Source organism: Ostrinia furnacalis, unplaced genomic scaffold (assembly GCF_004193835.3).
Source record: "Ostrinia furnacalis isolate ACB-3 unplaced genomic scaffold, ASM419383v2 OfSCF0767, whole genome shotgun sequence".
Lineage (NCBI taxonomy): Eukaryota > Metazoa > Arthropoda > Insecta > Lepidoptera > Crambidae > Ostrinia > Ostrinia furnacalis.
This window is the reverse complement of record NW_021131006.1, coordinates 602,443-715,523: the sequence shown is the minus strand read 5'-3', so window position 1 is coordinate 715,523 and position 113,081 is coordinate 602,443. Positions and strand designations below refer to the sequence as shown.

At 36.6% G+C, this 113,081-nt stretch overlaps 3 protein-coding genes across 6 annotated transcripts; 2 read left to right on the top strand and 1 right to left on the bottom strand.

Annotated features, from left to right (window-relative positions):
• Positions 1-19,264: 19,264 nt before the first annotated feature.
• Positions 19,265-20,561, top strand: LOC114349975 (uncharacterized). The gene has a single exon (XM_028300588.1). It carries the CDS (start codon positions 19,423-19,425, stop codon positions 20,353-20,355), a length of 933 nt encoding a protein of 310 aa, XP_028156389.1. The 5' UTR covers positions 19,265-19,422; the 3' UTR covers positions 20,356-20,561.
• Positions 20,562-21,822: 1,261 nt separating this feature from the next.
• Positions 21,823-60,669, bottom strand: LOC114349970 (leucine-rich repeat extensin-like protein 5). 4 transcript variants are annotated; one of them, XM_028300579.1, is made up of 9 exons: positions 60,493-60,669; positions 54,678-54,853; positions 52,276-52,419; positions 49,637-49,883; positions 30,343-30,510; positions 28,116-28,181; positions 27,064-27,213; positions 25,096-25,291; positions 21,823-22,464 (listed from the first exon to the last, which is right to left on the bottom strand). In XM_028300579.1, exons 3-9 carry the CDS (start codon positions 52,410-52,412, stop codon positions 22,373-22,375), a joined length of 1,056 nt encoding a protein of 351 aa, XP_028156380.1. In that variant the 5' UTR covers positions 52,413-52,419; positions 54,678-54,853; positions 60,493-60,669; the 3' UTR covers positions 21,823-22,372. The 4 variants fall into 4 exon arrangements, with proteins under 4 accessions (XP_028156380.1, XP_028156382.1, XP_028156379.1 ...); XM_028300581.1 differs by lacking the exon at positions 49,637-49,883 and adding an exon at positions 46,856-47,102; XM_028300578.1 differs by lacking the exon at positions 60,493-60,669 and adding an exon at positions 59,654-59,824.
• Positions 34,264-35,068, top strand: LOC114349981 (uncharacterized). The gene has a single exon (XM_028300597.1). It carries the CDS (start codon positions 34,392-34,394, stop codon positions 34,785-34,787), a length of 396 nt encoding a protein of 131 aa, XP_028156398.1. The 5' UTR covers positions 34,264-34,391; the 3' UTR covers positions 34,788-35,068.
• Positions 60,670-113,081: the final 52,412 nt, after the last annotated feature.

Here is a 113,081-nt window from a genome sequence, read left to right as displayed (position 1 = left end):
CGCTCTGACACTGTTGAATAATGTCAGTAAGTTAATCCCCACTATGCGAAGTCATTTCAAGTCATATTTCTTAGAGAAAGTGACATCTACACACATTTATGTTTTCACATTTTAGAGACATAGTAGTCTACGTATACGTACGTACTGGCGCTAAGTACAGTAGAGACTTAGGTACTTATGTACAGTCGCGGAATGAAAAGGTTCGTCACGTTAGTGTCGGTTTTCGCTTGCACTAGGTACTGTAAGAGTCAAACCTGCCAACATAACAGTGCAAGAAACAGTGCTGCTAACATTTAAATAAATATGACGTTTGCTAATGAATAAGGTTTTGATTGTTTATTTTTCTATCCCATTAGTGCAATGCAATGATGACATTGACCAATTGACAATAGTTTTTTTTATATAATAGAAATAATAATGGCAGGTTGAACCAACACGAAGGTTTTAGTTTATCAATCTAATCTTCTTGACAAGATAAATCGTCAAACAACTTTGATCTGAATAATTTTGAACTTTACTGACGAACAGTTAAAGATTATTTTCTCTAACTCGAGATTATTCTGTAACATAGTTTCAAAAGGTAATATGTACTCGCGATTCGTTGAAGGAATCAATTTGAAAACTGACGAACCTTTTCATTCCGTGACTGTACATAGTAGTCTACGTATATTTTATGTTATCTTGGACATAATTTTTAAATCAACCAATGCAGGGTCTGCAAATAAACGTGGTTATCAAATTTCAAGCTGAATCTGAGTATCTTAAACTCGATAAAAATCGTAAAACATGCCCAAAAAATCTCATCCTACGTTCAACGCGAAATTTGATATAAAGTCAAGAATGTGGCTATTAAAAAATTAAGGACCGGAGTCGGAATGGCCGCAATATTTCTTAAGAGTCCGAACAATAAACATTTTATGGTTGTGAAGCTTTTTTAAATCATTCTTTACCAGAAATATGTGGAGGGTAGAGACTCAGAAGTTTAAGTTTCAAAGGAATTTCTTTTATAAAAAAATAATTACTACGATATACCTACTACGTTTGAAAGTCAGAAAATAACTCTAATATCTAAAGCAATAAGTCCACGTACATTAGTAGGCTTAATAAGTATGTTTTTTAAACTAGCACATTACTTATTTACATATAAAAACAATACCTTTATTCGTTCCATTAGATCATCCATCAGCCCGCCTACACCAAATGTTAAACGGCCATTTAAACTAATACTTGTGTATTTAACTTGCGCTAAAGCAAAATAAGTACAAATTGATGTTCAACAGTTTTGTTATCCACCCACGTTACACCAAAACAATGTTAGCTACACTTTTCGACATGTTTCATGATGTGGGTTTCGTTAAACTGTAATAATGTATTTTAGATATAGGTAAATTTTCCATGTTTTGAAATCTCCGAGTAAGGTTAAAAGTCAAGAAGCTTTAAGTATGACCTACTACGTCGTTTTCCTAGGTAGGGATTTCAAGATAGGATTGTTTCGATTGCACTTATAGAAAAGAAATTGCTAACGACGATACATTATCGTATCAAGATCACGACCCCAAGATCTTGTTATCAAGTCATATAGCTATAACTGCTGTACAATACTAGATGTTCCCTATGTCCGAAATATCTTATTATAATCATAAACAACCAGAGGAGTTAATTAAAAGGCCGTTGTTGTAATTACCACGCTGCTGGGAAGGTAAACAAAGGGGCTATCTATTTGCGGACAACAACTAGCAGTAAATCCATTAAGCTGCGAGCCTGATGTTGCCGCGTAATCCCGGCTGCTCGTTACAATATTGGGAGTGACCCTCGCCGGCAACGCAACGGTTTTGATTGGCCCGCTTTGTGTTAGCGGCCCACGGCCCTATAGTTCAACCTAAAGACATATCAGTGCTACTAGATAGGCTGTATTGTTCACTAAGTTTGTAGCACTTACCTATCAACAACTCATATAGTTTCCAAGAACAGCAGATGTGCCTCGACGACCGAGAAACTTAAGATATTGTAGTCGACAATTTCAGACGTTCACATAATTTAACGAAACCGAAAAGTAAAATGTTGTCATACGTTCCATGCGCGTTTTGATTTCGTGATTAGAAATTATTTTAAGTAACCGCCCACGCTCGCCTTGGGACAAAAGTTTCTCAGAACCACTTATCTAGTAATACTAGAAGTCTTTGGTTCACCCACATAACTTACGGCACTATCTACTTCAGAGTTCAACTGCGGCATACATTATCCTCCCTAATTTATTGTGGTTATCTTATCCACCATCGGGACACGGATCCGGGGATTCTATTTTTATACCTATTTGAAAGCATATACCCTAATTAATCCGGATAAAACTTAATGAAATGGTAAAGTTTCAGAATTGACAGTCGTTAAATTAACGTGATTCACCTCGACTCTAGTTTTTCATTAAAAGTTAACAAGTCAGTGTTTGTATTTTGTGCGAACTCACCTTAGGAAAACTTTTAGTGTGTATTAGCAGCAATTTCATTAGGTACGTACACCTTCAAGGTGAATAAGTTGAAAGTCGTGGAAGCGATCGTATAAAAGGTTTTTGTAAAACAATCCCCTGAGAACGATAAATTGTATCCCGAGTTCAAAACAAATGGTGCTCACATTGTCTTCGTTGAAAAACTAGACTCTTTGAATAAGACACTTGTCTAGGCCAGCAATAAATCATAGTGTTTTTCGCTTTATATGTATGTCGTCGGGTAAATTCTAACACCACATAAATCTAAATTTGCAGGGAAACGAAATAACTTTAATAAATACATTACAGTACTCGTACATGTCTTTTGTCTTTTTTGTCTTTTTACAAGCTTTATTAATTCTTACAAGAGGAAACAGAAATCAGAATCGAACCCTTGGCCTTGGCTCATTCATTGGCTTGGCCGGGCTTGGGCCTTGGGCGCCTTGGCATAATCTGTCAAGTGTCAGTGTCAGTTGTTGTTGGTTTTTTTTTTTTAAATAAATAAATAATCTTTATTCACAAATATCATTTCCTGTGATGTAATAAACCACAGCTTCTGCACTAGGCTCGCAGGCCTGTGTCGCAGTAGTTGTGTTGAGTGAGCATTACAGATTACATTTTATGTACCTACTTGTATACAATATTACGTAAGTATAACTTATCATTCTGTTACTGATGGTCAATTTGTAAGTTTCAATTTGATGTTACCTACGGTACCTACCTATTCCTTATTGACCAAAGCCATATAGGTATGCGACTTTGGATTCGCCAACTAATAACTTCAACGTGTCATAAATGTTCACAAATTACTAACGTAGAGATAGAACTTAAGCGATGATAAATCGTTGACTGCAGAGAGAGTTAACGTATATTATAACGATTTCTAATAATTCTCTTTTTTCCACAACGTGTGAAAGTTTTCATCCACTTCGTATTTTCTACTCCTGAGTTCAACCTATTTGCTAGTGCCAGTAGGTATGATGACTGTTTTTTTTTGACATAGATAAAATATTGTAGTCTTAGATTTATTAACTATTTTAATTCTGATCGTATATAGTCTTTTCGTATTTCTAACCGTATTAATAAAGTTAGTAACACATGAAATAGCATCGTATAAACGTGAAAAATTACAATACTTTAAAGTTAGCCCCTAAGTTCACAACAAATGACTCTTGTTTGGTGAAGTTGCTTTTTCATTTTCAAATAACAAAAAGATAAGAATCTCTTTAATGGAGTCAACTTTTGTCAAAAGATACTAGAAGTTAAGGTCTGCCAATTCAAGTTTCTATCAAAGGCACCTAAGGTACCCTGTTACTCGTATATTTTTAAGAAGTTTATTTCTGTTAAACTGCCTAAGTTGACTTCAAAGATATCTTCATAATTAGTGAAGTGACATCGGTAGGTATGTATAAATACTATGTAATGAAAACACTGTGTTGTAAAAGTATATTTTGTTTTAGACTGCACAACATTCTCTTGTTTTCTATTAGTACATAGTGTTAGGAATATAGGCAAGGAGATATTGAGAGCATCATGATAACATTGATTAATTAAATTCATAGGTTTTAATTAGCATAACCAACCGATCAAACTTTACGGATGTTTAGTTCCAATGGCGGAAGTTATGCAAAACAAACATAGATACATTAACTTTTAGTAGAGTATGATCAAGAGTTTAGCCCAACAGCAGGCGAAGAGTTCCAATACAGAGATAGGTATGTTCTAGTTCTATTACTTCAATAATATTACCTAGATATTCATATTTCGTAGACCTTATTGCCTAACATCTTTTTTATTCAATTCTCGTAGCAGATAATGTAAACTAGTGAGTATTTCTAGGTATATCATAGAGAAACGGGTATCTCTAACAAGTTTGGACGTCCCTCTGTAGCTCAAATAAACAATACCAATCCCCTAGGCGATGTAGGCTTTCCTTGAATTCGTGAATTTCTATCGCAGACATAGATCCTTTGTAAGACTGTTCAACAGCCGAAAGCGAGGATCTTTTTGCCTGTGATATTTCAAACCTAACTGATATCAGATAAGTGCCGTCTTCTAACGTAATCACAGGTAGGCCCTTCACGTCGTAGGTGTCTAAGCTCTATCGCTCGGCAGATGAATCAAACTACGTTATAAAACGTGTTTTTATCTTTTTTCTGTGAGCTGTAACGTTGCCTGTTTCAGACTTTATGAAGCTAAGGCCGTCATGACTCGATCTTAATGGAAATTTCACGCAATCTATACTAATATTATAAAGTTTGTTTGATTTTTGTTCGGTTGAACGCGCTTAGTATCTCAGGAACTTAGGGACAAGAGTTATGTATAATAATAGAACTTAAGCGATGAACTCCGGTTTTAATTGTGTTGGATAGCTATAAGGATATGATGCGAAAACTGAAAAGAATATTCAAATTATTTTTAAGCGTACCAAGGTGCAGGCACTACTAGTAAATTATAAAGGTTAAGTGCCTAGTCATCTACTTGTAGGTACCTATATACGGTATGTATAAATTCATCAATCCATTGTGTCGTAAAATAATAAATACTTACTGGTACTTGTGTTACATAAATATTTCAGCATTAATTACTTTGGTCGGGAAACCCTTTGGCAGAGCTTCAACAAAAGCTCTCAGAGACACATGCGATCGCAATTTTACAATTTGCGGTTTCTTTGTAGCGCGATATGTAGATTTAAATGGTTTAGTTGCTCGTATTAATGCGATACGGGCTTACTCTCGTAATTGGGATTAAGCCAACTACGTTATCATTGTGCTTGCCTTTAATTGTAATTACATTAATGGGATTGAGATTTGAAGCGAGTGCGAGATGTGTACCAGATTCGATTTCGTTTATATGATTCACATACATTTAGGATAATTAACCTAATATAAATATTCCATAACTTCGCCAAATTGACCTAAGTATTTCAATTTGTTTGTGAGCCTATCACCCATATGCACAAACATTACTATGAGGTTCCACAGTGCGCGTGGACGCACGCGTGGACGCACAGGGTCCCAAAAACCTATTCTTAAACTATACTTGAGTTGGGGAGTGACACACATGAACCAATCACAGAGCTCTTCAATGCTGTGCGTTCGACTTCGCATCTTCGCATGTTAATCCTCCCAAGTTTATCTAAAATTCATCAAAATCATTAAGCAGATGAAATGTAACAAACATTGTTATTTTCACGTTTATAATAGGTACGCATAATACATATTTCGTACCTATGGATATTTCAATTTAAAACGGGTTAAAGGCTTCGTAGAACACAACTATGCCTACCCTAATACACAAACAAATCGCATTGTTACGGAAATTCGTGAAAGCGAGTTAGAAATGTAGAGTTGCGTGGTTTAAACTGGTTCGTAAGCAGATTAAAGTTCACCGGGTAACAGTGACAAATCAAGGCGGCCAGGGCGCAGTGATAACAACGCCGCGTGCTCGTTTTGTATTAGTGCAACCATTTATACACCACAAGAACCCTTGCCCTGTCTATAGAGCCGCAATTCTACTTCCACTTTTAAGCTGAAAGCATCGTTGGAACCAATATCTAGAGCGACTTTGAAGATTTTTTTTTGTAGATTTAAAACACGCTCTTTCCTTTAAAGTATTTTGATTAAGTACTTATTTACTTAATTCAGTTCCTACATGTCCTCAAATGTAGGCAGGTACTACTCATTGCTGTTTTCGGGCGCCGTTTAACCTTTAACCGTGCGTCTTTAAGTACCTAAAATAGGCATTAGTTAATAGTTATGTCAGAGTAACAATTTATATTTCGTTGTTTATAACTTTGTCCTGAAGGTAATTGAAGCTAATTAAGTACCACTTGTACGATCGATTATAACAACAAAGGGTGCTGGTTCTATTCTCTGCCGCGAAATGCAAACAACTGGTTTTGCTATTAATCTAAGTATTTGACTTAGAATTGAACTAATGTACTGCAACAGCGCAAGATTAATAATACAGCCGCTCGGTTGTAAGTTCAATGTTTCAGGGATACAAGTTACCTACATACTCGTATACTCAGTAATATAGTCGTAGTCTTACCTCCCTATAGTTAGTCATTAAAAATGAATTCATAAGCAAATGAATTACATTAAAAACTCTTTTATAACCAATCTATTTTAAACCCATTACGTAATTTTCAAGAAACTAACAGCAAGTAGGTAGACAGTCAATTCGTTAGAATTATTCAATTAGTGGAACATTTGGAAGCGATGTTGAAGACTAAACTGGCTTTTCTCTTTCAATTAATTTTTTGCGCCGCTACAATTTTCGCCGAGTTGGTAACACAATTTCGTTTTGATGCAAACAAGCGAGGAAACAATATTTGATTTCGTACAAAAATAAAAGCGTTTTAAATTAACATCGAGCTTCATATTAAATTATGGTGCCTAAATCATCAGTGCTCTTGTTTTGTTTAGCATAAATAAGCTTTTTTTGGGTTTAGGCACCATTCTAATATTATGGGTAAACAAGGCAGGTGCATTATTTTCTAAGACTCTATTTAGAACCTTAACCGTTTAATTGAAGAGCCCTCAAAAGTATTTAGTCTCCATGTTAATGTACTTTCGTTTAAATGTTGGTAACACTACTGAAATTTATGATTTAACATCAGTCCAAAGTTATAATTATAGGATTCTTGTTTCTATAACCGTTACACATAGGTACCCCATTAATCATTAAGAGTTAAAGTATATGTAGAGTTAAGGTTCACAGACACACCGCATGATCCAAAAAAATGTTTGTATTATTATTCAGTCAAAACGTATAAAAAATCAAAGACAATCAAGCTAGTATTTAAGACAATTAATAACAGTGAAAATTACTTCTAAACTTCTACTTTTCCACCAGGATTTTACTAATATAATTACACTCTTTTCTTATTTTGAAGTTAAGTCCAAATTGAATTGCTAACTCGCCTCTAAAATTACCAGCTAATCGCAGTATTCAAAATAAATAAAATGAACAAAACTAAGCTGTCATTACAGTCGCCGCAGCCACATTATAAAACGAATTACAAAACAATCTCTTAAGACAAGACGCGGCTTCCTGGGCCCATTTAATTAAGGCCGCCTGTGTCCTTCCCAGACTTTGTAAATAAAGTTTCATATAAATCGTTACGTCGCCGCCACCCGTTGCTCCTTATTACACTGCCTTTATTTCGCCCCGAAAATTCTATGGAGCTACGATTTTACTCCAATCAAAATCACTCTTCCTACAGGTATTTTACGTTGATGAAATACTCGTATTTTGCCATCTGCCCCCATTTTTATGTCAAGTAAATTGATCGAAAGATGGGAAATTGAAATGTTTTATTCGACAGGAACAAAACGTAAACGGTGGCCATGTTGTGATGCTTTGAGCACGAGATTCGCGGAAACATCACGACCTTACAATGCTAATATTTAGATTGATAATGGTCTGTGTACATTTTCTCAACACAATTAAATATCATTCTTGCTAATTGAAAAATATACAGAATAGCCAATTTTGTAATTTACTTAACTTACAGAAAAATTCAACTTTTAAAAACTATCTATAAAATATTTCAGCTATTACTACTATAAGTGGGTAAGTAACATACATAGTTTATAGAAAGTCCTATTTCAACCCTATTTTTGGACGATGAACATAGCTGTGTGATGATCACTGTTCACCTGCAATGTTTTCTCTGCCGTTTAATTTTAGACCTTATGTGAAGTATTTTTTACGATTTAAACTTCACAAATCTGAGTTTATTTTGAAGCGGGGTTGAAATTAGTGCCGTTTTTGGTCAGTGAATTTTAATCCGGAGCATAAGCGCAGCAGAATATTTGAAACAACCAACGTGCAGCGCATTGAAGCACGTAAACATGCACAAAGTTTATAATACGTCCTAATGATGCTTATTTAGAAGCAAACTCTTCACACGAATGCAAATGAAGTATGCACATGACATGTTTGTTTATGTTTCATAAATATTACTGAAAATCACATTCCAAATTAGTAAAATTAGTAAATTGTATCAACGAATACGTGTTACAACTTCACGGCTTCGCGGCATAGGGCCTAATAACATTTTTTTTATGCAAAATACACTAAGTACTGCACAACTAATGTAAGACGCGACAGTTTTTATCTTGATCTTATGTTGTCGACTTCACCTACAAATCTACATTCATTATTTCAAAAACAACATTTACATTCACGGCTGCCTTTCAGAACGTTGCGTAGATGTTACACCACGTTTGAGAATAGTCGAACAACTTAGCAAAAGCCTCAGACCCCTTTGGGGAATCCTTTCGGGTTAAAAACGGCCGTTACACTTTTCTTAACGGCCAAAGTTTATTCCCTGGCGTAAAAAGAGTTAAATATCGATATTTCATGATTTGACTGAGTAGATCGCCCGTTTAGTATTAGTGCCCTGTTTAAAAACTTGAAATACATAAACTATAGTGGCTGTATCATAAAATGTAACCATAATCTTTTAGGTCAAAAACTGAGGGAAACAAAATAACTCTACGGCCCGCGTCGTAACGCTACGAATTATTTAGTCGCATATCCTTCTCAATATTATACCTCTTAAAAACTGACATATAAGTTGTATCATACATAATTCATGAGCTACATCCGTTGATATCGTCCTAAGAAGGTTACTATTATTCTCAGGAGATTTGATAACCCTATTTTAATTGATCGATAAAATATCAAAATGAAAACGTTCCCAGTAGTGGCAGTGTATTAGCGCTTCTTTCAAGCCATGCATTATTTACTGACAAAATAGTGGATCCTTGCGGAGTAAATGTATGATATNATTGATACATTATAGTCTTGTGCTGAGCTGAGAACACTCTATTTTCTAACATGTGATTTTGTTATGAATAATATACTGTAACAAAAAGTGCGCTATGGTGTTATATCTCTATAATTAGTGTTGTAAGGTACATTTTATAATAGCTGACTGAATTTAGTTAGCGTTTTCGATACTAATTTGCAACAACACTTATATTACTTACCTACATTTCTGTTTTAATCCTAAGCTATGATTAAATAGTAAAAGTGAGATTTAAGGTTTACAAACATAAGGATGCATTAGATTTTGCATATCTTTTAATATTATAATTTTGAAAGGGAAGTTAACATCTATAAAGTTCTGGTGCGGACTGCGAACAAATTAAAGTGACCGCTGAGTATACCCGAGCGCGCGTCAAAGTTAAGCGGCTTACAAATTTTTTATATGAAAGTTTTAGTAACCTATGCATCCTCATTTCAAAACTGGAGATTCTGAAAAGATAAAATTCGTGCTTGTAAAAAGTAAGTCCGACATTTTATTAATTATGAAATGTGCCGCGTGACCGCAACTTTGAATCTGCGACTGACAGAATTAAACCCTTTTATAAAAGCAATTATAGCACCAATTGTTATGGGGTGGGTTACCCAGGGAATCCAGCATTACAATAACATTAGATGCTAACGTAATAAGACAAGACCATAATCTAAGATCTTTTTCGGTTTGTAGTTATACAGTCTGATAAACAACAACTTATAAATACTTAGGCTTATACCATAATCATATTTCAGAACTTCTATCAGATGCTCAAATAAACATCACTTTTTGTCAATTTAAAAAATATATGATGTTCGTAACAAATACTTACAGCCAGACGTTATTATGTTAGTAGCCAGTAAATACTTTCTTGGGAGCCGTTTTCTTTTAAGTATATTAAAGTTTGCCCTTCAGGAGTCGTCCGATCAACGCACGCATTATGAGCCGCCATAAACTTACGGTTGTCCTTAAGATTATAGGTTTCACAATCATAAATTAGAAGGTATGCGGTTTACCTACTTATTCTATTTCACCTAGAGACTTATTCAAGTCTATTAAACATATTTTCTCGGACCTACCTAAATAAAAAGAAAACGCATTTTAATAGGTTTCAAAACCTTGTAAAATGAAAAGAGCTAAAAATCTTCAAATTAATGAAAACTACCTAATTAAAAACGACTGGACTTAAATTATCTCTTCTTTCCTGTTCCTAGAAAAAAAGTGTGTTGCATTAATTATTATTTGGCTGTAAGAACTATAGAAATACCTGTTTGTACTAATATTATAAAGTGCTGTGGTTTTCTGAATAAAGAAAAATAAAATTCCTATTGATAAAGGAGTATAAATGAGTATAATGCAACATTGTGGCGGTATGCCCAGTGGGCGAGCGGTACCAAAGCTCCGTGGCCAAAACTTATAAAGATTATAGGTAGTCTACGAGATACCCATAACTTTCGAGGGTGACTCGTAAAGAGTGATACTAATCTTGTGTCGAGTACCTCATCAAACACAGGCAGGATAACCTAATAAAGAACATAAAACTACATACGAGTACATTCTTTCTCTCGCTGTAAACGCTTATGCTTAGTCAATGTCACACATGTCTTTGTTTGTTACTTTTATTTAATAATGTAAAAGCTTTTTCGCAACCTATTAACATATGTAGCTCTACAAAAACCCTAAATATGAAAACATTAACAACTCCAAAATTTTATTTTTAGAAGCTCTCGAAAAGCTTGATTTATGTACAAAGAACGTATAAGGTTACTCGAGTAAACAATACCTACGTCGGAATCCAAAGAAACGAGTTATTCATGTTCATTTTGGTTGAAGACATTATAACATCTGAAAACGCTTAGAAGATTACAAGAAACATTGATATTCTCGTTGTATATCAAATATTCCTGCCTATATTTGGAGAAAAACTAAAAGATGTGACCGAACGTGATATTAAAGATTATTACACGATAAGGCTTTCTGTATTTGCCGACTACCTACAAAAAGCTTTAGGAAACCCTTTTATTTTTAGGACTCTACCTATGTCATATTATTTTAATGTATGTACTTAGGGTTCGGCCAAACCAACGCGATCACACCGCGATCAGCCGGCGTGCAGCGATGGCGACCAGACATATTTGCATTGATCGCCATCGCTGCACGCCGGTTGATCGCGTTGGTTTGGCCGAACCTTTAGTTTCTGTGATCTGTGGTATGTACCTAAAACAGAAGGTAGACATAATACTCATATCAGGGATGTAAACACATTGAATTCATTGCTTTCATTTTCTATTATATTAATAGAAAAACATGAAACATTTTTTATTTGTTCTTAGAATTTATTAGTACGCAGGGCTTTTCATTATAAGAAACCAAAGTGAAATTAGAAAAAGTTTTTAAGACAAGCTTTTCCTAAGCTCGACACCTTCAGGCTACAACGGACACCATAATATTGCATTGTCCTCATTGACATAATTATAAAAGTTCAGCTCCATAGAACTTCGGAAAGTGGGTCAATACAATTTAAGCACAGTCCCAGAAACAGGTGAAAGTAAATAAAAGCTCTTAATAAAGCAATGTATCTTTTTCGTTCAGCCAAAAATATGTTCTCTCTTTAGCTCCGTTACAACAAGTTACAAACGATTTAATACTCGTATTTTAGGTTTTCATTTCCTATTACTGGAATATCAACTAAACACCACGGAGATCCAGTAAAAAACGTCTACATGCGGGTTTCGTACCTATGTACTCGTACGAGTATATAAGGAATATTTCAGTTTTACAATAGTTAATTCAATATAATTATAAACATTGAACCGATGAAAAATTATAGTGCGAATAAAATAATAGGATATGTTTAATATTGTGCATTTGAAAATAATTTAAAAAATCGTGATAATACATTTAAAGGATTGCATTGCACCATGCAATTTTAATTAAATAGCATTTAACCATTTCCAGGACACACAAATCATAATCATTTGTAAATCAACAAAAATAAATAACATAAAAACAATAAAACAACATGCTATTTTCTATAAATAAACATAAGTACATTATGTAAATGTTCGAAGACGACAACCTGATAATAGATTTTATATGCTTTGAATAAAATCCAATAGGTCGACCCGCGAACATACTAAATGGAATCTTATGAACTTACCTCGCCTCGAGCGATGTGCGCTGAAAGGGCACCGAGAATCCTCCGGTATCCGTTAGCACTTAGCAAACTTCAAAAGCTTTTTTTAGCGTGAGCGAGCTGCGTGACAACGCTACGAGAGCAGTGAAATTGCTAACTACTGGTCGGAGGGACCCGAATCGTCCGGAGATCGCAACGCGAGTACAGGCGAGATCGTCGAGTCGGCGGGGCCCAGGGCGGGCGGCGTTCGCGGCGCTCTCGAGGGCGGCTGGGCGGCGACTGGCGTCCTCGCAGCCTGCGTCCTCTGTGCTCCTCTGGCCTCGCCCGGATCCGTTTCCTGTTGATCGTGTACGCGACAGGTGCTTCAGAGACGTTTTTAATCAAAACTACTCAATATATTTAATTGAATCTCCATCGATTACATTACATAAATAAGATTGCTGATTACGTTTTGTTTTTTACGATTGTTTCGATGAATCGATCTGGTCTGAATTTGTTTTCAGTTAATTAATCATAGGTACCTCCTTCTCGATACGTTTTTAGATGCCCAATTATTTGCTTGGTGTTGCTGACTTTTTCTGTAAATGTGTAATGTGTTACCTCGTTTATCAGTTAGCTAGCCGAATTCCGGCACGTACGCCTTTTGTAAGTGGCAACTTGACTCCGATAACGTAATTACTTTCAGCAAAGTCCCTTCTGGTAGGTAATTTATTCGTAAGCGAGTGACCCTTCGAACAGTGATTAGTAAAGTTTGTCAGCCACTTCGCGGCGGCAATAAAACAAAGACCCCAGTTTTAATAAACAGCTCTTTTAGCGCTAGCAATATAATTTGCAATACAAAATAAAGGACTACGATTTGAAACATTCACACGCTTTTGTCTTAAGCTTGGCATGATTGTGTAGCATTCTTAATAATCTAGAACTTATTGATTTTGATAAGACTATGAATCATAGACAGTAATAATTTTATGGAAATACTTAGGTATCTTTATCGCTTTCAAACTTGTGCCATAAAATAAGTACCTAACTGATTTAATTGGAAGTGGCTCGTCAATTGTCTTTGTGGAATCAACCACACCTCAGCACCTTATCGAAATTTTGCAGTAGGGTATTTCTCATCGCCACGGTTCTCATCGTCACCTTCGTGGCGAATTTTATTTCTAACTTATTTCAACTTTTTGTAAACAAAAATTGTAGCGCTTGATGTGAAGAATGTATTCTCAGTAAATCAGTCAAATAGTGAGTCCAGTTTGGAAGCTTTAACGTTTTGAATTTTTTGATGCCACGAAAGTGATTCTGTACTTCACAGCAATATTTTTTTAAAACTTTATTACTGTAAATGACTCTTAAGTGTTTATAAAACATATATTTTGTCTTATTTTCATAGATAAATAGCAATAACATAATATAAATAGGTACCTACTTAAATACAAGATAAAATTTTACCGATGACGTCACCTACTAAGTTACAAGATTCTACGCAATTGGTTTTAAGGGTGACACTGGTGGCATTCTGAAATGCTAAAGAAGCAAAAAACGGATTATCAGTACCTCAATAAAAAGAACTCTAACTGATTATCAGTCCCTCAACAAAAACATTTTTTTTATTTAGGCCTCGTATTTTTGTTGTATAACTTTTAACTCAAACTTCAGATTAAATTTATCTTACAAACAGATACACAGTCACATATACAGACATATATACAGTCGTACAGACAGATAACAAAAATACGAGACCCTTATTTATTTATTGATGTACTGATCTCTACTTACCACGTATAATTTATTAGTTATTAAAATATTGTAAAAACATAAACACCAGTCACTATATTTTAAAATTAACCAAAGCAAGAAATCACTTTCGTGGCCTAAAATCACCTTCGTGTATAAAACACCACGAAGGTGATGCCACGAAGGTGACGAAAATTTTAGTTTTTTATGAATTATCCTTAAATTTGAATTCAACGGTTCAAGTCGAATACTACACAAATAAGTCTAACATGTTAAGTTTTCAATGGCAAAGTTTCAATTAAATTGTTTAAATTTTAGAGGTAGAAAATATTGTTCAAGCAAGCGACGGTATGTCTATGGATAATCACAAAAAGTTACGTATTTTTTTCGCGGAAGGACGATCGACCTATCTCACCTTCCCAATGGTCGAAGCGCGACTGACGTTAACCGAATAGAACGCTGTGATTGGTTGCTGGTGTTCGGTTTAGCGACAATATTGTATTATTACTCATAATTTTAGGTACCTAAAATCGTGTGACCAACGTATTTCGCTTTCTCAATTCAAAATAATTATAAGAAGATATTTTTATGACTATTGTGTGGAAAGTATATTTAATTACGATGATTTTAGTATATGCTACGCACAAATTTAATGAAAATTGTGAATGCAGTAACCAAATGTTTCATTGCAACCGAAGGTGTGACACGATGAGAACGCGAAAAATGACCCCGTTTTTTATTGTTTCATGTGATTTTTTCGTATTATTTTTACTTCTATTACGATAAAATTTATTTTGTATGTAGCTAAATAGATATTTTATCATCTGATTTCAAAGTTATTGTTCTAACTTATACCGTTTATGAACTATTATTGTGTGACCATCAAATTTGAGTGTAAATGAGAAGTACCCAGTAACTGAATCGAAGATCCAATTAGTCAACTAATCGCTCAAAGCTCTGAAACCTTACCCTTTCAGATCGATAAGAGCTTCCACCATTAGTATCCAACTTGGTTCTGATTGAGTTTCCAAAGTTTTAAACCAACATATCTTTTTCGTTCAACGGGTAATATTCCAAGGTGCCCGGGTCAAAATGGACAGGTTAAATAAGTGTAACTTTATCAAACGAGTTTCTTTTTAGCTAGGTCGGTAATTACCGTCGACAATTTATAACGTTTTTAAAATATTCCAAAAATAATAGCACGAAAACCAGCCCGGTCGATCCTAAAAAGGTCATACGTTGGGTGCCTACGAAAGATTTTGCTCGAAAAAAGGCTTTGAGAGCTTCATTTACTTCTCAGCAATTATCTACCCTGGGGATTTTGCAGATGGGTCATTTTTCATAGTATCAACAAAAAACCTAAATTACTTTTACTTTAAATAATAAGATAAAATAATAATACAAAATTATTTGACTTTAATTTATCGATAGAGCATAATGGTTGGTTACACCTTAAATTACGTAATTGGCAATAATGACACATAATTTACCTATAGTAACTTATATTTTGTCACATGAACTGTGTATAAAAATGAACATATTTTTATTTTCTAATCTCATTATTTGAATACCTACTTACATATCACTTAGCCCACCCACATCTTTCCAAACTCACCGCTTGGTGTAAAAATACAGCATTCATTTTCCACGGACACAGCCTTCGCTGCTTATATTATCATTAATTAAGGTTTCGTGATTTAAAAGGCGCAAAGGAGAAGGCTTACCAGTAAATCTTAATACTTTCTTATTACACATTTCAATTGTTTTTCGCAGCCATTAACCGGTAGACTGATGATGAGTTACGAGATCGTAAATTAACTAGGCCCATCAACGTCGTGCCTTAACATAAAACACTGACGTCAGACGTAAAGACAGTAACCATTACAGAGCACAATAAACATTAATAGAGGAAACACGTAAACAAGGCATATCGCGCGTTTACAACGTACGTAACTTGATAAAAGCACACAGTATTAGCGTTATCTTCGACCTGTCAAGCGATAGCGACAAAGTAGGCAAATTGATAACGGTCCGCATAAAAACAGGCGATGTGCAAAAAATGAATAAACTCCCCAAACCCCTTTACGCTCAACAAGGGATAAGCTTGAATAATTTATGAGCCAGAAAAACTCAAAAGTTCAAAACTTACAAAGAAGCAGATGAAGGTATATATTTTATAATGGAGCTGTGAAAGAAAGTAAAATGAAATAAAAAAGATGCAAAGTTTCACTAAAGCAATTCACTCGCGTCGATAGTGATGGAAAACTCGTACGTAATGGTTGCGAGTAACAAGAAGAACTGTAAAGTGCTGTGCGAGTAGAGACTTGTCCAGGTGACCTGCACTTTTTCATTTTCACATCATTGCGGCAGCCCGATTTATTCGCAGAAATATATATTTCATCTCGACAGGCAGGTCACAAAGCCTTACGTTGTTATACATTAGCAAGCGAGCTTGAAAGTCGACGCATTTTCACTCAAAATGCGTAATTTACTGTGACAGGAAAAAGGTTGCCCTTGCTCATACATTTCTAAAAGCTTGGCCGCCTTACTAAACATCAAGAGATAATACCTTCGAAGCTTTTTCTCATATCTTCACATCTTTCAATGTTCCGTATTAGACCCTCGGTTGCTAAGCAAACTGAGGGTAGTCGGCAGATAGATTTTATCTGTGGATGCACAAGGATAACTATGGCACAACTTTATGAACTCGACTGATTTTCTCATTTCAATAAATCTATCTAAGTAATTTTCTTTCTATCCAATAACTAGTCGATGAAGAAGTCATTGGAAATAAATTTTCATTGGGCCGATATTCGTTTGTTAGAAAGAAATTATTGATATTTAAAATCTCGGAGCGATAATTGAAAGGCCACAATAAAAAAAACTTAAAATTAAACTGTATAATATCAAAAAGATTGTTTAGGTTACAAGAAATACATTAGGTATCACTTAATTATTCACTCTGCGATTTTCTGAATCGTAATCGAAATACTAGGTGTCGGTACATTCCGCTACGTTCGTCATATTTGTGTGAGTAAGTAATGTTCTCGTAAATCCGTCGGTACTTACGACGAGTCAATTCAAAACAAACATGAAATATAGGTCATAGGTGCCTACAATAATTACTTAACGTTAGATAGAGGTAGTGTTGTGCTGATAACCTTTCTTCAACTTTCATGGGCATAATAACAAACCTTGTGTAAGTATGGCGTTGAGTACCTACAAAAGTTAGAGATACACCATGTTTTACTATCTGTCTATTTGCATTTTCCGTTAAAATAATACATATTTTAAGGACTTATTTAATGTCAAAGGGTTAAGAAAACAATAAATGAAAAACTCTGTCACGCGCAATGTCACACAGTCTCCTAGTAGGTAATTATTTCGGCCGGTTGGAGGCTCGTATCAGCTAGGTACTAAGTACATACAACTTCAGTTTCAGTTAACTAATGAAGACCAAGCTTAAACAAAAAATTATTATGTCAATTTATACACCTGGNAAAAACTAGTACCTTTTCCCTATCATAAATTAATAAAAGACCTTGATTGAGGAATGTTGTCTAACATTTCAGGACACTGTTTTTGTGACATTCTTTGAACGAGATGCCTACAAAAATATCAATGGAATTTATAATTTTGTTATCGAGCTAAAAAAATAAGTAGCCCGTTCAGATAAGCAGGCAGGTAAAGGTCAATTATTATAAAAAATACGATATGGAAGTTTCATAAGCCAAAGGGAAACAGTTATTCCCCTTCGATGCGTTCAGGTTGTGAATTGTAACAATTTTGCTACAACTTTACCTAAATAGGACACCTGAGAATTGAATCGTTCAGGTCAGATGAGACTTAGTTTTGCCGCAAATTACATCAAGAGCATCAATGTGTTGGTAGCAATTAGAAGTTATAATACCATCACTACCTAAATAAGTATAAACTTAAAAACCCGGCCAAGTTCGAATTGGACTTGTGCACCGAGGGTTCTGTACAAACTTGTACCTAGGTAATATGGTTCTTGAAATTAAAGTTTTCGAGCAAAAAATCACATTTAATTTTGTTGTATGGGAGCACCACTTTTATTCACGTTTAATTTATTCCGGTTTTAGCATTTGTTGTTTAACGGCAACAGAAAAAAATTCAACTGTCTAGCTTTCACGACTCTTGAGATACTACCTGGTGACAGACAGTGGAGGTGGAGTCTTAGTAATAGGGGGGTGTTTACAGTTACAGAAAGAGTAAAATCAATAAGTAGGTCTAAAATTGTTAAGATTGAATGCGTAATGAAAATCAACACGGCCGCATTAGGTATTTACGCAACTCTACGCGCGCACTGGATGATGTTTGTTTACCCGACAACCACTCATGTTCCCTAATCAAACGCGCTTTATCGCCTTTAATGGGTATTTAGTGTTTTTAAGTCATTAAACGCGACAGTAATTGGCAAAACCTTTTCCGCAAAACAATTTACGAACAGAAAATTAGTTAATTAATTCTGTAAATTAATCGTCGCGTCATATCACCTTTTATATTTTTAAAACAATAGGTAATATTTTTAAAACATACCATCACTCACTACACTCATCACCACTGGTTAAGTATACCTGTTGATGAAAGCCAATTTCTATTAGATATCAACCACCTTACTTAAAAAATTACCTGCCACTCGTAAAATTTTGAGAAGACAATGAGACTGTCAAGTAGCAGGTACTTTTAGCCGTCACCTTCCTTTTAAACGATAGACATCCTGCTAGACATAAGGTCTTTCCCAAGAATTTCCACAACAATTGATCCTGCACAGCCCCTATCTAAGCGCTTTCAGCAACCTTCACGAGAGCGCATCGGACTTACAGGGTGTTCATTGTGAGGCTGGGGTCAACCTAGTAAAGAAAAGATTATGTCACAGGACAAGAGGCTCTTCCTTTGCAAAAAAATATGACTTTGTCATCTACTAGTCTAGTAGATCGAATAGGCATGCATACCTACCTACGTCACAGACGTGAGCAATCCGTGGGTATTTTGTTACACACAGGTATGACGTCCGTCAACCACAAATTCCAATAAAACCGAACGATCGCTAATGAGCAATATTACAAGTTTCCTGTTTTGTTCGACACTTGCCTAAAGGCAGTCTGATTGGCACCTCTCTGCCAGTCGCGCGTTGTTTGTTGACATAGTACCACCTGCGATAGTAAAAGTGGACATCAATGTTATCACTAAGACGGAAATCTTGAAGACGGAGGTTAATAACCGATACGAGCTACAATGGCGGACACTACTACGAACCCATCAATACAGTTTAATGAAAGTGAAATCACTTCGACAGATACGGCCCCAGGGGAAGAGCTTTCGATTACAGAAAGTGTTCGTAACGTGATGGACGCTAAGCAGCCACTTCACAATGAATCTCAAGATACTCTACCAGTGTTTGAAGCTTTTATTATAATTGAAATAGTTATGACAGCTTTAGAGTTAATTATTTGGGGGGTAGCGGCTCTTAAAATGCAAAGATGGCGAAAAAACTACAGAAATCAGATGTTATTGCAGCTAAGTGTCGTGCGCTTCTTGAAGAGGTTGGTGTTCCTGATCGTGTTCATGAGGGAGAAGAACCTCGTCCCGGACACTGAGGGGTCGAAAGCGGTGATGTTCAGTTTTGGAATTTATGTTGACTTTGTGATAGTGATATTGGTGTTTTTCTTTATAAAGCACATGTATGACAGTTTGATAGTGGTGATGGTGAAGATCAGTGAGAACAGTTTGTGGAAGATGCTGACGTGCGCGTGGCTGGTGCCGGTGCCTATCAGCTGCGTGTGCTCGGGCGTGGTGGCGGCGGGCGTGGACCAGTGGCTCGTGCAGCTGCTCATCTGCTGCCTGGTGCAGTGGCCGCTCATGCTCCTCGGAACCATCCTCTACCTAACAATCTTATACCGAGTCCTAAAAGACAAGATAAGAAAATTCGCCAGAAGCTTAACTGTTATCACCTTCTTGCTGTGCTTAGTCATCAACTTTTATTTGTTCTCAAATGACATCATCAAACTATTTTGTCTACACTCATTCTTGACTCTACTAATTAGTTACGTATCAGGGTTTCTAATGAACTTCCTTATACTTTTATTGTATATTATCCTAATTATAATGAATTTCAGGTCTAAGTCCTCCGAATCTGTACGTAATCACAGTATTTCTATTGATAAATGACAAAGTGCAGCTAAAATTTAGAATAGGAAACTAACAGAACTGAATTGTATAAATTTAATTAAGTACATTATAATTATAACTTAAAGGTATTTGTACATAATCATATGTGTTTTAGCATATAAATTAAATGGTGTAGAACCCATGTTGAATGTTTATTATTGCGAAAACTTTTATACCTAAGAAAAATATTTCTTCATAGACTACGAGTACAATATCACCCGAACGGGCGAGGTGAGCGTTTAAACAACGTGGGTCGCCGAATAGGCACTCCAAAGAAAAAGGAGGCAATAATCTTCGCATCGGAATAGAAAATAGCCTCCTCAGTCAGCTTCGCGATATTACCCACCGCGCCCTCAGCCTACTGCGTCGTGGGCAGGGTTGCCAAAAGCCACAAGTCTTCATTTAGAATTTTAGATAAACAAATAAATACCTGAAGCCTAACCAAGAACTCGATGCTAGAGTTTTTTGGTGGGTAACTTAATTTTAATTTCACTAATAAAATATTACTTACTTCGGTAGCACGTTTTGGTAACGCCTTTATTATAAAGCCTCTTAGAAACGATACCATTTATTATAGTTTTAGGGAACGTACTTTCCGAAAGACCTCTATCAATTTATAGCTTACCAAATAGCGCTCAACTAGTCAAATAAGTCTCTACCAATTTATTTATTTATTTATTCATTTGCAATAACATATTCAGCACATACAGGTATACATGCATTCATACATTGACCCTGTAAGGGTGTAGAAAAATTTACTTCAGTACCCTGTTGTACCTTTGCCTGGCATCCATAGCGGCCCATCAATAACGTTTCAATGAAAATAAAAAAATATTTATATCTTTTATTGTTCAGATAGCCCTACAGGGTGTATAGGTACATTCCCACCTACATCTCGAGCCGTAACCAACTATAGGTATTTGTACACACCGCCCGCGGCTCCCAAACTTTGCGGGATGGTATTTGGACAGATGTACACAAACAGCGGTGGTTCATCAGAAAGTTTTAAGAGCAGTTAATTAATATATTATTCAGGAAAAATACTCAGAAAAGAGATGATTGAGTACGAAAACGTTGCAGACATTTAATTATTACACATGTATCTAAGTAGGTTTTTGCACATTTCATCTTTAGATAGGTATTTAATAAAATAATAGGTTTTAATGAAACTCACCCTTGACGATTGAAAAGTGAAATCAAGACAATAAGTATTTAGAAGTGACGCGTTACTTTGCACGAATAGGTAACTATGGTTTACCTTAACTTATATCATTGTAATGACGGCAGCAGTCTAGGAGGAAACAATCTTTACCTACGAGGACTCACCCACATAGACTGAGTGTAGTCACATTAAATTCATTTAAATAAAACCAACACAATTAAAACTAATAAATTTTTAATTTAGGATCACATTACAATAGAATGTAAGTCAATGTTACAATATTACCACGTACTTCATGATTTTACAGGCCCACTCGAAGACATTCTGTTTAGAAATAAATGCAGTTTCTTTCTACTAATACAGATGCCTACTTTGTTTACTTAAAAAGAAATGGTACTTACATTAGTTTTATCCCGTCAAAAGAGTTTGAATATTTCGATGTTGTGATAAATATTTAAAAGTTATTATTATCAGTGAAATACCCTAACATGCATATTACAACGCCCTCTACTTATTGGCCCGTTTCACTATTTCTATAATAATACTACACGTTGCATTTCAAAAGTAATCCGTTATTATTATAAATCTAGATGTACATTTTTAGAACCAAAACGAACGATAAATTATTTAATTAACAAACATAAAATTTCATAAATATAACGTTTTGGTGCTAACCAATAAGAACAAAAACGACATTTTGAAGCTGAAGAGTTAACAACTTTATTTACAGAACTGTTAGCGAAATGTCACAGTCAAAAGTGGGTAACAAACGATGTCATCCTATTTGTTACAAGGAAGTTTGAGAAGGTATGGACGGAGGAGGCGCGGGAGCGCAGCGGCTGCAGCGCAGAAAGCTTAGGCGCAGCTGCAAGCGCAGCGCTTGACGCGCTTCGCGTCAGGCTCACGCAACATGGCGTCCACACTGCGGACTGAACGGGGCTGCATATCTGCAAAAAAATTAATTATTTAAAAACTGATAGAAGTATAAGCAAGTATTAAACACCAAGTTCAAAATATATCAAGTCACCTACACCTACCACCCACTAAACAAAAAATGCATCAAAATCGGTTAATCCATTTAGGAGATAATGCCATAGAGTAGACGAATTCAAATGAATATTAGTCTTAAGAATTAGGAATCTATCTTAGTTACATCAACTAGTAACACAAAAATTATTCAACACAAATAATTAGGTTACCTAGCCTACATAAAATATGGCTCTTTCGAGACTTCAATACGTCTGGCTTTCATTGATTAGGTACTCAGACGTAGCTGCTTAAGTATTTTTCAATGAACAAAGCCTCATTTATCTGAAGGCTTAATTAATTCAACCTCTATTTCTAGAATAAATCAGTCTTTTGTTAGTGTTGGTAATATCCCCGGGCGATATTTCATAATAGGGTTGACAAGGGACCAAATTGATGCCATCGAGATATTTTAAGCATAGACGTCATTATGTAAAATAATTCAAATCTGAATAAACAATAATATACCTGCTTCATTATTATGTGTAGGTACCCTTCTTCATACATCTTGTTAACAAACATTTTAATTAAGTATTTTTTGCTAGAAGTTTGTTCCTAATGTTCAAGTTTTTGTAAACTTAAATACCCTAAGATCTTGTGAATTTTAATTAACTACTATATTTTAATACCAGTTTCACAAAGTAGGTAATTAAGTTCATCAAAACTATAGGTACGTGCGTTTACTCAAAATCTATATTAAGCTGTAAATACCTACCCATATTTTCCAAACAATTGCACCCAGATGTTGTTGAACATAATAGAAAAGACATTTATTTGGTAGCAAGTTGCACGCACGAGTGGCCAGGAGACAGCTGGCGGGTCATCATTCCTAATCATAGACTTCAACAAGCTTTTAACTTTAAAGCCGCGAGAACAAGAAATATCACGGAGGGAAAACTGAAAAGAATATAGTTACTTACTTTTTAACTATGATAAAGAAACACTAATGGTAATAATAAGCTTTGGTTTTTATACTGACTAAAGATTAGCACACTAGGTAATATATCAAGGCTTTAACGACCTTTTATCCATTAGGCAGACTTACAATGAAGCTTAGAAGCTTACCATCTAAAAATAGGCATTAGTAATATTTAAATGTAGATATAGTCGGCGTCAATAAACCATATCAATATTTCACACTTAGGCTGACTAAAATTACCATAAAATTGTTTTCATATCCCCAGTGATGTGCATAAACCTATAGTTGACTGCAAAGTGAAATAATCAGAGTCGGTTCGTTCGTTTCGTTTTAGTATCTTTGCAATTTTTTGCCAAAACTCATTTACAAAATTTCTTGGCGCGGACTATAGGCAGGAGGCTACATGACAACGTCGTCGCTTCGTTACGTTGAAACATCCATCGATTAGCTGTCAAAAATGTTACTCTTCCAATTAAAAGTGATTTTCAGGCTCGTAAAATATCATCTTGTCAATATAATTATCCTGGTAGGTATCTTTAGAAACGGCGGTTATTGTATGAAAATGTTAGGTAAGAAGGATTCATGTTTTATCTGTATTGGAAATGTTACTTAAAATATCTTTTATTGAAAATGCTTTTACAACTTTTTGACATTCAGTTACGTAATGTAATTTCGTTGAAGTTTTTTTAGCCTTCAAGGTAGGAAGGTATACCTACTCCTCCTCGTTTTGTCGTTAAAATACCCCGCCTCGCCATAGGTCTGAATCTTATTGCTTTATGCTTACAACTCTTATCCATGGCTAGGTCCTGCTCTTTACCATGCTTAGGCTGAGTTTCACCACCTAACTTTAACGGTAACTATAACGATAACCGGTGCTTTTTGTATGGAGTTTGACAGATTTTTGACGTTTATTAAAAAGGTAAAGAAAGATTGTGCAACCCAGCCTTACTGGTGTGCTCTTACACCAAGTAGGACGTTCCGCCCTACACATCAGGACCCATACAAGATTAGCCAAGACCAAGTGTAGATATCAGCTAGGTAGGTCCAATTTCGAGAAGGAGGTCAATCGTCGAATCCAACTCGGCTGGGCAGCGTTCGGGAAACTACGCAACATCTTTTCGTCCAAATTACCTCAATGCCTGAAGACTAGAGTGTATAACCAATGTGTGTTACCAGTGATAACTTATGGCTCGGAAACGTGGCTTCTCACTATAGGCCTTATACAGAAGCTCAAAGTTGCACAGCGTGCTATGGAGAGGGCTATGCTTGGTGTTTCTTTGCGAGATCGAATCAGAAATGAGGAGATCCGTAAACGAACCAAAGTCGCTGACATAGCCCGACGTATTAGCAAGCTGAAGTGGCAATGGGCAGGGCACATAGTACGCAGAACTGACGGCCGATGGGGCAGAAAGGTTCTGGAATGGAGGCCGCGTACCGGAAAACGCAGCGTGGGACGTCCACCTACAAGGTGGACCGACGACATCGTAAAGGTAGCAGGGAAGCGCTGGACGCAGGCCGCTACCAATCGATCAACATGGAAAGCATTGGGGGAGGCCTATGTTCAGCAGTGGACGTCCTGTGGCTGAAATGATGATGATGATGATGATGAAGTGTAGATATCAGGGTGACTTACAATGCGGCCTCTCGTCCATGGGCATGTCCTGCGGCAGCAGCAGCGTGCGGGGAGCGCGCGGCGCGTGCTCGGGCGCTTCGTGCGCGGGCTCAGGATGACCCTCGTCCTGGCGCTGCTGCTCTTCGGCCTGCGCGCGCGCCTCGGCCTCGGCCTCGGCCTCCGCGGCAGCCGCCAATGTGTTCACGATCGTTTTCACCTGCAATAGAGTTTAGTTTCCATTAAGTCATTGAACGCCACTAGACACAATAGACATTTTATGAGCTCACATGAGCCGCGTGGCGTATTACTTTTCCTACCACCAATATATGTACAAAACTTTTGCAAACTATCCTACTAATCCTACTAACATTATAACTGCGAAAGTTTGGATGTCGGGATGTATGGATGTTTGTTACTCTTTAACGCAAAACTACTGAACGGATTTTGATGAAACTTTACAGTATTATTGTTTATAACCCAGAATAACATATAGGCTATAATTTATGACGATCTGTGACAAACTAAATTTCACGCGGGTGAAACCGCGGGCATAGGCTATAAANTGGGCTCATATATTTGACGTAAAAATTTACTGCGGCTGGGCAAAAAACAAAAATCCTTCCTGTACACCTTCGTTTCTCAGCGCAAGCGCCGCCGACTGGTGAGCGGATGGAAACACAAAAAGCGCATATTCTGACGCTATGCACACTACCTAACGTCGCTTGTATGAAGAAATATCGCCGATGGTACTATTGACCCGTGGTACTATTGTACCCGGTCTACCCTAACGCAAATAGGTCATTGATTGATTTCGTATTATTATACTCGTATATGAGCGAGTGATCTTGTGACGTTATAACAACAGCCGCCTAGGTGTTCACGATCGTCACTCTACGAGAGGCACTGTGGACGTCTACGATAGGATTTTATGTAGCTGTAATAGACGCGATTTTCCACTGTTGGTAGCTGACGTGCTTTCGATTGAACAAATATACGAATCGAGTAATGTCTTGACTCTGTTTTTATTTAATGTGAAAATGTTTAACAACTTGACTTAATAAGAAATATAGGTTAATTAGAATAAGAGCTATTATACTAATGTGATGCTATTACGAGTATACCGGAAAACAGGTACCTAAGTACTTAGTTAACATAATAACGCAATAATAATATATTAATAGGTAAACAGAAAATAAATGCAATTTGTATCTTTGAAATTAATCGTTCAAGTAATCTTTGAAATAAGAATAATAATTAACAATTCATTACGATTAATGCAAATGTTCCAACAGGTGTTCAATTTATCTAAAGCTATATTTTTTACGCCATGCCTTTATTGTAGAAACGGCAATAAATTAGAATTTATGTTTACGATATCTTTAGATGTAGGTACGATAACACTAAACACCTGATACATGTCATTTTTATAATCTTATTTATGAGCTGTGAAAAATTTAATCAAGTATTAGATGGACAGGCTTAAATTGGGAATCACAAAAGTGCGAGAGTCCGCTCTAATCCAGGTGTAGTTAACCTGCGGCCTGCAAAGCTTTGAGTTAATGGAGCGGCTGGCACAGTTACAAAGTTGTTAACTACATTTTATGTTCCGAATTGAGGCACAATAACATGTTTGCGGTTCCTATAAAATGAGGTTGGGTATCACTACAGCAAGTAGCCTCACCTCTTACATATCGTTGTCAATCTGATCCATACATAAGCTTCGAGACGCAGTGAGTAAACTTGTTTGCGGTCCCTTTAATAAGGTGTACACCACAGTAAGAAATCTCACCTCCTGCATATCGTTGTCAATTTGCTGCGCATCGAGAAACAATACCTAAACGTGTTATGGCCCTTAGAACTCCCTACGCATCGAGATAATTATAAGCGTGTTTGTGGCCCCTACAATAAGGTGGAGTATTCTCTATCTATCGAGGTATACGCATGTGACCTTCAAAATAAGGTTGAGTATCCTTCAGCAAGAAATCTCACCTCCTGCATATCGTTGTCAATCTGCTGCTCCCTGCGCTGGCTGGCGGCGGCGTCCTGGGCGGTGCGGTGGATGGCGTGCAGGTCCTCAGGGGTCAGATCCCAAGGCAGGTTCATTTGCACGGGTGTACCGTCCATCTGCATCTTCTGGACCTGGTGAACAATAAACAAGGTTATGAATATGATAGAAAATGAATCGTCTCTCTCTCTATCAGTTCGGGGACTGTTGAGTTCACTAATAAATCTATAAGACACATGTCATTTGGTAGTAATACATAACATGCTATCTCTGATACTATCATTCATTCTTGAAGAGGCGTGCAAAACGCAAAAAAGTAAAGTCCAATGATGGATGCACCAATAAGTATAATACCTAGGCACTCAATTTCCTTGTCATCTATACTAATATTAAAATGAGGTAAAGTTTGTGTGTTTGTTAAATTGTTAGGGGTAATCTCGGGATGTACTGAACCGATTTTAAAAATTCTTTCACCAATAAAAAAGCCACATTATTGCTGAGTGTCATAAAAAACCGAAAAATTCCGAGTGGAAACCTAGTACTAAATTATATTGTGAAAAACAAGTGAATCCGAGAAAGTACCGCACTTGTCAAAAGCAAAATGTTCATTTGCAAAAACCACAACACTCCCGGGAATTCAAACACAAACTCAAACGATGGGTATACACCAACTTCAGTCAGCGCTCGCTTCAAACAGACTATTACGCTATTTAATCCTAGACTACATCAGTAGACTAGTGAAATGTAGAAATAAAGCAGTGTTAGAGATAAGTGTTAGACACCTAATTAACATTTANTATTTATATGAGTTTAATAATTCGAACGTTCCCGAAATCCTAGCTAAAGTACAAATCTCTCTCACCAATAAATCTCAGTAATAATAAAGAACTTAGGGTTATAACATCGTTTTAGTTGATGAATTCTTAGATAGATAGGCAGGTACCTACTTACTTTCTGCCAAATGTTGAAACGGTATGTTATAAAAAAATATTTTCGGTTTTTATGAATAAAAGGAAAAATATTTTTCCAAACTTACATCAGGTTGTTCCAGCTCCTGCGTAGGAGCCGTCTGGGGCACAAACTGGTGGATAACAGCTGGTTGCTAGAACAAAAACATACAATCTATTAACCTCATGCAAATTAAACCAAAATGCATCATTTGCAAGAGTGGTTGATGTAATTAATTCCATGCGGATATTTTTAAATAGCTTAATCCGGTTACAAACGCCTTCGGCAAACAGTAACAGAGGTTACTCGCATTTTAATTTTACATGTTACCTAGATATTTTGCATAATAAAAGTTATCGTTCAACATAAATATCAGACTGTACTCGTAAAATGGTAAACAACTTGGTAATTAAGCCTATTTTTAAAAAACGGGTTAAATATCTGCCTGCTTTACAAATGACTGAAGCATGTTACTAGATGACCAATAAATTAAATTGTCAGAGTACCTACAAATAAATGTATTAAAGATAAGATCCTATGATAATATCATAATTTTCGCCGCATGAAATGATTACCAGTGTCATTACCAGTTGCTTCCGTACACAGTCCATACAATTTGCGCTCATTACTGTTGCTGTAGTTGCCACATAACGGAATATTTTTTGTATCACTACAGTTTTTTGACTCCTGTGTGTACTCAGACTGTTGATTTAACACCTTATTTAACACCAAATAAGCAGGAAACAATTTGGTTCAAAGCAAACAATTTATTCAAGAACAATGATGATAGTTTTTGGGTAATATTTTATGACATACCAATTCTATTAATTTACAGTTTTTAAGGTTAGAAGGAAAGTATTATTTCTGGAAATATGAGAGTAACATGGAAGCATGTTCATAAGAATTCATGAACATTAGGGACGGCTGCCTATTCACACGATGTCGCCGGATTTTCTCGTTAGTTTATTAGGTTTGTACGTACTTCATTCCCTTGCCAAAATTCTGACCTAAATATTTTAACGAAATGCCATAGAAATTGTGGGAACATTGTTGTAGGTAATGTAGGAGAGGGATACTACGTTTTTGTTGAAAGTGTCGCGTGGCGAGGCAAACGAACAAATGCCCGGAACATGCTGTGAATATCGATAATGCTTTCATGAACATATTGCGGGTTCGTTGATGCCATGTCACACCATATTACTGGTATTTTTATGTACCTACCAAGACGATGTTATCGTAAAGTGGCTTGTCACTAGAGTTACTAATCAAATAGGAAATAGGACGATAATCGTGCACTATTTTCAAAATTACTGTACAAAATTATAGTAGGTATAGAGTCGCGAGATTTGGATAATATGGCTGTCATTAAAATCAGAATTATGGTCCATTTTCCAAATGATGATGTCACGGTCGAGGTCAGTATCACAATCAAGGTGAAAGTTTCGTCGCCTACTTATTGGACAAAGTACAAGCACTCCACGTGCTTTTCAATTTTATAAAAGAACTTTATATTACCACAACTAAATATATTATTATTTCATTTCAAGTGATACTCACTTGAAACTAAAGCAATTCCTAATAGATCAACAGGCCTATCACAATGCATTCATAACGTCAAAGTCCCTAATTTTATGATTTTATTGCATGATTTTTATCCATAACTAGCTGACCCGGCGAACTTTGTTCCGCCTTCGTTCGTTCGTTCGTTCGTTTCAGCCAAATGACGTCCACTGCTGGACAAAGGCCTCCTCCAAGGTTTTCCACAATGCACGGTCCTGCGCTGCCCGCATCCAGGCTTTTCCCGCGACCTTTACGAGATCGTCGGTCCACCTAGTAGGATTAATGGCAATAAATAAGCAGACTTTTTTTTTTTAATTTCGAACGGGATAAAAAGTATCCTATGTCCTTCTCCTGGCTCTAAACTACCTCCCTGACAATTTTCAGCTAAATCGGTTCAGCCGTTCTTGAGTTATAAGCGAAGTAACTAACACGACTTTCTTTTATATATTACATAGNTATCCATAAAGTCCTCTATCTATCAGCTCTACACCTAGACATAAGCAGCCGAGTGCTAAGCTAGTCATCATCCACTCTTGCATCTTTCTGTGGTTGTGCCTTTAAATAAATAAATAAATATGTTTATGTCTGGTGGAATAATATAATGCATGATTTGCGACCTCAAAGTCCACTCTCAGCTCTACACATAGACCTAAACAGCTGACGGTTCAAAGCTATTACAGCTGTAGATCCTGGGCACACAGGAGTTGCAGCAGTCGGAACGAGAGGTGGGAATAATCCCATTACAGTATCCTTACCCTGGCCTCGCTCTGCTGGTGCTGGGGCGGCGGCGGGGGCGCGAAGGGGCCCATGTTCTCGGGGGGAGGGGGCATGTTGTGGGGCGCGGGAATGGCGATCACGCGCTGCACGTGGATGCGCATCTCGCGGGGCGCGCCCATCTGCTCCTCAGACGAGTCCCATGGCATCTGCAACAATAGAGATTGAGGTTACAGTAACTGCAACGATGGAAAGAGTACCTGCAAGATCGACGAATCTTACAGTACTCTTTCCAGTCTGATGATGTACTGATTACTGATACTACTACTACAGTAAACTGGCAAAGTTTAAAAAGACCAATCTTAGATAGTCTTTAGATTACTTTAGATAATCGTAATACAGAATAATGAAAGAGTTGAGCGTAATATATTGATATTTCAATAATTTTATGACTATCAAATACAAATAGTCAACAGTTAAATTAGTTTGTGCTTATGCGATACCAACATTGATCATCCCGGATGCTAGATCAGAAGTGTGCTAGAAAAGTTGGGTGTACCTGATGTTAGTATGTACACTTGTACAGCGTTCGCATATTTAATGCGTAGATGTCTTTTGTATGAGAAATTTAGCAGTCATACAACGCGTCGTACTCTGTTGCAGTGCAACCTTGTAGTAAAATAGTTGGATGCATTAAACTGTGCCGTTACAGGATGATTTCAAATGAATACCTGTATTAAAAATTCAATTTATGCATTTAGCGCATGGAATTGGATATAAACAAATTATAATGGCTAGATGAAATTATAGAACAAAGGATAATAAATGGTTAATCGTGCCGGCTATGAATAATGCATGTTGCGCAAACGCAGCGAGAGCGTCACACGGCGAGATGAGCAGCGGTCAGCAAGCAGGAAGCAATGACCGCCGCGCGACACGCGAGGACGCGCGAAACAAAGCGCGCCCGCGCCCGGTCACTGTGCCCGATGTGTCAAAACAAACACTATCCGACACGCATAAGCTTCCCCTACACAAAGTCCACTTTAGCAAAACCAATATGCCCCAAATTAAATACGCTTCACTCTACAGGCAAAAACCAACAACAAAAACATCTCAGGTAGACAAAACAAAAGACAACCGGCAAGATTTCGTTCTGTCAGCAATATTAATATTCTAACAGTGATTCCACGATTAATGCGGAACGAAACAACAACACGGAAGAAGCAATGCTCATCACATTGTCCACAAGTCCTTGGACATGTGTCGTTTAGTGCGCATTGTGAAGAAAATATCATGCTGTGTCGGACCACATTACGCCCGACGATGTAAGCCTTTGTGAGGATATAATTGCGACTATTTAATCTCGCGGCAAGAACCGGCTCCGACCGCTTTTTCAAGAAGAGTAATTGAATTAATTGCATGATTAGTTTTATCTTTGACTGTTACTGGAGGTCATTGTGTATAAAAATATAATTTTATTCCATTCAATGATCGAACCACGGCGATCGACTCGTTTTACATTTTTAGTTATGGAAATAGCTCGTAGTAGGGAAGGTTTTTTCAAAGGATTCCTCAAATATTTGTGATGGTTCGTTTGTATATCTTAATCTTAGATTGAAGCGATCGTTTCTAAAGTAATAATTACTGGCCGCCTTCGGCGAACCAGAGCCGTTTACAAATCAAATACCGCCGAGTTCTCTCGAAGTATTTCGGAGCAGTGGATGATAATGAAATTTGGAAGGGAGTGGACGCCCCGGAGTGGCGGGCACTCGCCTTTGTGGCTTCCAACTGGCTGTACATTCGATTCTGCCGCTACTACACTTCCGTTTACATTGAACTTATTTCCGCGCTGTTACTGCATCCGAAACTCGATTCCTCATTACCATTAAATATAAATAAAATTCATAATCAGGTTTCCAAATCGTATTCGACTAGGCTCATATAGCTTTTTATTACTCAAGCGACGGATAAAAGTACGGGTGAACATAAAAATCTTATCTCATCTACATAATACCGATATTGATTTTAATAATATTCATAAATATAAACAAGCATGTCCACTTTCGTCGTCAAACTACGACTCTTATAAATATTGAACTTGGTACCGAACCATTCATTAAAACGTGTTTCCGAGCAGACTGTAAATATTGCACCCACCACGCTGATGCGTTGTTTACATTCGTATCAGTCATTAAGGTTACATCGTTATTAATTTTCTCAGTTACCAGTAACGTAATCACCAGAGCAAGAATGATCTCGGAAGGTCGGCAGCTCACGTGTAGCTTCCTGTATTCAGGTTTTCTATCGACATTTTGGACATGACCTCGATATTTTTAGTTCCGCATCGATAAGTAAAAATCTTTACTTTCTATTCTTATTTCAATTGCAGCAACATTAATAAACAGCCATTGTAAAATCGGACCAAATAAAGTGTTGCTGAACCTTTGCGTTTCAAATATAAATAAAGGCTTCGATCATTCTGGCCACGCCAATTACTTAATAGCCCTTACTTAACTAGATAAGCGTTGCAAAGTCTAAGCATTTGGAAATTGCTACACACGTAAATTAACCGCTAATAGATTTTATTTTCTAATCATTGACTAAATGTCAATGATTAGAAAATATTGACGTGATCTTTTAGCATCCATTCAACTTTCTTCACATAAATCATTGCAAATTGATGTTTAAATCAAATGCAAATTCATTTATGTATTTGCGCAGAAACATCAGTATATTTTGATTCAAAATTTTTGAATAAAATATACATATTATTTGATCACTTAAAAGTTCTGTAGCTGTATTGTCTGTCTTACATAATACAATTATTAATAATATAGTATTAATAATACAATGAGTCACAAATAAATTCGTTAGAATAGCTAAAATAAAATAAATCATTCATTTCATTTCCTATATTCTATTCAAAGAACATGCAACATAGCCGTGTACAAGCTCTCTACATTTCAATGTTGTTATAGTTTATCACATTACCTTATATTGTAACTAGATATTCCAAGCATGGTAAATATTCATCTGAAGTTGTTAAAATATTATCCTTGAAGAAATCGTGTTGTAGGTCCATAAACGCGCAATCTAAGGTGGTTATGCACCACAAAAGATGAAGACAAGCCTTCAACTTTGAGTAATGAAATGTCTATTCATGCTTTTTGTACTAAGTGTTAGAATTTCATAAAATCTAAGTAATATTATGTTCATCACAAAACCATCATAATGACTTACGGCAAAACAATGTAATTTGAAATGCGCGTACAAAATAATTATCTAAGCCAAGTTTGGTCACGAAATGCAATAACTGTCCATTTTTTAGGCTCTAACAGGATATAAGCGCTATCATTGTTGATGTTATCGTAGGCTTGTAGGGGATTTTGAGCTTACTTGCTTGTCATTCACGTAATCTCAGTTTACAAACTGTGCCTAAACGGATTCCAACTGTTCCAGTCCGAAAATATTATGGTACGAGTATAACTAACATCAGCGGTCCACTTGCCAATAGAAAATTTACAATCCTCCTTCTCAAAAGCTTGATCAATGTTATTTATATTGAATATTCTCGTAGATATCGCATTGATTATAACTTATAAGTTAATGGTTATGGGTAATTACGGCTCTCTGGTACATGTAAAATAACTAACTGCAGACGCTTGTGCTTAGATATGCAAAATGGTTCTCATACCGCAAAATTAGATACAAGGTGTGATAATAAACGATGCCCACCACATCGGTACAGGTGTGATGGTCACCTTGTAGCTTTGAGAGTAACGTCGGGTAATGTCGGCTAATGTAAGTGGAACAAGGTTCATGAGCGTTCGTAGCCACCGGTGCATCAAATTATGCGAATAATTGCATCAAGCAAACGACGGCACGACTTCGCCGTTGATGAGCACGAGCCGAGCGCCCGCGCGACTTCTGCATCCCCACACGAGACGCTACCAAGTTCAAGTGCGCCACAGATCGCTTATACGATCTCACAAAAAATCTACTCAAATTGGGAACGAATCGTATCGATCGCTCGCATATATAAAATGTGTGTTGGGCCCGCGCGGCTCAAACAGTCGACACACGCCGCAACATGCACGCGCTCCTCGCGGTCGCTCTCGCGCTCGTCGCGCCCGCGCTCTGCTCCTCCCGGGACCGCCTCGGCTACGAGCGGGAAATCGACTCCACCAGCTACAACCAAGTGCCGAAGCTGTTCGGCTTCGTCCTGAACCAGGAGTACCTCGCAGCTCAGAAGAACAGAGCGAAATTAGTGACCAAGCTGAGGCCGGACGATGCCATAGCGGCTGACAATGTGATACTGGAATCGAATGTGGTGACATTTGTGAGGCCGAAGAAGCGGGTGGAGAGTGAGAACGGGGAGGAGCTGGTGCGGCGGCGGCGAGGGTACAACCTGGAGCACGTGCGGGTGCCGGCGCGCTACCCGTACCTGCCGGCGCCGCAGTACAGCCGCTTCCGGCGCTGGGGCTAGGGGCCGGCGCGAGCGCGCGCGCGCTCAAATGTCAAGGCTGCGCTGACGCACAGTGATCCCGCCGCGCCTCGAGCGCATCTCCCGTGCATGTGCGTGCGCCGTTCACTGTATTTTGTTATGATATTACGAAGTGGCTGTGATCGAACGCTCAAATTATGCCGTTACAATTTACGGTTTAACAGCAACGATTGACAGAGTAAACTATTTTAGTATGTAAATTAAGCAAAAAGTGATAAGTAATTATTGATCTTTATGGAATTATAAGGTATAATTTAAGATAATTTAGAAGTTTTACTTTAACCCCATTTACAGGAACATTAACTTTTAAATGTTTCTCGATTAATATCAGGTTGGTACAAACAAGCAGGCTCCAGTGTAATTGAGCACCTATCCTATACTAATATTAATAATAAACTGTCTTAATAAATTCGATCGGCATTCATTAAAATATTTGAAATCCAATACAAGGCGAGAAATATAATTACATTATTTACTTGCATTAATTAAAATTTTAAATCGACAAATGTGCAATGTGGTAAATTCGTAAAATCTAAATGATGTCTATAATAATAGACATCATTTAGATTTAGAATAGATACTTGACTTGAATATCTTATTTTCTGAAACGTTAAGCAATAATAACGATGCTGTATTATTTACAAGGCTAATGGAAGATTGATTAATTGAAAATAAGACTCTGCAATTACCTATTCAATTTGAGCTATGGAACGGTCTGTATACCAGTTGCTACGAACTCTACAAATCACAAAAGTAGTTAATAGCTTTATACATAATATACAACGAGTAAGATACATAGATACAATGCATTCGGGTTGACACAGATGTTGGCCTAGAACTTAAAAGTAACATTACGTGCCTAATCCGATGACCGTGAATTTAATATCGTTTTACGCAATCGTAAAGTATTAAACTGTATGTTTATTCACTGTTCATGCACTCATTTTACCTAATAACTACTAGAGTTTTATTAGTTTAACCTTAGTTGCACTGCTTGCGATCCTAGCTTGTTAGTGGAAGGGAAATATGGAAATTTATCGTAAAAAAACGGAAACTGCAAAATTAGTCGGATATGAGGAATTATGTTTCACTGGCTAAATAGTAAAAACTTAGCCGTTGTACAGTCTGCGTCAATAGAAACTAACAATTTCGAAAATAAAGTATGATTAAAATCGACTCATAAAGAGTTAATTGTCTTAACATACTTAACATTCTTCACTTAGCAATCAAGGATAAGTTTTCTCAAATCATTAGATACTTATAGAGCTCAAAGTCAATATTGTTCGACTTTATTTGTTAGCTAAATTGTCAGTCTCTATTAACGCAGACTATAGCGAGGATTGCGTGCGGAGGAGATCGCGAGTAGTTGCAGTCCTTATAGCATATTACAGTAATTAGAGCCTATCATGTTGTAATGGGAACAATGAAGCATAATGTATGCAGGTTTAAAATGCTGGCTCAATCGGTGTCATGCGGCTTGTGGGGGCTGGCTCGACCGGTGCGCTAATTGTGGAATATGCTCGAATTGCTGCGGTTGCCGTCATTGGGCAACTGTGACCCGACAGCCCATCGTTTTCGTCTCCAGCAATTATGTACCATCCACCATTATAATCATCTGACTTATGTAAAAATCACGCGAAGTGATCGCAAATTTTAGGAATTTCAAAAACAACAAAACAACGCTCATGTGTAACTTGGCAACTCGACTTGACTCATGGCAACTTTGAAAGTGCTCTGTGAAATAAATTAAATTATAAATAAGAATCAAATAGTTGTAGCTGTTGTTAATCATTTTAAAGACCTATTATTTTTTACCAAACCGGTCATTGCTAAATGATTAGACAACTAAATTAACGGTTTCACACCTGATAGTAATAATTAAGTATTCCACATTCCACACAGTTTTATACAATTATCCTTTGTGCAATAACTGAGAATAATTTTATAGGTAGTTATTAAATTTCACTAATTCTATTAACTATATTTCAGATATTAACTTAATAACGAGATACATAATACTAAAAAGTTACAAGATTTAAGCCGTAATAATCGAATTAAAACATAAGTTAAATGACAAAAGTTCCCACGAAATGTCCCTGCATAATAACAATGTCAAAACAAAATTTTAACTCTTTCAAAACTGGCGAACAATACCAAGAATCCTTTTAGAAGTTAGTTAATGAAATGTCAGTCAACGTCCCATCGCAGGAAAGTAAAACGAAATAGCCGAATAATTGCTATGACAAATGGTCGCGGAGCGTTTGAAAAAGCTGAGCGTGGTGCGTGATGTTGGGATGACGGGTGAAGCGAGCGTTGACAGACGTGCAGTCTGCCGCCCTCGCCCGCGCCCCGGCCGCGCGACCGGTAACCGGGGCGTTTACCCTCCGCCCTTCAACTCCTACACAATTACACTCAGGTACCCACTCGAGCTCATGCTACAAACATCTCAATGTTTTGACGAAGCTCTCAAAGTATTAAAGCTCGGATCTCTGTACATATTTAACGTTCGTTTATATTTTATCAACTGATCTATTTTCTGATTGCTTTAAAAGCTTTAGATATTAAATGCCTGAAATTCAACGTCATTAATAATTCATAATTAGGTTCTCGGTGGTGAACTTAGGTAAATGAAGATCACTTGTTACTTATTACAATTATGAAAGCTATACCTAGTAGCAAAGTAGTTATAAGCTTTTATTAAGTTAAATTGGTGTTGTTGCTGCAATAAGCTCTTATTAAACAGATTTTATACATACAGATAGACCTGAATTAATATGAATTATACAGAAAAGTTTTCCACGACAGCCTTGTTAGTCTAGTCCGTATCTATTGATTGAGTTGAACATGCAAATGGTTAAATTATATTATTATCTACTTTCAAAGCGTGAGTCAGTTGTCGGTCGCCTCTGCCTACTTGCATCGGCCTGTCATAAATGTTAAAAGAAGAACTTCACTTACAGTTATCTTACAATCATTTCTCCGCCTGACCCACTAACACCTAATTGTCGTATGTGCCCTCACAATTTGGTACCGCTACTCAGGCGAGAGCAAGTCATGCATGTCAGCATCGTGAGAGTTCATTAGGCTTTGGCTTTTATTCATTAGCTCCGAACAGATACAAATCATGACGAGGCTTCAATTGGTATGTACTTCTGGCGTGAGTAATGACAATTTGTCGTAAGCCGATTCAATTTTGTGTTAAGTACCCCTTTGTTTCAGCGAAGGGCCCATCCACACAGCTCATCCATCATTAATATTTACCCAGCCTACTTTATTTGGATCGTCACTGAAAGAATTATCGTGTTACAAATTTCACTTCAGTCATTCAAGTACGAAACATTGCCGGTCTTGCCGGTAAATTATGAATCTGACAGGTGAATGTCAGCTATTATAATAAATTAGCACAAACTCAATCAACCTAAGCATGTTTAATGTGTACCTAATAGAAACTAGTGTTCTCTACATAAGTATTCATATGAAAATATTTAGGCACGTACTGAAAGTTGTAAGACTCACCCAAGAATATATAAAGATCTGGAAACTTGAAAGATAATAAAGAGGGTGACTCTGACAACACCATTAATAACAAAAGCAGTAGTAGGGTTACTTGCTCAAGAATCTACTCCAAAAAGGCCTGAAAATAATTACCGGATTCTCACATTGTTTTATTTATTCCTATTTACGCAGTGCTTTCAATCAAATAAGAAGTTGTTTGGTTCGCGTCTGTGCAAACAACTGAAACAACGTTCACACTCATCCTTATGTACATTCTTTGATATATTCGGGTAAACGGTACACTAAACAAACGGAAATATTTGTTTTTATTGAAACCGCAGCACCGTTCCTTACAAAGGATTTCGTTCAAAAACAAATAACCTAGAAACACAGCGAAAGCTATTTGCTTTACATACTTATAACGTATGTACATACTTCCTCGTCTAAAGAAAGGAACCTCATATTTGACGCTATTGTTCAAATCATTTTACCGTTAATGTTGTTTTGTTCTTTTTCCAACCTACTCTCACCACCTAATACGAAGTCTAGACTTTTCTAATGCTACCAGTAGTACCAGTCCTCCTCCAATCTCATTCATATCAATAAAACATCAGAGTGCACAAAAGTGCATCGTCTTTGTGACTATTATCTGAACAAAGTCTGAAACTGTGAAAGTATTTATGATGCATTGCGTCCCCGGCGAGACCACATATCATATTGATTTCAAATCCTCCATTCCATCGTTTCAGCGCCGAAATCTCATCAGGAACATATCGATAGTTGCAAGATAGAAGACCCTGTTAACGATGAGTCAACAAGCAATAAAAACATATCTGGTCGAAATATCGGCGCGGCGGGCGCGGGACGTGATCTCGTTACTCGTTACAGTGACTGCTCCGAGCGGCTCCTCGGATCTGTTATTTATTTCTGCGGCGCGACGTGCCTGCCCGTCGGCCGCTTAATATGTGTACGCTAATACACGATAATCGAACATCAAAATTCGATAAAAAAATATCCGGGGCCGATAATTGGTCGATGGAACGATCTTACCAATCATTGTGAACCCAATTTGCTAAATTAATACCTTTTTGGCTACGGCGTAGTTGAGATCTTGTATCTTTTTTAAAACGATTTAACCCAAATACCTCTTTAAATAAAGCTTCCAAATAAAATGTTAAACAAATTTTCTCCATGTTGACTTAATGTGAATACCGTCAATTTATTGAACATTATAATAATAAAACGTTTACTGCTTTCTCTCATTATGCACTTTCTACACTCGTTGGTCTTTTAAATGTTTTTATGTTTTTAAACATTGTAGAAACTTCGTCAATAAAAATGTAGAGTTGGTAACGAGTATCATGCTCGTATCGTACGAGCACATACATTAGGTACCTATAGGTACGTAAGTACGTAGTAAATTAACATGAGATTCCAAGCCTGATAAAATTTTCCGACTTTTTCATTTATTATTTTTGTGTTAGTTAATACGCAATAAGTTATATGTACGAGATGTACCTAAAACTGAAATTACGTTATAATGTTAAAGCGGTTAATTAAATATTAATGACTGTTCTTAAAACCCAGGGATTACTGTTTGTCTGCATTCACAAACAAGAATCCGTTTAAAAAGAACTCGAATCTTCTTTATATTTTTTAATCTTCTTTATTTATGGGCATTTATAATACTCGTATTTGCAAAAATGTTAACATATTATATACGTTTTATTACAAGCAACACATACTGCCGCACTCAGCAGGCTTCTCAAAATAAAATTATTACGTGATAATTTAAACAAGTGATTATTTGAAATTCTCAACATTAAACATCAAACACAACTTGCTTCCTTAAAGTACCTACCTTATTTACTTTTCACGTTACAAAATTATAAGTAGGGATGTACCTACATAAGTTACAAGTCCTAACCCAACGTTTGTTGATTTGCAGTCGAACATATTATAATTTAATTGTGTATACTTAATGAAAAGAAATTTTAATTCTTATTAGTAATCTTCCTAATGATGAGTTTTTGCTATATTTGAGTAGGTATTACAAAAACAAAAAAAAACTTATTGCCGGTTCAGCATTTATAATGATCGGCATAAATGTGCAGATTGAATAGAATAGAATATATTTTTTATATGTTTTTTGTAAGTGCGAGGCGTATTAATAGATTTCAAGTTATCAATAGGTCAATATTTTTTATAACATACTACGTAAAGTACCTACTGGTTTAACTGCTTATCGATCGGGTCGCTGTATTATCATCTGACACTGAACATGAGCCTTTGAAATATTGCGAACTTACTAATTTTTGTATAAAATTCTTCTAATTTCACAAAATATTCTTACTACTATAATCAAATTCGTTTGCCAAGTCAAACATAGACCCGAAAAGCTGCTAACTTTTTAGTACCCAACAGCACCGTAATGTCCGTAACCGCATGTAGAGAAATCCTTTCAGACCAAAGACATTTCCCATTCTATTTTTACATGCCTAATCCAGTTTAGGGCGCGCTCCGAGGCGCTTCAGAATTTCATCATACCTTATATTATGAAAATCCGAAATTCATTATAGTCGTAAAAGATTTTATACGATTTTATTTCAAACTAACGATCACACTGGCCAAGAAAGAATGAAGTAACAAAAGCTCTCCCGCATCAAAGGTAACAAATTCTAAAGACGTACAAGTTTCTACAGCTACGTAGAAACTGAAATGAGATTCTTTCAAGTTTCTTAAAGCCAGACTGAGTTATTGTAACATAAATTAACAAGTACACATACATACATACTACGTAGAGTATAACGAGCAGCTATAAGCTTTCCCGTCTACAAAGCGTCCAATCGAGACGAGAACAAAACGAGCGATCAGGGTAAATAATTACATTATTTTAAGAAACGTGTAGGTATGAGCGAACAAATACTCGGCGAGAAGAAGGCTTCAGCGAGCTTAATTTTAATGAGAAACAACGCAAAACAATATTCTTGAAGGTCATTTTAACAATTTTCCGTTTATGAATAGGTACACCCACATAGGATTGCTCGATATTGTTTTCAGCGCAAATTCTGAAAATAAGGTAAACAGGTAAAATGATATTATTTATATAGACGCGACTTAAAACGTGTTTCATAAGATAACTTTTTATGTTCGATCATACAACTTCAAAACGTAAAGGAGCCACTTTGGAATATTCTCGGTTGATCGTTGATTTGACCTGTTTTTGCAAATGCCTGCGCCAGCGTAACGTAAATAGTCTGTTAAAGATCTCGTCGCCCGGATTTAATTCACCGATATGTGTTTTGCTCACAATTTGTGTACGTGTCCGCCGTGATACGAGGGTGTGCACACATATCTGTGGACCGACGTCGCACCCCGGAGGCGTTTGTTTGCAGATCAGAGATCGCACCAACAAAATTTCAAATCCCATTCCATTACTTTCTTAAGGTAGAGCTTATATGTATTATTATAAGAATGTCTGACAGCCTCACAGTCAACAATGTTATCATGTAACTTATTGAAATAATTGATTACTCGATACACTTATGCGAAATATTTTAATTATTTCCTATTAGGTAACATCATACACCATTTTCGTTTGTTATGAATAAACTCTTCTTCTTTTCGTGTCGATAACAAACCTACACAGTGTCAGCCCAATAAATTCTAAACTTCGTAAACCAAAGGCACAATGATAAACGAACCCATATCATTTTTCAATAACTTAGAATATTACTACAAGTTATCTGTAACATCTATGTACTTCAATTAAATTTATTTGAAATGACATCCAATAATATGCCTCTACTCTATTCAGGTCACTAACAATAAGTACTATATTTTTAATCGCTTTTTGATCGTCGCTACTTTTATTACTAGGAATACCGACTATTAGGTAAAATTACATTTCCTAAAAATAAATCTACTTATTCGTCATATCCAATGTCAGGCGACAAAAGGCATTTTCCCCCAATTAAAGGTAACCTTTGGAAATAGAACACTTTTCTCGTGTATAATATTACGAAGAGTTTAATTAAACGTTCTTTAATCAACGATGTGTTACCCGGTAAAAACACATACCTACAAAATCATGATGTGATTGTACGTAACAGTTATTTTCTCTGACCGGTAGTCTGTACGAGTAGCTACTTATTTTCTGGTCCTTGTGCTCGATAATGATAAATGAAAGGACAAAACAAGTAAACGGTAACCAAAACTTGTTCAAGATTGCATAAGCCCATATTCTGGTTGTGCCTGTGTCGGGGCAACGACCCCGAGACCCTTTATTTTGTAAATTTTTCGCATCGCATCGAACCTTGGCAGTTCCATTTAACCTGGACGCGTCTCGACGATTCGATTACGCGTGCTTGGACAACGTGACAGAGATATGCAAAACAAAAAATATGCGTAGGAGTTGAGTACAAAAAAGTTAATTTTTGAGCGTTAACCTCACTATAAAAATGCATGACTTCAAATTTATATATCGTTGCAATCGATGCCCGAACCGGATGATTTTATTTGCCTTGAAATATGCCTGCCTTCTCCGAAATAGGGCGACACAAATAATTGGCTACTTCAGCATTCATGACTGCAGTACTATGGCATCCTTTATTGCACATTAGACGTAAAGATCACAAAGGTTGAACCATAATTACAAGTAGTACATACCAACGTATGTAAATAAGTTCTGAGCGTGGGCGAACGTCGGAGACTTTTGTTTGTATAGGTAGGTAAATATAATATTATTTAAGAAGTAACTGAATATTACAATGTAACAAAGAAATAACTTCGTTACAGATTTGTGTAAGTGTTATTTCTGGGTATTGTATTTGTTTATTTACAAAATCCAAACCTCTACATTTTCGTCTATTTTAATATCATTTATGCAAAAGAAGGTTATTGATCATAATATACCGTATTTTGGAATTGGATGTCTGTAAATAATAAAGTTACTTTTGTAATAGTTGAAAATGTTATAAATAACATCAGATTATTAAACTTTTCGATGCATCGTTTTATCATAATCTTGGCAATGGGTTAATAGAATATTTATCAAAACTCCTTGCAACTTCAACCAACTAAAACAACAAATTAATTTATGTAGCTTCTGACTAAACTTTCCCTATTGTTTCATGACACATAGTGAACAGTTCAAGTGCGTACATTCGCTCTAAATTGTAAATAAACTTGAGACAATGGCCAACCACTCCACTAACGTGGGGTCGTAGTGTTTTATTCCACATTCGCGATGCCACCATCGTCACTTATGAGACCCCACTTAGTTCACACGGGCAGAAAAATCCCTCAGTTGAAAGTAGGTTACACGGTAGCAGTAATAAAACTATGCACCGGGTCACTGTAAAAGCTGTCCTATCTCTGAAATGCAGAATGAACTTTCGAATCGATATGAACTTGCACGTGTGACACGAGTAACGTTTGATAACTTCCATGTGGCTAACGGTACCATCGATTTTTGTTCGGCTGCAGTTTGATTAAAATCTGAATGTCATATCGAAATGACGTTTCAAATAACATTTGCAATATTTTTTTAACTTTTTATACCTTATAAGCTCCTGCAACCGCCCGCGACTTCGCACGCGTGGGACCCGTTTGAAGTTTCGTAAAATTCGTTCTCAGCATCTATAGAGCATAGGTACATTTTTAAGTCTCTTACTTCAAAAACATAGGACTTTCATGCTTCTAACCTACTTATAATAAGTTAGCGAGAAAAATATTTCCGAGACGACGCGTTCCCAGCATTCTGCTCTCCCCTCGCCGTAGGTGTTGTACTACGACGCATCATGTGTACACAATGTAACATGAAGAAAAATATTCAAGATGCAAAGCGATATGCATATTGTCGTGTTGCATGCATTTCTTCCCCTAAAGCATAAAATGCCATGCAATATTCAATCACATTCACTATCAGCATTGCTCGCGCATGAGAACTTAGTTCATTCGATTTGCACGTGCAGAAGAATCATCAAGTGGAAACTAGGTTACATGTTAGCACTAATAATGATATCAGCGTCAAAGCTGAAAAATGCCAGCTCCGGACTGAAATGCAGAATGTTGGACCACGCGTAACAAGATTTATCAACTGCGCGTCCCAGTCCGATAATGCCATAAACTTGTTTTGATGCTGAGTTTTTTGCTGCTATGGCCCATGAAAATACGCTTTTACTTTATACACCTGTCACACTTATTTATTCGGATTTTCAGCACAGCTATGAAGGCTACGTTAATGATATCGACAGACGCTATTATTGGATTACCAGCTCTAACAGTAACTTTGTACGCGTGGAATTCATTTTTCCAGAGTAGGTAGTTAATATGTGTCTATCGTTACCCGTAAATAATCAAAGAGAATTCATAAAGCTTACACGCTGTCCAAAATAAAGTGAAAATGCCTGTTTGTGTATTATTTGTATGTATTATTTTGTTTTAAATTGTATGCCTTTTATTATAATTTATTTCTTTAGTGTCGACACCGCCTTCCCCTTCATATTTGTTTCAAGTAACTGTCCTCACCATAGGTTGTCTGGAAGAGATCGCTTCATAGCGATAAGACCGCCTAATTGTACCTTGTGTGTTCCTTTTCTTCTGTTGTTATTTGTTTGGTGTGCAATAAAGTGTATTTATTATTATTATGCCTATTTGCTATCATTTTTATAATATTGATTAACACTTCTCAGTAAAGGCTATCCTTGAATAAAATATCGCGTTATTTTGTAAAATCTCAAAAATATTGTTCATTTTGTCATCAATATTGAACAATTTTAGGATATAGGCACGTTTATATGTTGGTATACCTCATACTTTCATTAATGTGTCACTGTAGCTTGATTGATTGCCTTTAGCAACATGAAAATGGCTAATGCCTTATTTTAAACCGAACCTATTGCGACTTTATTGGAGCAACCTACATTTTATAATTATTTCATACTAAATATGGAATGCATGTATGACCCAAGGTGTGATCCATTATGTTAGATACAGTATTACCTGTATGTTCTATCTTTAGATTGCGTCTCATTAAGTTCAACATTTGAACCATTAATCAATGCCAAATCTCACGTTGTGTCACCTTAATTATATAATTTAATAACAACGAAACTTATTACGAGATACAGCAATAGTTAAAAGTAAGACAATTTTCTTAATTTTTCCTAATTTACTTAGTATCAACATGCACCATTTAACGGGATGTGATGAACTAGATATGTTATTATGTATTAAGGTAAGTAGTTACTTAGCTCATAATTCGAGTATCGGATTAACTCTCAATTCCAATCTGCTATGGTCCATTGAGGTTATACCGTAATAGAGGTTAATCCGCTTATTCGAAAAACACTTAGCTTATTAACGTATGCTCTAACAGCAAAATGCAAAATGTGTTCTGCTTTCTCTATTAATACATTTGTGAAGAGCCACAATAAATACAAACGGATTATTATGAAAATCCGATGTACCTAAAGACAATATAAGAAAGCACTTACCTTGCAAATAAAAATCTCCAAGGCCAAAATAACAGCCGATTTAAAAATAATCCAACAAATATTTTTTAACTTAATTTATACAAAGACTGACTTCTTCTGAAAAACGCCCCCGCTGTGTTTGTCAAGACAAACTTCTCTCTACATACACTTCAATTAAATGCGCGGACCTTTATACTTAATCAATATAAAGTTTAATGTACTTTAATAAATATATTTATCTAGTTACTCGCCATAGAACAAACACTCTTCATTTAGAACTATTAATGGTAATCGCGAGGTCCCTGCCTATACCTCTCCAATAAAATTTCATTTTCGCCCTTAAAACTATTGCTTTACCTCACTGTAAAACTCGATTCCTAAAAATGTTGATGCTTAAAAACAATAAAGATTACTCAATTAAGTTAACGGGTAGTCATAAGTTCCAATGTTTATTGAAATCTAAAAGCATTTTGACACTTAAGTAATGAAATTTTGATTAATGGTGGTGGCAACTACCCGTTCGTTACGTTCGTTCGTTACGATCATCGTTGACCCAATTATTTATTATAACATCATATTTCCTGCAAAATAAGAAAAACTTACCTGTCTACAAGTCCATCAGACGCGAAGTTAACCGAATCGGTGAATAACGGGTGTAAATCTAAAATTCAAAGGTGACTGGCTAACTGACTGACTAACATAGTGATCTATCAACGCACAGCCCAAACCACTGGACGGATCGGGCTGAAATTTGGCATGCAGGTAGATGTTATGACTTGGGCATCCGCTAAGAAAGGATTTTACGAAACTCCACCCCTAAGGGGGAACGGGATCCACGCGTACGAAGTCGGCCGCTAGTTAGGCTGAGTTGCACCACCTAACTTTGACGATAACTAATAACGATAACCGATGTTTTTTGTATGGAGTTTGACAGATTTTTGACGTTTGTCAAAGTTAAAGTAAGATGATGCTACCCAGCCTTAGAATATAAAGTTGCAAAATAAAAAACAAAATAAAATTGGATAAATTCCAGAATATAAATCTGAAATGAAAGATATAAAAAATAAAAACACTTACAGGTAGAGGGAAAGGTGCTGGGCGATGTGACATGGGCGCGAAGGGCGGGACACGGGGCTCCTGCGCGGGCGGCGGTGGCATGCGGTCCATCTGGGGCATACGGTCCATCTGGGGCATACGGTCCATTTGCGGCATGCGGTCCATTTGGGGCATGCGGTCCATCTGAGGCCTCAACGGAAGACGCACGGGGCCGGACAGCGGGAATGCGAACACCTGCGACTGCGGCTCGGGGAAGCTGCCCATTGGCCTGTTGACAAATAAATTAAGAGCGTTTACGCCGTTTGGCGCAAAAACAGTACTTTTTCAACTCGTTACAATCATTAACCAGTAATACTACAAATATGTTACAGGCATAAATAGTTAAGCAATTTCGTCGTCTAAATAGTTAATTGAGAAAATATTGCGATTAGTTTAGTATTTAAGAATTCAATCAAGATAAGTCCACACAGGTTTTGTAAATTTCCACTTTAGCGTCAGTTTACAAGCTGAAGTTTTTATAAAAANCTCTATTACTTTGATGGTAGGGTCGGAAATCGTGTAATTTAAAAAATACTTAGCGAGAAATACGCGGTGCGTGTAATACACGACTACGTATTATGCAATAATAACCTCTATTACTTTGATGGTAGGGTCGGAAATCGTGTAATTTAAAAAATACTAGGTGGATCAAGTATTTTAAAAATTGGAATAGGTGCCACTTAGTACCGTAAAATACCTAGTGTGTGGATCTGTTCTAGTAAATACGTCTCATCTCTAGCTGGCGGCATACATTTAGTATGAAATTCGGAAAAATTGAATTTTCGCATAGATCCAGTTTATTCTTTGACCTATTTATTGCTATAGTTTTAAAGAGCTCATGAAGCACTTACAGGAACAGTAAACAGTTTCTCGATATCTTGTATAATTAAAAATCAAGTGAAGTCACTTATCGTTTCCACCCTGTACCTATACTTTTAAAAATAAACTCATTTTATACGTTCATTTGTATAAGTATCTGCAATACAAATACCTAACCAACTTAGTTGACGTTTTATAAAACTATTATACATATAATATAGATTTGTCTAAGTGGCATCGAGCGACCGCTGGTGGATTTGTCATTTACCTGACCTACCCCTTTATTACTAAACGTTTAATATCAGATGAATCGTTACGCACCAATTTCTTTCATTCAGTCGTCAGTAATTTAACTTTCGGAAAAACATGACGAAGCGTTGTGTGACCATACAGACGCTATTCAACTTTTATTAGTAAGGAAGAGTATACATATAATTTTATGTTGGTAGAAACACAATGGCATAGACTAATGTTTTGAACCCTACACCCTGTTAAAATTTTTATTAGTCATTTATTTTTTCCTGACCAAACAGATACCATAATAATATCTTTTATCTATTCTACCCATATTCTGTAAGTAAAATAAAAAAAAATTTTGAAAAGAAAGAAATTACAAGTCCGATTTACCTAAACAAATAAATTAAAAATACTTGCGGATCAAAAGTACTCAATCATACTACAATTTACGAAAAAATCACGCGTGACGCACATACGTCAGTGGGCAGTCAACTGACATAGACCCGGCGTCTACGAGTGCCAAAGCACGACTGATTTATGCCATTTGATGCACCCGATTTTATAGTATTTTCAGATTAATTTTTCATTTGAAGATTGAAGATAGATATTTTTTCTTTTTCACACAATAATAGTACTATGTTTCTTCTTAAGTATAAAGTAGTTTATGTTGCCAAATGACTTTTAGATTATGAGATGTGACCTGTTTTCTTGCAGTAATTTTCTCGAATTTTGACTATCTTAGACATGATAAAAATGCATTTTAATGAATTAAACATCAAAATTTTCTCAATACACTTTCTTCTTCAGGGTATGCTTATTCTAATGAATACATTCTATCTTCTTACTTAGAAATAAATTTGTTGTAATATTAGTTCAAAGTTGTGCCTTCGCGAGTTACCTGGAAATCGGGCTTTCGAAATTCGCTGTTTTCGTAGACAAAAATCCAATTTGAACGAGATTTTGTCAATAGACATTCCGTAAAAACGTATGATAATTACAATGATATAAGTCGAAAGAAGCTATAACAATAAATTATATGACTAAAATCATTTCGAAATCTGCCAAATTCTCGATTTCTGCATGAAAAATGTGACAACGCTCTTAAGTAATGAAATTTTGATTAATGGTGGTGGCAACTACCCGTTCGTTACGTTCGTTCGTTACGATCATCGTTGACCCAATTATTTATTATAACATCATATTTCCTGCAAAATAAGAAAAACTTACCTGTCTACAAGTCCATCAGACGCGAAGTTAACCGAATCGGTGAACAACGAGTGTAAATCTAAAATTCAAAGGTGACTGGCTAATTAACTGACTGACTGACATAGTGATCTATCAACGCACAGCCCAAACCACTGGACGGATCGGGCTGAAATTTGGCATGCAGGTAGATGTTATGACTTGGGCATTTCTAAGAAAGGATTTTACGAAACTCCACCCCTAAGGGGGTAAAACGGGATCCACGCGTACGAAGTCGGCCGCTAGTTAGGCTGAGTTGCACCACCTAACTTTGACGATAACTAATAACGATAACCGATGTTTTTCGTATGGAGTTTGACAGATTTTTGACGTTTGTCAAAGTTAAAGTAAGATGATGCTACCCAGCCTTAGAATATAAAGTTGCAAAATAAAAAACAAAATAAAATTGGATAAATTCCAGAATATAAATCTGAAATGAAAGATATAAAAAATAAAAGTACTTACAGGTAGAGGGAAAGGCGCTGGGCGATGTGACATGGGCGCGAAGGGCGGGACACGGGGCTCCTGCGCGGGCGGCGGTGGCATGCGGTCCATCTGGGGCATACGGTCCATCTGGGGCATACGGTCCATTTGCGGCATGCGGTCCATTTGGGGCATGCGGTCCATCTGAGGCCTCAACGGAAGACGCACGGGGCCGGACAGCGGGAATGCGAACACCTGCGACTGCGGCTCGGGGAAGCTGCCCATTGGTCTGTTGACAAATAAATTAATAGGATAAAAACATTTTCAAAAGCAAGTTTCTAGCCCATACTTATAATGTACTAGCTTTTGCCCGCGTGAAATTTAGTTTGTTACAGATCGTCATAAATTATAACCTATATATTATTTTGGGTTATAAACAATAATACTGTAAAGTTTCATCAAAATCCTTTCAGTAGTTACTGCGTGAAAGAGTAACAAACATCCAGACATCCAAACTTTCGCATTAATAATATTAGTAGGATAAGAGCCCTCATCAAGACAAAACTAAAGCGCCCCGACAAGATAAGGTTGCTGTAAAGTTATTGAGGAGTTTGGCCCTGGTGGACTTTGGCTAGTAGGTACCTATAAAGATTTTAATTTTAAACACGTCAAATCCTAACCAAACTGTGAAGAAATACACTTTCAGTCGAACCTAATACCTAGGTCTAAACAGACCTTCTCAATCGCTAAATCACAAGAGGCTTTTATACTGTGTACACATAATACAGACATGTACGAAACTTTGTTATTAGTTTTAAAGAGAAAACTTAAGTTCACTATCACTTCTGCCACTTTAAGTTCAAGTTTTGAACTTAATGCTGAAAGTTTCGAGACTGTCATTTATTTGTTCGTTCATTACATCAAAAAGAAAGAGGTCTGTCCCATAAAACAGCAAACACAAGTTACAATATTTTAGCAATTTCACCAACCTTCAATGATGATTATATTTAAGAGTAGGTTAACTATTCATATAGATCCAATGACTTCAGCGGCGTAACGCGATTACGCGACGCGATCGCAACGTTTCGTTTTTATGCAATTTTACATATTTTGCAGTCGAGTCTCTCACTACTACCACTACTACACTTCTTTACTGCACGCACTATTTATCAAAAGTCGCCACATTCATTCCTGCTAAGTAGTCTCGTGTACCAGAGACTGAAAACTACACAACATTTGTTACACAAGGGCGTTAGTTGTAAGTATCTGTGTATAGGTCTAACTCCCAGGTGGCAGGATTATAGACTATCAAACTTTGTCTGCTCCATTTCTCTATGGAATTCATTTTCCAGTTAAGAAACTTTGCGAACTTTCACTCCATTTGCCGGACTTGTTTAGGAGTCCGTTTACGTTTTCCAAGCGAGGATTATAATTTAAGTCATGCATTTTCCTGGATTTGAAATGCGCAAAACAAGATGCTTTAATAGAATGTTTTTAATTATGTAGGTAGGAGATTACAGGTCAATTGCAGAAAGTGCATTTGTACGTATAGGGATAGAGTTAATCCTCTTAACTGCATAAGTATTTCTATCAAAATCCCCAGCTATATTATAACAACAGGGAGGTATATTTAAATTGCTACTCAGGTAACGTGCGCGTAGCGTGCGACATTTTGCTTGTGAAACGGACCGGGAAGGGCCTTTTCCGCGTTCTCATACAAATAAGTATGTTCTTACACACCCACGCACACACGTCACAATGTGGATGACAATTAATGAATTTTTCCTATACTTTCCTTCCTATTTGTACAAGAAACCTCTTTCTTGTAAAATTAGGAAAGGTGTTTCTGAAAAATTACACGTGCCGTACAAAAAGACACACGAGTGATTAGTTTTTCTATTTTACGTATTTTATAAACAAATTATTCCTAAATTAAATATTAAACTTATGTACTCGTATATTTCAAGTAAAATCTTATCTAAACTTTAAAGTTAGTTTTGCACTACGTGCCGAGGAAGACCAATTTTAAAACGTTTTTATATTAAATTTAGTCCTTCTCAGTTAATTTACTCCCGCCACCCACTGCGGGGTGACACCTACGCAAATTCCTCAAATATTTTTGTCCTATCCAGATAAATTAAAAAATACCATAGACGTGTAATGTAAAAGTTAATAGACCTTGTTTTTACTACTTGCACTCTAAACAATAACAAATAACGTATGTTTTTATAACTCCGTCAACAGCAACAAATGTAGATAAAGTTAATATTGATTAATTCTGTTGTTTAGCCTTTTTAACGCTCCGTTAACAGTTTAGTATTTTAATTGTATTTATTGAGTAATTAATTATTGCTTCAAATCAAGTTTTGAGAACGTAACACTTTAACTTTAGTAAATATTGGTCAACAACGACAACAGTCAATGTCTAGCCGAATGCATATTTTACTAAATGGCAATAATATTATGACTGATTGGCTGTCTCTACATGGGACATAAAAGTCTGTCTGTGTTTTGTCTTGATTATTTAGTCTCTAGTGCATAATAATGCCTCGATGCGAAGGCCTCGAACTTTTCTACAAAAAGCAAAAAATGCTTTTTAAAAGCCTACTTGCAAAATAAAATGAGTTTTACATATTATTATCCTCTCACATTAAAGACTTATTAAGCAGCTATGCCCTTACCTAGGTTCGTCTCCGCCGTGGCAGATGATGGCCACGCGCTCGGCCTGCGCGTTGCGCGGGGCGAAGGCTCCGAGGATGTTGAAGGGGAAGCGCCTCTCCATGGGGTCTTCGTGGCGACGCTCCACCACGCAGTTCATGCGTCCCCTAGAAGTAAATTAATCGTTGTATTAGTAAGTTTGTTCTAATAGCAGGAAAATATAAATAATTAAGCAAATGTAGGTACAGTTAGGAATCATAAATAAGGAGATCCGCAGGAGAACCAAAGTGACCGACATAACTCGCAGAATTGCTAAAAGCTAGTGGCAGTGGGCGAGGCACATAGCTCGTAGATACAATGGTCGATGGGGCAGAAAAGTTAGTGGTGACCACGGGCTGGAAGACGTAGCGCGGGCAGGCCTCCTATTAGGTGGACCGACGATCTGGTAAAGGTCGCGGGAAGAACCTGGATGCAGGCAGCGCAGGACCGTTCGTTATGGAAAGCCTTGGGAGAAGCCTTTGTCCAGCAGTGGCAAACGAACGAATGAACGAAAGTACAATTAACATCAATACCTTCTAATTTTACATTTTATAATCATAAGGATACAAGAAGGTTCAGAATTAAAGTGTTTTTAATATTGCTAGAAAGCAATCGGTTCCAGATGATCCGATGAGTGGAGACACCACTCTAGTTGTTTGTTGTGTTGTGTTAGTCTATAATGTTAACTATGTTGATCATAAAACGAATATCCACGAAATTAGATACTTATGTTATCAAAAGTTTTGTGTTTTCAAAGAACCAGTAGGAGGAAGGTCCTATGTTGATGTACGTATTAGCTTACAACCAGTTTAAAGAGATATCCACACGAGTCACCCCGGGTGTAGGCAGTTCTACCCCTTCTAAGTGGGCGCTGACCTTAGCCCTTACTAAACTCTACGTCACTTATCTTGTTAATCGGATTGATTGCTTCCTACGTAATACAATTTAATTGCCAAGTAATTGGCAAACTGATCAAGCAGTATCGATTTCTTCTTGGTTTGTGTTCTAGTTCTAATAATGTTAAACGAGTTAAGACGAATAAATCATATTATTATCGTAAGTAATTAATTAATGTAGGTAAATAAAAATAATCGTTTGTGTCTTATTGATTTATGAAATGATTCAAAATATAACGTCAATTGTATGTAAGTATGCAGTTGTTATACGGCATGCTTGTTGCAATTACATTTCCAATTTCTTTAAATTTTATTCGATCACAAACGTGTAATTTTTTTATAGCCCTATAATTACATCGAACCATTTAGTTAGTGTTTCGTTTGACACAAGCAGTAATATAGTACAATACAAAAAATAAGTAATGTTTATAATTATTTATATGGCTATTATGCTGAATGCAATTAGAAACGTAAGTGTATGTTTAATTACACTAGTAACATATTATGTCCATGTTTAAAGGCTTTTTTTTATTTGATAACTAACATAATTGTTTTAATAGCTCTTTTACCTACCGAACATAGATGGTGCTCTACAAAGGTGAATGTGACCCTATTCTTTGATTCAAATTCAAATTCAAAATATTGCTTACTAAGTGACAATTTGTAATGGTGTAAATTACATAATATACAGGAGCTTAAAAACTTAGTTACCTGAGTGGTATCGCAATAGAGTAGGTGGCTATTTAAACATTAATGGTATTAATATTAATTAACTATAATAAGTTTATTAATTCTTGCTAGCTATCATAAAAATATAGCTATGAGACACGATACCTACTTAGGCTGAGTTGCACCACTTAACTTTGACCGTAACTATAACGATAACCGGTGCTTTTTGTATGAAGTTTGCAGATTTTTGACGTTTGTTAAAGTTAAAGTAAGATGGTGCCACCCAGCCTTATACTCGTACTTACTTAACATCTTACTTGCCCTCTAATACGTAACGTGATCCTTTGACATTTTTATCTTTTGATACACATTTTACGAGCTCATGCAAGCGAGATACCATTATTTATTGTGTGCGACGAATTTTGAACGGTCTAAAGAACCCCATACGATAAAACGACAAAGCGGACACAAGCCTTTGATATCTATCTATCTGTATTATGCCGGTATTATGATGGGGATTTTGAGGAAGGTACTTAGCATACCATAGTTTTTATCGCGGATAAGGATTCGGTCCTGTCCGCGCGTTTATGTAGGTAGAGGATGTAGCTTATTAAAGAAGAATGCTAAAAAGAACTATAAAACTTTTTATTTATTTTGGAGTGTTGGCAAGAAAAAACCGTCCACCTTGTAGTCGAACTGATAGTGCAACAAGATCAGATGTATCCTAGCAGATTCTCCTTGTTCTCCTTGAAACTGTTATATGTATCAGTTATCGTTGCTAAAGTCATATTTGTTCTATATGAGGAGAATATCCAACTTACTTCTGGTTGTTGGCGAGGAAGGCGCCGGCCAGCTCGTCGAGGTCAAACTGCACGGGCAGCTTGAACAGCGGCCTGATGGCGTCCAGGTCCTCCTCCTCCTCAGCAGAACTGTCGGACTCCGAGCTCTCATCGCTACCAGAGTCAGCCTCGTTCTTTGAGTTGTCATTGTCGATTTTCTGCAAAAAAACAAGTCATTTTGTTATTAGTGTGACCTTTAAAACTACAGACATTAGACTTTTGTCAGTCCCATTTGCACTTCATTCTCATAACCAAACTGGTTTGACAACCTTTTTAGTTGCTATAAATTGCATGCTCTGTTTGAGATCACCAAATATTAGATTATTTCAAACCGTAAATATCAGTAGTACCTACTTCACATTATAAACAGTTAGGCACAATACCAATCCGATACAACAATATTTACCCAAAATAAGATGCAAAACAAATAAACTTTGACAACTTCCTATTGTTGGGTCTCAAAGGAAAAATATGATTATTCATCGGCATTGTATACCAATCCGACTTTACTGTTTCCAATGAAATGAAAGTATTGGGTTTCATACTGAACAGAATAAACACTCCAACTTGTTCTTGAGAATAATAGGAAAACAATACTGAAAAGTGCCTTCGATATAAAAGTTATAAACCGAGGAGAATGTATTTCAGGGTCGTACCCCTGACACGGCTCTAGCAAAAACAACCTACGAAGCGAGTATTATTTTTTCACAATAATGGCTATGTTTTATTATCTTTGCTTCTTGACATTGCATTGGAATCTTTAGGTACTCGCACAGTCAAGATCAGAGAGATCATGCAAACAAATGTAAAGGAAGTACTATGCTATTTTAAGTAACTTTTAAAAATAAACATTAGCGGATTAATTTTGCCTTAAAAATTTTATACCGCTCACCAAAACAATTTGCATAGGTCTTGTCCTCTGTCTTGTATTCATGTTACATTACGTTCAGAACTTCAGAAGTGATTATATAATTGTAAACTCTACATACACGGAACTAACTTCTAAGAGGCAGGAAGTAACAGAGTGCGCATCTTAAACGAAGGTATACTTAGTAGTTGACCTAAAGAGTCAGTGAGGTTAAGGGTCCGTCAACTAGACCGGGAAGCGTTGCGCAAACCGCTGGTATAAATCAGTGAGCAGGACTAGTTGGGTTCAGGTGGCGGGCCCTCGNGGTCCTCAACCCAGCACTCGACCTAGGGCTACCAGTAAACAGGGAACTGTTGTTAACGTCGTCAATACCTTCCCGTTTGTAGATAAAGTGGTGACATAACATTTACCGAACTGAAAAAAATGCTGAAGTGTATTTTTAAGACCTACAAGTCATCAAAAAACTTTCTAAACCACGTAAATAGCTTGGTTTCATATTTCCCACTGTCAATATTTTTTTCATGGAGAGTTGAGAACCCTGTACAAGATGGTTCTTAATACTTTTATAGACAATAAGAGATTGTTGATTACGTATCCGTGTCTAACGGGCAATTATTTGGTTCCGAAGTAAATTATGAAATACTAGGTACTTCTTCTTTTATGTAGGTACCTACTTGTAAATACTTTTAAAACATAAAACAGCAATAAACGTTTAACTATATTGCGATATTACTGCAACACGAATCATGGTCAAATATTTAACATGCATGATAGTATGTATTTTGAAATACCGTTGGTGGTTCTGCAATAGATAATTAATTCACACAGATATAGAATCACAGTCGTTTTATAAATGGAAGATTCTCATTTACCACACGATATCCAACTCTACCAACTAGCGAGTGAATTAATTTCTTACTACCATAGTTATTTTTTTGCTACAAACGCTATACGGATATTAATGGCTACTAAAATCAAATTGCTTCTACGAAGAAACAATTAAGTGTTTTAATATTCATTGCTCACTGAGGAATACGACTAAACGTAAACGTAATGTAGGAAGTACCCACTAACTTGACATGATAAGTTTCTTTAAATACTTGCCTGCTTTCGTAAAGCAATGATAATTCGTTAAATTAAGTGCACCATTACAATGTAACCTGAACTGGTTTCAAAATGTAAAATATGTGATGTTATACAACTTTGTTTAAAGTTATCAAAAGCGTAACTTATTGCTGAACGACGCGAGCAATGGAAACATTGCACGTAGAAAGTTATGAATTTAAAATAATGGCTAATAAAATATATTAATGTTATTTTGCATGCGCGCATGTCTTGGTGGATATTTACGTTATTCGAGAATTAATTGTTGTGACAATCAACTTATGTTATGATCACAAACTTTTCAGCCTAGAAAAGTAGATTTTTTATTCATTTTGGTTTTACTAGCTATTTATAAGTAATACCAGTTTTGGTTACCAGCTAAGAAAGCGAACAAAAACAAGTTTCTTAGGTATAAAATCAATAAATTGATTCAAGAACTTTCAAGAAACGTTAAGCCTTAACTGACCTAACTACGTAACTCTCAGAAGAGTTACGTATCAAGGTAGGTATACAACAGTCAAAAGTAAATATTAGCTGGTGCACTTGATAAATTTCCAACGTGTAAAACAGAGCAATTTATCTCGTTCTGTACTGTTTGCGCGGCACAATCGCTCGGACATCCTGCGCGAACAATGCGCCCGCGCACCATTGTCTCGCGCCCTCCGTTTACAAATATCACCACCACATGAATAGCTCATCGTTTGATCGGCCGATTCGTATGCTAATCTTGTCCTTTAATTATTAGTTTAACAAACAATTTATTTACAGCAATTATAAACAAGCACCATTGAAGACCCTCCATTGAAGACTTGGCCGTGCACTTCCATGCACTCATGCGAAACTTCATTGTCCATCCATGAATAAGCGAGTAATTGAACGTGAATACCGAAATAATCAACCAAAACACTCTATTTCTCATTAAGTTATTAAGATAGTACACAAATACTTACACATATTTCATTCCCAACTTTAAAGTAGATATTATGCATTAGTGGTAGAGTTAGACTTCATATCTTTTGAGATATCAAAACATCGTCAATGACAAAAATACATGAAGATAATTTGACTTAGCTAAGAAAGATTTAAAGATAAATTATAAAGCTCAGTTCCTTTGACCGAAATATTTTTCTACAATCTCTGAAGGATTGGTAGACGCTATATTTGGCCTGAATGTGGTGTAAATTATTTTCAACCTTAAACATTCTCTTCCACGAATCGTACATTAAGGAGTTTATTGTACGCTGTATCTTTTATAGTCCATTATCTTTCAGGAAATTCGCATAATATAAAGAAAATATTTTTGGGGTCCCTTCTGAGAAGCACTGGGGATATCCGAAAAATGTGATAGGTATCAGTGACTCTAGCTTTTCGTAATTCTAAAAGTGCTACAGACCGCATTGTTGTTTTACAAAAGCAAGACAAATCCACCACCACGTTCCTCGTTGATAGGAACGTTCTCGAATGGCGACTTTAGAATGAAAGGCACAGGTGTGGGTAGGTCTGCCAACTGGTGGAACGATGGAGCTCCAGAGCCGCTCGCAGTACCTAGGCATATTCAAGAGTGAATTTCTAGAACCTGATGATGACTAACTTTTTGTCTTAATGTTCTAAAGTACGAGTATGTTGAAGGGCACGGTAGCTTTTGTGTTTATTATCAATACCTAGTCCATAAAACGCTTGACAGTTTAGTCAGTTTACGCAACAGAGCATCGGCTGCTTTCTCAGCGCTCAGCCGGGAAGCCGAGCGAAGAGGTGCGCGGGCGGCGGTGAAAGCCGGTGACGACATCACTTGCACCCGCCGCGCTTCACCACGCGGACGGGAAGTGATGCACGGGCACGACACTAATCTCGTGCCCGCATCGACAATGTGGAAATGAATTGAATTATCTATTTGCTTTAATAGAACGGTTGTATACAGCATACATACACTACGTTCGATTACGAGACGGCCATTAGCTCTACAATCGACAAGCAGATTTTTTTCAGCTAGAGTAAAATGAAACAGGTCTAAACAGTGGGAACAATTATACTCAGTGATATGCTTTGTATATTGATTCTATTTTAGTTCAGCTAACAAGAAACAGACAAGGAAACAATACCTAGTCTATTATGCCACATTTCACACTTATTTCAAATATCAGTTTTACGTTTCTTATTGCAATCTAGTTCCAAACTGATTATTGAAACTGCAAGTATTTTCGTCTGTCGCGACTCGCGATTACAGTGCTGGATATGGATGACAAAGCAAGTAAGTTGAAATGGCTAATTTCAAAATTGTAATAACTTTTGGTAGCAATTTTAAATTGTAATTACTTTTGTGTTCCTTTTCATCCTACTCAGCTTTTAAACCTGCAAGTATTCATAAAAGCGTTCTTTGCGAAGCAAGAAGCAAGGGGTCATAAAATTGTGCACATTTGCATTCTGGCGGAGATCCAAGTTGTTCGCAAGCGGATCCTCCGCGACTCCATTATGACTTAAATTGCACGTATATGGCCTGCAAGGACACTGTTTTCCCATGCAATCTCAATATGCTACTCAATTGTTGAATTCCTGCTTGCAAATAATATCTTAACAATTGTTTCTGTGCTTTTTTGTGTTATTGATTTCTAATGCTTGTTCATAATTAACAACTTCTAAACAATGTTATATTATAAAAGATAATGACACGTTTAGCATTATATTAAGTTGTTATAATGAATGATATAAACGAAGAACATTTATGTGGAAATCAATGTCATGAATAATCCACTCGGATACGAGTTATACTAAATCTTTGTTAACAATAATCGTCATCATTTCAGCCTCAGGACGTCCACTGTTGAAAATGAGCCTTCCCCAAAGATTTAAAGATTGGCTGGTTGGTAGGCCACCTCTTGGGTGGACGTCCAAAACAGGACTTTCCGTTACGTGCCTCTACTCCAGAGCCTGGGCTTGCTGCCCCATCAGTCGTCAGTTCAGCATTGGTTACATAATATGCCATATTTACCTGTAATTTATCTTCATCAATTTTCGACTCGGCTTGGTTGAGAGCGTCGTCTTTGAGATGGCTCTCCGGCGTGTGGCTGGGCTGCGCGGGCGCAGCCACCGCTGGGGGCACGCCGTGCAGGGCGTGTGCGTTCGCCACTGGCAGAGGCTCGTCCTAGAAACAAATAACATTTTATTAAATAACTGTGTAATGCTTCAGTTATGACATAACTACGAGTAAGTAGGCACAACTAAACTAGAGAAACTCTACGAGAAAGCAGAGCTTTATTTTTTCCCAGAAATGAAAGACAAACGGTTCAGTTAAGTAGTTATCTGGAAAGTCGTGAATTTCAGGAAAATAGAGATTCAAATCACTGGTGATATTTTCCATTATTCTAAACCGACGAAATATTANCCTGCTTGTAAATAATATCTTAACAATTGTTTCTGTGCTTTTTTGTGTTATTGATTGCTAATGCTTGTTCATAATTAACAACTTCTAAACAATGTTATATTATAAATGATAATGACATGTTTATCATTATATTAAGTTGTTAATGAATGATATAAACGGAGAACATTTATGTGGAAATCAATGTCATGAATAATCCACAATAAATTGTTAGGTTACATCATCATCATAATTTCAGCCCCAGGACATCGACTGCTAAAAATAAGCCTCCCCCAAAGATTTAGAGATTGGCTGATTCATGGTTGGTAGGAGTCTGCTACACCCAGCACCTTTTAATGAGGTCGTTTGACCTAAGCAGGGGTGGCCTTCACGTGCCTTCACTCCAGAACCTAGGCTTGCTGCCCCATCGGCCATCAGTTCAGCATTGCATAATAATATGTCATATTTACCTGTAACTTATCTTCATCAATTTTCGACTCGGCTTGGTTGAGAGCGTCGTCTTTGAGATGGCTCTCCGGCGCGTGGCTGGGCTGCGCGGGCGCAGCCACCGCTGGGGGCACGCCGTGCAGGGCGTGTGCGTTCGCCACTGGCAAAGGCTCGTCCTAGAAACAAATAACATTTCATTAAATAACTGTGTAAGGCATCAGTTATGACATAACTACGAGTAAGTAGGTACAACTAAACTAGAGAAACTCTGATGAAAAATTAAACAGCGCCCCCTATATTATAGCCGCCCTAGGGGGCGCTGTTTAATTTTTCATACAAAATTTTTCGATGACACTTTGAATACGCAACGAAACGAACTCGAAAGTTTTTCGTACTAGAGGTACAGAGCTTTATTTTTTCCCAGAAATGAAAGACAAACGGTCCAGTTAAGTAGTTATCTGGAAAGTCGTGAATTTCAGGAAAATAGAGATTCAAATCACTGGTGATATTTTCCATTATTCTAAACCGACGAACTATTACNAAATATTATTTCTTGGTATTTAATAAACAGCTCATTCTTTTCACAATCTTGATTGTATACTCGTATCTGTTTAAATGCATGGTGTAAATATCCTAAGCACGACACAAACTGTACAAAGACATCGTTATGTAGGTACTATGCTGTATTACGTCCACTTCTCGGAATGGCAAGTCAAGTCACACCTGCCTATCGCGGTATCGATCTATCAATGCAAAAATAAGTACTAAGGTACATAAACTTGTGTACGAACTAGAGGGCAAGTCAAGGTACAAAGATTTTTAATGTAACGAGATTAAATTGCTTGCAATAAATATTGCTGTCCACGAAATTAAACGTCGCGCGTCGGTAGGTAGGTAGTCGTTCTTTACACTTATTAATTTCTTTTTAAGTAATCTGAAACAGGGACATTACTTAAAACTTTCAATACTTTTGAAATAAGTTTAATTCCTACATGACCTTATTAAAATGCAAATAAGTATGCAAAACAAATATTTTACATTATGTAAGCAGAAATATTTACGTTAATGTCTTTGTTTTACAAAAAATAAAAGAAGTAAATCCATAATATTGACGCGTGAACTTCTAGTTAGGTTGCCAACTCACGTTTGTATTGTCAAGTCGTAAATGTGCTTTACGTGAACATAAATAATTGTTATCAGTAAGCTATGTTGTCTATTGTTTATTTTTGCGCTTGTTAAACATCCTAATAATTGCGCAGATTCTTCCATAATTATCAGACAGTCGCTAACATATTGTTTCTATCAACTCGTTAGGTAGAGTCATCTACTTGTAGATAGCAACTTAAAAGGCATTGCCACAAATTACGTATGTTTTGTCTTTTAAGTTTCTTAAATTATGTAACTTTTAAGGTATTTAAATTGTAAGTACATCGTGACTGCGTTTGCACTTTGTCAGTTGACAAAACTATTTCCACAAGAAATAACACAGCAAAAACAGCCGCAAGACCGCCGTTCACTTTAAGCGCAAAAACCATCAAAGTACTCATCGCAAAATGGCGGATGCCTTTTGCATGTAGCCAGTGTTACGTAACCCACGTACTGCCTACACCACACAGCCTGCACAGGTAGTAGGTACGCTGTGCGAATTGCGCGGCATTAAAGTTCGTCATTGTTCATGTCATGTTGCTGAGTTCTCACTGCATAATCACTAGAATTGACGACTTACAGAGTCATGCAAAGTGCTTGAAAAAACCTTCAAGCAATGGTGCAAGGTCACCCGAGTTGACAGCGTGACCGCTATTGCGTATCAAATGCAGACGGCACTCGATTAACATTGAAATAAGTTTATAAATTCCCCGACAATAGAACTGCATTGTTTCAGGTTGCACGAACGAATATCGTTGTATCTAAACAACAACACAAAAGGAAAATACGGCAATAGCAATTTGATGGCAATTATCCTGAGAGTGGCTGCGAGCCATTCGAATATCTCTCTATTCGTATCTAGTCGGAACTAATACATAAACAGGCTTTCCATACATAGACCAGGCAGATACGCATGTATTTTGATCTGCAGTGATTGAAAACATTCTTCTATTAATATTCTATTACTTTGAAGACACTCATACAAAATTGCTCCCAACTCGTTACAGATTTCATTATTTGCCAGATAACTAAGATTGTAATAGTTGGTGAGCCTATCTGCTAGTTTGGAGTGTGAAATGATGTTCTGACACTCCGTCAACTATCAACGAGCAGCGAAGCGCGAAGTGTTCGCGACCGCAACTGATAGAAAACGGCGATTACGTCGCCGGCATTATTGTCGCATTGTGCACTACGCCCACACCACTTTTACTGGATTTACGAAACATTTTAAACATTTAATAGTCTTTGTTACCTTCTGAGCTGCGTGTTGCGTGGTAACTAGGAAATTGCACCTCTTATCCGACCGAAAGCAATGCTCGAAGTGTGGGTGCGGTGCAGGAGTTTGGAATCTAACCTCTCATAGACAATTATTATCACCAATAAGCTTATTTTTCCACTGGTCTTTCATAACCAAAAGTGATTACACAGTTGACTAAGTATGTTATAATCACAGACGCTGGATAACGTAACGCCAACCGAGATTATAATTTAACATTTTGCTTCCTTGTAGACTCTACATTGAATACATAAATTATTATACAAGTTAAAATGCATTTAAATTTCTTAATCGTATGCTTAACTTTACATTACAGTTATTACAAAACAGTTATTATTACATAAACATTCGTAACTTAACTGAAAATAAAGCAGAGATTCACCGTAACTGTGATAAATAAGTTTTAATAGGAGAAAGTATTAACAAGCAAATTTGATATGGGAGTTATTCGTCACTGTTGTTTAACACTTAAAGCCCGTTAGATGAGCTGAGCTGGGATAACTTTTGAACCGACATTCAATCTATACCTAATCAATAATTACATAATAAACAATATTATAAAGTTACAGCCGAGTCATGTCACGATCACGGTGCTCATTGTTTATTCTTACCATTTATTTCCATGTCAAATTAAATGAAACAACAATAAAATATATACTATTGAGGTTGCTAAGCTAAAATATTATTAGAAGGCCATTATTGTCTAGAGACTAGTTTTTGGAAACTAAACTACAGTGACCAGACCAGATGGCTGGTACCGAAAGACCTCAATTCACCGCTATTCAAGACCCGTTCTCGACCGACTCAGCTATCTTTGTTTTCAATGTGGGCTTCATTGTGTCTACAGCACATAATAGGGAGGCTTCGGTATGAAAACTATTTAAGTAAAATTTTAAATGTAGGACTAAACACAAATCTTTACTCTCTTTGTCCCACGACGAGAAAGTTTGACTCTACAATTCTACATATTATAAGTCCTTCGTTGTTGTTGTTTACGATGTAGAATTAAATTGAATACTTTACTAGAACTACATTATGTATTACTAATGTTATGAGAACTAAAAAAAGAAAGTAAAATAACCAATTACGTATTAATGTATGACGTCATAAATGTCAATAAACGGATGCAAAACTGCAATATCTTCTGAAAGTTTCTTATTATGTTTGTGACTGTATTTTAGAAAGTTGATTCTTGGGAAAAGTTCAGTAGCAGAGATAAAAATAACAACAATTGTTTGACGACATTATACGATTAGGTATGTCGTCCTATCCTACCCTGCCGACCTACCCCTGAACACCTCATGAAAACATGAGTTTTTCTTCACTTTTATGTCCTCAGTCATAAAGCATCCTAACTACAGTGCGGTTGTTATTATGACAACCTATGATGCCTACTTCCATCCACAAAATCAGGGAATTTTCTAGATATGCTGCAAAATCCAAGAACTAGGTGCCAGATGTGTAGTGGGAGGCGGACAATCGGGCGGAGATCATTGTGGCGCGAGTATGCGTAAAATCGCCAGCTTCCGTCCATGTATTCAATGTACGTGTATAAATAAACACCAGTTTGGTCCACGTGAGCCGTCAAAAATAAGCTATCATTAGAACCACCTATTATTAACCTCACATGCTTAATATGTGCTTAGGTCACTGAAGGTCACACTGAAATGGTCACGCTCAAGCTGCTACAGTAAAATTATAATTCTTTATTGTCAATTAACGCATCCAGTGCGTACCTAATGTTTATTTTATACAGCAATTTATCTATTTTCTCTCTAGCACATAATGCTGCGTGTCGGATGGCATCCATATTAATTTAGCAGTTGTTTGACTTATTTATTAGTGCCAGCTTATGATTTATCGGCATCGTCTACAATTAATCGATAAGTAGTTTACTGAAAATATTACTATTAGATGAAATATTTGTTACTTTATGTAATTAATAATTACATACGGTAATTTTAAAGAAATATAATTACTAATTATATTTCTTTAAAAGACTTTTCCTAAGGTTTAAGTATAATATACGCCTCGTCTGTATGGTTCAAATGAAAAACTAGCTTCTGTACCTTTATAACTCATGTATTCCAAACAGTTCTTCAAATGTTATTGAAGTGAAGATTAATGTAATAATAAATAGGACATTCAGTAATTCATATTATGTAGGTATTATTTTATCAATTTATATTGAGATCTTTTGTCGGCTGTCTGCTTGTCGTCGGTGTCAGAATTAACACCTATATTTTTTAGCTTTGTTGCACCGCCCCTGTCTCGCATTACTATTTAGCGCAAAAGTTTGATTCATTCACAATGTCACATAAGGTTCAATTTTATTTTTGTTCACTTGTACCTAATGTGCATTGAAGTCAATAAAAAAATTATCTCTCTTTCTGATGTCACGAATGTCGCACAAACAATTTATACCCAGAATAAGTATAGTTCCAAAATACTGGACTGTCCTGTCGATGACATTGACAGTGGGGCGCCACCGTCAATACCGGATCGCTGGTTCAGATTTTTGCCATGTTGGAAACCATATAGTTGAACGATGGTAGCGCCCCCCTGTCATTGAGTTTGGCGGGACAGTTCAGCGTGGGTCATCTATAGTAGGTGTGGCAAACCGAACCTCTTTGCCTTTTATACTTTTTTTATTTAATTTTTTTTAAGAATAAACCTGTTTTTTGATAGCTGTCTTGTAAGCAACGTCTCGAAATTAAACGCGAATAATTTACTTGGATATTTTCTTATATTTTTCACTCCTTTACCTCTGATCCCTCACTGTCCTCAACATTTTTTGGTCCTTCTCCACCTTTGAACCAGTTCATTTTGAAAATCCAACTTCCAAATTTTTTTCCGAAATTCTAATTTTTTTCACGTAAAAATGCCGCTCACAAGAAGCGGAACGAAACTCGCTTCGAGCGCATTGCCCGCTCCATCCGAGCCCGGGGCGCACCCCGTGATCGCGAAACAGGGGGATCACGAGGTTCGTGACAGTGAAACAAGTGAACACGCAATGTCAGTTTCTTCAGCCCAAGCCCGCAAGCTAGCAGCAGAAGCACGTCTTAGCCGGCGCCAACTCGAGCGCGAGCGCCGACTAGCTGAGATGGAGAAGCAGGTTGAGGAAGACGAGCTCCGTGCGGAGATAGCCGCGATCGAGTCTGAGTCCGGTGCCTCTCGCCGCTCGCTAAGGAGCCGTCGTTCCTCCCGTCTGGTAACTTGGGTACAAGACGTAAACAGCCAGGTAAATGAATTTGCTTCCTTTTCAGACCATGATGCTCAACCGGAACAGGCAAACACGGTACAACAACCTGAACACTTACAGGACGGCCACACAGCTGGACTGCCAAGCCAGGCAGACGCTTATCCAGCGGCCCGACTCGATCAGGTGCCGAACGTGCCAACATGTCCACATACATCATCAAATTCCAACAACGTTACATTATCACCTACAAACATAGAAGGCATGATTAAGGCTATAGCAGACTCGGCCGCTGCTACAAGAGCACTCGTCGTCGATCCGACACGGACGAGGAAGTCTCAGCACATCGATCTGCCACCGTTTTCCGGCCACCCATCACAGTGGCTACAATTTAAACGAGTCTATGACATGACTAAAACATTTTATTCTCCTATAGAAAACGTCATCCGCCTGCAACAAGCGCTGCAGGGAGCGGCACGCGAGGCAGTCGCGTCGCTTCTGGTGTCCGCGGAGGCGCCGGACGAGGTGCTGCTACTCCTCGAGCAGTGCTTCGCGCGCCCGGAGCTGATAGTGTTCCACGAGGTGGCGGCTCTCAAAAGCTTGTCCAATTTGACGTTGGATCTTAAGGGTTTGGCTACTTTTACTGCACGTGTATGCAACAGTGTCGCCACAATACAGTTTCTAAAACAAAACGAGTACTTAAACTCTCCGGAGTTATTTTACTGCATTTTGAACAAACTCAACCACACATTGAGAATGAGGTGGACTGATTACGCATTTGACAGTCTCGAAAATACAAATAAAACTAAGCTTGAGTTACTGAGTGATTTCTTGGTACGAGAACTCGAACGGCACGTCAAATTTGGATTGTCACCCGACGCTATACATTCAACCTCTTCCTCAAATCCTACGTCTAAATCTGTAACATCCAAGTCAAGTTATTACTCCGACGTGCCAGTACAAACTAGTGCATCAGACAAAGTCAAGTGTTCCTACTGTGACAAACCTCACAACATTAATGTTTGTACAGGTTTCAAATCTCTTTCTTCTGATGACAGATGGCGTTGGCTGCGCAGTAAGCGAGTATGCTATAGATGTCTTAAGAGGTACAATCACACTTGGAATACGTGTAAGGCGAAACCATGTGGCGTAGACGGCTGCACCCGGCGGCATCACGCGCTCCTGCACGGCAGCTCCGAGCCAGGGTCATCTTCAGGGCCACAGATACAGGAAGTAGTGGGTTTATCTAATTCCAATTGCACACGTTCAGATAAGACACTATTGAAAGTTGTCCCCGTCACTGTTAGGGGCCCGGCAGGATCCTTTGATACCTACGCTTTACTTGACGACGGTAGCACGGCAACGTTAATAGACTCTATGGTGGCCGACAAAATTGGGAGTACTGGCCCTTCTGACACAATTAAAATTAACGCTGTAGGTGGTTTAAACAGGACTAGTACTATATCATATGTAGATTTCTATATAAAGGGCAGGTACACAACTGAAACTTTTAAAATCAAAAACGCTCGTGCAATTGATTCTTTGACGTTACATACACAAACAATAGAGCCTTCAGATATCACAAAATTTCATCACCTGTCAGAGCTTGCCGATATGATCACGCATACGGATGCGATGCCTACTATTCTTATAGGTGCAGAAGATTGGTACTTGTCTATCACTCGCGAGGTCCGAAANTTACTATTTAGTGTCATAATTTTGTAGCGGTTCATACAACACATATTCCCATCAAATTTCATCACTGTAGTACTTATAGTTTCCGAGTAAATCGGCTGTGACAGACGGACAGACGGACAGACGGACAGACGGACAGACGGACAGACGGACAGACGGACAGACGGACATGACGAAACTATAAGGGTTCCGTTTTTGCCATTTTGGCTACGGAACCCTAAAAACGTGCTCAAATGATAAAAAGTTATTTGTAAAAAATGATGAATGATGTAAGGTTGTAGTAAAAAATGACAAACTTTTATGTAAAAATATCAGATGTGGTGTAACAACACGTATGTTGTCAAGGCTAACTACTTAAAGACTACCCTATGTATGTCCCATTATTTTACTGCCGAACCAGCGCTTCGAGACTTACTTGAAAACCGTATAAACCTAATTATAACTTTATGTAAAGTACAAATGGTCGGTCAAGGCTCTTCTTCTGTGATTACCTAACTAAGTTATTCGGCAGTGACGAAACAGATTTATTTCGTCTGTAGCCTAAGGAAATTAAGTTTGGTATGACTTAGATTTTCAGTAATTTGAACTGTCACTTTCAGCCATTTCTATCTTCCAAAATGTTACTGAGCTAGTTGGTGAATTCAGTAAGTACTGATATTTTGGGATACTATACTCACCTAATTACAACATTGTTAATAATCTAAATGAAAAACTCGAGAGAGAAAAAATATTCATAATTATGTTACGATCCTTATCTGAAATTTATTTTTTTGCTCTACAAAAAGTGTTTGAATCAACTACTGATGACTCTGAAAAAATATCGAGTGAAAATCTTAATTATCACGAAAAAAACGTTTATGTACTTATTATTTATTATTTTATTTATTTATTTATTGATAAAGATCTACCAACAACACAACTTTACATAAACAAGTAATGCATGCTGTGGCAAACCGAACCTCTTTGCCTTTTATACTTTTTTTATTTATTTTTCTTAAGAATAAACCTGTTTTTTGATAGCTGTCTTGTAAGCAACGTCTCGAAATTAAACGCGAATATTTTACTTGGATATTTTCTTATATTTTTCACTCCTTTACCTCTGATCCCTCACTGTCCTCAACATTAAGGGCCACCGCTCGGAACCGGTTGCTTGCTTAACAGCTCTAGGTTGGACATTATATGGTTCCATAGGTAGTCGAACAAAACCTACAACCTTTATTAACCATACATTGTGCACCAACCCTAATAACGAGTTTGCACAACATAACGCTTTAGAAGAACTTATCAAGGAACAGTATAAACTTGACTCTGTAGGTATAACAAGGCACGACAATACGTATAGCTTAGACGAACAACGCGCGGTAGACATACTTAAAGCCACTGCTGAACGTTCACCAGAGGGTCGATTCACTGTAGGTTTGCCATGGCGCGACGAAAGCATTACCGTGCCCGACAGCTACTATCAAGCGGAATCTCGTTTAAAGGGCCTAGAGAAGCGCATGACTAAGGACAACGCTTTCGCAGAGTCGTATAAAAATTACATAGCGGACATAATTAGTAAAGGCTACGCAGAAGAGTGCGCCGCCGTCACGTACCATACTAGCAACACTTCTAGGGGTGTCGTGTATACTTCGGAGTCCTCACCTCGGTGGTACCTTCCACATTTTGGAGTTTATCACCCACAGAAGAAAAAGCTCCGTGTAGTGCATGACGCGGCCGCTAAAACATGTGGAGTCAGCCTGAACACTTTGTTACTTCCGGGGCCTGATCTCTTACAATCACTTTTAGGGATCCTATTCAGATTTAGGGAAGGTCGCATAGCTATGACCGCGGACATTAAAGAGATGTTTCCCCAAGTCAGAATAAGAAACCAGGACCGCGACGCCTTACGCTTTCTGTGGAGGTCAGATCCTAAAGAACCAATAAAGGAGTTCAGGATGACTTCTGTTATATTCGGTGCGTGCTCAAGCCCGTTCATAGCCCAATATATAAAGAACCGAAATGCCCTGGAACTAGCCCATCAATATCCATCAGCTGCCGACGCCATAGTCCACGACCACTATATGGACGACTACATCGGTAGTCTAGATGACGTGTCTGAAGCCGCGAGCCTTGCCGCTGACATTGTGGCAGTGCACAAATCGGCAGGGTTCGAAATGAGGGGCTGGGTTTCCAACGACGCTAAGGCATTAGCATTAGTGCCATTTGATCTACATGCGGCTCTTCCTCCTGAAGTACATTTAGGCTTGCCGACCACTCCGATACGAGCCCTGGGAGTATTGTGGTTACCTAAAGAGGACGTTTTGGGTTTTAGGATAGGCATGAATGACGACTTCCGGTCACAGTTAACTGGGCTAACCAAACGTCAAGCACTGTCACATTTGATGCGCGTGTACGATCCTTTAGGTCTACTGGCACCCATTGTAGTAAAAGGACGTGTCATGTTTCAAACGCTCTGGCGGAGCAATGTGGGATGGGACGAACAGTTACCTACGGATGTAATTAAAACGTGGCAAGACTGGTTCAATGAGCTGTTGTCTGTTGCGAATATACGCATCCCACGTTGTTACCTAGGCGTTGATGCGGTAGAACGTGAACTACACATTTTCGTTGATGCAAGCGAACTAGCCTACGCTTGCGTCGCATATTGGCGCTTTGTGTTGCCAGATGGCAGTTTTAGGCTAGCACTTATTGGAAGCAAGTCTCGGGTAACTCCTCTAAAGCCGGTTTCAATCCCGCGATTGGAGCTTCAAGCGGCCTTGATCGGCTCTCGATGGGCCGTCACAATTTCAGAGTGCCATAGGTTTAAACCGGTACGAGTGTTTTACTGGAGCGATTCGAGGACTGTGCTTTGTTGGCTTCGATCCGACGCGCGCACATTTAGGCCTTTTGTGGCCCACCGTGTCGGTGAAATCATTGAGAACACGAACGTTGATGATTGGCNGCGCCGCAACAAACTCAGTCACCACTGTCTGCCGGTTAATATAAATAAATAGAAATAGTAGTAGTAGGTACATTCGATTCAGGAGCAGTTCACTGAATTTACCATGCATTCTTGTATGGTGTATCATAAGAATGGGTATACAAGATTGCGTGGTATATTAAACAAGGTAGTGACGTGCTAATATCTAGACTGACATAATATTAAGGTACTAGTAAAAATGACTCGCATACATAAATTTGAATAACTTGGATTGACCAGTCCCCGAAAGCAGCGCCTGTTCACAGACATGACGAGTGAACCAGCCATCGCTTCACTCGACCATATTAGAGGGAATGTAACGACCCGCCTCACTACGCCGCCACCCCAGAGACATTTTAGTGAGAATGACAATGCCAAGTTATCTCTTTAAAAAAAAAAATATATGTATATTAGAGTAGATGTATTATTAAAAGAATTGCTAATTGCTTATGTACACCGTTCTATGTGCATATAAGTTTTAAATAAATAAATAAATAAATAATTCATTGTGGACCATATCTATTTCCTTATTTGGTTCGTCATTTCATCCCCATTAGTAACTTAGCATCACCATCAGTTTCCCTATTTGCCCGCAACAAAGAGCATTAGATTTAACGTGCAAGCCCCAGCAATAAGTTAATACGTTTCCATGATGCCATTATGAATAGTCGAGCAGCATTGTTCGAACAGTTTTATTCTATTAGAGAACTTTAAAGAGCTCCAGTGCGACGGGTATAAGTACTAAATCAAAACTTCGCCGGCGGGCTCTTGACTGCGTCTGAATACGGATAACCGGGCCGATTGTCCGCCATATAATAGTGATTGTTTTCAGAACTTGGCTTTGTTTATCTTCTTTGTCAATGATGGGGATTTATCAAAGGGTTATCGAACGGTGAGGTTCAATAGGGTAGTGGACAATCTAGTCAATTGACATACTTTTTATAAGCTATAGATTTTGTTTAACAATGAACTTTGACGAGAAGTCAATTGACTCACACAATAGTTTTAATGATTTTAAGCTATTTAAATCTAATTTTTAAGAAAGTAACGAGGCTCTCGCAAGTCCGACAACACATTGTGGTGACATAGTTTAAAAGTTCTCATTTATGGAATTGCTGAACTTATTCTAATATAATATTTTAAAGATTCTATGATTTGGAGGGCACAAAAAACTATCGAGCTTTTTATTTTACTGCGTAGTAAGATTATTATTATTTATCATTTCTCAATTAAATCTGCCACTGACATAAACTGTGATCAAATAACTCACTGCATTATGAATGAAACACCGCCCTTTTTTTCACTTTGATCTGTCTACTCAAATAAAACTTATCCAATGTCAACTGGAATCAAAAAGGCAGCGAGATAACCTTCACAAATCAAAACTTAGCAAATAGAAGTCAAACAATTGACGACTGAAGAATCTAATCCATTACTAATCCGAGTTGCGTCACAGTTTTAAAACAAGTGCTGTCGAGTGTAATAAAAATAAAAGCTGAACTAAAAATGACCAGTGTCATTGTGACCTTCAGCAATAGGTGTTTATTTTTTGTTCTTATTTATTTGAATGGGCTTGCTCTTGATCAAAATCTCCAAATATTGGAAATGAGATTTAATATAGTAGAGCAAGCTTATATACCTACCTGATCACTCTTTAACTTTGGACGTCCACCCACAAGGTGGACCGACGACATCATAAAGGTAGCAGGAAGGCGCTGGACGCAGGCCGCTACCATCCGGGCACATGGGAAACATTAGGGGAAGACTATGTAAACTGTACAATCTAACATAGGAACTTTTCTAGTATTTGTAGACTTTCGCCCGTATTCACAAACACAAGTGAGGTCTCACAGTGGGCAATTTCGTAAGAAATGTAACAGAACTGAACCAACTATTAACACAAAAAATTGTGACGTTAAAACAATTATTATAGCTGCTATATTGTCACTCCCGCTTGTCGGGTCAGTAATCCTGCTCTATCAACTGACAAAATTCCAATTATTTGTCCGTCAGTCAGATAATTAGAAAATATTAGACTCATATTTTTTATTTTCTTTTATAATTAAATAATAACAGTGCTACATCAAGTTGAAATGGCACATTACGTCACGCTTGAGTAGATTTTTTACTCAAAAGTAACGTCACGCGACATTTCAACTCAATATCTGTAAGTATTCGATTATGAAAAAAAATCAAAAATAATTGTGTCCAAAATTTTATTTCGATTTCATTACCCAGTCATCATCCCTATTTTAATCGGCTATTTTCATTGAATGATATCATACATAATTGTTTTTATTTTTAGTTTCTAGATAAACTTAAAAGCGTTCAGAAAAAATAATTGTGGTAAATACCTATATGTATTTATGGTTTTCAATACCTTTTTTCTATAAAATACTCGTGCTTACATGATGGTTAGCTTAGAACTTACCATTTGCTTGTATAAAAGATAGTAAATTAATAGAATTGCAAAATAATTAATAGTCTTTCAAAACAACATCAAACATTCTGAAACAAAGCCTAGGGACTAGTATAAATTAACAATCAGTTAGAACATGTTTATAAATTATTCATAAGTTTTGATTTTGATAATGAATGTTGACTCTAACCACAACAAAACTGTTAAAAATGCTCACATAACTATCTTAAAAGTCAAAACAAAACTTTGTTCTACATTATGACTAAATAGCGCCGTACACACTTATTCACAAAACTTAATTATTAGGTCTAGGTACAGTCCTCTTAATTAAAGCGACACGTGAAAACAAATGCTGTCAAATGAAGGGCTCTCGAATTCAAGCTAATAATTATGCGGATCGCGTACATTGGTAAAACAGTGTAACATTAATTAAAATTTAGTTTAACCGAAATAGAAGTGATACCAAATTCGAATTCCATTTTCGGTCTGCCAGGCAATTTGCACGTATTGAAAGTTGGACAATACACCACATTACGCGTCTAATAATGCAAATTAATGGATGTTTTCCAAGCTGACTGTACTCGGTGTAGCGCTAAGTTTTTTGTTTATTGTAATTAAAATTAATTCTATTACAGTATTGTGATCCATATTCATGATGTTAATATTCGAGCTACAATCATGTTACCTGTACATAATTTACCGACTATAATTATTATGAAAGTTAACCTAATAGCCACTTTAACTTTTAGCAGTTAAACCCAATAAGTTATTATGACGGGTGTGGCAAACCGAACCTCTTTGCCTTTTATACTTTTTTATTTTAATTTTTTTAAGAATAAACCTGTTTTTTGATAGCTGTCTTGTAAGCAACGTCTCGAAATTAAACGCGAATAATTTACTTGGATATTTTCTTATATTTTTCACTCCTTTACCTCTGATCCCTCACTGTCCTCAACATTTTTTGGTCCTGAGCAGGTCCCCGGCATCAGTCTTGATGGGATGGTACGGTGACGATGAACCGATGAGAAAATGAAACGGCGTTAATGATTCGGGAGCGTGAGGTTCGCTGGACGCGTGGGTAAGCGGTCTGCTGTTCACCAGTGCTTCTGCTTCATGAAGAGCGGTGCATAGAAGCTCGTCTTTGGGCACTTGCTCTGCCAGCATGGCTTTCAGCGCCGTCTTCACTGTTCGAACCATCCGTTCTCACGCTCCCCNACAACGGCACAGCGTTCGTCGGTGCGAGTAAAGAGCTTAAAGCGTTCTTTGAAAACAACGTTGAAGAGTTTACAGCAACCAATGGTATAAAATGGAAATTTATCCCTCCTGCTGCACCGTTTTTTGGAGGATGCTGGGAGCGTTTGGTACGCTCGACCAAAACCGCCCTGCGTGTAGTCCTACAACAGAAGGCGCCAAAGGAAGAGACGTTTCAAACGTTGCTTGCGGAGGTCGAGGCCATAATTAATTCTCGGCCATTGGCGCATGTCAGCGTATGTGCTGAGGACCAGGAGGCACTCACGCCTTTCCATTTCTTGATTGGCAGTTCGTCGCCCACAAATTGCCCTAACCCTGCGCTCGACGATTACGCCTTGATAGGCAGAGATGAGTGGAAAAAAGCGTCACGACTGGCAGATCACTTTTGGTCCCGCTGGGTCCGGGAAGCGCTGCCGCTGCTCCACACAAGACCACCTGCCCCAAACACGACGAGTGAGGTGAGCGTCGGTGACATAGTCATCATCGCTGACAATGCCTTACCGCGAGGGGTATGGCCGAAGGGCCGAGTCTCACACGTTTACCCCGGACGGGATGGTATTGTCAGGGTTGTTGACGTTGTCACGAAAGGGGGGGTTCTGCGTAGGCCAGTCAAGAAGATTGTTGTCATTAGCTCATAACGGTTTGTCACATTTTCCTCATATTGCGTATTGCCATACGAGGGGGGAGAATGTGGCAAACCGAACCTCTTTGCCTTTTATACTTTTTTATTTAATTTTTNTTATTTTTCTTAAGAATAAACCTGTTTTTTGATAGCTGTCTTGTAAGCAACGTCTCGAAATTAAACGCGAATATTTTACTTGGATATTTTCTTATATTTTTCACTCCTTTACCTCTGATCCCTCACTGTCCTCAACACATGCAATGATGACAAGACCAAAAGATGTATATGTATAGGACTTATAAGAATTTACACAAAAAAATGTACAAATAATAACATATTTTTGTGTTTATAACGCTAAATATTATATTAATTATCTCGAGAGAGAAAACCCGATATTTTTTGTAAACAAAAACTGATAATTTCTTTAAGCTGAATTTTCTCAGTTAATTATTTTTAACCTAGTTCCGAAAATATATTTTGCATTAGACCTCATTTGTACCGAAAAAAAACGTTAGCATAGCCTGTATTACAATGGCATAAGCAGTGGCAATTATGTTTCTTTTACAAAATATTTTGTGCTTATTAAAATATGTTCGCTTCGGTGTAATTTAAGCCCAGATAATCCACCCGACCCTTAATAAACTAGCAGGTTAACATTAATACGCACTGGAATATAAATTGTGAAGATAAATACTGTAGTGTAATATTCCGAGTCCGAATGTAACTTTATACCTTTGCCTTTCATTTGGTACATGTGGTTACGAGTACAAACAACGTCCACAACATCAAACTAAACACTTTAGTTTTAATGTTGTTAAAGAACATGCTAATTTCCAACAAAATTATAAGTAGTCATACTCCTCTGTTGTAGACTGTATTAACAAATTTTCAAAAAACAGCACTATTTAAAAAGTACGGTTGCGATTTTGGACGACACTTTCAGCTTTTTGAGATAAATAAGAAGCACTTCTTAGGAACTCTTTGATTCGTACCAGGTATAATATTCGAGATACTTATTTATACATAAGGAAACAGAAAATAATTACTCCTTAATGGTAACAGTAGTCAGTCGTTACACAGTCTATTAGGCTAATGTAGTAATTATTTACAAATCATAAGTGAGTACCTATCAAAATCAGAATTTATTTTTTTAGTTTACATTTTACGCCTAAAGCGACATGTAACGGGACACCTTACATGTAACGGGTTAAAAAAAATGTAATAGTGGTTTGTAAAATGTGGTTTAATTTCATTTTAAACATACGACAGCGACCGCGTTCATGTTGAATCACAGCCAGTAATTAGCTATTTTGGTTTGACGTGACCACATAATCAACGTCATTATTGTGGCCTGTCTTTGGGCATTCGGTCTTCGGTCAACCTATATTTTGGCAATTCTGTCTGTCTGTTATACTTTCACGTGTAATCCACTGAACCGATTTCAATGAAATTTAACATAGAGATAGTTCCGGGAATGGACATAGGATAGTTTAATCCCGGTTTATGAAACAGGGACGCGCGCGATAACGTTTTTCTGTGACAGGCAAAATTTCACGCGGGTGAAGCCGCAAGAAAAAGCTAGTTCACAACAAAACTAGAAAAACAGATACGAGTATATCGTATAACTTGATCAAGATAACCAATATCAAGGAATTTATTTATCTGATCTGGCTGCTATTGTAGGGGTGGGATTCCCTTAAGGGCGGAGTGTAGAGGAATTTAAAGGGAGCGAGAGGCATGTGAAATGTAAACAATACGCTTAGCACGCATCAATTGATAGACCCTATAAGGCCCGTGTAAGGCATCCTGAAAATCCATTGAACGGTCCAGTGAAGGATTATCTAAATAAAGGCATATCTTTATGGACTGCATGGAAGTACGATATTGCTTGAGGCAACAGCTTGCGTCTCATAGCAATGATGCAAAAGTCACCGTGTGAATCCTTTTTTTTTCAGAGAAAAAATGCATTGAATTGAATACCTTCCCTTCGGGGACAGGGTAGGTTAGCACGTTGGACGCCACGCGGCTCACCGGTGAGCCTCGAACAATACAATTTCCATTGTGTCTAGCGTCTCGGCGTTCAATGACTTAATATTATGTGGGGCTCACCAAGTCAGAACGACGAGGTAAAAAGACCCCGGTGCTCCGTCACTCGCCTTAAGTGGAAGGAAAATGTAGCATACCGGATAAAGCTTTCTCTACCACAGCCCCTCCCGGCGATTGCGTGGGTCCCACAAGCCCCCCAGGACGGGGAGCTAAAAATTGTGAATCCTAACCTAACCTTATCCACTGTAAGGTTACAAACAAGATTGAAAACTACCTTACGCGTTATTCTTTAAACTGTCGGAGTTCCCAATTTCGCGGTGATTACGTACACCACGAAACAAAATTTTCTTTTTTTTTAGATAATCTGAACGGTACATATACCCCCAAGAAATTGTACAGTATGTAGGTACCTACTTTCACAAAACAATAAGCTATTTCGCTTCATTCTCATTCAGATTCTTTGTAATGCCTATTTATTTTTATCGCTGTTTCTGCTGTTTCCGTTTCTTAATTGGTTATTTATTCAATGATTCTTTGACGTTCTTACGTTTGTTATTATTACAATCATAATTGTGTGTTTGTAAATGTTTACATTACCAATACTTACTTCTTTTTTGGAATAAATAATAATTATTTTAGGTACTTTCCTCGTTCATTTTCTCCAGTTCTTTCATATTTTCGAAACTTTGCACAAGTTTAGTAAGTAATAGGAAAACTAACCGAGCTAGACTTTCAGTTTTTTTGCTGTTTCTTATTTTTCGTCGCAGTTTAGAACACTGCGTTGTCAAATAAATCTTTTTGGCCGACATGGTATACTCCTTTCAAGGCAAAAATAGTTTTCAACAAACAACTATTATTTTCAACAGTGTTTTTTAAAGTTTTTAATATTTTTCCTCTAAAGGTTATGGAATACCTACAAACATATGTAAAATATGATATTGCTATGATTTATAAAATATGATTTATTATGATAAATTATAAACATAAAGAAATTCACGTTTAGTAATTATATTTTTGCAAAAACTTGGTATAATTAAAATTTCTGTAAAGCTTCAATTTTATCACAATTTTGTCTACAGTTTTTCTGCTTAAATATTTCATCAGAAATCCATGTTCCATAAATTCAATAAATGAAATTAAAACGTATATTTACAAAAACAAGTTAAAAACCATACAATAGCAAGGTATAAAGTCAAACGCAAAACTTCCACTACCTACCGTATGTACCTAAGTTTCCCAGAATTTTTCGAAGCAAATTGTAAACAAATATTTTGGATACAAAGAAGTAGGTCATCGGCAAAAATCAACCGAACTTCCAAGCTTGTGCAACTAACAAATTCCAAATTGGCGCAAATACGCGGCCCCAAGGGCGTGTGTACGGGCGGGCAACCCGAGGAGCCTGTGACGTCCTATTCAAGGCGATAGACGGCAACGGTGTATCGGTGAGAGTGACTTTGCTTCTAGTTTGGATTGGGACATCACAGGACTATTCCCACTAGAGATGAGCCGTTTTTACTAGAAGTCTAGAACAGATCCACACACTAGGTATTTTACAGTACTAGGCGGCACCTATTCCAATTTTTTAAATACTTGATCCACCTAGTATTTTATAAATTACACGATTTCCGACCCTACAATCAAAGTAATAGAGGTTATTATTGCGTAATCCGTAGTCGTGTATTACGCGCGTATTTCTCGCTAAGCTTATGTGCGAACGTAGAGATTCACTCCGTCTCTGTCTGACCAAACAAATTTGAGCGCGACGAAGCAAACGCACACAAACTTAGTCAAACCATATTCATGTAAATAAGAAAAAATATGTAAATATTTTTATGAAATTGATATCTTTTAAATACGCCAACTTTTAAGTTGACAGTCCTAAGCCTGTTGAGTATGAAGGGAGGAATAATTATTCAATTTCAAATTGCATTACTCATACTACGGTTGTATCTTTTCAAAGAAAATTTTATTTTAAAGTCATATTACGTGGATTAGTCCGCACTAGTCGCGTCAAGTATGCTTAATTACTACGTACTAGGTGGAATAGGTATTTGGATCGAGTATTAATAAATACTAGGAATAGGTGCACCTAGTATCAAATTTACCTAGTATAACCCATCTCTAATTCCCACCTCTCATATCCACCGCTGCAACTCCTGTGTAGCCAGGATCTACAGCTTGACCGCCATAAAAAACCCAACTAATGAAGGTTAAGTTTGTCCCTAGATTGGGACATCAGTGTGGTTACTATGAGTTTACTTTAGGTGTGCTTGCTAACGACTGCGTAAAAAAAGACATTAAATGTATGGCATATTGTGCAGCGCCCCTAGCGGCTACTTTCAAGAAATAAAATCTTCATAGATTTTTGTGACGTGCTCACTTGCTTGCGAGTACTCATTGTAAGCACACTGTTCTTTATCAACCCAAATAATTCGGTTACACAATTTAAGCGCACTCAAAGCATAGAACTAAGGGTGGGTAGAAAACTAAATCTCAAGTGACGACCACGTACCGGAAGACGTTGTGTAGGCAGGTATCCAACTCAGTAGACCGATGATCTAGTTAGGATGGATGTGGGCAACGCAGGACCGTTCTTTGGAAATTAAGTCCGTTCTTTCGACCAAAAGATATCCATTTCTACCTACCTATCATAATTAGGAAATTATGATAGGTCCTGATTTCATAAATTCACATAAATTTTCAATTCTAACTGAAACATTTCATTGTCGACAGGCACTCTGACAGATCTGCTGTGAGAGACATGACCACCACAGGGAGCTAAGGTAAGACATACTAATTTATACTTAGTAGATTGAAACAAAAACATGAGTTACTATAACAATAACTTAAGTAAAGAAACATAATGGGCAAATTTTAAAATTAGTGCATTGAAATTTCAAGAATATGGTCATCCTACAACATCGCACAATTGCCGAAAGCATCCCATGCCATCTTGTACCTTACAACTCCATGTTAAAGCATCATTTCCGATCACAAGAGCCGGAGCTGTAGCAAATTATGGTTACAATGTTAGTTCGGCAAACGTTCCTCATTTTTGTGCTTACGAAACTCCGACGATGCACCTGACGTTGTGAAATGTGAAAGAAAATAAACAATTTTCGGAAGTGTATGAAATTTTTCATGCTGTCATAAAATATTCGCAAAGAAGTGTAATAATTAAACTAGGTGACCGTGTAGTTTGTAGGAACTTTGTACCGCGTTATTTTAGATACTAGGGCACTATTTAAGTTGTGAGCCTCGACAACATAACGTGTTGTTAGACGACATCTGATACTTTTAATGAAAAGTTTGACATTTTTCACTACAACTTTATTCAAAACTTTTTATCATTTGAGCACGTTTTGTATTATTAATATTGAATTGAAAATTATCTTGACTACAAAAACATGGAATTGACTTGCGGAAATTTTCGCGCGAATATTTATTATGACTTTCGACGTGGTTAATCAATATAAAACTGAAGCGGTCAGCTAAATTTCACTTTCGGTAATAAAGATCTGTCCTTTACCATTGTAAAACGCTAGTTTAAGAAGTATATTATTGTATGTCATTATCTCACCAGTGAACTTTGCGAAAGTCGTCCAAAATGACTAATAGTGGCGGAAAACATTGATGTTGTCAAAAAAATGGAAGAGAAACCTTGTCATGTGATATATCGTAGGATTGAGATAATCCTAGGCATTAATTCCACTAGCAGTAATAAAATATTGTAGGACCATATTATGGTTAATACGTTTTTTTCTCGCTGGATGTCACAAAATTTTTCAAACGCTCAATAGGACGCTTGTGTCGTTTAGTCCTTGGAAATGTTTGATAAATACGTTTGAAAAGCTTTAAAAGCCGTTTTTAAAATTGTGACAGTTAACGAATTAAGGATCTATGCATAATTATCCTGAAAATAAACAGCTATCGACTATGGAGGTGTTTTAAGATGAACCAATTCCAACAAAAGTCCCTTGCGCTCGGAACACTTTGAAACTTACGGTCGCCTATTTTTCCGAAATATCCGATTATATGACAGAAACGTCACTAGAGAAATTTAGAATGATTAATTCTTAATAGTAAACAGCCACTTTTTTCCAAAAGTCTTCAGTTTAATAAGGGAAACTGACCAGCATAGTCGAATCGCCATTCGTGACGAAAATGTGAGCTTTTACAAGTCTCGTCAAACAATTGACTATTTGAACACTCAAAATATGAAATAAACAGGTCCAACGCTGCAAAACTCTTGCTTGGAATCTAAACACTTCTTTTGGTACCTATATATTAAAATTAAATGCGTGAACAGCGATTTATGTAGCCAGAAGTAACTGTCGGTGCGGTCAAAAACCATGCTTTGGAGGTGCCTCAAGCTGAGGGGAAAAAATGCTATGAAAAGTGTTTCGGACACATTAAAAAGTACATAAATCATGAAAGACAATACCAATAAACGCAATCAATACCATTTTAATAATAAACTACTTTGTTTTCATAGTTAGGCTCACAACTTAAATAGTGTCCCACGTAACTAAGCTGTATGCGTTTGTGAAGTGAGTGATGAGGTTTCAAACGCAGAATGCTCTATATACCTACTTCGTTTTAGCCAAATGACGTCCACTGCTAGACAAAGGCCTCCCCCAAGGATTTTCACAGCGACTTGTACTTAAATAAAAGAAATCTTTTTTTTTGTGTCTAACAAATCCATGATAATTGTGTAACAAACATGCTTTTGTTTCAGGTAAATAGGTATAAAGATGGCAATAATATTCGGCTGGCATATTAACTTACATAATATTGTAGGCAATTAAATATTCCTCAAACCAAGGTCTCTTGCTGCCAAATTGTACGGCTAATCAACTAATTGCGTAACATTTGAAACTAAATCAAGCATTTATTAAGACCACAATAAAGTTTGCGAGGGCTTCATCAACCGAAAATCAAATTTGCTGCATTTAATTCGGAAATAAAACAGTTCCCGAAGGAACATTACCGGGTTTCCTTGAGGAATTAATTATCCCGGATAATGGTTAAGATGTCTTTCCTAAATATTCACCATAAAATAACTCCCATCAAAATATTAAATATATTTTTAAAAACCATTTACCTATGTAATTATTCTTCCATTAAAGTTTGTGCTGAGGTGTAAATCTTGATGACTGTTTGACGTACAAATATGACAAAAATCTAGGATTTTAAGATGCAATAAAAGAGGACGATTAACGCAATATTGAAGTAACTAACCGTCTTGAAAAAAAAAACATTTTATTAAATAGAGGACTGGTAACCACATAGGTGCATACTTGCTATCGAACGTTGAAGTATCTATTGTCTAGATATCGACAACTATGCATCAACGGGTCGCTACATCTACGGTACTCCATATTAAAAGTCATGAAATCAACGGGTCGCTACATCTACGGTACTCCATATTAAAAGTCATGAAATCAATCGGTTGTTTAATCAGTGTCATGACATCAAAAGTTGCGGTGGGTAAATAACGAACTTCTCAGGGTGGGTAAGTAATATTTTCCTACCAAATTTTGTGCTAAAAGGTAAAGTATTAAGAAAGAACAATTTTTTAATCATACATAATTGTGTATTTAAATAATGAAATAAAGTAATTAATTATTAAATGGCAATTTATTATTAACAGTTCTCGATAATTTATCGATTGAAAAATATTCGGTATTTGAATCGAAAGGTATATTCAATTTTATCAATATCAAAATATTCAATTTGAATGATAAAATAATTATTATTTACTACCACCTATTTAACTTGCATTCTTATTTAAAATTATTCATGGAAAACATTGGTTTTAGGCTTTACTTGCTAACATTATCAAGTAATGAGTGCCATTACTGTGGCAGTACTAAATGTATGGAAGCTGCTAACATTGAATTTTCGGATATTATACAGTCTGTAACCTATTACTAATATCGTTTGAAAGAGCTCGTGAAGCACTTTCAGGATCAGTAATCAGTTTTTCGGTATCTTGTGTAGTTTAGAAATAATCGAGTTAGATCACTTATCGTTTCCACCCTGTATAGGTACTTAATATTTGAAATGTATTACTAATTATTGCTATAAGAATTTTGACCGAATAAAACTTTCAATTCTATTAGAACTTTAGACATTTCTCTCACTAAGCGGCATTGGATTTTTAATCGGATTTTGAAACTTACAGATATATTAAAGATGATCCCATATTGCTGTCAACGGAACGGGGCAACAACGACTAGGCGCTGCGGAGACATTTGAGTACATACGCGTGCGTGTGTGTGACGAAGTCCTTGCGAGCAAATCCGTGGGTTGCGAGCGTACGTTAAAAAACCCATGCCAAAGCGGGAATACAAATAGATACAGCAACATTAATTGTAACGTACCTACTAATTATTATGGAGTACTGTAGATGTAGCGACCCGTTGATGCATAGTTGTCGATATCTAGACAATAAATACGTCGACGTTCGATAACAAAACATTCATTGTAACGTACTAATTAATATAGAGTACCGTAGATGTAGCGACCCGTTGATGCATAGCTGTCAATATCTAGACAATAGATACTTCGACGTTCGATAGCAAGTATGACACCCCCCTAAAACGAATTAGATCCATTAAACGAATGGACTTAGTACCCAACTCGTCAAAAACAAAAATAAAACGCAATTGGTCAAGCGGGCTTACCGTTTATGTTTACGATATTCAGAACAAATTCTAAATTCTAGAGACGAAGCAGTTGGCAAATAAGTGGCGTCTCTTTCAGTAAATAAACAGATTGAACAAAATCTGCCAATTCACAATGACTCCAATCCAATTCCTCTATGATCATGAACCGTATAAATGAAACAATACATATAAGAGGAAACTCGCTTCTGGCAAAAATAAAGGTACCATAATAATGCACTGTTTCAATTTATAAAGCGGCGCTCACGAGCGCAGCAGTGCGGAACGAGCGTAAAGAGCGGAGCGAGCGCGCGTTTCTCGCATGTAGGGTTGCCATATACAGCAAAAGATTTCCTCGAAAATCGCTGTTGTTACGTTTGATTGTTTTCCATATTAATATCAATAATTTTATTGTAAGGACGACACAAAAAGCAAACACTGGAATTTTATGAACTCTCAAAAGGCACTATTTTGCATGTAATTCTTACGAGTAGTATGTGCGGTCAGCTAGCTGTACCTATATCAAGCTAAACTCTATGGTACCTTACAACAATAGGCACGGTGTATCAAAAAAAAACGTAGAAAAATAATCTTTGCTGACGGCTGTATAAAAATAAGACTTTTACAATTACTTAAGTAATTTTATTTTCCTTATTCGACATTAAAAAATTGTTTCTCTCTCCCTAAAAAGAGGGTAATATTACGGACACAATATGGTATCCCTGCTTGCATGCGCGCGGTAATGAGCCGTAGTAACGGACGTACGGACCCCGGACATTTGTCTTGGGTTTTAAACTGCCGTTTTTCCAGGATAACGTTATTGCAATGGCTTATTACATCGGCCACTTGGCAGGGTGACAACAATTTAATTTGGCTTACTGGCTTTCACAGAGAAGTAAAGAACTGAGTAACTGGCTGGTTAATAATATCATTTTTTTAACAAAAAGATTATTAGTCTATATTAGATTAATAGTCCCGTTAGCACCTCGTAGCGTCTTTCCATTCTATACATAGCCAGAACGCAAGGGTGTGAAACTAATCGAGTATAGTTTGGATATGACTTTTTTTACTAAGCTCCTCCAAACTATACACGACCAGTACGCATACGCTGCGTACTGCTCGCGTATACTTTGTAGTGACTTAGGTCAATTATCTTCCTCCAAAATATACATCGCCAGTACGCATACGGACTAATCATGTATGTATAATGTATTGTAATAAGTGCGTGATTACAATTTATACGCGAGTAGTTGCATGCTAGTCATTTTGACTTATTGACCTCTCTTTCTATTACATACTAGCTTTCCGCCCGCGGCTTCGCTCGCGTGGAATTTTGTCTGTTACAGAAAAACAATATCGCGCGCGTATTTGCTCACCGTTTAGACCTACCCTGGACTATATAGAACGGAAAGACGCCACCTCGTACTAAGCTAAATATGCTTGTGTCACGAGTGAGCTCACCACAATAGCCGAGCGGCGACGGACATTTAAAAATATTTCCTGTAATAATTAAGAGGCTGGCAAAGGAGTTATGCCCGTTTTCACCATCAATCCCTAATTTTTAAGTGACCCCTATGGTAACATTTAACAGAAATTTTGTTTTCATAGGGGTCACTAAAAACTTAGGGATTGATGATGAAAACGAGCATAAGTTTCTTCTGCTACTTCTTCTTAGCACCAGCCAATATGTGGTCCCGAATTGGTCGTAGGGCAAGCAATATTGGGTCATCCTATAAGTGCCATGAAAAGAGCCTACTTTAATAAATAATTTGATTTAAATTTCATACTTACTTTACTCGTTGAAACTGAAAAATGTATATAGGATACATGGATTTTTAGGGCGTATGATGCCCATCGCGTATTTTTCAGGCGCAGTCGACGCTTATTAATTCCCGTACCGTGTACAGTGTGCACAATATATAGATAGATACAAATAAACAATTGTATACCACACAATTGTGCATAGGCCTTAATATGCTACCAAGAACATGCACCATGGATGGCCAGAATATTCCCAGTACCGTTTCTGTAATAATCTACTCTGTGGTAATACTGAGAAACCGGGAAACATTTCTGTTACAACCAAATAAGGATTTCATTTCATTCAAAGTTATTAATAGACGCTTAAGAATGGATCCAAGGAGAAATTCCAGGAAATTAAACAATTAGACCACTTTCGCCCTTAATACATTTATGTGGGTTATATTTATAAGTTTACTATGTATTTATGTACTATTAAGAGCTCAGCTAACAGGTGGACCGGATTAAACGACGTGTAGGCGAACCGTCACTAATCCCAGAAACCAGCCACGTCGTGTTCTGAGAAATAAATATACAGGAAAAACAGTTTCCCTGAATATTTGTTCTCTTTTATTACGAGACATAAACAAGAAAAGAAAAAGGAGGAAGGAATAATCAAAGACAAGCCATACTTCTGACGTAACAATAATAAATGATATAGGTACAGTCGGCACATCCATTTTATTTTTGTTGCAAAATTGTTCTTAATATAACTACCATACCAGTGTTATACATAAGATTTATGTTTGTATTTACCATGTAAAAGAAACAGATACAAAATAATACGATTAATAGTAGCAAAAGGCGTTATCGTCGTATAACACAAAATTTTTCCCAAAAAATTGTAGCAACGTTGAAGAATTTACTGAAAAATACAAACAAAGCTGATTCAATAATAGCTGGTACCATTTCGAGTAAAAAATATTTCTTTTTTTTATGCATAACAATGCAGTTGTTTGACCACAATCGCACGTACCTGATGTTAAGTGGGATGCAGTCTAGGATGTTACATATCTGCTTTGTAAGTGCCTATTCACTCTCGCCTTGAAAAGGCCCGGATTATAGTCTTTATTATTACTATTGATTCATATTCAACATCTCTAACGCTCAGCAATCGACGTTAAACAAAACTAGTTGTTTGTTTTTTCACTTCATAATAATAAACAAGCAGTTAGAGTTACTTTGAAATTTATAATACCTACTAGCGGCCGCCCGCGACTTCGTACGCGTGGACCCCGTTTTACCCTTAGGGGTGAAGTTTCGAGTTTTTTAGGGTTTACCCGGAAATTATTCCAACTTTTCTCGCTGTAAAAACCATCCTTGGACTTCAACAAACATTTTAAAAAAAGAATTGGTAAAATTGGTCCAGGCGTTGTTCAGTTATGCGCTTACCAACACATTTTGCGATTCATTTTTATAGTAGAGATTAGTATAGATCGCCATTAAGCACTAAAGGCACGTGCAAACTAAATACCCACGTAACGGCCCGCGAGACTGGCCCCTAAGTGGTCCCACTCCGCCTCTATCCCCATTTGTTAGCTGAACACTAATACCCAGATTAAACCATATTATCCGTGCTGATAATAAATATCCCCGAAAATTGAGTTTGCAAAAAACGTAGCTCATTCGCTGTCGGATTGTTTATCGGCGGTGAAATACCGCGCGAGTTAATCCTAATAAAATATTACGAGCGTAGCTCACGGATGTAGCTCACGGGCGTAGCTCACCGGCGTAGCTCGCTGCAGTCTGACCGTACAACACTAAACGTTGACGTAGATTAGACTGGATGAGTGGACACCATTTTTAAAATGTGGTTTACTTTTCAGTGTACTGTCGTAAATAAAAACTTGTTTCTAGTCTCGACTTGTTTTAGTAATTGTCTTTTATGGTTTTCTATAGGTAATTACAAAAAGAAAGTTCAAAAATACTTTTGTTACCAAATACTGGCCATTTTTAAATAAAAGCATTACGTATGTAATGTAATGTAGAGCCTATTTCACGAGTCGTATTACTATTTTTTCGGAACCTTTTTGCAAGAGACGTCATTTATAAGGCATTAGAATTTCAATTACCATACGCAAAGTCTCACATATCATATGTAAATCCTTATACGATTAGTCCAGCCATATTCGCTTAAATGCGAATTAGAGTTCGTATACTTCTTTATTTTCGTCCTTTAACCTCCTTTGTCTGACAAAAAAACAATTAAATTCAATCAAAAGTCTTATCACAAAATAAAAAACTAAACTCATTAACTCTGTAAGGTCAGACGGGTGTCATTAACTCCTTGACAGCTTTCCAATCAAAGTTCGGTCTGATAAGTCCTTGGTATCCTATTTTCTGATTCAGATATTTATTTTTATTTTTGCTATAGATTCAAATCAGGTGGCAGTGGGCGGGGCACATAGCTCGCAGAGCTGATGGCTGGGGCAGAAAATTTCTCGAGTGGCAAACACGGGCCGGAAGACGTAGTGTGGGCAGACCATCCACTAGATGGACCGTCGATTTTCAAGTAAACCTATATTTATTCAGCTGATCATCCGTTAGTGCCTACAGCAATTTTTATTTTATTTTTGCATTGTATTATTGTATCTAATGAGATACCTATACATAATTATCCTTTGAACTTTTATCATTAATTTTGAAAAACGTTCTACTTGAAAAAGCGATAAGTAGGTACTTATTTAGAAAAGAAAGCTCTCTCATATTATGTTAAACTACTCAAAGAAAAGTCTCTTATCTCAACTGTAAAAAGGCACTAACTAAATAAAATTTTAATATTTCATTGAAACAGGCTGATTTAGCTCTGTTGACTTAAAGACATCAAAGTCTCTGAAAGAAAAACGTTGAGTTAGCAAACTACAAAGAAACAAACTCAACTTTGTTATTTAATGTTCATTAAAGCAAATAGAAATTTCTTTTCTCAATGTACTAGGTGTGCCCGCGACTTCGTACGCGTGAAAATGGTTATATTTCCCGTTTTTGCAACATTCTTTACTGCTCCGCTCCTATTGGCTGTAGGGTGATTTTTCAATTTGAACCAGAAGCTCCAGAGAATAACGTGTTCAATCAAACAAACAAACTCTTCAGCTTTAAAATAATATTAGTATAGATTTGATGGTCTGCTAGCTATCTTTCTCGTAATGCGAGCTTGAATTGTTTTTGTAATAAACTGAAAGTTTTACGCGTGAACACTATGAAATTGAGATGACAGTTTTATTATTTTGACACCGTCTGTGTCAAGTCTGATACAGTAGTAATATTTTAACGAAGTTTACGATTTTGAAGTATTTCTTCCTATATAGGTAATATGTGTTGATGACATCTTAAGATAAAGGCTGTTAAACTCACCACGGCTGTTAAAAAGCAAGAATAGACTGATAGAGTTTTAGGTCAGTTTAATTGTATAAATATACAATTACAGTTGGAAATGGCAAAATGTTTTAGTTGAATCAAAATACACATAAACTTCACATAATTAGGTGAAAGGCGTCCAGCTTTTGGTATTCACGTAACATAAAACATACTGAACAAACTGTAAACCAAAAGCGCAGTAGTTAAGCCCCAGAGACACGTTGCGACCGTTGCCAGTGTCCGTCGTCAAAACACCAACTTAATCATAGAATTTGTATGGAAGAAATTAGATGATGTGAAAGAATGAATCACTCATTCTATCAAGACTACTCTATCCCGGGAGAGGGGATAAAATCTATTTTAAATTATGACTTGCCTACCTACATGAAGAACTTTCTCATTTTCATTTTTCTACGTGACATAAAAACTTTGTAGATCTTCAAGTATTATTTTATGCGAACCCAGTTAGAAACTTACGTGCTTGAAGCAAAAATGCAGTCAGCAATCGGAGAATTGTCAGCAATGTGTCTGCCAGCGAAGATTACCCAGAGTAATGGAACTTGCATGCGGTTTGTTCGGTAGATATCTTTTTAAAAGGAAGACGGATTTTACACTTCTAATCGAGTGCCACTGGAAATAATAGGATATGCCAATGTACGAGTAGGTTTCTCAAGTGTCTCATATGGAGGCGAGTTTAATAGGTAAATAGATGGATACTTGTATACCACACAAACTGATACAGACAAGAAGTCCAAGAAACAAAAAGGGAATACTTACTAGTCAGTTTTAGGCTGAGTTACGAAACCTAACTTTGACCGTAACTATAGGTAATGTTAACCAATGTTTTTTGTATGGAGTTTGACAGATTTTTCACGTTTGTCAAAGTTAAAGTAATATGATGCAACCCAGCCTTTTATTTAATAAGCAACCTTTTCCAGACAAACTGGGAATAGGTGATTAAGATAGTTTTTGAGAATTAAATGAGAAGTGGATTTTAGTTGGTAAGCTTACCAACACAATATAGGTTGTTTTTAAATTTGATTCGACTGGGAATTGAAACTGAAACCAACTGCATTCGAAACGATTCTATGCGCCTCTACGAATTCAAATTTAAAACACAAAGCAAAAGTAATATGGAAATGTAAGCTTTCGCGACGTTGTTTGGTCCTAAACTGTGAAACCGAGACTAGCATCTTATTTTCATTATAATAGGTGCGATATTGCAACAAAATGTATTGATTGACGGCGACTGTTCTTGCATTTTCCAGTTTTGCTAATGTAAATCCAAACTCACCAGATGTCGCTTCCTTCACTCGGGCTGTCTTTTAACAATTCGTTTTGCGAAGAGGCTGGTGCTCAGATCATACCTTTACCTATACATGTAGGGTTCGTGATAGAGAAAAATAGCATCAGGTTAGTGCCTCTATACTCCTATAATAATAGCAGTGTTAAACAGCGTTCGTTACAACATACCCCGAAACATTAGCAGGGTTAACCCTGTTAATGTTGACACTAACTAAAATTTAAAAATTGAATTATTTCCAATAAAATAAAATATTTTGGGATGACTCTGACATTACAGCAACGACCTTGTTTTTATAAAGACATAAAGTAAGCTGTAGGCGGCATCGTTAAACATTGAGTGCCAATTTTTCACTGGATTTTAGCATGAGTTTTTGTACATTTAACCCTTCACGGGGCAGGTGGGGGGCTGATTAATAGCGGTTGCTCAGTAACGGGTTAATTTTCATACATCACTGACAACCTCCCAGTTTTTGGGATACTTACGCTTGTAACAAAAACATTTGTGTTTTTTACAGTGCAAAAAATTATGTACAATCCGAAAGCAGCTGACCCTGCTGCGCAAAGGTCGAAAAAATATAAATTTAAAAGCATACAGTCGATCTAAAATTCATAAGAGGATTTTTTTAGGTGTCAGTCCCATAGTATTTAAAAGTCAAGCTGAATCTGCAGGAAATGACCATCTAGACCTTACTCTTAATAATTAATATCTTAATTATTTATGAAAATCATTTATTTGAGCTTTCAAAAAGTAACTGCGTAACCCTCAAAGATCTTTGTTTCTCATGCAGCAGAACAAACAGTTTTACAGTCGCTAATACGATTGATCTTACTCCCATAACCGCCATAGTGGCGCCATTATAATAACCATAATACAGTAACAGCAACTTTTATTCATAACTTTTCATTGTAACTTTCCATTTCCAATGGAACCCTGAAACATTGTCACGTTATATTTTGAGTGCTTCCAACGAGATTGAGCTGATTTTTATTGTCCCATCTAAACCGGTTTTTCTAATTTTCCCCTGTGACATTGTCCTTTTCGAGATTGTGTCCGACATTTTTAACACAACTGACAATTTTGACAACATTTTTGTGGAAAACACAAACGTTACGAATGAGTGTTCGTACAGGACTGAATGTGTTCATTTGTATTTTAAAGTTATGTATAACAGTAGTAAATTAATGTATTTTTGGAATGAATTAATTTTGTATATTAATTATTATACTTGCACTCTTTGGTTTGAGAAACCGCCTTTACGTCTAGAATGAGATTTAAAAGAGAAAATCTTTAAGTAAGCACTGAGCAACAGCTCATGAACCAAGAAGGATTTGAAGAATTCGAGAACGAAAAAGATGAAGAAAAAGCAAAGTCATTATTATTTCGGACTCTACACACCAAGCGGCGGGTTTAGTGTGTAGACTGCATTAGGTTTCAGTTTCATTTAGTAATTTCACATTATAAATCATATTATTGAATAAATAATCTATATGTATAAATAAAAATGAATTGATGTTCATTAGTCTGATTAAAACTCGAGAACGGCTGGGCCGATTGAGCTGATTTTGGTTTTAAAATGTTTTTCGTAGTCCAGGGTAGGTCTAAACGGTGAGCAAATACGCGCGCGATATTGTTTTTCTGTGACAGACAAAACTCCACGCGGGCGAAGCCGCGGGCGGAAAGCTAGTTTCGAATATTTATTTAGTCGCCATACTTCAATCTGCCCTAAATTGGGAAAAGCTAAAACACTTTATTCCACTTTAATAAAGTAATAACACAATCAAGTACGGACATAATTTGTTGGAAATGAATCTATTATTATTCATTTTCACGGATCGTAATTAATCCAGTAGTATTAATTGCCCCCTGCTCCAATTACGGGTCCTTCAACGGTGCTTAACTGGTGCTTGTGCTAATAATGACGCGATTATATTCGAGAAATTCAATTAATATACCTAATAGCAACATAGGCCACTTCAGTCAATAAACTTCGAGTAATAGGTAATATACGAGTAGCACCAGTAGCAGCAAATATTCATGCTATAAGCATGAATACATTATAAAGCTCGATTCACACCTATCAGTGAAGCCACAGTTCCGTCACAGTGTCCGCTCAGTTCAGTATCAGTGCTACAGTGTTGCGTCACTGAAATATTTTGAATATTTTAAAATGTCAGAGACCTGTTTCAATATTCTTGTTCAGAAACTATGAAGTAAGTTATTTTGTTTTTGATGCCGCGGCGGCGTCCGTGATCCGACAAAAAATATCCTCGTCAACGAATACCTCCGTGATTGCCGGTGTCGTCACTGACACTGACAAGTGGGGATGCGTTCACAGAAACTGTATGAAATAATATTTTGCACTGTGCCGGTACTGTGTTTGAACTGTGACTTCACTGATATGTGTGAATCGGCTTTAAGAATTCATGCTTATACCGCTGAAGCGATATCTTTAAAAAAGAAGGTATAAAATGTATGTAAATGATCCTAATTTAATTCTCGTAATAGATATCAAGTATATTTGACTGAAGTAATAAAACATTAAAGCAGCATTTAAAAATTTACTAGATTTATTTAAGACCACAAAATTTTAATTCTTTCACCAAAAATATTATTGTAACCAAACTTTAAAAGGCAAATCAACAATGTAGGTAGGTACTTATGGCAAAATTTTTTTAGCTTTCTTCGACCTTCATAAACCAAATTATTTACATAATTACAACAGTTTAATAACACAGTTAATTGAAAACCATAATTGGTGTTTTGTTTGTAATTTACGAACAAACCCGAAATAAGGTTTCTCTGCGTCTCCAAATTATTCAAACGGCAGACAGACCCATTAAAATTAATCTGAGTCCAACATTTGTCTAATGTCTGATTAATTAAAATCATTAGCGAACTAATCACGGAGATATCCGCCTAATTCGTCCGAGAGAAAAAGCTTGCCTTCATTAGAGCCACAAACCACTGGGTATCTTAATAGTGATGTAACAGGTGAAGATATAATACCATATTTCTTTTTGGTATCAATTCATTTAAGTTGATTTAATATACCTACTAAAACCATGAAGCTTGATAAACCTATACCTGATCAAACGAAACCCGTTCCGTTCGTAATTTTACAAGTGCTGATAAAATTGACGCAATAATAATTATTGAAACGGAACTAAAGTATAATAATGAAACTGGAATGGAATGTTATGAAAATTACATAATTAAACGAAACCTCAAATTAGTTAAATTACTAATATTAAACATCAAAGTAAAATTGAAAATGTGTTTGATTTAAAATAGAATATCCAGTTTTGAAACTATATTGGAAATAATGTACACGTTATAAATAAACACAATGTTTAATTAGAATGATGTTTATTAGTATTGACGAACATTGAAAATGTTGATAATTTAGACTCTAAAATGTTGAGATTGCCAATTATGTTATTCAACCAGAGCCACAAAACGAATACAAAGTGTGGATCATTATTTAACTTAGCATTTGGAAAATAGAGTTTTGGTAACACTAATATTAATGGACCAATTAATTCATTGATTGTTTAGTGGACTGGGCAATCACAGGCTGTAAACACTGCGGGCTGATGTTGTCAAAACAAATATTATTTACTGAACAAAAATAGCTACAAACAAAATTATTTACTGAGCTTTGTAAAGCTGTGTCGACGATAGCTGATTTCCATCGACAACTTTAGTTGCTGTGGTTAGTTGCTTTAATACTTAGATGAAGTGAGTTTCTTTTCAACAATATAACAAACTCAATCGAGTTACTGATAAAAAATGATTTTGCCCATAGCAAGATTCAAATCGAAACTGCTGCTGACGTAATCATTATTATTTACGGGATTGCTACCATGTACCTTATTTTGAGTTCCCGATATTTCGACACTGTTGCAAGCGCCATGGTCACGGAGCTACTACAAGTTCTTCGAACATCATCTTGTATGTTAGCATCAAAGGGATGAATTTTTAAACTTTGAAACCATTTAATAATGAAATGTAATTTTATATTCATAACGAATGGATACCAGGAATGAAAAACTGGTATCGAGGGAAGAACGGCAGCGGCGCAAAAACATGCTTTTATCTTTCACAAGCTAGCTGTTTTTGCTGAATCTCCTACAGTTTTTGTTCAAAGAACCACAAACGATAAGAAAATAACTCTTAGAAAAATATTAGGTTTCGCGTGTAGTTTCTTATTGTAGTAAGAAGGTATTATCCAACAACACGAACCAAGGTTCTATTTTGATTTGTGGAAAGAAACCAACACGTGCTAGGGTAAACTGCCAGTAACTGGATACTTGAAGGCCATGTAGTTCAGCTATTTATTAAATTAATAATATTTCAACAACTAAGAGATTTCCATTGATGGAGATAAAAAGGACGTTAAGTTGCAATTTGAATTAATTCAATATTCATTTTAAGGTCGTTCAAGGGGTATTATCCAATAACTGGTAGCCGTCCAATGACTGGAAGTTTAAAAGTTCTTGTGTGGAATTAAACAGTACTGTAAACAAATTGTTTCTATTTTCCTGTACCTGTGGTTACCACGGAATGCGTTGCAGTGCGGCCATAACCGTTAGGTGTGGGTGCTCTGCAAATGGATTTTGCGAAATCAGCACTCACATCGCGATGTTAGTGGATAGAGCTTTTAACCAGCCATATAGGTATAATGGAGTCGTCATCATCATTTGACTGCAGTCCACTGGATGTAAACTGGGTAGAGCGTGTCTTCTAAGGTCTACCTTAGAAAAGCATGAGGCTTTTCTAAGGTAGACCTTAGAAGACACCTGAAAATTTCCCGTTGCGTGCTTGACGTAACAACAGCTACATCGGGCGGGTTGTATACTATACTTCTTTCAAATAATCTCCTTCAAATAATGTCATCCTGTAACAATATTCACAGCATTCCCATGATTAGCTTATGATCAGGAAGCTACTCTTGCTTCCATCATCACAGACTATTAAGATGTACAGTTGACTTTCTGACAATGCCACTCCACGCGCACACTTATTTCTGCCCAGTGAGATATTTAATTCCGACAGTAAAACAAACTATCCAGCAACTAAAAATCGTTCCCATCGCATCCAACCTGTCCCTTAATGGGACCCTAAATCAAAGTCTAGCCCGGACAAGACGAGCGAATTAAACCGGGAGTAAATTTAAATATTCCCCCGGGACCATCGCATTCGTGCTTTGTTTGTCCCGACCCCGATGCAACTGCGAAGTTAAATTGCAAAAGATTTTATTGAATAGATAAAACTGCATGGACTTTTTATGAGCTTCGCAATAGCGACGGGAAAAAGAGCAAGCATTGCGCCGTGCGAACTGGAACTGTAACTGGTTTTGTAACTAACAAATATGAAATGGAAATAGATTTTTAACACTGTCGTTTGTCGCGGCTACGCTCGAATATACGCTTATACCGTAGTAGGTACAATATTTGGTCGTTTGAGAATTTGACAATAAAGCATGACGTTCTGAAATATTATGGATGTTTGTATAGAAATTGAAGATTTATTGAAGACTAGGATGGTGAAGTTTGTTGATAAATGTAAATTTTCATGAGGTTTTAGCCGCAGTCTTTTTGTCACGAAAATCCAGTTTTCCATACCCCATAGAACAATGTAATTGAAACATTCTCTGTCAGCAAATATACAATTTTATTTTCCATTTCCATCTATTCTTCATAAAGGCAAAAAGTTCACCAAATGGCAGTACTCAGAAAGATGTAACCGGGCCTAGATCTAGCCAGCTTGCAGACGGAATAAATTGACTTTATTATCCCCAGACATCGCAAACAGAATTCCCCTTTGAATTTTTCTCTTTGCCGTCTACTTATATCCTTTTTCTTTTCTGGCAACTTAAAACAGACACACCTACAAGTGTTGCCTACACAAAGAAAGTATTCGCTTCATAAATTAAAGATATTAAACACAATCCTTGCCAGTGTTGCCAGAGGAGCTCCAAGTTACACTAATTAGTAGTTTAATCTGTGGCATAAACAATGTTTAGCGCGTTCAGCTACAGTAAGTTTATTAAACATACTGTAGCTGAACGCGCTGCAACTTGACCACAGCTTAGGAAAAGCAGTCAGTTAGTCTTCTTAGTTGGGCACTCTTGTCAGAGTGATCGTGGTTGCGCTCTCCTGGCGATGTGCTTCCATTTCTGACGGTTAGAGGCGTCGCGAGTACACTGGACCATAGTGGACTCAGTAGCCTTTATGATGGTGTCTATCTAGCGGGTTGGCGAGACAGTTAGTTCCGATAATATACGAATATTATAAAATTCTAAATATTGCCACAACCAACATTTAATTTTGTAATATACAAAAAAAAGAAAACATAGTTTTTGAACTTAAACTGCCACAAGAGCAAGTCTCTATTAACGAAGACCAAAAATTCTTCTAATAATACGATTAAGTACCTAGACAATATTAGATTACGTTCCGCTATTTAGGTTAGGTACGCTAGCTTTATTTGCTGCACTGTGGCTCAAAATAAATAGCATGTGCTAAACATCGTTCCCTAGGAAGCAGATTGAACGCAGTTCGATGCCAATTAAATGTGCTAATCGGCGCAATCTGGAATCTGGAAATATGAAAGCATTTCCTTTGAAATTTTATAATATACGAGGAACTCTGTTTGCAATGTAGGTAATATTGGCAGTTATTAATTTATCAACAAGACAGAATATTCTACTAAGGTATAGATATTTTCATCCACGAATACGCGTCCCACCAATTTTTGGTCATAAAGTGCCATGGGAGGCACGGAATTTAATTTCAGTCTGAGGTCAAAACTCGATTTAGTAATCTTATGCCCGTTTTCACCATTAATCCCTAATTTTTAAGTGACCCCTATGGTGACACTTATCAGGCATTTTGTTTTCATAGGGATCACTTAAAAATTAGGGATCGATGGTGAAAACGGGCATTAGTCATAGATTCTGTCTCATGGTTTTTTTACATTTTTCCCAAACATTTTTAATTAACATTTCGCCATACTAATTTACCTGACAAAAGATGAAGTTGTAATTATTTGAACGTATCATATTTCAAAGGCCTACAAATGTCTACGGTGCCTTTAAGAAAATTAATTGTAGTAAATAGAATAGTGATAGAACCTCTAACACCAAAATGATAGCGCAACTTGGCTCTATTTTCACCGTGTCTGATCACTTATAGAAACAATATTAATAAACGGTTTACTCGTAAAAACGCTTTTTGTAACCTTAAGTGTTCGAACTCGATGGCACTTCACAATAAATTGAGAATTGAGAAATTCGTGTCAACATTTAATGAGAAAAAGAATAATATTAAAATAAGTTTAATTTTTCTTTATTGCATCAAACCTAGTTGCTGTCTAAAAGCATACTTTTAACTCAGTATGTTAATCCCGACAACTAAAGTAAAAGCGCTTTTTAAGCCTATTTGCAAAAAGATAAGACTTATGACTTTCATAACAAAACTCAAATAAAAAGTACAACTACTCTGAAAAATATTTCAGTCTAGTGTTTTAGAAAATCAACAAAGTGTCTACTAACTCTTCATCATCTCTAATAAACTTCAATCAACCGAATTTCAGCCCACTAATAGAACCAATAGATCCTTAACCCACTCAATTTGATCGGCTTGGACGCTACAAAAACAAAATAAAGCTTGGGCACTTTAAAATTATAATTTTGAAATTGAATTTTTATACAATCTCGCCGCGGAGAGGCTGGCGGTTCGGTTTTATCGGCGACTAAAACTTTGTAGTCCTTTCCCACGGCTTTGATCTACACTCGGCATCAAATAAATCGCACCTCCCGCGACAAGCACTTATCAAACGTATGCATCCCCACTTCCCACCAACATTGGTACCATTTGAAAGCCTAGTTCTAAACTTTATTTCATTAAAGGAAAGGTTTTTACCCCAAAAATGTGTCTGTACAAGGATCCAGAGTCACTTCTTCAAAAAATAGGTAGTTACGCTATAGCCATTTTTTATNACGATTGGATTTTTTAATGTCATTTATCGTATGACATTAAAAAATCCAATCGTTCGTATCGATAGTATCGTAATGTCAAATTCTCCTCCTGCGTTCAAAGTTTTTTCTTGGAAGCACTTAGATACTTAGCTGACACACTTGATGACTATTATAAAACGATGCTCTAAACTCGATTTAAAATTGAACTTGGTAGAGTCCTATTCAGACCAATCAGTCATTTTTCTCTAGATATTGATGGTAGGATATAATGGAATAGACGTGTGCACTGGCAATATTGATAGTAGATAGTATATGAATATAGGAAAACTCTTATTCTATAATTATCTAATATCAAGTCGACGGCCGCATCGTTGCCTCTAGGTGCCTCTAGTGCAATAACGTCCACGGCATACAACTAAGATAATATTAAAAAGATCTTTCTTCATTTTATTAATAATTTTTATTGAAAATTACAGTCAGCAGTACTAACAGTACTACGAGTACTTAGTTAATAATTCAAGCTCGTTTTTCAGTTGGNTTTATTTAGAACTGAAATGTATTTTTCTTTAAGGATATTTATTGGGCTTTCAAATAACACCAATATTGTTGGGGTACCATGATTGTGTCAGAAGAAAATCTTTAAAGTTCGCGTCGCGGAAGGTGCGGTTTATTTGATGTTGAGTGTAGTTTGTCGCAGAAAGACATAATTTGACATTTTATCATTACAATTAATTTTCCCTTTAACGCAATATCATTTTAATATGTTACTCTGATGTAATAAACATTAATATCTCAGATCTTCTATGGTCTGAGATAATTACCTACTGTAAGGTTTTAAAAAATCCGTTCAGTAGGTTTTGCGAGCAAGAGTAACAAAACATCATTACAAACTTTCATAAACTTTCCGAAGTATTTTAAATTAAAGTAAGTTCGTTATTTTAGATATACGAAACGATACTTTAATATGTAAGATTCTAGACACATCTCTACGTCTAAACCGCAATAAAGTAAAAAGTTTAAGAACGTAAAATCTAAAAAGCTTATCTTTTCTTCATTTGCATTTTAATATAAACCCTGTAAAAACAAACTGGTCTAAAGATTTAAAACTTAAACTAAGGCTGAGTTGCACGACCTAACTTTGACCACTTTAACGATAACCGGTGGAGTTTGACAGATTTTTGACGTTTGTCTGAGAGAAAGGAAGATGGTGCAACCCAGCCTTTGTCATTATGTTTTTTAGGTAGTTTTGCCTTCCATAACCGTAACGAGCGTCTTAAAAGTACCAAGCGATATCATATTTAATTGTGTAGTGCATCATTAGTGGGCTAACAGTCTCAAAATTTCGCTATTCTGCTCCCTAAAATAATAAATCTAGAGTTATAATTCGCTTAGCAAAAAGACTGGGATCATTAGAGTCAACCTTGTTACACATATTCAGGAATAGAATTCTTATTTTGTTTAGTTCTATAAAGAAAACAATGCAAAAAGTGTGTCATCTTTCATTGTAATAATAAGGTTACTAAGTATTTCTTTTTTATCAATTATATACTTTGAAGTTCACAAATGTGGATCCTTTTGAAATTGAATAAAAATGCTTCAATGAAAAATTTTATAACGACTATTCTTAAGTCTACTTTGTCAAAGCCAAAGCCGCCACTAAAGAGATTTTGACTCTTTATAGTCCTTATTAAAATACTAAAGTTCTTAGCGTTTGTATAGACTGCCAATAAAATCAATTTTCCACCGACGAGACGGGGGCAAAAGGTCAAGAAGGTGAAAAGGACAATATTGTTGAAATGGCTCCGATAATTCAATGACTTGATTGGATTTTTTTTATGTTATTTATCGTATGATAATATCGTAATGCCAAATTCTCCTAAGTTTGAGTTCAAAATTTTTTCTTGGAAGCACTTCGATACATGTCTTAGCTGACACACTTCATGACTATATTATTAAACGATGCTCAAAACTCGATTTAAAATTGAACTTGGTAGAGTCCTATTTAGACCAATCAGACATTGTTCTCTAGATATTGATGGTAGGATAGAATAGACGTGTGAATTGGCAATATACTCTTAGATAGTAGATACTCATAGTATATGCTCTTTAACATTTTTATCAATGACCTGGTAGACGATCTCAGGAGCCCATGTCTATTGTATGCTGATGATCTTAAGATTTACTCTTCTATCCGTGGTCCGAATGAAGCTGAAACCCTAAAAAACGATCCCGACACGGTCTCTCGGTGGTGCTCAGAAAATCTGATGTTTCTAAATACTGCAAAATGTTTTGTCTTGACATTTACTAGAAATAATAATAAATACACTTTATTGCACACCAAACAAATAACATAACAGAAGAAAAGGAACACACAAGGTACAATTAGGCGGTCTTATCGCTATGAAGCGATCTCTTCCAGACAACCTATGGTGAGGACAGTTACTTGAAACAAATATGAAGGGGAAGGCGGTGTCGACACTAAAGAAATAAATTATAATAAAAGGCATACAATTTAAACCAAAATAATACATACAAATAATACACAAAATATATATAAAATCAAACAAAATATGTTTTGAGTACAAATTGAATGACCAGGTTTTGAATCGTCAAAGCAAAGCTCGGGATCTTGGCATTATTTTTTATCAAAAGTTATCATTTAGAGAACACTATGAACATGTTTATAACAAGGGCGCAAGGATGTTGGGTTAGGTTAGGTTAGGATTTTTAAATTTTTTAAAATGTTTTGTAGTTCTCATAATAAATTATGAGAACTGCAAAACATTTTAAAAATCCGCACACTATTATACAGTGTGTCCGGGCATGTAGTGATCAAACTTTAAGGGCGTAATCTATGGACAATTTTATCGATGAAAATACTTTAAATTTGGGGCTTGACCCATTTATCGCAAAATTACAAGGATTTAAGTTTTTAATTTTTAGTTTTCACCTCTTCCTTCAAAAACAAGTGAAAGCGTGGGTAGCTTAATATTAATAAGCAAATATTTTATATCATGCGATAGCCAATAAAATTATCTTTTAGTAGAAGTAGAAAACAGATACAAGTTTCATACATTTTATGGGAGTAAGAATGGATTTAATTAGTAAAATACATGATTTTTTTCAATTCTTTTTCAGTTATTTTCCAACACAAGAAAAACCGGGTCGTTAAGGTATGTTTTTTTTGCATTGTATTATTAGTATTTGAGCTATTCTACAAAACGAATGTAAATTTATTAGTCTACGTCTATTAGTTTTGACGTAATTGTTGAACAAAGATACCCCTTCCCAGCCGGTTCCATAGCGCGTCGGAATAGATTGTGTGATTCTTTCAGGCAGTGCATTTTCGCATGCTAGCAGCGCTATGGAACCAGCTGGGAAGGGGTATCTTTGTTCAACAATTACGTCGAAACTAATAGACGTAGACTTATAAATTTACATTCGTTTTGTAGAATAGCTCAAACACTAATAATGCAATGCAAATAAAACATACCTTAACGACCCGGTTTTTCTTGTGTTGGAAAATAATTGAAAAAGAAGTGAAAAAAATCATGTATTTTACTAATTAAATCCATTCTTACTCCCATAAAATGTATGAAACTTGTGTCTGTTTTCTACTTCTACTAAAAGATAATTTTATTGGCTATCGCATGATATAAAATATTTGCTTATTTATGTTAAGCTAATCACGCTTTCACTTGTTTTTGAAGGAAGAGGTGAAAACTAAAAATTAAAAACTTAAATCCTTGTAATTTTGCGATAAATGGGACAAGCCCCAAATTTGAAGTATTTTTATCGATAAAATTGTCCATAGATTACGCCCTTAAATTTTGATCACTACATGCCCGGACACACTGTATACTTGTATAATTCACTTGTTAGGAGTAATTTGGAGTATGGTGCGGTTGTTTGGTCTCCCTTCTACGCTGTTCATTCGAATCGTGTAGAATCAATTCAAAGAAAATTTCTGAAAATCCTTTCCTTCAGACAAGGTTTTCATAGAAAACTGTCGTCTAACAGAGACAGATTGGAAAAATATAATATTATGTCCTTAGAGACTAGACGCAAACAGGCTGACCTAATATATTTACATAAAATCCTGCATTCCAATATCGACTCACCACCGCTTCTCTCTTCCATTAACTTCAACACTGTGTTTAGAACTCGTAACCCTAAGTTGTTTTCCCTGCAGGTGTATCACAATAATACATCCTTCTTTAATTCCATAGTCCGTATGTGTCGCCAATATAATGACTTAACACAGCGGTCGTCGGATATCGATATCGATATTGATATATTCGTCGCTAGTCTGAATGTCTTCAGGAGGAGTCTCACAACAGCGTTTCTTAGTAGGTAGTTAATTTATCAATCTATCTTTATATGTATATCATAATCTAATGATATAAAATCATAACTTTAATGATTGAAGTAATACTTTTAACTTTTCTTTCTTCACTCTTCTAAATCTGATGCACTATGTAAGTATGCCTTGTCCGCACCAATTGTACAAAGTATGCAATTTTATTAAAGTCCAATGTTATTAAACATACCTTATTGAACATGTCAGAAACACTTTTTTGGATTACAATCTAGATTAAAACTGTATTTATTGTTGGTTGTAAATGTACCTTGTTGATTGTACTCTGTATGTGTTTTTTGTACAAATAAAATAAATAAAATAAAAATAAAATAAAATATGACTGCCGGAAAACTCTTAGGCTGAGTTGCACCACCTAACTTTGACCGTAACTTTAACGATAACCGGTGCTTTTTGTATGGAGTTTGACAGATTTTTGACGTTTGTCAAAGCTAAAGTAAGATGGTGCAACCCAGCCTTATTCTATAATCTAATATCAAGTAGAAGGCCGCGCGTTGTTGCCTCTAGTGCAATAACGTCCACGGCATACAACTGAGCTAATATTAAAAATATACTTCTTCATATTAATCATTTTTATTGAAAAGTACAGTCAGCAGTACTACGAGTACTTAGTTAATAATTCAAGCTCGTTTTTCAGTTCAAACTTGGTAAGAACTACTTTAGCTTGACTGCAGATGAACTATTCTGAACTCCCTCGTTTCCGACTGTTCAACTCCAATTCATCAATGGCTCTGGCGGAAAAGTTCGCTGTCTGGGCACTGTCTGGCATGAACTTATGAGCTTTGACGAGAAAACTGATTATACTACAGACTGGAGTAAATGGGACATTCTTTGGAGTTCAGATATTGCCTCTTGTAATGAGAACTTTCAACGTCATAGGTAAAAATTTTTAGAGTAAGATGTAAATAAAAATAAAATGTTTTCGCTTCCAACCGGCTAAATTAATCAAACTTTAAGAACTTACTTTGTTCTTTGATAATTGTAAATAAGATGGCTTATGGCTAAATAATTATTTAACTATCCTTTTACATACATACACATGGGCTAGTGTCGGCTCATATACCCATTTTCCGCAGTTTGGCACCTCACGTCAAACATCATATTGACGTTTGTCAACAAAATGGTGCTCGACTCTTGAGACAAGATAAATTACACCATATTGTTGACGACATTGAGCATACATTTATTGTTCTGTGATTACACAATCAACATTGAACTGACTATCATATCTGCGTGTGAGCGATCGGCCTAAGCACTCCCGCCCGCGGGATCCTATTTCCACAAATAGACCTCACGTCCATTACATTTCCGCCATTTAACGCCTGCGTTTCGGTATCATCGCTGAAATGTTATACGCTTCGGAAATGAACAGTAATAGCGCAGATACATCTAGGACAGTAGTTCACATTTGATATAGAGTCACGACTGTACCCACGGGTATTCTGAAATCGCACGCAAAACAGTTATCACAATCCAAGCAATTATTTCCGCTGGTAGATGTAGAGACTAAGGCTGAGTTGCACCACCTAACTTTGACCGTAACTTTGATGATAACCGGTGTTTTTTGTATGGGGTTTGACAGATTTTTGACGTTTGTAAAGTTATAGTAAGATGATGCAACCCAGCCTTAGAGAGTTTCTGACAACCCATTCTTTTTGCCACGATAGCCGAATGATGAATGGGTCGGACTGGCCGACTCGAGATCCAACGAACGCTGGTTCTAATCCCTCCGCCGCTTGACTATTGTGGTGAGCCCAGTCGTTCGTAACACAAGTTTATTTTTTTGCATAACACGAGGGGCTAATAATCTTTTACCTTTTGTCACCCTGTGCGTCCACGCGCATTGTGAATTTGTGAGACCTCATAGTAATGTTTGTGAATACGGGCGTTAGGACTAGGAGATTTGAAGAGGACCCTCTTGGCTCATAGAGACCAGGAATTAATTGTAGTTTTTGCTGAAGTCGGGTATAAGCCCGTGGCCCTAGCTATACCGTTGGCTACCCGCAGTCAGTGGGTACTGTGAGGCATAGTTTTACAGTACTTATTATTATTCTGTGGTTTTACTAACAAAAAAAAACAAAGTCTTAAATTAATATTTTTGTCTGATACGAATGTGAAAGAATACAATGAAAAGTATTTGAAATAGTTGAATGAATCAAATGTGCCGAGGTCGAGGAGCGAAGCTAGCTATAAATAAATAATAAAGTCAATTGACAACTCCAACGCTTGCATTTCGAATTGCAAGCGAGCACCGTGAGAATATTACATGAAATGCGTTTTAAAATGTCTACGTCTGGCTTTTTCATTGTCTGAGCGTGGAGCCATAGACTAAAAGCGTACAGAAACGAAAATGAGTTGTAGACGTCGATATCTCGATTTTGATGCTGAAACAAAATTAGTAAGAGGCAAGTATGTGTTTGACAAAGATTATTCTAACACATACGTGAAAGTTCTAAAGAGAAAAAAGCTTGAGCTGTCTAAACCGATAGCTTGAAAAATGGAAACCCTTTATTAAAATCTCCTATATTTTTGTGTTTCCTTTGCTAGGTCAAATAAATACATACAATAATAAAGTATCTTTGTAGGCTCTATGCGCTATATGCCTTTCCAACAGATTATACCTAGTAAGTATACATACGAGTAGGGCACATAGTACGAAAATGTATAGACGCTATAACTACTAGTATGTTAAAGTATAATTTATCTATCTTTCTCGTTCTTGGCTTTATTTTCCAATCAATGCATGTCGCAGACTCCGTCCATCTCATGTTACACTACGATGGAATACCAATTAAAATCGCACAAACGTATTCGATATACAGTAAAAAGAGCAGCGCTTTCAATTGAAAATCTCTATTTTTCATAGGGCAAAAAAACAAGCATTCTAAAAAAAGCTCCGATGGTATTGTTCATTTAGCTCATCCCTTTTGAGAACGTTTGTTTGTTGTTCGGTCTGTGTTGTGTATCAAAAACGTACTCTTTTTGTGGTGTACCAATGTTTGTCACGTCACATTACTCACATTGCAATGGAAGAAAGTCGTATCTTACCTACACTGGAAGAAAGTCGTATCTTTACTTTAACTCCTTCTTAAATACCTAACCAGAAGAAATGGTTAATGTCGTTGCGGGTTCAAAAAAGTATTTTATCTGCTAAAGGGTTGGTTGTTCAGGAGTTACAATAATTTTATCGACTGGTTCGTCACTACAATAAAAGGTAAAGAATTGCGGTTACAACTACGAATCCCGCTAGATGAATATTATTTTATAGGTACTTAAGGGTGTACTTATACCTAGCATATTAGCATAGCTGGGCACCGTTAATCAAATAGTTAACTTCGTTAATCGTTAAACCGTTAATAAAAAAATTAACTTCGTTAAACGTTAAAACGTTACATTTCGCAAGATTTAACGCAAGTTAACGTTAATCGTTAATCCGTTAACACATGATAATAAAACGAAAAAAATAATTGTATGCAAGGTTCAAATAATTTTCGAATGCTTGTATCGCGCATGGAATTTATACCTCTTTTATGTTTGCGCTACAAGCTTTCGAAATTATTTGAACCTTGCTTAAGTAAAATTATTTTTTTCGTTTTAGTACAACTGCATTTCAGAAGTAAGTTTTTAAAAAAAAATATTGTTATTTATTATAATTTTATTTTACACTTTTTAGTAGTATCTCAATCTCTGAGCCTTGGTTCAATTACAATACAATTTAGCACCAAAGTGCTCGAAAAGACAAACCCAGCAAACCCAAACTCGATAAGTTTCCACCGTTTCGTTTAGGAATTCCTATGGCCACCTCCTGACTCCATCATCAGGACTCTAGACATCATCTAGTACTAGAAAGTGCTCAAAAAGACAAATCCAACGAACCCAAATTCGATGCGATGATGCCGTTTCATTTAGGAGTTCCTATGGCCTCCTCATGACTCCATCATCAGACCAGCTCAATGGTACCATAACATTGCATTGTCATCGTACTTACATAAGTATTCAGCTCAATCGTTTGAGGAAAACTGGTCTTAAATTCAGTTGCAAGAGTTGTCCCACATATACTAACAAGTGTCGTTAGTGATCTGGTTACAAATACTGTTGTTTTGGATTCTGGAAGTTCTGGAAGCCCGAACGTACTTGTCAGAACGCGTTTTTCTAGCGTTTTTCAGCGTGCTTGCTGTATCTTTCTGTTAAATAGTAGGTACTGGATTAACGATTAACGGACTTAGGATAATTTAACGGAAGTTAACGAGTCCGTTAACATTTTTTAATGTTAACTTAAAAGTTAATCCGTTAATAAAAATGTTAACTTCGTTAATTAACGATTAACGGATTAACAAGTTAATGCCCAGCTATGCATATTAGTAAAGGTATTTTAAAGTAACTATTTTATCCGAAATATATTCACTATTAATAATCAAAACAACATAAGGGCCCAAAAATAAAGTCTATTTTAACAGGAAAACTACAGTCATTATAAAAACCGTAATAGTTTCGCGATCTTAAGTTGAGAACATGAGTCATCAAGCCGAGTACAGGTTCGGCCAGACCAACGCGATCACACCGCGATCAGCCGGCGTGCAGCGATGGCGACCAGACCTAAGGGTTCGGACAAACCAACGCGATCACACCGCGATCAGCCGGCGTGCAGCGATGGCGACCAGACCTAAGGGTTCGGACAAACCAACGCGATCACACCGCGATCAGCCGGCGTGCAGCGATGGCGACCAGACCTAAGGGTTCGGACAAACCAACGCGATCACACCGCGATCAGCCGGCGTGCAGCGATGGCGACCAGACCTAAATGCATTGATCGCCATCGTTGCACGCCGGTTGATCGCGTTGGTTTGGCCGAACCTTTAATGCATTGATCGCCATCGCTGCACGCCGGTTGATCGCGTTGGTTTGGCCGAACCTTACGAGCTTACGATCTTGAGACTCACTGTCCCAGTTTACAAGGTAAAATATAGGTATTGTTAAATCATATTTTATAAAAACCCCTAGAGCAAAATGTATGATGGGAATTGAAGCAAGTTTGAGGAAATATCGAACAATAACTTAAATATAATCCTTAAAATAGTAGCTTTGTATTTTGGTTAGCTTTTAGGTAAGTCTTGAAAATCAGTTTGTAGTAAAGATTCAAAGATTCATAATTATGGAATCGTAAATGTTGTAAGTCTATGTGCATATTAGTCTACGTTTATTTGTTAACATAGCTCTCACAGTACAAGTTTTGCTTAGTTTCATTCAAGCTTGGTAATTGATGTGATAGAACTATTTTAAAAGTTAAATGTTTCTCTCGTCTTATTTCCATCTAATTATCCCTGCCACATGTTAGTCCCTTCGTATTGCAGTTTGTCCAGCATCCAATGAGACAGACCGATGTTTATTTTAAAAGCCATATAAACATTACTTTCCACACAAACCCAAACAATAATTTAGTCTTTATGTCTCAGAAATAAAGTATATAATTGTATTCACCCATATTGCGCATGCAGTACAAACTTGGCCAAGGGTCGTGTTTTTGCGAAATCGGTGTTTTCTGTTGCACCTGTTCCCAGGAACGACAGCGAAAGATGGACTTTTGTTCTTAACTCAAGTCATTTAGGTCTATATTTGAGTGTAGCTGTCTGTTATTCGTAAATTGGGACTATATTCGTAAATCCTTTGTTTATCCAACATATGATAAAGATGTTCGTAATTAATTACGGCCTCTTTCGAAGCCTAAATCAGTTTAGGTACTAATTATAAAGTTAACCGATCCTTCTTGGAAAATTATTCATGTATGGTAGAATTTGGACTACTTACATGAAAAAGTTCGTATCAGAATTTCCATTCAGATTTTTTCAAATACAAAAAAACCATCCAAAACAGGAAATATTTCGAACGGGAAACTTTTAGTAAGTTGATTATTTTTCCTGTCAATCTTACCCCCTCGTAATAAAGTTTAACTTTTATCCAAATTGTAAATTTTCCTGTTCAGCTGACTTTACAGATCAAATCGAAATTCCCGTTCTGAGTTTTCCGTTACAATTACGAACTCAATTTCCAGTTCGGTTTTCCAAATAACGTTGCTTGAAGCTTAACAGTGTGTTCATTTCATCTGAACAATGCTGCTAATCAGCTGATAAAATACCAATTCAAATTGTTTAAGTAGACCTTTATAGAGCACTTATACCTACATGTCCCAACTCCCAATATAGCTCGCCCTACCACCAATTCGGGACAACTTGGGCTGGTGCTGAGAAGAAGTGGCGATAGAAACTCAATTTCTAACTAAATTTTGAAAATGTACAGAACTATTACAAATCAAAAAATCCAAATTATTTTATTCAATCTTGACCACTGGTGGCACTTATGAACGTCAAATACAGAAAAAAAGGTAGCCCTTAAGGGGCACTTACATGTCTCCTTATCTTTTGGACCCTACCATCCCATTCACAACTTGAGGCTTCCGGCGACTGGGACCGCAATTAACTGGGACCGCGGTCCCAGTCGCCGGATCCGTAAAAAATAAATTATTTTCTTCCGGCAACTGGGACCACTCATAGATAACTTAGAAAAATATATTATTCAGGCCAAAATCGGTACAGTCATACGAAAAATCATTGACTCGTTCTAGACATGATTTTATACTATGCGCTTAGCTATAAGTAGATTAAGCTAGGCCATTTTTACATACATTAATACAAATACTAATATTGGACTGAATACTTTAAAAAGCATTTTCTACCAGTAAATTATTATTTACTGAAATTCATTTATGTAGTACAACATATTTTAATGCTTAATATTTTTCCCCTTAGAATCTACTATAAATCACTATAAATCTACTATAAGTACTATAAATCAAAACTTACCTACCTTCTAAATACATTCTGGATAGATTTGTACATAGGTACTTATTACTTAACCACACTTTTTTGTCTTGCAAGTGACTACGATTTAATAAGAAAAATAAATAGTTATTAAAACCTAAGGCTACATAAATGTCTTGAATTCAACTAAGTAATATCCTATTTATAACCAAATTGTTACCTAATGCCTTACCTTAGTTACCAAATAAAGACAATACCCATTAGAAGTTTCGTAACAAATTATCAATTCTCTGAAAGGTAACCTGTTGATGAATTTGCCGTATTACTAAAGTTTCAGACAAAAGGCGACAATACTATTAATTACTCAACTTTAGAAGAGGAATCTCAGTTGTCCTTATTAGTTTTATTCCGAGAAATCTTGTACAAAGCCTTCTTGTCAAAGATGAACTCTAGAGTTAACCAATCTAAGCTTACACGAGGGGTTAACGGGATAATTAGTAATTTGTGTTTACGAATTGCTAAGCTAATAACCTTTAAAAAAAGATTTAACCAATTTACGGATAAGTTTAAAGATTTCTATACCAGTAAAGTTTGTAATTTAGAGAAAAAAAAAAGCACTACTCGTATAATCTTAGAATCACTAAAATACTTTTATTAAATAACTAACATTGATTAGCTTTATTTTTTGCAAAAAAAAATGATAACGTTTGCCGTACGGCAACAGTTGTACAACTGATAATAATCATAATTTAAGCCAGAAAAATCTTACCTACTTTAAAAAATATGCATCATAATTTCAGCTACTGCTCAAAGCACGATCTCCCGTTTCTTTTCAGATTGCAATTAAAAAATGTCAGTAAGTTAAAGGAAGAAAGAATAATGATGTAAATACCAGAAAGAGTTCGAGTTGAGTGTCCTCATCAAAGCAAGAAAATAAATATTTTCTTGAAAGAATCCCGATCCCTTTCAAGACACATTCGAGGTTTTCCACGTAAATCCTTTCAAATGAGCACCCTGCTGATACAAGAGGATATTAAGCTTAAAACTGTAGCATCTTATGTGGTTGTTTTAAGAGCTATTTTTCAACTCAAATGTACACTCTGATGCGCTGTCGCCTGTACGTCTGGGTCAAAATAACCCTTCCCGTCGATGTTGGATTACACTCAGTGGAGAGGGCACTGCACCCGACTGTGATACAATATCCGCTAATTGGCACCTGCAGTGCATTGAGTGTTGTTCTAGTATCAACACGCTGCTGTATTTGTTAGTGAGCGAGTTTAATATTAAACACTTACTCATATGTGCGTTGCAGATACCTACTCAGAGTTATGGCTTTGATGACAGGATAAATTTATATCGCTAAGGCGATATTTCCTGGGTAAAAAAGCAAGAGTTTAAATTAGTCCGACATTTAACTTATCAAAAAATACTCGACACGTATTTTACACTTTTTGAAACTATTTAAATTTGAAAGAGATAAAGCGTGCCAAAGTTCAACAGAAGATGCCCGTGACATCAAGAAGTGTTTAAAGTGTAGCACTTTGTCATATCACACGGAACTTCAAATCATCAAAAAATAAAACTTCTCTTGATGACCGAAGATAAAATGGGACGAGCTTTCTAAACAGCTATTTATACTAACATTGACGTATGTACTTAGTTATTGTAGAGAGAATATTGCAACAAAAATATACAGTGTGTCCGGGCATGTAGTGATCAAACTTTAAGGGCGTAATCTATAGACAATTTTATCGGTGAAAATACTTTAAATTTGGGGCTTGACCCATTTCTCGCATATTTACAAGGATTTAAGTTTTTAATTTTTACTTTTCACCTCTTCCTTCAAAAACAAATGATAGCGTGGGTAGCTTAACATTAATAAGCAAAAATTTTATATCATGCGATAGCCAATAAAATTATCTATTAGTAGAAGTAGAAAACAGATACAAGTTTCATACATTTTAAGGGTGTATGGGTGAATGGATTTAATTAGAAATAAACATGATTTTTTTCATATCTTTTTCAGTTATTTCCCAACACAAGAAAAACCAGGTCGTTAAGGTATGTTTTATTTGCATTGTATTATTAGTATTTGAGCTATTCTACAAAACGAATGTAAATTTATTAGTCTACGTCTATTAGTTTCGCCGTAATTGTTGAACAAAGATACCCCTTCCCAGCGGTTTCCATAGCGCACGCGACATGCGAAAATGCACTGCCTGAAAGAATCACACAACCTATTCCGATTACTATGGAGACCGCTGGGAATGGGTATCTTTGTTCAACAATTACGTCGAAACTAATAGACGTAGACTAATAAATTTACATTCGTTTTGTAGAATGGCTCAAATACTAATAATACAATGCAAATAAAACATACCTTAACGACCTGGTTTTTCTTGTGTTGGGAAATAACTGAAAAAGATATGAAAAAAATCATGTTTATTTCTAATTAAATCCATTCTTACACCCTTAAAATGTATGAAACTTGTATCTGTTTTCTACTTCTACTAATAGATAATTTTATTGGCTATCGCATGATATAAAATTTTTGCTTATTAATGTTAAGCTACCCACGCTATCATTTGTTTTTGAAGGAAGAGGTGAAAAGTAAAAATTAAAAACTTAAATCCTTGTAAATATGCGAGAAATGGGTCAAGCCCCAAATTTAAAGTATTTTCACCGATAAAATTGTCTATAGATTACGCCCTTAAAGTTTGATCACTACATGCCCGGACACACTGTATAGTCTGATAGTCTATTGAATGAATAAGGGCGCAATCAAAATAAGTAAGTTGTTTGTGATATTGACTGTATTCTCGATAAACGTCGTGACTTTTGTTTACCTTCTGTTCCCTCCAACAACTACCAATGAATTGTTCGGTTTGGTTCAAGTATTCATTGAGCATCGACCGCCGAGTGCATCTCCATGACAAAGACTCTGAAATGCAAAACACGAGACTCAAGCGAACACTTAATTGGGTCCATAGAGCTTTGCCCCGAAATGGCAGGTGGATGATTCGTTATGACGTAATTATTGCATTTTCTATTTATGGATTTTACGGGCTAAGAGCTATTTCCCCAAAAAAAATCTAGATTCTGTTCGAAAAAGCAGGAAATGTTAACAAATATGAATGTGTCTTGGAATCCAAGAACTTTCAGTGTTGAACACTAAAGTTCGGGCGCACTTTTGAGGTGACTACGATATTGCGGAGCTACGAAAATGCTACGAGAACCGCTACGAATGTTGCTCCGTCTACGAAATACAGGTGACTGAACAAGTTCATTAAACGAAAATACGACCTGAAAATGGCATCGACAACGACCCATTGTAAATTGAAGCATTATTTTTAGGTTTTTTGAGTCAGATTTGGAAACGAAATGACAAACTAAGGCTGAGTTGCACCACCTCATTTTAACCGTAACAATAACATTAACTGGTGCTTTTTGTATGAAGTTTGACAGATATTTGACGTTTGTCAAAGTTAAAGTAAGATGGACAACCCAGTCTATGTTATTATTTAACTGATATTGGGCACAAGAAAAGATATTACCAAGAAACCTGCAACCAAAGTCCGTTTCGCCATTTAGTTAAAGTATGAAAAATCGACTCGAGAAAAAGGTCTGCTTATAGATAGAAATAAACCTAGGCTAGTTTCCGAGGGCGACGATGATATACGGCCTCGCCAGGGGA

Bases quoted from the DNA above. Each gene is read 5' to 3' on its own strand.
- LOC114349975 (XM_028300588.1), top strand. From the start codon at position 19,423: ATGGCGGACACTACTACGAACCCATCAATACAGTTTAATGAAAGTGAA.
- LOC114349981 (XM_028300597.1), top strand. From the start codon at position 34,392: ATGCACGCGCTCCTCGCGGTCGCTCTCGCGCTCGTCGCGCCCGCGCTC.
- LOC114349970 (XM_028300579.1), bottom strand. From the start codon at position 52,412: ATGAACTGCGTGGTGGAGCGTCGCCACGAAGACCCCATGGAGAGGCGC. The intron at 30,511-49,636 runs GTAAGTACTTTT...CTATTGTTGCAG, and splicing joins CAGCGCCTTTCCCTCTACCT to ATGCCATGGGACTCGTCTGA. The intron at 22,465-25,095 runs GTAAGTCACCCT...ATTTTTTTGCAG, and splicing joins CATGGACGAGAGGCCGCATT to ATATGCAGCCCCGTTCAGTC.